Genomic DNA, 144,179 nt, shown 5'->3' on the forward strand with positions numbered 1-144,179 from the left:
CAGAACTAAATCCCTTATAAAGCAATTCAGTGAAATAGCTCATAGTTTGATATTAAAAAATTATCTCAGATCTTTAGATATGCACTCTATTTAAAAGTCTACATTAACTCCTTCCCCACCAGTGTTTTCACTATTGAAGATATTTCATTACAGACTAAAACTCCCCCAAAAAGAAAATGATTTCAGTATATGGTACCTGGGAATGACTTCTAGAATAGTCTTCACAGTATATTTTCTATGAAAAGAAATAAAAGGTTTTTTCAAAAAATATTTATTTATTTATTTATTTATTTATTTATTTATTTATTTATGTATTCTCCAAAGGGTCTTGTATCTCACTTCAGTCAATGTTGACGGAAGCTCTCAATATTACTTTCTCAATAGAAATTAGTAAAAATCAAATAAAATATCCTATATATTAAAAGTGCATTGCATGATCTTTTAAAATGAATTATAGTTTCAGTACAATACTAGGAACTCTAAAGAATTTCATTTATTACAATTTATTAAGGTTAATATCTATTAATATTTTCATTTTTTAAGATATTATAGTCAAATTGTATATGCTACTAATTACCCACATGGAAAAATATCTCAGTTAGAACTAAAAGGCTGAAAAGAGATGGGTTAGCACACATTACGTGCTGTAATAAAAGGAACTCATAGGGAGCAAGCATGGAATTGCTTCACTCATTCGTTTTGTACAACCCAGAAATATACACACACATAGCACACACATGAACACTGTGTACCGTCCAGGGCTTACAGAACAACTTAAATTTGTATTCACTGAAGATCTATCTCTTAAAATTTGTTGTGGAATTTACAGTTAGAGTCATTCAAAAAAGGTTGGTTGACATTGGCAACATTTACAAATTTTCTACAAGTTTAGGTAAGGGCGAGGGGAAATTTGGTCTATTGGACCATATTACATCAGAAATTCAGAGGGTAATTCATTAATATATTGTCCCAATGGTATGGAAAGATGTATTTTCCTAAATTATTGGGTTAATCATCATCTGTTAAAAGAATAAATATTCGTCTCACTTCCCAATGGTATAGACATATATATTTTCCTGAATTATCAGGTTAATTGTATGTTAAAAAGAGTTAATATTCGTCTCACAGGTTAGTGTGGGCATTAAATTGATGTGCTTATGCATAATGTCTGATTAATGGGCATTCAGACAATTATAGCTATTACAGTATTAAAAATACCTCTTCTTCTGGAAGTTGAGATAGGGATGAAGTTTTGAATCCACTGATTTCTCATGCCTAAATTAATGTTGCTGTATCACATAAGTGGTTGGCTGTGTCATCCAGCCTTTGACTCATAGATTTGAGGTCAGTGTGACAATTTATCACAGCTGCATGATACTCTCCTAAGCAAGACTCTAAGAAGCACAACAAAGTGTCTTGCTTGCTAAGAAGCACAACAAAGTATCTCTACTTACCTATCCTTCATTAGTTACCAAATTCCAATTTTGTTCTGTGTGATACTGTTACCAGCTAAAAAATGTGAAACCTCAGAATCTCTAGCTGCTACAGCGATGGATGACATATGAGTAGAAGTCTGCTGGGCCTGCATTGGTCATTTGAAAAATATTGGTTCACTGAGTTATGAAGATCTCTCAGATGTTGACACATTTCACTATACAATATAGAACAATCACATAATGTAATTTACCACTGTCTACCTCAGAAAAATCTTTAAGCATTGAAGATCTCTCAGGGTCACAGTGGGTGGGACCTGTGACTTGTTTCTTCGCAGCAGAATACGTAAGACGATCACCTCTGTCTTGTAAGCTCTCTCCCTTGCTGACTTTGAGGGAATAATACTGGGAACTATTCCTTTGGAGAGACCCACATCATGAGTGACTGAGGGAAGCTGATGGCTTAGAGACAGCAAGGCTAATCTGTCCAACTTCATATAAAAAACAGACTCTACCAACAGCCATATGAGCTTGGAAATAGATATTTCTACAGCAGAGTCTTGACATGAGACTGTAGCCCTGGCTAACATCTTGATTACAGCTTATGAGAGATTCTAAATTAGAGACACATCTAAGCCATGCCTAGACTTCTGGACCCACAGAAAATGTAAGATAATAAATGTGTGTTGCTTTGAGCCACTAATTTTGTGATAATTTGTTACACAGCCATCGCTAATAGAGTAGCACACAGCCTTCCTTCCCCGTGGCCCTTTTTGGGCAAGTTTTATTGTAAAGATACGCTTTACTGAGCTGACTGTTAGAAGCTGAGACCGGCTTCTAATGGCAATGAACTTGTCAATCAGCATGTCCATATATATTTTTGTACCCAGCACACCTGTATCAACGATATATGCTGAGAATAAACCCTAGAACAGTCCAGTTACAAAGAAACAAAATAACATCCAAGTATGTACCAGTACCTAGCAAGTTCAGAAATATTTGAGCGTCTCTCTTTGAGACTAACAGGACATTTACTTCTGGTCCTCCATGATTTCCTTTATCATTTTATTCTGTACTTCTCTAAAATTGAATCTCTATTTTAGCCTCCGCTCATCTGTTTGCATCCACTTTGATCATGTACTTCAGCCTCCATCTTGCCGACCTCTGTTATTAGATTTTATCAATTCAGTTATGAAGTATGAGTATTTTACTGTGTGTGTGTGTGTGTGTGTGTGTGTGTGTGTGTGTGTGTGTGCATCCACAAACATGCATTCATGGTTTCTGGTATCCATAGAATGTGGTCTTTCTCTTGCTGCTGGTGTCTCACTAATGAGGTTTGCTTTTTGTATCAGCTCCCCTTCTTCATGATTTTAAAATTTGGCAGCTGAATGATTCCTCTGCTCTTCCGTGGGGATTTGATGAATGGAAACTCTGTTGCTGTCTCCCTTCCTGCTCTGGCACCTACAGTAGATCTCTTTGAAGACTTGCTGGATTCTGACCTAAGGAAGTCGGTAGTTGTAATGGATCATTGATTAATTTGAGGGGAGTTGACATTTTTACTATGTTGTGTCTTCTGATCCATCAGCGTGGTATGCTCCTCCACTTAATTAGGCAGGTGGCTTTCTTTTACCTGCACTGTGTAGCTTTCATCATACACATGTGTTTACTGAATTGTTTTTTCTCAACATTGTGGGTCATGTCTTTCTGTTTATTTGCATGCCTGATGACTTTTGATTGGAAGCTAGACCTTGTGAACTTTTTGTTGGGTGTTGGATATATATGTTTTTAATTTTTTTAAATACAAATTCAAGTTAGATACCATGCAGTGTACTCGGCTTCAGGAGTAGAACCCAGTGCTTCATCTCTTATATGCGATACCTAGTGCTCATCCCAGAAAGTGCCCTCTTTAATGCCTATCGCCCATTTAAGCCATCCATTGCCCACCTCCCCTCCAGCAACCCTCAGTTTTTCCTCTGGATTTAAGAGTCTTTTATAGTTTGCCTCCCTCTCTGTTTTTATCTTATTTTTTCCTTCCCTTCCCCTATGTTCAATATGTGTTTCTCAAATTCCACATGAGATGTCATAAATTATATCTTTCTCTGACTGACTTACTTCACTTAGCATAATACACCTCTAGTTTCATCCACATTGTTTCTTTTTTTTTTTTAATTTTTTTTAACGTTTTATTTATTTTTGAGACAGAGAGAGACAGAGCATGAACAAGGGAGGGGCAGAGAGAGAGGGAGACACAGAATCGGAAGCAGGCTCCAGGCTCTGAGCCATCAGGCCAGAGCCCGACTTGGGGCTCGAACTCACGGACCGCGAGATCGTGACCTGAGCTGAAGTCGGCCGCCCAACCAACTGAGCCACCCAGGCGCCCCATCATCCACATTGTTTCAAATGGCAAGATTTCATTCTTTTTCATCATTGAGTAGTATTCCATTGTATAAATATACCGCATCCTATTTATACATTCATCTGTTGATGGCATTTGGGCTCTTTCCATAACTTGGTTCTTGCTCATAGTGCAAGAACATTGGGGTGCATGTGCTCCTTTGAATTAGCATTTTTGTATCCTTTAGCAGCAGCCTCTTATTTGACATATCTCTGGAAGCAAGGGAAACAAAAGCAAAAATCAACTATTGGGACCTCATCAAGATAAAAAGCTTTTGCACAGCAAAGGAAATAATCAACAAAACTAAAAGGCAACCAATAGAATGGGAGAAGATATTTGAAAATGACATATCGGATAAAGGGTTAATATCCAAAATCTATAAAAAAACTTATGAAGCTCAACACCCAAAAAACAAATAATTCGGTGAAGAAATGGGCAGAAGACATAAATAAAACACTTCTCCAAAGATGACATCCAGATGGCCAACAGACACATGAAAAAATGCTCAACATTACTCATCATTAGGGAAATACAAATCAAAACCACAATGAGATACCACCTCACAACCAGCAGACTGGCTAAAATTAACAACTCAGGCAACAACGGATATTGGCGAGGATTCGCAGAAAGGGGAACACTTTTGCACTGCTGGTGGTAATGAAAATTAGATATATATTTTAATGTAATCATATTTAAGCTATGTTCTGAGATGCAGTTGTTTACTTGAAACCATTTGGGTCTTTGATGGTTTCCTTTTGATTAAAGTAGGACTTTAAAAGCAGCTGTTAGTTTAGGGTTCATTTGGTCTCATACTGAGGTAATACCCTCTAGAGGACCCTACTCATTTATACACATATTAACAGTACTTTCAACTCTGGGTGGTGGTAAAACTATTTCTGGTGCTGTGTGATAGTGAAGGACTATTCCATTGGCTTCTTTCCAGCAGTACTTTCCCTTTTCTTGGTAGTCTTATCAAACATAGGTTATAACTCAGCTGAAGACTTCGAATGAACCCTCTCTGGATCCCTGGAGATCTATCTCTTGGCTCTGACACTGCTCTACAAATTCTAGGTACCTCAAATTCTGAACTTCATGTCACAATTCAAGAAAACTAGTGGTCTCTGTTTGGATTCTGCCCCCTGAGATAGTCAGGAAAATCTCTTTAAGGGTGAACTGTGCAACCGTAGGGATCATCTGATTAATTTCCCCTTGCTTAAGGATTACTGTCCTCCATTGCTTAATGTTCAATGTCTGGCACACCTTGTTTTAAATATTTTGTCCAATTTTTGATTTATTTAAAGTGGGAGAATAAACTTAGTCTCTGTTACTCCATCATGGCCAGTAATGGAATCGTCTGATCCAGTGCCTTTGAGGCAAATCCCTTTGACCTTTCATCTCTGTGCTTTGCTTTTATCCTATTTGAACTTCTGAGGTATTTTTGAACCAGTTGTAGTAATTGAGGTTTTCATAAAAAAAGACTGATTTCTTAAATTGTTCAAATACATTGAACTAAAGTTAACAGTGAATGCTATACCAAGCCACTATGGGCATGTGTGGAACACAAATGTGATTCTAGGTCACTTGATTTATCCTTGCCAACACTTTGATGCCCAGCTTTCACACCTACAACCTACTGACACAGTTGGAGCCATCTAATGCCTTGTTGTGTTCCCCATCCACTTTTTCCCTGGAGGTTTAGACTCATTAACTTTTGCAGGACAGTTGGCATTACCCTCTGTCTAGCCCTATGTGTATCACATATGGCAAAAATTATTTGACTTACTGATAACCTTTTTTTCTGTTTTACAGTGTTCCTGCATATCTATGATTTTCTATTTCTTTCTACTTTTATATATGATATTTGGGGAATATTGGTATAAAAACGATGATTCAAGTTAATGGCTTTATGCATGACTTATGGAAAATATTTTTTTGTTTGTTTTCTATTCCACGCTGCTATTTATTTATTGTTAATTCAACATTTAAACAATTTTAGCGAGAACACTTAACATGATACTTACCTTCAACAAATCTTTAAGTTTGCAGTGGTGTATTGTTAAGTATAGCCACTATGTTGTACAGCACATCTCTAGAACTTATTCATTTTGTGTCCTACTAAACACTATACCCACTAAATACCTTCCCATTTTCTCTCCACCCAGTCCCTAGCAACTACTATCATACTATCTCTGCTTCTGTGAGTTTGATCATTTTAGATACTTCATGTTACTAGAATTATGCAGTATTTGCCCCTCTGTGACTAGTTTATTTCACTTAGCATAATATCTTCCAAGTTCATCTATGTTGTCACATATGGCAGTGTATCTTTCTTAAGGCCAAATAATATTGCACTGTATTTACATACGGTATTTTCTTTATCAATTCATCCATCGATGTACATTTAGGTTGTTTCTGTCTTGGTTTTTGTGAATAATGCTGCAGTGAACAAGGGAGCATAGATATCTCTTCAAGATCTTAATTTTAACTATTGGCTATATACCCAGAGGTTGGGTTGCCGGATCATATGATAGTTCCATTTTTAACTTTTCAGGAATTTCTATATTGTTCCTCCTAATGGCTGCATGGTTAACATTACCACTAATAATTCTCCATATCCTCTCCAACACTTGCTGCCTGCCTTCTGACCTTCCGTCCTTCCTTCCTTCCTTCCTTCCTTCCTCCTTCCTTTCTGTTTTCGTTTTGTTTTTATGATGGCTACCCTAACAAGTGTGATATAATATTTCATTGTGGTTTTGATCTGTATTTCCTGGATGATTAGTCGTGTTGAACACCTTTTCATATACCTATTGGCCATGTGTATGTCTTCTTTGGAGAAATGTCTATTTAAATCTTTTGCCCACTTTTAGTCAAACTTAGCAAAGTTGCAGGATACAAAATAGGCATTGAAAATCAGTTAAGTCTCTATACACTACTAATGAGTTATCCCCCCAAAATAAAATGATACCATTTATAATAACATCAAAGAGAACAAAATGTTTATAAACAAACTTAACCAAAAAGATGAAAGACTTGTATGCTAAGAGTTATATAACACTGATGAGAGAAATTAAAGAAGACATAAAAAAGTGGAAAGATATCCCACATTCTTGGAATAGAAAAGTTACTGTTGTTAAAATGTCCATACTGCCCAAAGCAATCTTCAGATTTAATTATTTTCTCATCAAAGCCCCAATGACGTATTTTACAGAATTGGGAAAAATATTCTTAAATTCATTTGGAACCAAAAAAGGCCTCAAATAGCCATAGCAATCTTGAGAAGCTGGAAGCATCACACTTCCTGATTTCCAAGTATATTACAAATATACAGCAATTAAAACAGTGTGGTGCTGGCATAAAGACAGACATATTGACCAATGGAACAGAATAGAAAGCTCAGAAACAAAACCATGCATATATATAATCAATTGATCTTCAACAAGTTGTTTAAACTCACTCATCTTGAAATACTGAGCTTATCACTATATAAAAGCTCTTATAAAAGAACACACTGTCAAGAATACAATGGAGAAAAGATAGTCTCTTTAAAAAATAGTGTGGTGAAAACTGGAATCCACATACAAAAGAATGAAGTTGAACACTTCTCTTACACCACATACAAAAATTAACTAAAAAAAGATTAAAGACTTAAAGGTAAGACCTGAAACTCTAAAATTCCTGGAAGAAATCATAGGGGAGAATTTTCTGGACATTGGTCTTGGCAATAATTTCTTGGATATGACCTCAAAATCACAGCCAAAAACATACATAGACAAATGAGGCCACATTAAACCAAAAAGCTTCAGTACAGAAAAAAAAAGTCAAATAATTTAAAAGGCGCTGTTCAGAATGGGAGAAAATAGTTTCAAATTCTGTATCTGACAAGAGGCGAGTATCCAAAATTTAAAGAATACCTCAGAAGCAAACACACCCACACACACACGCTCACACACCCACACACACACACACACAGACACATGAACCATGCTACCCTTTAATATGTCTATATTTTAATATGTTTTGTTTCTATATTTGAAGATTAAGACAGCATAATGTATAATTCAGTTATGATGGCCAGAATGTTTTTAACATTAAATTGACAGCTTGACATCTGAGCAATGACCTAATACAGATAAACATCGCTATTTATACTATGGTAGAATACTACTGACTGGAGTTTAATAGCAATAAGCTAGCATCTTAATAAATACATTAAAAAGTCCAGAGTTTGTGGTTATCTGAAGGTATACAGCTAATGCATATTAATCTTGGAAACCCCTAGAACTCTTCTAGAGCTACCTTCAGATATTTTAAGGCATTTTCTTGAATATTCACTTTTAAAGCAACATTTCATATTTTGGAGGTGAGTTTAATTGTTTTTAATAGCCTTTTGGATCTAAATCTGGTAAATAAAGTGAGTAATCACATTGAGAAAATCCATTTGGAGTTCAAAATTAGGTATAAATTTAAAGTAATTGAGATTGATTTTCTTAATTCACCAGTAAAATGTCTCTGAAAGTGGTTCCCAAAGAGGAGCTCTCGTGGGATTTTGAGCCATTGCAGCAAAATGAGAATAAATTTCATCTCTTAAGTCAATATTTTGCAGAAGAATTGGTATATATGTATATTGCATTATGCTATTTCTTAAACCTTTACCAAAATTTATTTTTTATCCTTAAAAATATAAAGTATTACCTGTACTTATTTATTTAGATGTTTGTACTTTTTTGTATCTTCTACATAATTGTTTAATAACTATACCTCAACTGATACGTGTGTGTGTGTGTGTGTGTGTGTATAGTGTGTATATATATATATATATATGTATATATAAATATGATTATTTCTATCCAAATTTTATATTTTGTGTACATACAAAGCCCCATACATCTAATGTGCATACTTGTTGTATTAAAATAGTGACAGACAAATTTTATTTTTTTGGATTATTAGAATAATCAGACATCATCAGGAAGCTTAGAGTTCTTTAAATGCCACATTTATGTTTCCTTATAACATTTGCTATCCTAAACTGGAGACCTAAAAAATGTTTATCATACCAGGTTTTTTTTTATTCATACATTTCCTCAGTAAATTGCTTTAAATCATTGCAAATTTTAAAGTGTTATTTTGAAGAACACATATTTTTCACTAGTTAGAAAATTATGAAATACTCACAAGTTGTTTAAATTCACTCGTCTTGAAATACTGAGCTTATCACCGTATAAAAGCTTCTATGAAAGGAAAGGCTATAGAATGGCATTTAGGATGTACTTCGCTAAATTCAGATTATGAAGGAAGGTGGAGAGGAAAGGCCATTCTTTATCTGAGTTGATCATTGTTTAAAAGCTCCAAATATTGTAAGCCTCACTATCAGACTCCAATCTAAGAAGAAAAAAGTCCTAGGAGACTATGAAGCCTAACTTTATTAAAGATAACTTCTCTAGCTCAGCTTTCATTTTTTTTTCTATTTCATTTTGTAACTCCATCTAGAAACTGATACACTCAGATAATCTTGTATAGCACTTTCTGTAAGAACTTGAAAATTCCTCCTACAAATTTTCTCTCCTTATTTCTGCATGGCTGTGTTCCGTGCACATTTTATTTTTTATTTTTTTTAAGTTTATTTATTTTAGAGAGAGAGAGAGAGAGAGCAAACGAGATACAGTGTGAGCAGGGGAGGGGCAGAGAGAGAGGGAGAGAGAGAATCCCAAGCAGGCTCTGCACTATCAAGCACAGAGCCTGATGCAGGACTCAAACTCATGAAACCATGAGATCGTGACCTGAGCTGAAAGCAAGACTCAGATGTTTAACTGACAGAGCCACCTAGGCCCCCCTAGGCATTTTATAAATGCCCGTAACTTCAACTTCACTTCTATTAAGTACAAAGCATTTTTTTTTTGCAGTTTCCAAGTTTTAAGTCTTTACTTCCAATATGGAAATTTCCAATATGGAAATCCCCTAGGTGTTGCACTGGTACAACTTTGTACCAACTTTTCCTTGCTCTGTTAAATCTATAATTATCCTGTATGTTCTTTCTCTTGCATGCAACTATGTAGGTACCTAAGCTCAAAATATCAAAACCAGTTCTATAGACATTTATTGAAAGTGCCTACAATATTTTTTTCATATTTTTCATGTATCCCCCACATTTAATAGTTCACAAATTCCTGTCAGTTTTTTTTACTTTTCAAATACATCTCAAGTCATTTCCTTGAGTCATTTCTTTGTTATGAGGTTAGTTCGATATCTTATAATTTTCACTTGAAGAATTTCAGGTCTCTCTTCTTTACTCCTAGTTGGTTCACAATATTGTGACTAGAGTTACATTTCTGAAATACAATCCAATCTTGTCACCAGTCTAATTAAAATCCTTTGAATAATCTTTATGGCAGAAAGAACAAAATTCACATCCAAAGTCAGATACTCAAGACATTTTGCCCTGTTTTTAGAAAATAATGTTCTGTATTTCATTTCACGGACACTTTTCATGTCTCAGCCACAGTGGGCTTTAGTAGACTCCACTATGTCTCCTTTACTTAGAATGATCTGTCATTTATCCACATGGAAGCTTCCTTTTAAAATGACTTCAAATATAATTTTCTCTTAGAAGGATTTCACAGACTTTTATACATACTTCTGTCAAGCATTTACACCTTGGACTGTGAACATTTATTTAAACACTTGTTTACTCCTGCTGACACATTGGTCTTCCTAATCCTTCATGGCCTTGTTTCATGAACAATATCTTACAAGTGCTATTACTTCCATTATCGTTCATACAAAATTGGAGATTATTATGTCACTTATAATCTTCCTTGAGATTTCAGCCTGTATTTGCTAATGCTTAATATCCCAGAAATATCTCAAAATTTGCATCTTACACGAGCTTATTTAGGGTGAAGAATATAAACTCTATACCTCAGGGTAAAAGTGTTCAATAATGAATAAGGTATCCTATATATGTATTTTTTAAAAAGCCCTTAGTATCATCAGTATCAAAGAGAAACATATATGGAATGCTTCTATGAACAAGATACTGTGATTTAGTTGAACTAGTCTGAACATTTAGATTTATCGTAGTTTAAACTGGCAAGACATCTGGGACATTTAATTCTACTTGCATATTCATCTACCAAATTCAAATATGAAAAGTGAATTTCACCTCTGTATGTATAATTGAATGTCTGCAGTGTCTCATTCATGAGTGTCCAAAAAGACAAATTGTTCTCATCTATCAAATAGGATTTTGGCAAGGAACTGGCAGTAAAACCAGAAGACCTGCCAAAGTTTGGACTTTGCATAACTTTGTGCCTCCTTCAGATTTTATTGTAATCTGTCACCATGTGTCATTTTGAATGTGTTTCCTTTAGGACTGGCATAGATTCATGTTGGCAGAAAAATATAACATTTATTATTTTCTACTTTATACTTTATTCAAATGAGATAGAAATCCAAAAGAGACATTGATGCTGCAAATACATTTTTTAAAATGTTTATTTATTTATTTTTGAGAGAGAGAGTGGGGAGGGGCAGAGGGAGAGGGAGAGAGAGAATCCCAAGCAGGCTCTGAACACACAGAGCCCAGTGTGGGGCTCAAACTCATGAACTGTGAGATCGTGACCTGAGCTAAAATCAAGATGCTCAACCGACTGAGCCACCCAGGCACCACAAGAGTACATTTTTAAAGGTGACATTTACTAGGGGAGCTCTTTTGGTCCAGAGTTCATTTAGTGCCTATTTGCTAAACATCACTATGCAGTGGGAGCCCATGGTAGTCTTTTTCAACTTACCAACTATTCTACTAATACTGTTGAGGGCTATCACAATGATACCTACTCTCATGAGCTTTATCTCATTTAATACTCAACACCGATCTAGATGAAATACTATGTAGTTATTGCACTCTTCATGCAAGGACATTGAGGCATATACTTCTACAGTAATCAACTAATCGGGGCCAAAGCTCGGTAATGATGGAATATTTCTTTTCCAATATTATAGTTGGTAGAACTTTTAGTTGTACTGAACTAAATGTATTATCAGTAAAAATAAAGGTATGCAAACATAAGCAGCATTCTTTCACTATGCAGAATAGGTATTAATAAATTTTACATACTTAGAATTCTGAATTAAACATCACAGTATGAGTATTTTGGCATTTATTTACACGATTTTAAGAATGCATCTATGAAGTATCTAATTGTGAGTGCTCATTTCTAAGCAATGTACATAGTTAGGAAAACAAAGCCTTTAATTTATGATGCTTTTAGTTTAGGACTAATGAAACTTTTCTGATGGGAATGCACAGGACAAAATGGCAAGAAAAAACAGCGGGGTGTATATTTAATGCCAGAGTTAAATAAAGGAAGATAGGGCCTTAGTATTGAGTAAACACTTCCAGACCTTCCAAATATTCTGGACACTCAGCTAATTGTTTTTGTCCAACAAATGAAATTTACAACCTACAGAATGTTTCCAATTTTCATGTAATGTGTGTATACGAATGTGAACCCAAACTGATTTCTTGCTTTGCTTGTACAGTTGACCCTCAAATACTATATACTGTATTCTTGCCATAAAGTAAGCTAGAGAAAAGAAAATGCTATTAAGAAAATATTAAGAAAGGGAAAATACATTTACAATAATGTATTTACTACAAAATATCTGTGTATAATAGGATCCATGCAGATATGATATGATATAATATAATATAATATAATATAATATAATATAATATATATAACATGTATAATGAAATATATTAATGGACCATTTATTTGGTAAGGCTTCTGGTCAACAGTAGGCTATTAGTAGTTAAGTTTGGGGAAAGTCAAGAGTCATCCGTGAATTTTTTTCTACATGGGTGGGTCAGCAACCCTGGTCCCCAGGTTGTTGAAGTGTCAACTATATATATTTTACATGATTTCTCATGTGCAAATGTAGCAGGGATACAGATATTTGTTTGTTTGCTTGTTTTGAAAGAGGCTGAATGCTTGTCTTAGGAAAGACCCTACTAGTTGTAGAAAATAAAAGGTTTGAGCGGCAAAAAAAAAAATCATCTGCATTACTTTTTGTATTTTTTGTCTTTATAAAAGTTTATCTTTATATAATCATTTAAAGTTTTATTTTTTAATTTTTAATTACTATTTTTAAAAATTTGAGTATAGTTGACACACAATGTTACAATAATGTCAGGTGTACAACATAGTGATTCAAAATTTTAGAACTGTCATAGATTCACTAGAAAAGAATGCATGAAGAATTCTCATATACCCCACACCCAATACATGTTATTATTAACATTTTAAATTAGCATGGTATTTTTGCTCTACTATGAGCCAATATTGGTATATTGTCATTCATTTAAATTCATACTCTCTTCACACGTCCTTAGTTTTAACTACTATCCTTTTTCCATTCTAGAATCCCATCCAGAATACCATATTACATCTCATCATCATGTCCCTTTAGACTCCTTTCAGGTGTGATAATTTCTCACTGTCCTTGTTTTTGACCAGTTTCTGGAATTCTAATCAGGTAATTTATAGAATGTCCCATAATTGGAATTTGTCTGAAATTTTCCTACATGATTAGACTGACATTATGGTTTTGTTCTAAGGAAGACCACAGAGGCAAAGTGCCATTTTCGTGGGATTGTATGTACATTAGATCAACATGACTTATAACTGTTGCTGTTGATGTGATTACTTGACTGATATACTGTTTGTCAGGTCTCTCCACTTTAAAGGTATTTTCTTTTATCCCCCTTTCCCAAACTGCACTCTTTGGAAAGAAGTTGCTCTGCACAGCCCACATTTACAAAGTGGGAAAGTTATGTTCCACTTCCTTGAAGGCAGAGTACCTACGTAAATTCTTTGGAACTTTTTTGAATGAGAGATTTGTCTCTTCTCCCCCATTCCTTTCATATTTATTTTATATTTTGAGTTTTTATCCAATGACATTTAATTCATTTTGTTGCTTATATTCTTCCAGCTTTGACCACTGGGGGTATTTTCAATTAGCTCCTATGTCCCATCAATACTCCCCCATCAATGTGGGTCGTGTTATGGGGTGGGGGGATGTTGAACACTTTCTACTTTGCTTGTACATGTCATTCTTTGGTCCAAGATTCAGCCATTTCTCCAGGGAGCATTAATTTACCTTGTTATAGAGTGATGTTAGAAACCAGTTCTGGGCAATAGTTGTGTTTACTGCTATTGGGATGTCATTGATTCTAGGTCTCTTAGCTGGAAGAATATGGATACATACGTGTGTGTGTGTGTGTGTGTGTGTGTGTGTGTGTGTATGTGTGTGTGTGTGTGTGTGTGTGTGTGTACTAATCTGTATATATTCACCTATCTATAAATATTTCTTTTTTATAATTATCTCTATCTATGTTAAGCAAAACATGACTTTGTACTAATGTGTCCAACTCTGATCCATAACTACATGAATTATTCTCAGGACTTCCCTTGCTTATCTGTATATTCCCATTTCAAGAGAGGAAAACCTGTCTTCCATCATCCACCATCCGTTCATTTAATTAATTTATTCCAATATGCATGATGTATAGTGTTATCAAAATTGTTAACCTGTACCCCATGAGAAAAAAGTTTGTCAACTAGGATTCAGTGCTTAAACACCATTCTTTTTCCTTTTAGTCTTACAGTCTTCAGCTTTCAAAGTTGCTTGCTTAGCATTTTCCTGCCCATGCCTCCTTAAGTGAGGTTGTTCCATATACTTTAATACAGTTAGATTGTATCATCAAAGACTGCATTCCTTCTTGGTGTTCTCTAGCTTTCTAAATGGTATAGTCAGTTGTTTGTTTTAATTTTCACTTTCAGTGATACCTTATTGTTTTGTTTTGCTGTTACATAATTTAAAATGAAGAACATGTTTTCATATGTTTATTTTCCATCCGTATATTTTCTTTGGTGAGGTGTCCTTCAGACCATTTTTCTGCTTGATAATTCTAATTCCAACATGGATATTCGAAATAACTCTGGTTTTTATTCTTATTTTGTCTCTTCAGTCTGGACTGAGTTGTTTTTGTTTTTGTTTTTGTTTTTCCCTCTGCAATTATCTAATAGAAGGTGTGGTAAGTATGCTTTTTACTAATGTGAGAATTTATATTAATCTGACTAGGAATCGTGATTTTTTTTTAATAGTGTAGGTGCCAGAAACTTTGAATTCCTTGAGTATTGTCTCTCTCTCTCTCTCTCCTCTCTCTCTCTGTTTATTTTTCTGTCCCTCTTCATAACTTTGGGTATCCCTAAGGACTCCTTCTTAGATTCTGGGTTATGTAAGTCTTTTAGTTCCAACTTGCTGTTACTAAACTGGGGTCTTGCTGCTGTGATAGCAAGGTATGGGAGACGATAACCATTCTATAGTCTTATAATTAACATGAGACTTTCAGTGAGTCTGTTTCCTGGCCTATGAACTTCACTTATCCCTCTCCATTAGCATCATTTCTATTTTTTTTAATCGTTAGGTGATACAGGAAGACTAGAGGGTGGAAAGGGAGAGTAATGCCCATCCTTCAGGAGGGGAAAACTCTGGTATAGTCTTTTTCCTTGCAGAATAGATTTTCACGATGGAGAATTCTGGGGGTGCATTTCTCCATGATTGCTCTTCCATTAGGCTTTCCAGAGTCATGAGTAGATCTTTTTGGCTTTTCACTGTGAGAAGCTCACGTGGCTACAGGTGGTAAACTCCATGAAAGTGTCAGGGATCTTTGGATCTGAAGCCCCAGGATTTTCTCAGTTTTAGGCTAGTCCTCATGCAGCCTCCAGTAATTTGTAAATTATTAATAACAGATCTTCGTTGTGACTCTCTAGATGTTCCTGTCTCTTTAACAATGGTGGCTTGCCCTATGACCTCAGTTCTCTGATATGTGCAAGAAAATACATTGTTTTTCAGTTTCTTTAACATCTTGTTGTGAGAATGGAAGTGATGATATTGAAGATCAAATAGAAAGTCCACGAATCTGTTTTGAACTTTTTATGCAAACCTGGTCACTGGAGAAAACTGGGTTAATTTACATAAGTATCCCAGGGGCCTTTTGTAAGTGAAGCAATGAAAATCAAAGGACTAGTTTTTAGAATTCAAAGATAGATTATCTGTTGTGTTGGTCTCAGTGTCTTGCAGAACCTGGTAGGCTGGACTGGTGACTCAGGTTTGATGCATGGGCCCACGTGGGAGAACCTCTGTCAGAAAACACATGTCCTAGAATTTCCTCTGGGCCCTGCCACCTGTGAAGGTAGGTTTGAGAAACAGGGTCTTGAGGATCCTATGGAACTGGCCAGGGTTCTGTTTATAAGAGATCAACAAACAGTTGGAAAGTATTTATTTGTACCTGCAACTCCAGTCTTTATTGGTGAGGCTGTGTAACAGAGGGGAGCAGGGATGATTAGATTCTATACTTCACATTTCCCCAGCATTTGGATTACATTATGTTTTGGATTAATAAAGCCCTTGGGATTCACGGAAAAAATTGGGAGTTCTTCAAATTTAGAAAATAGGCTTTATTCTAATGGAGCAATTGGAGGCAAGTCATTTAAAAAATGAAGTATGTAAGTGTACTGTATCATAAGTTTTTGAGATATGTGAGACTGGTAAGAAATTAATTTCAGGAAATTATCTCTATCTATATCAATACCTAGTTATATTTAGCACCATTTAAAATTAAGGTAAGTCTAAACATGCACACACACACACAATGATATGAAATAACTTCAAATTTGACATCACTGTACATTTAAATTTATATTATGAAAGTATTTTACATGTTTTTTTACAGCTTGTTTTACATTTATTACTAATTTGAGTCAAATTCTGATTGCATTCTAGGAAAAATTCTTTGGACCATTGAGTTATGTTAATTTTTCATAAATTCACAGCTCATTTAAATTAGTGAACATAAAAAATGAATTAGAGACATATGTGATGCCTTCTGAGTTTGAACATGAAATACTAATTTCTACTATTTCAGAACTCTGTGTCCCTGGTTCTTAAGAAGGCCAAGGAACCGCAGCCAGAATGTAAACATCATAGATTCACAAAGGTGCTTCCAGGGAAAAATAATATAAACATCTAGTTTTCTGATGACACATTTCCTTCTTACTAATAACCTTTCCTTTCTATAAGGCAAGTGCTAAGTTCTATATTCACACAATCTCAGTTAACCATTGCAAAAACTTCAAAAGACAGGTACAATTGAGTTTCTCATTTTACAGATAAAAATCTAACTTGTAAAATAGTTCATTGGTTTGCTGACTGTCCCCTAGTCAGCACCGAACAGAGGATTCCAACCCACGCCCAAGTGAATCTAGGGTCTGAATATGCACCACTCATTATTATTGAAACAATGAATAAATTGTCAATAGAAACTTCCCCTTTTCAGCTCCTTCTGAAAATTGTTGGGTAATTGTGACTTTTTGGCATTTGAATTTTGACATTTTATGTAAGAAAAATATAATCGGATTTTTATTTTTGAATGGATTAGGTTATATCGGTGCCATTCAGGTCTAGCATTACTTATGAGCTTTTTTAATAAGTAAGTAAAATAATTTGTATGTTGATACCTATTCAATCAGTTATTACCCAATTAAAATTAATGCATTCATCTGTTAAAGTAACCAACACACTAATTAAGATAAATTAGACCATAAGCTAAACTATTTATGAAACACAGCAACTAATAACTTATAATTCAGTTGGAGACAGAGAATGGATCCTTTGTTTTCAAGGGAAATATTTTTTAAATTATCATCAAGTTCAGACTTATAAAATTAATTTAAATAAAACAGGTCAAATATCAAGATTAAAAACTATTTTGTACAAATTAATAAGGTTTCTTTTTTTTATAACTTGTTTTATTTTTTTTATTTTTTAAAATTTACATCCAAATTAGTTACCATATAGTGCAACAATGATTTCAGGAGTAGATTCCTTAGTGCTCCTTACCCATTTAGCCCATCCCCCCTCCCACAACCCCTCCAGTAACCCTCTGTTTGTTCTCCATATTTAAGAGTCTCTTATGTTTTGTCCCCCTCTCTGTTTTTATATTATTTTTGTTTCCCTTTCCTTATATTCATCTGATTTGTCTTTTAAAGTCCTTATATGAGTGAAGTCATATGACTTTTGTCTTTCTCTGACTAATTTCACTTAGCATAATACCCTCCAGTTCCATCCATGTAGCTGCAAATGACAAGATTTCATTATTTTTGATTGCTGAGTAATACTCCATTATATGTATATGTGTGTGTGTGTGTGTGTGTGTGCATATATATATATATATATATATATATATATATATATATATACCACATCTTCTTTATCCATTCATCCATCGATGGACATTTGGGCTCTTTCCATACTTTGGCTATTGTTGATAGTGCTGCTATAAACATGGGGGTGCATGTGTCCCTTTGAAACAGCACACCTGTATCCCTTGGGAAAATGCCTAGTAGTGCAATTGCTGGGTCGTAGGGTAGTTCTATTTTTAGTTTTTTGAGGAACCTCCATACTGTTTTCCAGAGTGGCTGCACCAACTTGCATTCCCATAATAAAGTTTCTAATCATAATTTGTCTTAAGGCCATCAACAATTTAATAGTAGTCACATATAAAAGAATAAAAAGATTCCTTTTAGAGAGGAAGACATTACGAAGAGAATTGACTAACAACTGTAATGTCTCAGAGACTATTATGTAGTTTTATTTGAAGTACATGAGAAAACCATATAAAGCAGGTCATATCTGTTGCACAATTTGTCAAGAAGTTGCCAGAAGGGATATGTGAATGGATGTGTTCTGTTATTCCTTACAATAGTAAGCTCACCTTTCAAACTATGACAGGCACCTATGTTCCCTGAAATCATCATTGAGAGCTACATTATGGTTACTTCTAACTGAATCTTAAGTACCAATAAGATAAACATAATATAATTTTTATATAAAATTTTAAAAAAATGAAGATATTGTCATCACTGAAGGTGATAATCCATAGTCCCAAATGTGACTTAAAACTAACTCTTGGATCACTGGAGCAAAGGACTAAATAGCCTATGATTCCTAGTGGTATATTGTTAACAATGATCCTTCCCAAATTCCTTTTCCCCTTTGACAGTGAAGAAACAAGGGCATAGAAGTCTATCAGGAGCCTGAGGCTGGCAGGTGTGGCTTCTCTTGGTGGAAGAGGACTGAAGGAGCTTTTGGGTAGCATTCCATCAAGACACCAACCTTAGGAGGGGGGGTTAATTTACAAGGTAGGAACAGTGAACATTGTCTCTTGTTCTCCTTAACAGGATGGTTAAGCTAATGGAAAGAAATGGTTTTTAATTTTATTCTGGCCAAAAGCCCTAAGACCTGGTATGGCATTATCTCGCTGATACCATGATCTTGAACAGCATGGTGTCCCATTTTAAGGAATCTTTAATCATCCCATATCATTTATTCTGAATGTAGAATGACATCTTGGTCTGGAAAAGAGCAAATGACATTTGGGCATTTGTGTGTGTGTGTGTGTGTGTGTGTGTGTGTGTGTGTGTGTGTGTTATGGGTTAATTTACGTGAATTACATTATTATATCAATCATATCTTATTTGGTATTGGGACAAGTCAATATAAATGTCCAGGGCTCTTAAATTGCATCCTAATATAACTGAAAATGGGGTGTATGTATGTGGAAAGGATGACATAAATAAGAGTTATTTGACTTTTAAAATATAATGTTAGGAAGTCCAACAAGACATGAGTTTCCCTATTTTTCTAAACACAAATAAAGATTCTGCCTAAAACCTTTACAGTCAAATTATAGTCTATGGGTTGGCAGCAACATTTGCATTTCTGGGAAGCTTGGTAGAAAGGCAGAACCTCAGGAACTAAAACCTTCAGTTTAACAAGCTGTCCTGGTAAATCATGAACATATTAATATTAGAGACAAACCAGATAAGAAAAGTGTACCACCCAAACTATAATCAATGGTAAATTTTTTGTCTAAATAACAGCCCACACTGATCCATAATGTTGTGTCACTGTCTACCCCATCATTAGAGGTGATGGTTTTGGTTTAATCAGAGACCGTGTGATCTTATGGGGAGGACCACTGCGCTAAGTAAATGCTCTGGACAATGACAAAAACTAACACTGACCAGGAATTACTATCCTAACACTCTGCAGTTGCAGTGAAAATCAAAGTTGCTATTCTTAGCCATATAGCAACTATTCACTGGCTGCTTATCCACCGTCAGAAGGCCCAGCATTACCCTTTTATGCCTTCCATCTTGGTTTTCAGGAAGAGAGGAGTGAGAGTGGGATCCACTAGGATCCCTGCACAAGTCCACAATTCACAACACAGACTGTCTTTGTGTCATAAAAATTAATCATCGATGTGATTGATAAATGTTTGAATAATTGACAAAGTTTGACTTTATGTGTGTAAGTGTGTATGTGTATATATGTGTGTGTGTGCACCCTAAATGAATCATTGGGCAGGTTGGTAAGCAGAAATACTCCTAATCTTATTAGTCACATTATCAGCATTATATAATTAGTCAATTAAATAATTATGACTACTATTTATCTGTTCATTTATCTCAGTGCTTTAATGCTAAGTCCTTTATATGCATTCGTGCATTTTATAAGCAAATCTTGGGTAAAGTATTATAGCAATAAGTTTTACACAAGTGAGCATAAAGGAGTTAAGTATGTTTCCAAAGTTAATCAGCTAAAAGAATGGTGGATGGAGGATTTGAATTCGAGTTTTATTCAAGGGGGTCATGATCTTAAATATTAAAAAATATTAAATATTAAAAATAATACAGATCTTAACATAGTCTCCATAGCTGTGTTCCCCAGGAGGCAGATTCTAGACTAAGATTTGTGTACAGGAAATTTATTATTGAGTGACTGTAGGAAAAACACCTGTGAAGGGGTGGGGGGTGCAGGATGGTACAGAAGGAGGTGAACAGAATACATTTGCAGCACAGGTCTGCCTGGTGAGCTCTGAACATGGAGTAGTTTTCATAACTGTCCTGGTTTTGAGACAAGTGGGTCAGGCCTTTATGCCTCCACATCATCTAGACTTTGGATTGCATCTAGTCCTAGATAGAAAGTGTAAAAATCTTGGAGGAAGTAGTTCTCTTTCCACAGAGGAAATTCCTAGGAGGGACTTGGCTGTGACTCATGAACAGCTTTCATTCCCAACAGCTCTGGGAATAAGTGTCTTCATCCCGGAGAGAGGATTTGGGTTATATACCCAGTCTCCACCTATTGGCCATTTCTGTATCTTCTTTGGGTAAATGTCTCTTTAGATTCATTGCCTATTTTTCAATGGAGTTATTTGCTTTTTTTGCTATGAAGTTGCATGAGTTCTTTGTATGTGTCGGATATTAAGCCCCTATCATATGTAGTTTGTGAATATTTTCTCCCATTCTATAGGTTACCTTTTCAATTTATTCATTGTTTCCTTAGCTGTGCAGAAACTCTTTAGTTTGATGCAGCCCCACTTGTTTGTTTACTCATGCTTCCGGAAAACAAAACAAATCCAATTATATTGACTCGGTCTGATAAATACATTAATCCCCCTTAGTTCAGTTGTCTATGCTTTGTTCAGTTACATGAGCAAGGGGAATATTCACATAGTACAAATAGGGCCTTCAGGGTTGAGAGCAAGAGCATTTCAAGGGAGTTTTAGAAGGGGACAAATTAACATCTCCAATAGATCAATCTTAATCTAGATACTAGGCATTCTCTGCTTTGGCTTTAGTAGCCTCTTCTACAAGGATTAACAATTAAAATGCATTTTTGATTCCCTATTATATTTGGCCAGGCTGTAACTGCTGCATGGGATATAATCTCAAGGTTGATGTATTATCCTCTCAGGTAACTTTGTTTCTGCATGGAAATTTTAAAGTCTTACAACTTGAAAATCGGCTGGGTCAAACATTTGAGTCGAGAGGGCAATGACCAGAACAAATAAAAAAAGAAAATATTGGGTTTGAATTTAGTCATGCTTATGGGTAGATCACAAATCTGTACACTAGATGCAAGAATGTACAATGTGCTGGCAGAATTGAGAGACTTTCTATCTAACGGCAACAGCAAGGGCCTAAATTGCAGCCAGCCATGTTCCAACAAAGGGTCCATAGTTTAACATTAATTTAACATTAAATGATTGCAGAAATGTCTTTTACAAGTTTTCAATAACCCAAATTTTCGACAGCTTTTACTTTAACATTTTCCTCCTATTCTGCAAGGCACAGAGTTTTGGCGATGAAAGACACTTTTTAATTTCTTTTAATATTTTAAGGGAGAAAAAATAAGAATTGATTTACAAAAACCATCCAGATTAGCCATAGATATGCAAATAACTTAAAGTATAACTCTTTTATATGTTTATAAACGTTAAAAAAAACACTTTGAAAGTATCCCTGATACTTAAATTCTCTAAATAGATAATTAACTTTAGCTTCATAGGCAATCCTTTACATTGTTGTTGTCCTGAATGTTTGCTGGCATTCTGAACAAAAGGGATTATTACTTTATTTAGAGCCTCTCACAGTGACCTGTCTTCACAGAATGATACAGATGACACACACAGAAGCAGGGAAGCCAGGCTCTCATGCGGCTGGTGTTGAGTACAGTTTTACAGTCAGCACTCCAGTATTTTGACCATGTACATTCAGCTGCTTCTTTACTTGCTGCACTCTACTTCAGCCATAAAATAGAAGAGAATGTATTCTGTCAACAGAATGAAATAACACTACTAGGTAATAGAGTCTGAAGTGTTTACCAACCTGTAAGTGAAGACTGCACCACTCATATGAATGAATATAATCAAATGCTTTTGTGATAATTGCTATGCACATAGCATAGCATAACCTGGCTATTTTCAGTATAGTAGTTGTAGGTTTTATAATCAAGGAGAAACCATTAGTGCTCACAAGCGCTAATTTTCGTGTTACAAAGGATGTTCTTGTAAAGCCTTTCCATGTCAACATCAAGGCAGTTATCGTAGGTTTCTATGGTTCCTTATGAACTCAAACACACTTGTATCATGACACATCTAATGTAACCAGTTTGGAAAGTAGACTAGGCAATCTAAAAAAACTGCCCAGTCAAGATATCAAGTCAGGTGGGATTCTTTCTATTGGATCCTGACCATATGCCATGGTCTGGGACAAATTCCACAGTATCACCTGCAGTGTATGAAAGAATAGGTTTCGCTGAAGTAAAAGGAATCTTACAAGTTCAACATAAGTGCAAAGAGCTGAGAAGCTTCAGTTCTCCTGTGATGGGCAGAATCAGGCACCGTTGAGATGAGCTTTCAGGGAGGCAGTCTTAGGGAGTGTTATCAGCTTTAGCTCTCAGCTGCTCCAGGGGCTGCATAAATTGTGGAGAGACTTCTCACCTAATGTCAGACCCTTGCTGAACCTGCTGACATCCTATGACTAGTAAAGGCAGGAATGGGGATGTCATTCAGAGATTCTCTGAAGAGACCTTGACAACTGTGGAATATTACTGCCCCCATCCATGTGGACAGCCGAGCTCGGAGGCTGCTCCAATGTCTAAATACAGATGTACACCTGGTTCCAAAATGCCAACTGTTTAGTCAAACAGTGAACATTCAGGGTCTTTATCAGGTAGAGCTCGATGCGATACATAAGTAAATTATTCAACTGAACCAGTATGTCTATTCACTTAAAGAATGAGAAAATATAATCAAGCCAGACATAAATGAAGACATAAAGAGTATCAAGTTTACATATTTAAGCTTAAATAGATAGATACCTGAGTAGACACATAGATGATTTACTCTTTATTAAAAACCTAAGAATGAAAGGGAAATAGTAATGAAAGTACAGGAAATTGATGAAGATTGTTTGATAGCAATAATAACTTTGCATATAAATATGCATAGTAAATAATTCATGTACTAACATCAAACATTAAGAATGACTTCTAGAATTCTGTAGAATATCTAAGGACTTAATATATTTTTCTGAAAATAAAACACGTATACTGAGACTAATAACATATCTTTTCCAATATATGACCTACTATTCAATGAAGGATTTGGTACCATTTACTCCTTCACTGTGGACATGATTTGGATACTGTAGAGCATCTTTACAAAACCATGGCCGAGTACAAATCATAAAAATAAATACGGGTCATTTCATTATGTGAATTCATTTGACTTAACTCTGGATTGAATCATACACTATTACATATATCAGTTCTAAGCTCCCTTTTTTAAAGGTCTGGTTCTCCAAATGTTTTGTTTGGTCTTCCCTTGATGGTGGGTAGAAATCTATTAAATGACATTATAAACATTGTAACTTAAGCAGGGACAGGGGAGTAATGGCATTATATCAAAATAAGTGACCTGGGCCTGGGGCTATGGTCTTTATGTAAAGCTCTTACAAGCATTTTGTGACCTTAAGCAGTAGGATTTATGAGCTCTTAGTCTCTGCTTGGCTAGTCTATAAGATTCTTCCATTCATGTCTGGTTTAGCAAATAGTAAACACAACCTCAAAGGAAAGAAATCCAGCTTTACATTGTGAAATACACATTTGACTTTTCTTTCTTTTTTTTTTTTTTGCACTAAAAATGTATAGAGAAGAGAATCATTATACATGGCATTGTTTTCAAAATAGAAAAAAATTATATCTATTGGAACATTTCTTTAGGCTTGTTCAAAAAGAAAATATTCTTCTCTCTCTCTCTCTCTTTTTAAGTATAAACAAGGGAAATGATTTCTGACTGTCTTGTTACTATAGGAAACTATATTTTCAGCAGGAGAGAAATAAGATTGCTTTCATTATTTTAATTGTATGACAGTTTTCCCAATGCAGAAAAGAATTGACTTTGGAGGTTTAAAAAAGCACTCATATGTAATGAAAACTCCTTGTCACATTGTAAAAGCATATGATATTGTCCTACCTTTCAAAAAGATGTGAAACTTTCTGCAGCTGTCTCACATAAAGTATTGTGACACTGGGTAATTTAACTTTTGAAATATTTCATCCATAAAAAAAGTTTTTTGAGACAGAGTTACAGATAACCCAACTGCATTCATTCATACGTACAGTTTGCTTTTGTTGAATGCATAAATGATTTGCCCAATTGTGTAATGAAGTTGATTCCAAGTTTTCCCTAAACTCTCTCCATTTTCCTTTTTAATGGGGTGGATGAGTTGTATAAAATCTGCAATTTATGTGCAATGAGGTAAAATGCTAGCAATGGAAGTGTTCTGATTTAACTACAAGGAAAATATTTTGTTGGGGGCAGGTATCTATTCTATATTTGTAACCTCACTTTTCTTTTTTAGGTGTTGTTTTTATTAGCACACAGTAGCAATGAAAGAGTAAATTGTAAACATTCATCATCTAAACATTGCATTTATTGATTTTCTCATATGCAGCACTTTGCGTACTTGGTGATATATGTAAGATCCCAAGAAAAACGAAAGGTTATAACTGTTCACTGATTATGAATCTCCCATGAGAGTTTAAAAATGAGTTAAAAAAAACCTCTGTAACAGGAAAATACTCATTTAACATGCTTTAGATGCATCATCTGTGGCTTAAAGGGACAAAGAATTTTGTGCGTGTTAGCATGTGAATGTCTTTACTTACTGAAAAGCCCTCTGTCTATCCCATATTTATGTACAACCTGTCATTCTCAAATCAAAAACTGCTGGCATTAGAAGGTGTCAGTGATTTCCAGATGTTAAGTTTCCATACCATAAGCAGATATTGAGAATAGCTGTCCACTTTTAATTTTGTTACGTTGACAGAAGAAGCAATGACATAAAAATGTAAAGGTGTTAATGACCACTTTGGGCTTACACTTGATTTAAATGAAAAGATGCTGTGGTTCCATGAAAATGGATTCCCATTTAGATTTGAAAATTCATTTAATTACCATGCGTAATGGGTGCACAGCAGAATTAATACATTTAGGCATTGATTAGTGATTGATAGAGATTAGGACTGAAATACTACATTAAAGTTAAATTCCACCCCTTGTCTTGGGAACAAGCTGTGTCCAATATGATTATCATCTTTTTATTTGAAAAGATATTCTGAATTTTTGTAGCTTTTTTGAGAGTAAAGACAGGAAGAGAAAAAAGTGATATTGTTTCCATTTATGTAAAAAAACACATTTTTAAACAAACATTGTTTTCCACAAAACATGTTCCATTATTTCCACGTTGTTCTTGTAAGCCTAAAACGTTGTACTGCCTTATTAAACATCTACTAAAGTAGTTCTTTTTTTTCCTTTATATAGAAGTAAATCACAAAAAAATGTGTAACAAACAGAGAAGAGTTAAATTCATTCTGAGTATGGCTTTCTGTAACTTACACATTTTTTTACCATACGATGATCAGAAAAAATCTGTTTCATGTTCTCAAATCATGCAAACTAGACTTTTTTTTGAGAGTACGTTTTTCAAATGCTTTTTAGAATCTAAATAAATGAGATTAAATAGTGGAAATGCACATATGTTACAATTTATAAACTCAGATTGACAAGAGGAAGTTAATGGCAGTCAGCACAGGAAGGAGTAGCTGAGAATCAGAGGGCCCTGGGTGGTCCATCATCTCGTCTGTGACCTTGGGAAATGCATTGCTTTTATTTTGCCTCTGTACTTTGTAAAAGGTAAAAGTATTTCTCTATTTCACGTAGTTCTAGATTTCAGGGGAGGCACTTCGAAAGCAGAAGTACTGCCTAAGTAGAAAAAACAGTACTATTAATAAAAAGTATAAAGACAGTAGGCACAATTAACTGGAAGATAAGAATCTGGTGCTTTACTGGTACAAGTGACAAACTAATCTGATTTAACTTCTGTCCATTTTTTCTACTGGATGCTACATAAAATGCCCAGCACTAATTTATACTGTATACATTCTCTGAAAAGATCAATGTCCAATGCTATGCCACTTTTTCAGTGGCTTGTTTTCCAGAAACTTTCTCTAGCAGAGTCAAACATGAGAAAATATGCCAAACACCTAAAATAGCTATTGCCAAGCCCACCTCTAGAACTATGCTATTGTTTTTGTCTTCCCTCACAATTGTATTGAATATAGATAATTTAACATATTATTGTTTGCCAGTTGGCTATTTTTCTCACAATTCACAGTAAGTAAGAAATAGTTGAGCATGAAGGGTTTGAAAATGGTGACAGGTGAAAAGCTCAGCTCAGGGATAGCAGAAATGTCAAACTGACAGGTATCAAAGAATGAGACAGAAAAGTTACGGAAAAAAAAATTGAAGCAGTGTGGTGAGCTTTACTACTGTTGACCCTGGCTTTCCAAGAACAACAACAAAAAATGAAACTATCTTTGATGTCCTCTGATTACATAAAGTTTATAATCCATTTCTAAAAGATGTCATAAAACCACGGAAAAATAAACCAGGGGATGACGTGAGAGATTATCCAAGACTACCCAAGGTTATAAATACAGATTAAAATTAATAATAACATTCCTGCAGTATTTTTACAATATTTTTTAAACTCACATTTGAGGCTGAACATATTTCTGCTATTAGGATTCACCCTACATTTGCAAGTCTATATCTAGAAAATAAACCTAATTAGGTCCAGAGTCACTTAATGGTCCGTGTTGGAGTGGGAGTAAGGAATTGTTCCCTGTTATCTTACAGATACATGATAACAGATGGAATTCACTTGGGTAAATCTGTTAGGTATATGCCAAATAGCAAGCCACAAAAAAGGAAGAGAAAACAAAAAGGTATTGGAAAATTTCATGCTATGTGTTAGCCCCTTATTATTGTATGGTTCATACTTTCCACATGCGATGCATGAGCCACTTGCATGAGAATCTCTGCAAGCTTGTGCTAAAGATGTAGCTCTGATATCTTTGCAGGGAGAGGAGGAAATAATGAGGCATGAGTAGCAAACATCTCACATTGCAGTGGAGGTCTGAAACACTGTGACCAGGCCAACAAATGTGACCATCCAGAGCAAAATTGACCATATGGCCCCACATTTATGGAGAATAGAATTCGGCTTTGGGAGACTTTTAAAAGGCAGAGACCTGAAGGATGAGTAGAAATTATCCAGGGGAAGAGAAAGAAGTATACAGAGAAAATAATGCTTCAATAACGATTAGATTTAGTCCATGCGCATAGATATGGAGGTGAAATAGAAAACTTTAGCATATTGGAAGAACTGAAAGCTATTCAATCTGTTGACCATGGAGTATGAGTAAGTGATTGTGGATGCCAGAGGATTAAGTCAGCTTATATCAGAAAGGTATTTATCAGCCTGGGCTTGGAGTCAGGGTTGTCAAAGACATCGTTTAAAATGACAGAAATTAAGTGTGTTTAAATACTGATAGAACCTCAAGAATAAAGAAAGAGAAAAGATCAGTGACAGACCATCTCTTGTAGAGATGCCCTTCACACTGACCTTCTGTGCCCTTATAACTAGAAGAAAGCTTCTCCTTATTCCTTTTCTCTCTTGAGAGCCAAACTTCATGAAAGAGTTGTCTCCATTCCCTGAATTGTTTGTCACTCATGAGTCTTACTTGTCACCCCATTAAAATTTGCTGTTAACTCTATGCACCCCACAGAGGTCGCTCTAAGAGACTCATCAGTGATCTCCTTTGAATAAATCCGATAGTCTACAGTAGTCACTACATTTTCAGTGACCTGTGACCATGCTCACCGTTGCCTTCTCAAAAGAGTCTCTTCATAATGTTTTCATATCTGCACAAGAATGTTCATGGCAGTATTTTATAATAGCCTCAAATTGGAAGTACTTCAAATATTAATCAGAATTATAAAAGATAAATCATGATAGTTTTAGTTAATGGATCATTATACACTACTGAAAAGGAATGACCTTTAGTTATTTATATGCTTTGACACGATGACTCTCACAAACATTAATGTTAAATGAAAAAAGCCACAAACAAAATATGTTTCCAGTTATTTAAACCTCAAAGTGCAGACCAAATTATATTACGCTTAGGAACTCAGGAGAATCATAACTTTATGAGTATGAGAGAGGTTGAAGGTAGTAAGGAGCATGTGAGTTTTTATCAGGGGCACTAGAAATGTTTTATTTTTTGACCTGGATTTTTTTTGTTTACTTATTTATTTTGAGAGAGAGGGAGAGAGAGAGAGAGAGAAAGAGAGAGAGAGAATGAGTGGGGTGAGGGAGAGGGAGAGAAAGAGAATCCCAAGCAGGAGCCCAATGTGCAACTTGAACTCACGAACTGAGAGATCATGACCTCAGCAGAAATCAAGAGTCAGATGCTTAACCAACTGAGCCACCCAGGTGCCCCTTGACCTTGATTTTTGTTACATGAGTTCACTTTAAAATACTTAATTGAGTGGAACGCTTGTGTTTTGTGAACAATTATCTATGTGAGTCATATCTCATGCTTTAAGAAAAAATGAAAAGCATCAAGTCAAGAATGCTAAATGGGACCACCCTCTCCCCCCAGCTTCATGACATTAGGCTCTTGCATTTTTCTTATTTTTCTGACTGCAGCTTCTCAGCATCCTCTCTCTGTAGGGTCTCCCATCCTTCAAGTTTTGATATTAATCAGGACTTTCACTTATGTCTGTTTTCAGAATTCCCCTTGGTCATCTGCTGCTTTAACAAGCCTCTGGTTTTTATCCACTGCCATCTCCACAGATTTCAAGTTCAGACCACTTTCTTTTTTTTTAATTTTTAAAAAAAATGTTTATTCATTTTTGAGAGAGAGAGACACAGAGTGTGAGTGGGGGGAGGGGCAGAGACAGAGGGAGACACAGAATCCAGAAGCAGGCTCCAGGCTCTGAGCTGTCAGCACAGAGCCCGACGAGGGGCTCGAACTCTTGAACTGTGGGATCATGACCTGAGCTGAAGTCGGACGCTCAACCGACTGAGTCACCCAGGCGCCCCCAGACCGCTTTCTGAAGCCCCCAAGCCCACATGTCCAACTCCACAATTAATATCTCTTCTGGAGTGCCTCACAGCCATCTCAAATTCAATATGCTCCTATCCTACATACTGGCCTACTAGAACATCCTCCTCAGGATTTCCTTCTTTCAGTGAGTAACTATTTATACCCCATTGCCCAAGCTGTGACTTTGGAAGTTATACTAAATTCACCCACTCCATGTATTCCCATCCTATAAAATGCCAAACCCTGTGGAATCTATGTCTTAAATAAGTTCTAATTTGCCTGTGTCCCTTCAATTTTCTTGCCAGCAAACTGTCCAGGCAACAATTAATTGCTTGCATTTCTGTGCCAGCACCCTTAGTGCATTCCTGACTTAAGCACCGCCTGCCCCCTATCAATCTAACCCACACAAGGACCCCAGCCAAATAAACATTGTTTAAATGGAATCATGAATTCTGATCTTGTCACTCCCCTAATATATCTAGTATGTTTCTTTAATTTGTGTAAATACATTTTTTTTCCATTTACTAGATAAATTTCATTAGGATAGTTAGATTCTCATCCACTTCTCAAAGGACACCCTGCATACCTACATTAAATTAAGGACTGAAGTTAGGCCCAACTTAAAATTACCAAAGAAAAAATAAAATCATGTCTTATAAACACCAAAGTATGCATGACCAGTAGTAGATCATTCATCTCCAGAGCTCGTCCTTAGCATACCTTATTCTAGTAGAAAGAATACCACCTGTGATCTCCACATATTTTCTTCCATATGTTCTTGCCAACTCCAAACCTAACAGCTTGAACAGTGTTGGGAGCTAAAAAAAGAAACAGTTCTTCCTTTAGCTTCTATATCGTGACACTGTAGCATTTTGTTTGTTTGTCTAGACCTTCTCTTTAGGCTTGAGTTGGAAACCAGCTTTTATTACAGAAACACAAAAACCCAAGACTGTGAATGCAGAGGATGTGTTTGTTGTATCTACAGCTCTAGCCGTAACCCCGGAAACAGTGGTGGACACAGTAACTTTTCTCTGTTAAGAGTCTCCAGTGAAGGAGCACGACTAGAATCTGTCCTGCCAGGTTCTCTTTTGAGAATCTTTGCCAAAATTGGCAGAAAAGCCTCATCAGTCGACAGTCGGCATTTAAAATGAAAAGTCATCACGTAGAATGGTAAGGAGAAGGTGGTGATCAAACTGAAGGGATGTGGAGCAGACACTAGGAAAGGACAGAGGAAGTCAGATTCATGGGAAGTAAATGAGCATAGAGTGTAGCCGAATCCTGTGAACCGATTGGTGGTAGAGAAAGATCCCGAACATCTTCCAGCTAGGGGCTGTCTTTTCATGTTCTTACCTACTTGAACCCCATGTTTGTGGAGTCCCCCTGAGCCACTGTTTGGCATTTACCCGTGGCATTCTCTCTAATAAATGGTGGCTAACTCAGGTAGTGACCGAAACGCCCAACTTACACTTGGGTCGAATCGCGTAGCCTGGAAGAAAAAGCAGAAGAGACAAGTGTCTCTCTGAAGCAGGATGGAGGAGATGACGTTGCTGGAGATACTCTCGTCCTCTGTAGAGGGAATTAAAGTCAGTAGATGGTCTGAAAAAGCATGGCAGTTGAGGCGGCACATAGAAGATAAAGCAGTGAGGGAAATGGGTAAATAACTGGATTGAGAGCAAGATCTTTTGGATTTCCTTCTCAATTCTAATGCTTCCTAGCAGCGAGGCCCTGGGGAATTCACTTAATTTTCTTGGGTTTGGTTTTCACATGTGTAAAATGAGGATAAAAACTACCTTGTCTATCTCTCTCTGAGGCTTTGGGAAGATCAGGCAGGGTAATACTCATGAAACAGCTTTATGAAATTTATAGTGACTTTTAAATCATCGTTTTTGTTATAATCATTATCATAAAGCACCCTACCACGTACGGTGGGACTTCCTTACTGAAACTGTGTCTTTTGTCTTTTAAGAGAAATTCTAAGATGAGTCCCACCTTTGTATTTAGCGGTAACCGAAGAGCTCATCCCTGGAGTCTGCAAAGTCAAAGCAAAGCATTAGAAACCGCACGTACAGGTCTGGAAACCCGACTAAAGATCAGGGAACTACAGAGTACAGTTCAAGATAAAGCTGTCTCTTGATCACTTTCTCTGGGGAGAAAAAGAGAAAAAAAGAAAAGGAAAAGGAACAAGAAGAAATGACACTTCCGCTCAGAATGGAAGTCTTGATATAATAATGCCTGAGCCTGGCTTCTTGACAGGAGTTTAATCACTGCTTAGTTAAGGAAGAGGGGGGCTATCACCTCCGTCTCTGAGGAGACAGGTCAAAAATCTGCCTCGCTTTTTGTGACAATTAATCCCGCCGTAAGAGACCCAGAGAATGGCAAGGGTTTTATGTGTAAGGAAACTTTCTCATGGTTACACATCCACATTCCAAGGAGAGTGGCTGTGTGTCCATCACGCTGGATAGTGACAGTATGGCTAGAAAATACTTAACACACACACACACACACACACACACACACACACAGAGAGAGAGAGAGAGAGAGAGAGAGAGAGAGAGAAGAGGAAATAATCTTAGCATCTAAGTGCTTAATTACAGATGCAATGTGTTTACATCTGTGGTTGGCATTTTGAAAATATCTCTATGGTATTGTCAGCGAAGGCTGAATTTAAACAGTGTGGTTCATCTGAAATTTGGGTCCCCTAGTGAATTAAAATCAGAAGGGAATCCAGTTGCTCTATTATTTCTTCTTCCAGAGAATACAGAATTGGGAACGGGGATTTGATTTGGGAAAAATAAGAACGTCTTGACCCATCACACACGTAACAAATTAAAGCCCACCTAGTTTTACGTCCTTTGTACACTTTTAGTTGATTCTAAGTAAAAGCGAGGAAAAAGGGAATTGTTTGATTTTGGATGGTCTTGCACTTCCCAGGTCTCAATGATTTACCACATCTTTAAGCCATCACCCTGTGTCACTAAACAATTCAGAGTTTTTCTGTATATAACAAAGTTACAAGAAAAGGCAATTGTAACGGAACGGTGTCTAAAGGCACATATTTCAATATCACAAAGATGTTGGAGATCATTTGTTTACGTCCTTTTAATTTGCAGTTCACAAGAATGAGATTAAGAAGAATTAAATGGCTTACAAGGTCACAAAAGTGATTAATATTCAAACAGGATGAGAACCCAAGTTTTCTGACTTGTGTATCAGAGAAGTTCCCTATTTGAGTTGTCTCTCTCTCCCTCTTGGCCAGACATCGTTCTGGGCTAATGCTTCCAAATGAGAACTCAGTGCTCTGTAAACATGTCATGTTCTTTAGGCGGCAAGAGTAAAACTATTGTAGTAATACGTTTTCATTTTTGTATTTTGACTGTATTGATAGGTCCAGAACAGGTAAGAGAAAACACATTTGATGCCTTTCAAAAACTTCTGCTGTAAATAAACATCATCTTCTGAGTTGCAAAGATAGTGTTGAAACTCTGAACAATCAAGCCAGCAACAGTCACTCTATTCTACTGTTTTTCTATATTTTCAGTTATTGATACCCTTTTATAAATAAGCTGATTCAAAATTTTAAAGAAGGGAAATAAACACAAGATGAAGTTATGGAAAACGTAATGCTTGAAAGTACAAAATAATATTAGAACAAAAGCATGAATCCTAAAATGAGCCCCTACTGCAAATATGGCCATTATTGAATTTAATTTTAAAGAGTTTAGCCTGTTCATAATAATATATATTTTCACAGAGAGACACAAAAAACCCAACAGAATTATAATCATTTGTGTGTTTCATTGTAATTGAGGTTGCTGGTTTGGGTTCGTATTTTTTAGGGATGAACATCTCAAAAGACTAAAAAGGAATAAAAAAAAAGTGAGTGAAAAACAAGTGTTTATATACTTACAAATATTTGGCTGTTGTTAAGCTGTCAAATCTTCTTCACCTGACTGGAAAGTGAAGTAGGGATATATGGGGTTTATTTAAGTTTTATTTTAATATAAGTGTATCTTGAATGCCTCAGGTGCCTGGATACATAGCTATGGTAGGCAAAATAGCATCTCCCCCCCACCTGCCACCTCCCACACACATAAAAAAAAACCCAAAAGTATCCACATCCCGATCCCCAGAACCTGTGAATGCTATCTTCTTTGGAAAAAAGAAATTTGGAAATGTGATTAAATTAAGAATGCTGAGATGGAGGGTTCATTCTGGCTGATGCCTGTGGTCCAATATGTAATCGTAAGACTCTTTGGGCAAGGCGGGCAGAAGGAGATTTGACAACAGAGGAGCAGAAAGCCATGTAACCACAGGAGCAGAGATTACAGTGACTCGGCCAAAGCCAAGGAATATGGCAGCCACCGACAGCTGGGGCAGTCAAGGAAGGGATGTTGTTTCGGAGCTTCCAGAATGAACCAGCCCTGCCACCACCCAGTCATCTGGCCCCTAGGACTGCAAGACTATAAAGTCTGTTGTTATAAGCCGTTGAGTTTCTGGTGATTTGTTACAACAGCAGTAGGAAACCAACACAATAGCAACAGATAAATTTATTCCATTTATTCAGATAGCAACAGATAAATTTATTAAGATAAAGAATGATGTCATCTAATCAGAAAAATAATAAAATTAAACAACGTCTTTGCCCTGGAACTTTGAAGGAATAATCTTACCAAAAATTTTCGTATCTTCATATGATCATCTTATTTCCCTCTTATTAAGTTCATCAGGAAAAGGAAATACATAATATGTCATCTAACCTGTGCTCTGGATAGAGGAGGATTAGGCATTGGCAGAACTATGAGGCAATTCCTCATAACCTCGAAGATGGCCCTTCCGGGATACCTGTAAATAAATTACTCAGTAGGAGCTGTTTCCAGTGGAAGTTAGTCCTCCTGTATCGCTTTCATAGCTAAATATTTTGTCCTCTGATATTCTCTCCACATCTTGTCATGCTCATTTAAAGTCAAATTATTATTTAAGGTTATGTACTGCACTAGCCTGCACTTGGAAATTTCCAGTAAGTGGGAATCTTGCAGGCCATACTATCATGAACAATGCTTACCAGGCTCAGGGGAGAACATCAATGAAAGCAGGTGAGATGCCCCAACCTCTTGCTCTCACATCTGCTCCCCCAGCACCGTCTCCATCTATTTACAGGGTGTTACTACCTGGTGGTAGATGCCAAATTCTAACCAATACCGAGAACTCTCTGGGGAGCAGTAACTTGAATTGGAATAAGGTCAAGCTGTTTACAAGAATGCAAAGGTGAAGTTGTCTGTTCATTTTATCTTATGGACTCTTTCAAAAATAGCCCTGGATAAGACAACAGGAGATGAAATCAAAATAAGTTTTAATAGGCAGAACATAGAATTTCGAAGCCAACAATCTGTAAGTGAATACGAACTTTACCATTTTTGCTTTCCTCATGTACTGTGGGCAGATACGCATTAAGGCGAATCCCAATGAGTCACACATATGTAAAATACCCACCATCTCGCCCTCCCCCGCGCTGGGAGGATGGGTGGAAGCTGATTTGCTTTGGGTCAATAGGATATGGTGAAGGTGATAGGATGTCACTTCACGATTGCGCGACATTGTATGAGACTCCATCTCGACAGACCAGATTCTCTTGCTGGCCTTGAAGACAGTAGGTGCCATGTTGTAAGGTCTGTGGGAGGGTTATGTGGCAAAGAACTGAGGGAGAAGGATAACTCAAAGAGCTGAGAGTAATTTGTGCATGCCAGCCAGCAAGAAATTGGGATCTCAGTCAAGACAATAAGGGAGTGATTCTGAGGAGCTAAGAAGAGAACACGGACCCTAAGAAGAACATGGCTAGTCATGGGGGACCCTACAGGACTCATCCAAACCATGTCTTAACCCCTGACCTGCAGAACCTATCAGATAATAAATGTATGTGGAATTAAGCTGCTTGGTTTATAGTAATTTGTTAAGTAACAATAGAAAATTAATACATCTATAAAATCTATAAATCGGCTTCTTAGAGTTTGGCAAATAATGTATGTAGAATAGTTTGTGCATAGTGAAACTCAGTGAACATTAGTTATCAACATGCTTAATTTACTATTTTGAAAATAAGGATTAAAACCTTGTAAGATCTATAAACCTATAGTGCTAATAATTTTTTTCATATATAAAGGTGGTAGACTATCCTTAAGCTTTGAGAGCTTTGTTAAACCTCCTAATTCCCAAACCAAAATAAATAATCTAATCAATATAAAGATTGGAGGACAAACATTTTGCTACTGTTGTCAAAATGTATGCATTCCACCGTTTTACATTTTGATATATTATAGTCTTTGAAACTGACATCACATGCTTTCAATAGAAATTATTTCATGTAAATTATTTTAAAAGAATCATCTTAAAGCCAATAGATAATTGTAAGTTCATTATTTGGGGAGAAGGGTTAGTAGCACGAGCTAGACTCTCTAGATCTTAACTTGTACTTGGATACCACTTTGCAAACACATCGCTTGTATAGACTTTGCAGTCAAAGACTTACATTTAAGTTCTGTTAGTATGTTTTATGTGACCTTGAAGGCCCCTTACCTGGGACCTGAAGTGTCCTAACTTCAAATGAAAGTATCCCTCATAATTATTGCTGATGTCCATGAAGATATTTTCTAAATTGCAACCCCCAATAAAATGTTACTTACTATTTACTTTCTCATTTAACTGCTTTTTTATAAATGTAAAAATGACGAAGGAAAAAGAGATAAGTCTCTCTTGTGTTCTCATTTTCTGCAATCTCAATAATGTAGTTAAATTTTTGTTCTGTGGTAGTCATTTTTAAAAGAAATTATTTTAACTCTTTTTTCTTTCTTCTCTGACAGTTGCTTCTGCAGTTCTTGTCATTATCCTTTCCATCTCCTTAGTTTCTTTCATTCAAGTGAGAAAATCCATCAAGGTGATCAAAGAAAATGTCAAACATGGTAAAAATGTTGAATTAGATCATCAGCACACTTCAAAGGCTTCTGACTATGGCATTATCACAAGAAAGTAAGTGCCTAGCAAACTGTTATCAAAATCACTGATCAGGTCTTAGAAATTAATTGTGCTACACATTAAAATTTGTGATAAAGAATCCCAGCTTTATAACTCCTGAAAAGCAGCATTGCGTGTAATGTAGCATTGTATGAAATGCAGCATGTATTAGTAAATTTGGAAAGCAGGGCCTCCAATTTTATGAGCGGCCAATCGCCATAGGGATTACTCAGTTTAACTTGGAATTAGCACCTAGAAAGGCATTTACGACTATTGTTCCTAAGGAAGAAACCAGTAAATACTTTTCTTTGTAAAATATCGTATTTCTTAATCATGTGGAAGAAAATATAATTCTAGAGGGCAGGTAATGAACCTATTTGCTTTTTGTTTGTTTTACGTATCCCCAGGATCCCCAGCATTTAGTGCAAAGCTCTGCACTTGGTGAGAATCCAGGGAGTTCTGTGACATAGAAGTTGAGAAGCACAAGCTTTGTCATTAGATGATGGGGGTTTTGAAGTCTGACTTATGGCAAGCTACTCATATTCTTTGAGCCTCGGGTTTATCAAATATAAAAGATAGGAAGTAATATTACATACCTTGTTGATTATTGTGAGGATTAAATAAAATAATGCCCGTAATGTGTTGGCCCTGTACATGGTAGATAGCAAACAGTAAATACATTTTACAACTATAATCTTGGTTAACAAGAGAACAAAAAAAGTATGTGGTTAGATATTTCAATTTAGGTAATCCTTGTATTGGTTAGAGTTAGAATTGGTTCAGGGTTTTTTTTTAATGTTTATTTATTTTTGAGAGAGAGACAGAGCATGCGTGGAAGAGGGGCAGAGAGAGAGGGAGACACAGAATCCGAAGCAGGCTCCAGGCTCTGAGCTGTCAGCACAGAGCCCGACGCGGGGCTCAAACTCATGAGCCTTGAGATCATGACCTGAATTGAAGTCAGATGCCCAATGGACTGGGGGGCCACCCAGGCACCCCAGGATTTGTTTTTAACAGTGGTTGAAAGAAGAGAGCATTTGGGGAGATGGTGGTTTCATCGTGCGCTTGTTTGTTTTCTTTGACTTACTATCTAGAGGCAGGCAGTCTAGAACTGTCTGTCTGCTGCTCCGTGGAGTCTCAACTCAGAATCCTGTTTTCATTCCCCAAGTCAAGTCACCCCCTTCAAGTGGATTTCCCAGCTACCAGCTTTGATGATCACACCCAAAACATTAAGAAGAGTAAAATGGAATCAGAAAGACCAGCCTTTCCCTAAAGGAACATTCCTTAGAATTGGCACGTACCAACCACTTCCTTGCATTATCTTATTCTAGTCCTTAGCAATCTGGCCACTGCAAATCATATTCCAGGGGGCCTGGAAATTGTCATCATTTTCAGAGTATACACATGTACAGCTAAAATCTCAGTTTCTGTCACTTTGGAAGAAGGGGAGCATGGGTCTTAATGGAAGATAAACATTAAGGGAAGGAATATCAGTTGTATTTTCTGTACAACTCAATGCCTTCAATTGTTGCATACATCTAGTAAAAATTTAACTTGATGTAGTCTTTCTGCTGAGCCATTTTAAATATATTTCAAAAGGTTAAAAAAGGAAGACTCTCTTTTAAGAAATTTTCCTTCTAGAGATTTATAGTTAAAAAAATTAAAGGTCCACATACATATTTCAATAATATTTCAATAATATTTGCTGTTTTGTTTCTGTAAGAAGAAGTATACCAAAATGTTTTTGCTCCTTTTGTCCCAATGATCAGATATTTCTCATAGATATTTAATATAAAGTAATGTTTTCTCTTGTAAAAAATTTATCAGAATAGAAAGACGTACAAAGAAAACCAAAATCTTTTCTCCCATTCCCAGTTCTTCTTCACAAACATGACTAGCCTTAACCTAGTTTGTGTTTCAGGTGATGCCCCTAGCAGGGAAGGACACTTACACTGAGACCAGAAACAAAGGTTAGGATGTAGCCATTGCATAACATGAAATAATACTACTATTAGAATGTAAAGGGCCCTAGAGGATGTATAAATGGTGTTGAGGAAAAGTAAAGAACTTTAGATTTCTGGAAAATATATGTTAAAGAGGAAAGTTGTAAGAAAAGAATCTATGAAATTAGAAAGGGTTATGGAATCTCATAACCATGTTGAGGAGGGCAGACTAACCTAATGGGAAAAAGGTAGTCAGGTAACCTTAAGGTAACTTAAGGATGACCGGGGGACAGACCTGTGTTGTCCGCTAAAACAAAAGAAGACTTCAGCATTTTGCTTTTGACAATTTGGCTGCTTAGATATTCCAAGAAACAATCAGCTGGAACCATTGTTTTAAAGGTAAAGATGAGATCACAAAGACAAAGGGAAGCCTACAGGGGAAAAAGTAAAGAAAGCTTAAACCAGAAAGTTATCACAAAAACCACAGGAGACCTTGGGAGCCCACATCCTTATAACACACTGAATTTTAATTGTCTGGGTGGTGAGAGAGAAGTTTAGTAATGTTGGAGAATCACAGACGTATCCTCCATGTACAACTAGGACCACTGAAAGGCTAGAACCTTAGTGTCGTGTAGGTCAGAAAACCACCCATTCTCTGGTAAAGAAAGTTGCCAAGAAATATTTTGTATCTCAGACTTTGAGTCCATTGAAAAATGCAACGTCTCTACCAAGAATCTTAGTTATGATTGGGTATAATTTAGCAAAACTGAAACAGCTAAAAACTCCTAAGAGACAAATTAAACTTAAAATTGTCTATGGTGAGTAGTGCCATTGTCTTTCTCACATAAATAAATGCTGTCCTTCTGGAGGAATATATCTTTAGCACAGGACCTATATCATTTCCACAGCAGACTTCTCAGAAATTTTGGAGGCCAGAAAGCTATAGGCTCATGTATTCACAGTGTTTAAAGCAAAAACAAAACAAAACAATGAAAAACCTGTCAAACAAGAATCCTATAACTGACAATCGTCCTTCAAAAAATGAGGGAGAAGTTAAGGCATTCTCAGGTAAACAAAAACTGAGGGGGTTCATAACCACTAGACCTATCCTGCAAGAAATCCATGTTAAAGGATTGGTAGACTTAATATTGATAAGATGTCAGGACTACCCACAGACACCCACAGATTCAGTGGAATCCCTACAAAAATCCTAGCAATGTTTTTTGCAGAAATAAAAATCCATCCCAAAAGTCATATGGAATCTGAAGTGACCCTGAATAGCCAAAGCAATCTTGAAAAAGAAGAACAAAGTTGGAAGTCTCGCATTTCCTAATTTCAAAACTTATTACAGTTATTACATGGTCATCAAAATGGTGTGGTACTAATACAAAGACAGACATATAGATCAATGGAAAAGAACAGAAAGCCAAGAAGGAACCCCTTGAGTATATGTTCAAAGTATTTTTGACAAGAGACCCAAAACCATGCAGTGGGGAAAAGGACAGTCTTTGCAACAGATGGTGTTGGGAAAACTGGCTATCCACTGGCAAAACAATGAAGTTGGACCTTTACCTAACAACACGTACAAAAATCAAAAATTCATCTGAGACCTAAAAATAAGAGCTAAACTGCACAAATCTTAGAAGAAAACATAAGGGAAAAGCTACATGAAAAGAGATATAGCAATGATTTCTTGGATATGACATCAAAGTCACAGGCAACAAAAGAAAATTATAAACAAACTGGATTTTGTGAATATTAAAAAGTTTTGTGTATCAAAGGACACTGTCAATAGAGTGAAAAGACAGCCTACAAAATGAGTGAAAATATTTGTAAATCATACCTCTGATAGAGATTATTATTCAGAATACATAGAGAACTTCCAAATTCAATAACAATGACAAAAAAAAAAAAAAAAAAAAACCAAAAAGGTTAATTCAAAGATGTGAGCAGAGGATTCAAATAGATGTTTTTCCAAAGAAGGTATACAAATGGTCAACAGCATATGAAAAGATGCTCCACATCAGTGATCATTAGGGATGTGCAAATAAAAATCATAATTAGATAACATTTCACACCCATTAAGATGGCTACTATCAAAAAATAAATAAACAAAACAGAAAATACAAGTATTTGTCACAGTGTGGAGAAATTCGACTATCTGGGCATTGTTGGGAGAAATATAAAATGGTGCAGCCACTGTGGGAAACAATATGGAAGTCCATAAAAATGTGTATACACACACACACACACACACACACACACACACACACATATATATATATATATATATATATATATATATACATATATATATATATATATATATAATTACTACATGATAATTTCCACTTCTGGATCTACACCCAAAATAATTGAAATCAGGATCTTGAAGAGATATTAGTATCCTTATGTTTATAATGGCATTAGGCACAATAGCTGAAATATGGAAATGACCCAAGGATCCATCAAAAGAGCCAAAAGCATCCTGATTTTAGATTGTAAGTGCTTTTCCTTAAAGTCTTTCTCAATGATTCAAGGGGAAAAATAGTCCCTTAAGCTACATTCACTTTGTTAAAAGCTGGGAATCCAAAGATTAATCAGATATTCTTTCTTACCTCAAATGGATAAAAAGCATGCAAGATGTTTTTCGCAAATCTGCGTAACACTATAACAATGTTAATTTAAAAGAAAAGTTAAATCAAGGAATGGGGACCTAGTGCATCTAAATTTCATTCTTCTCATATCTAACATAGTCAATTATCTTACTCCATTGGGGTTACTGTACAGAATACTACAGACTAGATGGCTTAAACAAGAAGTACATATTTTTCATGGTTCTGGAGATTGAAAGTCCAGGTCAGGATGCCAGCATGGTTATGGTGGCAGGTGAAGGCAGTCTTCCTGGTATATAGAGAGCAGTCTTCTTGTTATATCCTTAAGTGGCTAGGAAGGAGGGATAACTCTCTGTTAAGATACCAATCTTGTTAAGATACTAATCCCATTATGCGGTGGCATCCTCATTGTCTAATTACTTCCCAAATTTTCCACCTCCAAATACCATCACATTAAAGCTCCAACATATGAATTTTGAGGTGGGGGGGGGCACAAACATTCACTCCACAGCACCCAGCAAGTCCTGTGTCCTTCATATTTTTTTGTAAATTGTGCACAAAAACTGAACAATTCCTTCATTATTTCATCACTGTCTCGTAATTTGTCATAGGTAGCAAGAAGAAAATATTTGGAATTTGCATCATTCTGTCTGTAAATATCATTGGCCAGTTCTCAGAGATCGTCAGTTCCTATTTCCATCGTTCTCATTACATGTTGATATTCTTTCCAGCCTCAAATAACGTTTTGCTCACCATTCTAATATTTCTTATCATAATGTCCTTGAGGCTCTTCCAGCTTCCACTGAGTCTTTTCAAGGCATGCCCAGCTTTCAAAAACAGTCTCCCAGAGCCCTCTCAGCTTCTATCTACCCGTCAAGACTCGGGAGACAGAAGATAAGCCTTCCCCTTGATGGGAGGAGTATTCAAGAATGTGTGGCCATTTTTATTTTGTAATGTATGTTTGTTAATACAAACACAAGGACAGCCCCAACCGTTGAGCACATTTTGTCCTGGTCACTTTATATCACTTCTGCTAACATCCCCTTTGCCAACTCCAAAGTCAAAGGACGGGAAAATCCATTCCTCTATCAGTGGGAAGAACTGCAAAGTTATGTCAAGGGCAGGGAGGATGCATTTTTGCGGTCAGTAACTCAACCTCCCATAAGAGCTCTTAGTGTGAAAACATAGTCTAACTTCTCTTTTAAGTTCATGTTAAACCCTAGTTCAGTGTCCTTTTATAGTACGAAGGCAGCACATTTAACAGGCATTTCAATAGATATGTGTATGGAATGGGGAAGTGTTTGGACCAGGTTCCACAGAGGGGAAAGAGTCTTACTTTTCACCAAATCTGTGTTCTGTCCTTGTATATCTACCACATATTTCAGTTCTGTCAGAAGAGAACACTGAAGAGAACACGTGGAAGCAGAGAGCTTTTTTCAAAATAGGTGTCCTGTCTGTTCTACTTCTCTAAGGCTTCATGTGAGCTAAATAATCATATCATTTTAAGTAGAAAGTAATTTTAGTCATGAAATGAGGTTTCCTTTTGCCAGAGGGAGGCAAGAATGGAAAGAGCACAATTTGTAACAATCGCTTTTTAATGGTAATAGAGGCATATGTGGGTATATCAGTCGTACCCGAATATAAACCGTGATGTTCAGGAAAGAAAAACTCATGATTATGTGCATACTGTGCTACTGTCCCATTAGGAAATAGAAAATCACACTTCTAGAAGAGCTTTCAATTAATGCCAGTTATGTATTATAGTATATCTAGTTTTTTATTGTGTCATCAATGTTAATATGGTACAATTAGTTCTTAAGCATGTGATTAATATTCTACTAACTGCTTAATGCTATTTGGCATTCATTACCAATGAATAGATATTTAATTAATGCCAACTTATTCCTTAGCAACGACACAGCAGAAGTTCTCTCATTTCTTGTGAATATACCCCACTTTTCCTATCTTCTCCTCCCAAGAAGACTTAACTTTTATAGTGGCACCCATTTAAAGAAATATCAGTATGTGTTAAGCATATGTTAACTTATAGCTTATTTTATTAACGGCATTTTATAAATAAAATTGGACTATAAAATATTTTAGGACGTACATAATTTTTTTAACCCTGAGAAATCATGAACAATGTCTGTGCTTCCTTTTCTTCCGTAATTCATAAACTACAGCTGCTCTAGAGACAGCAAACTAAATTCCCTAATTAAAGATCAATATACGTGTGTCAAGCTGATGTCACCACTTCAAAGGACAATAGAAAGTTCAACAGTTAAACGAATATATCAGAGAAAAGTATTCGCTTGAGTCTAAAATACTGTGAATAAACAATTTCTGAAGCTTATTTTCTCTGAGGAAGGATACAAGTTGCTCAGCAAAAGGCAGAGAGGAGCATGTATGTATGGTCATAGAATTTTCATGTTCTGTGAATATAGCCGACATGAGCAAGGTGTTGAAAATCTGGGGGATAACACAATCAGTCCAAGCCTTTATTATTATCCTTCCTTATTTTTAATTTATAATTCATTTCATGGAAAATATTATCATTTATAAATATCTAGCATTAGGATTGACATGGAGTATGAAAACCTCCAGGTAGGGGTTAGAGGTTATTTATTTATTTTGAAAGAGGCAGAGACAGTAAGGGTCGGGGAGGAGCAGAGATAGAGAATCTCAAGCAGGCTCCACACTGTCAGCACAGAGACCGATGCGGGGGCTCAAATTCAGGAACTATGAGATCATGACCTGAACTGAAATCAAGAGTCATATGCTTAAATGACTGAGCCACCCAGGCGCCCCAGGGGTTAGAGATTTTTAAATGATAGTCACTGAGCCACCAGGGCACCCCAGCATTTAGAGATTTTTAAATAATAATCACTATCATTAGGTTTTTCAATCTTTACAGGCACTTTGCATCAAATCAGGCATACTGATTTCTTGACACATTTTACTTATTTTACTTTCAAGCATTTGTAACTTTGCATACATGTGTATGCAACTATTATTCTGAGTAATTAGATTGTAAACAGTCTTTTTTATTTCCTGGCTGGAAGCTAAAATCCAATGCAATTTGACCCCTCCCCCCCCCCCCCCCCCGGAAATCCACACAATTCTTTTAAGTCTATAATTTAAATAAATGGGCAGAAGGGAGCATTTGTAACTCACAACACTAGCAGTAGTGAAACTCAAAAAAATAAAATAAAAAAAAGAATCCTCCTCAAAAATACTTTCTCCTTATTTTTCTACAGCCTTGATTTCAGATGTAGTCTTGAAAAACCTACTTGTAAGCACAGTATGGTAATGTGCAAGTTCTAGGTTGTCCATCTCAAAATTTTCTTTAGTATCTATCGTTTTTCACATTTTGATGCATCACTTAAATTTTCTATTTTATCATCCTTTTGCATACTATAAAGTTGACATCATTGAGGACATCTCAGAAAGTGTAATATAAAAGATTAAAATCCATAAAGCATCAATATATACTTGCGTATAAATAGGGGAAGAAAAATGTTCCTCATCTGTCTTTGGGTTTATGGATAGATCTGCAAATTAAACTGACAAGGAGAGAGGAATAGGAGGAAAGCATATGTATTTACTTTATACAAGTTATATATGCCAAAGGAGCCATTATAAGGAAATGAAGACTTGAAGAAGTGGTTGAACGTTAGTATTTTTATGCTAGGTATAATGAAGTTTGGGCATCTGGGGAGAAATATGGTAGGTCAAATGGTATGAGGTGAGTGTAGCCAACTTGGGAAAATAGCAGGGTCTGTTTGTTCAGATTCATCTCAGTGTTCCTTTGTCTTAGGGAAAAGGATGCTCCTTTCCTCAGCGTATAGAGAGGCACCCTCCAGGTAAAGCCTTTCTGACCTCATTTAGGAGAGAAGGGTGAGGGGGTGACCTTCTTGCTTCTGCCATTTTATCAAACTTTTTCAGCTTAAATTATTGAATATGCTAAGGTGCTATGTTTTAGGGTAGTGCGTTCTAAATTCCATCGATTATGTATTAAGTAAGCTAATTATTAGCGTACACAGAAAAATAGTAAGTGATTAGAATTACCTGTATTTACTTCCAGTTGAGGATGCTTTTTTCTTCCCTCCCCCCTCTCTTCTCAACACACACACTCACTCACATATAATCTTTTCTTTTTTTCTGCTTTATGATGACCTCAGAACAAAGAGTAAATACTTTATCTTTCACACCTTCTTTATGGTACAATAACTCAAATCATTTTATATTTTGAAATTAACTCAACAATAGCCAAATATATGAAGAAAAATATACTTTTAACTTTGTATAAATAATTATGGCATTTTAAAAAATATAAAAATCTCTGTTGTACCATATAACACCATCCAGGATAACGTGTGTGTGTGTGTGTGTGTGTGTGTGTGTGTGTGTGTGTACTTGTGAATGCATATATGGTATGTTTATATATACGTGTTTGGATATGTATATGGGTATGTGTATGCACGTGTTTAAGGATATATAGAGATATAGAGATAGAGATATTAGGATACATAGATATAGGTAGATATTAGGATAGATCCTAAAAGGGCATGAGGCAGTAAGTAACTCAACTAGCAAACTCGGGCAGCTCTGTCAAAGATAAGTGCATTAAAAAATAGGCTATGGGGGGCTCATTCTTTAAATGTGTGTTTTGGCATACCATAAAAGACAAAAAAAATCATACTGAATTTTACTGATTTTCAGAAAAGTGGTAGCCCCAGTAGTCCTCTTGAAGATCAAAATAGATTTGTGTTTTCAGTGGGGGAGTGATGTTTGTTTTCATATTAATAGAATTTATTAGATGATCTCAGCAGAATGTTTTTTAGTTTGTCATTTAAATGCATGAAAAACAAATTCATAGCTTCATACCTCTGGGTAGATGTTACGAATCTTGAGTCATGAAAAAATGACAATTTTCTTTCCCACGATGGTAATAAGACAATACAGGGGATCCTTTGACGAAAAATGCCACTTTTTAAACCTGGGTTTCTGTTCAGTGTCAAAAAACTGAGGAAAATAGGTAGAATATGTTATTAACGTATCTATTCTTTCCATCAGTCTTCGTGAAAGCATATTTTTTACCTTATGTTATCTGGACTCTTCTGCTCCCTTTAATCTACTAGTTTAATATGATGGAGGTTAATTGTCCCCTGCAGGGCACGAAATAGTTAAGAAGTTACTGGAGCTCAGTGCACTTACACTAAGTGAAAAGAACAGCTAAGATACTTGCAGAGTTTGGGAAGTATTGTTCCCATGAAGTACTCCACACTTCCAGATGGCTAAAAGCATTGAAACATGTGCCCATACGCAGCAGATCGCCAGAGCTATTGATGTTTCTAGGTGACTGTTGTCAAAATAACAACTTCAAGTCATGGAGAAATGATGTACACCTATGCAAATCATCTATGTATGAAAGGGACACATTTGTAGTGATCGTGGAAATAAAATGGATTGTTTTTTAATGAAAACATGGATTTTGTTCATTTTTTCCGCATTTAGTGTTATAGTTTGTGTCAGTTTAGATATTGTTTAACTCTCCTCCAAAGAGCTAAATACGTGTTCTCCTCTTGAATTGCTGTGGGTACAGACAAGGCAGATAGAGAGTCCTCCCTCTCCACGTGGGTACGATGGCTGGTTCAACTCTGACTCAGAAGGAATTTCAGTGCCTGAGATTTATCTCGAGTCCTGTCCATTGAGAATGGCACCCGCTCCTTAGAAAAGATTGCATTAAATGACACGTCCTCCCTTCTTCCCCCTTCTCTCCCGCAGCCTCCACCTTCTCTCTCTAATTTAAAACCTGCTTCCTTCCTCTAGTTGCTCCCAAAGTATAGTTTTCTGAATGTTTGAGTTGAGAAGGTGTATAGGATTGGCTAAATTAAATTTACTGAAGGGAAAGATGTGACTTTCTCTAAGACTAGGTTCCCTAAATTTAATTTTCCACCGTTATTTTTAATCATATTCTTAATTATGCCTTATGAAAAATATAATATTCTTACAGGAAAAAATCCAGGATATTCTGGGAAACTATCGCTCACGCTATTATGTAATTTTAATGCTAGTTTTTAAAATTTCTAAAACAAAAGTATCTTATTCGCTTCAAAATAGGGGCCTGGGGCATTTACAAAAGAAACGGGAGTTCTTTACATAGACTTGTCTTCAAACAAAGAGACTGTGAATAGCTTCTGATTCCATGAAAATGTGGGAGAAAGGAAATGAAAGATGCTGATGAACTGTGTGCTGCTGTAACGTCTTTGACGAACATGCTCGGGTCACCTTGGACATTCAGCTGCCTTTGATTTTGTGCTGCCATTTTGTAACAGACATTCTGTGATGTACTTCTCCACATAATGAAATAAAAGCATATATGTCTCCATTTTCATGTAATGATGAAAAACATGTAATATCTACTAAAATAATATGCATTAATATGTAAATAATTGTGATCAGCAAAAGTGGATGAAAATGGTACTTGACATTATTCCTCACGTCCAGAGAATCTGCTTTAAATAATCTGTGAAGCAAGGGAGCTAGGATTTGTTAAGAACTTTCCAGAAGATTCTGATATACAGATAATGTTCAGCTCGCTGGTTTAAAATATATGTAGAATTCCTTTAAAGGTGACAGCCACAAGTATGTGTGTGTATGTGTATGTGTGTGTATGTGTGTATGTGTATAATCTCACATTACACGCAATTTCAAAATTCTATATACGTATGTATGATAACTCTCATTTTAGTAATGATAATTTCTTCAGTAATTAACATCATGTGGTTAATTGTCTCTTCAATATGGCAGTTCCTAAGAAAATGTAAGAAACAATCTGGCAAATTATGATGCACATGTGTATCCTTCCTCCACTGATGAAGGACCAGGACTGAAATAGATTTCATACTGAGATGCTAGCATAAAATGAACTGCAGTGTTCAGTGACTGATTTTTGTCTTAGACTTGATCCTCAGTGGTTTCTACTGTACTTACCATGGAAAGAAAATGTGCATGTGCAGATTAACATAATGCACTCTAATACTTAGCAGATTGCAGTCACTTCGTAGTGTTATTGGTTATTTTCTTGTACATTAGCATTGCATTGTTAACATCTTACTGGTTTATAACTTTGATTTTGTATCTATTCTCCTATAACAGTGCAGAATGATCTATTAGAGGTTCCTATTTTAGAAAGAAAGGATTGATTTGAATTACCTCTCAAATGGTTATTTAACAAGTTAGTTTGTTTGTTAGCTGCTTGGTTTACTGTTGCCCTTTTTTTCCTTCTGTTTTGTGCCACATTCCAATATCAGTTAGATGATAACCTATGTAAGAGATTTGGTAAAGCGTGTTTTCCTTGGAAACATTAAGCTCTGATCAAAATACACAATCTAGAGATTGAAAAATAAAATTCTGGCAAAAACAAAGTGATCTTTTTTTAAATGGAAAGCATGTAGGCTTTTAAGTCAGTCAGACAAAATTTCATACTCCAGCTCTCTGGAGGCTAAGAACATACACAGCCTTGACAAGTTTTGTAATGACTCTATTTTTAATCATTTTTTATTCTTTTAAAGTAATCTCTATGCCCCGTATGTGGGGCTCAAACTCACGACCCTGAGATCAAGAGTCACATGGTCTGTTGACTGAGCCAGCCAGGTGCCCTTGTAATGACTCTAATCTTCATTACCTCGAAAGTGAAGTAGGGATAAAAGTAGGCTCTGTGCTGACAGTAGCGAGCCAGATGGAGGGCTCTAACTCACGAACCCTGAGATTGTGACCTGAGCCAAAGTCGGACACTCAACCTACTGAACCACCCAGGTGCCCCAGTAAATTTTCAATAAACTAATCGCTATTAATTGATATGTATCATAAATAACGCCTGTTGTGCAGCAATGTGTATTTAAACATTATAATTGCTATTTGAATGTAAAAACTTATGATTTGTAAACTTATGTCTATTTTGTTTAAATGATAATCCTTACTTAACGTTTATTAATTTATATTTTCATTTATTTTGCTTATGCTCTAATCCTTCCTAGAATTAGAATCTCAGGCTTTTTAAAGTTATTATATTATATAGAACAGTGCTATTTTTAAATAGCTCATAATCAGTTGATTGAAGATTTTAAAGTACTATTTAAAACATTCATTATTTAACCCTCCTTCAAAAAGTCCAAATATGGCAGGTTTTACCAAACTACTTAGGTCATTGTTTATATTTATTTTCATTGAGTAACTATTTATTGAGTACTTATATATGAAAACCTCTGTGCTTGAAATTCCTATATAACTTCCATTTCTGCTTGGGAGACAGATATTGAACAACAAAGAATGAAATTATTTTATTAAAACTGTAGTAAATGCTTTTCAAGAAAGCAATGCAGGATGGCATGAGAGGTTTACAATGGAGGGCATGACATAATTTGGGGAGAATAGATAAGGCTTCTCTGAGGAAAATATATATGAATTGAGCTACCAATAATTTGTAGATATTAACCAAGTGAAACGTAAGCGTGTTGAGAGGGAGCAGTTCTAGGCAGAGGTACAACATGGACCAGTGTCTTGTGGCAAAAAGGACGATAGAAAGATTGAATAATTTCAAGAAGACTAAGGTGACTGTGAAGCAGAGAGTGAAGTTTATAGTTGTTTCAGAAGAGGCTGGTGATTTTTCAGGCAAAGGATAAGTAGGCTCACATAATATTTAGGATTTCTTTTTTCTTTATCTCATGAACAATACTGAGCCATTGGAATGTTTTAGGCAGGGGGAACAAGAAACCTTAAGAATGAAAACAGAAAGGATATTTTAGGTGTAGCTAAAGAAGAGTAAAAACAGACAAGAACTATTCAAATAGAAAATTGATAGAACTCAATTCATGAGAAAAAATGGTGTACATACAATTAAATAACAAAAATTCAACCAGGTAAAATTTGAAGATCTAATTGGCTTTCTTAAACAATTCCTGCATCTGGCAGCATCCCATCTAACCAATAGAGGGGCGCTCCAACGACTTGTACAAAATGGAGGACATTTAGAGAAAGAAGGTAGGGAAGAAGGTTATTAGCAAAAGGATTTTTTCAGGCGAGGTAGCTTTCCTACATGGGGGGGGGGGGGCGAAGCAAGCTATTTTCATGCAGATTGTCTCATCTTTGGGGGCTGGCAGATTCATTGGCATGGCGATTGAAAACTTCCTGACTGACCAGTTAAGACTACTTTCTGGGAGAGGTTGAAACTGAAATTAGATTAGGTGTTAAGCCCCAGTTTGGGAGCCCCATCTAAGTGCTACCATTTGGGGCCTGTGGTTTTAATTTTAATGCTACTGAGGGGGAATCAAGCTTGAAGAAATCCAATCCACACATTGAAGTTCTGTCCATGACTTTTGGACCATTGACCATCCCTTGGATTTAGTTAGCACTGCCCCCCTAGGTAATATCATCTCTACTCTGGATGAAAATCCTATTGAAAAGCTCCATGTTTATTCTGAAAGCAGACTCCAGGAATTTTGAACAGAGAATTTGGGGCTCAGGTAGATAATGCATAGACTGGAAGCAGGTGGCTGGCAGACTCTGGGTGGATACATACCTTTGGCCCACAGACTTCTTGCCCTACAAAAGATACAGGACCAGACAAGGACCAGAGTGGAGTCTTGTGAAGCATGGTTCCCAGGGAAAGTGCTACTTTTGTCACGGTTATTTCAGCCATTTTGACAGTGTGGAGCGATATTAGTCTAGGGTTGTTGTATAGCATTCTGCTGATGAAGTTGAAAAAATTTTCATGTTTATTGGTCTTTTGGATAGTCTCTTTTGAGTAGTGGCTATTCAAGTTTTGCCCTTTTTCCCTGAAGGAATGCCTGCTTTTTTTTTTTCTTCCTAATTTAATTATGTGATTTCATTCTGGAAATAATCCCTTTGTTGGTTATTACAAATACCTTCTCCCAGTCTGTGACTTTCCTTTTTTGTCTCCTAATGGTGCCATTTTGATGCAAACCCCTTCATCACTTCCTTTCCATCTGGCCATTGAGAAACTTTTGATTTACCTTTAATGCAAAGGTATCCTATGGAAATCATATGCCTTGAATGACTATTATCTGAACAATCAAGTTCAACATATTCCTTCACCAGCTTTTCCAGCAGTTCTCCCATATGTGTTTGAATTGCTGTCCGTTGCTCTTAAGTTACAACTATTCTGTACCCACGTGATTCTCTTGTCCAACTCGGCCTATAAGTATCATATTCCTCTTCCACACGTTACACACATACATTCATGCACACATGCTCAGAAACTCACATACACCTGTTCTCACACAGGCACAAGCTCATATGCTCACTCACATATTCCAACCTTCACACGCATACACACACTTCCATACACACACACACACACACACACACACACACACACACACACTGTGTTTCCCTAGTTTATTTTATTTTTTCATGTTTCCCTAGTCTAGAGCAACAGAAGGATTATTGACTCTCAGTAATTTTTCTCTTAACACAATTTTTAAAGATCCCTTTACTTACAAAATCATATTGCTTTTGAAAGTTGCTTCCATGTAGGAAATCCCTCCCATCACTCACTCTAGTGAATCTGCTGACGTTGTCAGACGTACTGATATGGCCAAAGCATCAGCTCTTTTCTAAAACAGCCTCTGTCTGAGACAGAGAGTATTGTTTGGACATGAGGTAGGAAGGACTCAAGAGAAAATGTCTATATATTACATTTGTTACAAATGAGTAAAATTGAATTACAAAGGTAGTTCAAGTTATACCGTGGGTTAAGTAGACTACTTCTGACCTGTTCTGAGAATCAAACATTTTAAAACGTCTTCTATAAGGGAAGATGTCCTGATTTCCAAAAAACAGACTTACAAGTAGACATTTTTTATATACAAATAAATATGTCCAAAGAATAAACTAGTTGCGATCTCAAAAGCATTCAAGACTTAGCGACTCTACATTTTGTCATCCTGGAGTATTAATTATCAAGGTGTTATTTAAAGTGCAAACGGACATTTCTCATAAATCCAAATGCTTATGAAAGGAGGCAGCAGCGTTACAGAAGATAAAAAGAGATGTAAGAACATGGCAAGGGCATTCCGAACCCGAGAAAAGACAGGTTCCAAATTTCCATTCTGAAAACATCCCCTCTGTTCATATCTCTGCCTGGACTCTTGAATTTACTGCATGGGTTTCATGACAGATGTAAACAGCAAGGTTAAACAGGGGTGGCAATTCGGCCTGCATTTCATGATAGATTGGTCCTAGGATGTTTGCCTTTGTTCGGTTGTTTGCTTTTGGTTAAGAGCTGGACCCTTGAGGTTCACCAAGATATGCCCTAGAGTCTCTTGTCCTTCTGACTTATCACCTGACAGCACTGATTGTACAGTGTAATTAAAAGTCAAAGCTAGCTTTTGGGATAGAGACTCTAATGAAGGAGCCATCTGAAATTAGGACTTAAATAATGAAGGGTTCAGGGACATGGAAACTGGTATTTGTTATGCATTTTAATAGCAGAAGTTTGCAACTAATTGGAAGCTAACTAAACCCCTTGGACACATTTCAAGTCACGTCAGTTAATTTTGGTCCCCAAGGAACCTGATAGGACATGCAGCTTAGTCCTGCTTTTTTCTATCTTAATTACCACATTGAGTTGTGCTAATATAGATTTACTTTGGAGACATGTTCTATGATTATAGCCAGACAAACATTGTTGGCATTTGTTTTTAATTCTAAGAGCATCAGATTCTAACTCAACATTAAAAATAATTGTCAACTTAAAGATAAATCCCAAATATTTTGAAATCATTGAAATATCTTTTAAATATGGAATTGGTAGAAATTTGTATTTATTGAATGTTGAAATAATTTCAAAATATATAAATGGAACTCAAATGTTACTTCAAAGATTAGGTTTGCATGTTTTCATGGTTTTGATGTTCAGTTGATTCTAAGCCATGATATAACCGATTCGGTTTATAAGCACATGCTTAGATAGAGCATATGAAATTTTTAAAAGGGAAAACTAAAATTGAGTTAGTTTAACTCCGATAAACATTCTATATTCTCCTTTAAAGCAGAATTTTATTCAGGAAATTGTGTTAATTTAATATGCTAGTTGAAATTTCTTACATTTTTTGTACAATATTTTGCAAAGCAGGTTTAAAGCTACATGAACTAATGCATTTGAAACAAAAACAGATTTTCTGGAGTGAAAATTTTGACTATAAGAATAATTTATATTTTAACATTGAAGAACATTTTTACTTGTATGTATGTATGTATTTTTCTTTTTTCTTTTAATTCTTGTATAGTTAATATACGGTGTTAACACTAGTTTCAAGTGTACAATATAATGATTCAACAATTATATATATTACTAAGCGCTCATCAAGATAAGTGTACTTTTAATTCCCACCACATATTTCACCCATTCCCCCAGGTAACCAACCCTCTGTTCTCTATAGTTAAAAGTCTGTTTTTTTGGTTTGTCTCTTTTTTTCCCTTTGCTCATTTTTTTCTTAAATTTCACATATGAATGAAATAATATGGTATCTCGCTTTCTCTGACTTATTTCATTTAGCATAATACTCTCTAGAGCCATCCATGTTTTTGCAAATGAGAAGATTTCACTCTTTTTTATGGCTGAGTAATATTCCTGTGTGTGTGTGTGTGTGTGTGTGTGTGTGTGTGTTCTTTATCCATCCATTAATGGATACTTGGGTTGCTTCCATAATTTGGGTATTGTGAATAATGTTGCAGCAAACACAGGGTTGCATATATCCTTTCAAATTAGTGTTTTTGTATTCTTTGCATAAATATCCACCAGTGCAATTACTAGATCATATGGTAGTTCTATTTTTTTTTAATTTTTTGAAAAATTTCCATACTGTTTTCCACAGTCACTGCACCAGTTTGCATTCCCACCAACAGTGCACAAGTATTCCTTTTTCTCCACATCCTCATCAATACTGTGTTTCTTATGTTTTGTTTTGTTTTGTTTTATTTCTGATAGCCAGGTGTGATGTTGAAGAATATTTTTAAGACTGATATCTCTGCTAAACTTTAATAATTTTTAATATTTGGTTTTACTTAAAATACTTGCCTCCATTGCAAAAGTAAGAAGTTTTGGCTTAAAAGTAGATTAAGATAGTTGAACTAAACACTCTCATTTTTGGTGTGGTTTATAGATATCTGACGAAATATCACAAAACTGAGCACTTAAGAAAATTGTCCTTTTGCCTTATTTTTTCTTAGTTCTATGCCTGGGCTACATTTCTTGGACAGAGGCAAGTGATGATTTTGCTTCCAGAAGTCTTGTAAATCCAGAGGACCAGGAATCATAGCCATCACTTCCTCTGAGCCTCTTGATCCCTTCCTTCACTTTCAAAAGTTATGAGAAATATTAAGGCCTATAAATGTCATCAGTTTTCTGATGCCATTTTGTTTTCTTCTTAAAATGCTATTTTGTTTTCTTCTATTATAAGCATGTAAAATGTCCTATTTTAGTATTGTTTTTATAGAGCAGAATGAACTCTTGATCTTAAGACAGATATAAGCAGAATAGGTTATTAAAAGAGATTAAACTCTAAAGTAAGAAGAAAAACAACTAAAAGTTTCAATATGTGTTCAGTCTAAATTAATCCTGTCTAGTATACTCAACAGTGAACACAAATGAATAATCCCACTCACCATTTCTAATCAGCACACCCATTAAAATACTACCAGCAGAAGAGCCACAAAGAACATAGCAAAAGAGAGAAAATGGATTTCAGAAACAAGACATATCTTGGTTCAAATATCACCTCAGTATGAGTTTAGAAAATCACTTATTCCTTTATCTTTGATTTCTTCATTTGGAAAAAAAATGGGTAAAAATACTCAATGCATGGACTTACTGAAACTCTAATGAGGAGATCATGCAAGACTTTTGGAAAATATGTCAATCCCTGTTTCTCTTCTAGATAACAAATACATATAGGGTCCAACATAACACTATATATATGTGTGTGTGTGTGTGTGTGTGTGTGTGTATATATATACATATATATATATATATACACATATATACATATATACATATATATATACATATATATATATACATATACACACACACACACACACACACATATATATAGTATATATGATATATATTCCATATATATATGTGTGTGTATATATATATATATATATATATATATGGTATAACATAACACAGAATCTATCATCTATCTCTCTCTCTATCTATCTATCATCTATCCATCCATCCATCTATCTATTATAAAGATATTTTGGACCATACCTTTATAATATAATTGCTTAGTCAACATGTATGTGTTCTAGAAGACAATACATTATACATTTCTCACTGGAATCTAGCTTCCATATTGCACCTCAGTATAATTCCAAATATTTCCTCTACTAACAACAGCAAAAGAGCATAACCCTGCCTTCAAAACTCTTTATTTTCTTTAGTAATATATTTAGGCTTGTCATATAATTTAAGTTATACATTTAATTTTTTTCATGGTTGTAAGTTCCAAAGAAACAGGAATGACTTTCAATAAAAGGGATATTAAGAAATTGTTGCAAGATATCCTCATATTTAGTGAAATAATATGAAGAATAATACACAAAATTTTCTAAAGCGATAGCAGACATTTTCTTGGTATGAAACTAAGGTCGTTTTTATAATTCAGGCTTTTCTGCATGTTTCTTGTCATTGATTTGAAACTATTATTTAAAATCCCTGATTGGGCATTGGTATTGTCAAACGACTTTTCAAGCAATGATTAAAAATTTATTTAATTTCATGTGGAATATTTTGATGATCCAAAGTAGTTCTGAACCTTTTCCAGATATTAATATTTCAGGATCAAATAAGGATCTATTCTTTATGACACATTCATAGAGCTACTTTAAATTTACCCTGCATAGTTTAAGTGCTTTTAAGGTCACGTACTCTTCTCAATGTTTCCAACTCATGCACTCCTCTGCTGTTCCCTCCAGGAGACTGTCCCCCTAACCCCCAATTTAACATCAAAAGCTCACCCATGTGTTAAGGAGAAGGTCAAAATTTACTTCCACTGGGCTTTCTTCCCTGACTCACTGAAGAGACAGCCACATCCAGAAGTGATTTTTCCCTCTTGTGAACTCTTATAACATACAACATAGTATTTGGTGTTTCCCTTAAGGATGTTTATCATGTTTGTAAAATTTTCAAACTTTGTTTAGTGCATAGGCCCTTAGAGGGCCATTTCTGTCTTTCTTTTTATTGAAATGTAGGTGGCCTACATTATTATGTTAGTTTCATGTGTACAACACAGTGATTCAGCATTTATATACATACAAGTGATTGCCATGATAAATCTAGCTACCACCCACCACCATATGAAGTTGTTACATATTATTAACTATATTCCTATGCTGTACATGGGATCCCCATATTCTATGGTTTCACTTGTATGTGGAATATATATTAAAAAAAAACAAAACAAAATAGAAACAGACCCATAGATACAGAGAATAGTACCTTGGTTGCCAGAGGGGAAGAGAATGTGAGGATGGGTGAGTCAGGGGAGAGGCATTAAAAGGGGTCTTTCTTATTTAATGTGTATCTCCTAGATGGCCTCACCCAACACTTCATACAACATCATGGGTACTTAGGAAATTTTGGTTGAAATAAATCATTGCAAGTATAATACACTAACACTTTTTAAGACATCTTGAAAAGTTATTTGATATACATTTATCCAATCATTATCTACACATACAACTATAAATCAAGTATCACTACTTAATATGCAAAAACATTTAAAGAATAGAAAAACTCTTGGATGTATACGACTCTTTATTAAAATATGTCTACATTATCAGATTTTGACAATTCTAAAGAATATAAAACATATTTCATTTTTATGGTAGGATATCCCTAAATGCAATGAAATATTACTTTGAAATTTGAGGATGCATAAAATGATACTTACCATATCAACATTGTCGATCTGTAAGCAACAGATTGCACTTTGTCAAGAGCATAAATCCAGCAAATATTCATGGGGAAAGTTATAGAGATGTAACATAATGAAAAAATTATTTGACCTTAAAATTTAATTGTATACTTGATCAGGATCCCATAAAAAAAAGATGGAGAAGAGCCAAGAAAGAAATAGAACCACTTTTTTTTCTTTTTTTTCTTTATGTTTGGATGTGAGATTCTGGACAGTGGAGCCTGAGACTAACACTAAATAGGGTAACTCATATGAGGCACCATAGTACTAAAATGATAAAGCATTTAAGAGAAAAAAAATCAAGGTTAATGTTGTTTCAGTTGGCAAATAGGGTAGTCATTTTATCTTGGCATGTACCATATACTAAATATTTAAAATACCAATAGTTCAGGGTATGGGACTAAATAACGGGCTGAAATTTAAAATCTTATTTAATTACATTTAAATGTAGCTTACATATTTTGATAGGGCAGACAGTGGTTAGTATTTTCAATCCCGTGATCAATGCAAACATTCTATGGATATGGTGAGGGGCCAACTTCATATTTCTATGTATTTATCTCAATGGATTATGTATATCATATATTTTAAAAAGCTACAGGGCTAGAATAGAAGGCTGTGGATTGAAGGGCCAATATATCAAAACACATAAGTTTGAATATTAACCCACTTTCATGAAAGTGACAGATGGTGTCTCGGCCAGTGCCTTTAGTTAGTGATATTACCAATCCAAACCCAGCAGTCTTGCTCTGCATGATGATAATTCTCACAACTGCTTTGTGTGTCTTTCTGAAAAAAAGCTACACAAATGTATAAAATATTTTTTCTATTTGCTGAAACTTTCAAAAAAACGTATTTTTTTTGGTTTAGTGCTGACATTTTTTATTGCATATTAACCAAGTTTAATAATATGTTAGGCTATTTATCAAGTAGAAAGGCAGGATCTAATCTGCTCACCAGGTTCTGCAGCTGAGGCATGAGAAAATGAATATTATTATTCTAACTCATTTATATAATCATGCTAGTTCAACTCTGGGAAGAAAATATGGAAAATCTATATCTTTTTTTCTGTACTCTCAAGATTAATTTTGGGTTTATTTTATTAAAAATTTAACAAGTGTTAAGGAAATACTTTACATGATAGAAATATTGAATTAATAAAAAAATGCCATCAGGATCAGAGAGCAATACATATGTTGGGGGTGCCTGAGTGGTTTAGTTGGTTGAGCTCCTGACTCTTGATTTTGGCTCAGGTCATGATCCCTCAATCATGGGATTGAGCCCTGTGGCAGGCTCCGAGCTGAGCATGGAGCCTCCTTAAGACTTTCTCTCTCTCTCTCTCTCTCTCTCTCTGCCCCTCTTCCACTCCCACACCTCCTCTCCCCCTGCCTCACAAATTAAAAAAAAGCAATACGTAGGTGATTTCCTACATTTGCTTAATAGAAATATAGTAGTAGACCATCTTGTTCTCACTCCAAAGAGAAATGTAAGTGGGTCCCAAGAATAGAGGCAGATGAGATGATTGAGTGTTGTGGAAAATGATTGGCTACATCTTATGAAGTGTAAGACACTGAACATATAAATGCAATCAGTAAAAACACATACATATAGTATATTTATATAAGTTTACTTATTTGAGAGAGAGAAAGTCTGAGCAGAGGAGGGGCAGAGGGAGAGAGAGAGAGAGAGAGAGAGAGAGAGAGAGAAGCAATCTTAAGCAAGCTTCATGCTCTGCACTGAGCCTATCATGGGGCTTGATCTTATGACCCATGAGATCATGGTCTGAGCAGAAATCAAGAGTCATATGCTTAACCAACTGAGCCATCCCCCCACACACATATTATTTCCATATCTATTTACCTATCTGTATAGATTATCTATACCTAGAGAGAGATAAAAGGAACATATTCTTTATTATGTTGGCCTATACCTTCTTTTTTATAATGTTACTTTTTTATGAGTTGAAGAAAGCCACTCAAGGTTCCACACATTCCCATTTTATCTATCATGGCTTCTTTATATTTTAGTTTGTATCAGTTGAATTGGACCCCATAGCTTTTCTCCTTATGCCACCAGTCAGTGGAAATGCAGATCTACTGTCACTAGCCCCTGGTACTGCCCATTACTTGTGTTTGAAAGAAGACTTCAAACAACTGATGAGATCACACCCCCAGTCGACAACCTGAATGCATTTGAGAAACCAATCTGAGCAGAGAACTTAGTTATGCTGTGCCTGGACTTCTGATAGATGGGTATTATTTTCAGTCACTAATTTTGTGGGGATTTGTTATGTAGCAATAGAAAAGCAATGCAGTTTTACTTATACCTAATCCACAACTAACAAGTGTCCACCTTGCATTAGCTTAGTGAGAGGAAATTTCCCGGAAGTCCCAGGTAACCACGGAAAGGGTAGGGCTGCTCATCTGAGATGCAATTGGGACGTGACCCTCAAGTACTGCCAGGGCACAGTTGGAAACCATCGCCGCTCTCTACCTTTGTTGCCTTCATTGTCTCAGACCACTTTCTTCCACAAAATAAGCAAAACAATTGCTGGGTTCTTGGCAGCATTGTTCAGGGCTTCATCACCGGTGAAATGATCCCTTTCCTCAGCTTTTATGGAAGATTTTCCAGCACGTTGGACTCATCTGAGTCATCGTGGTTTTACTACAACTAGTCAAGTGTGGTGTCAAGGAAGATGATGGGCGGACCACACCCTTGAGAACCACATGCTTAGCATGTAGGCAAGATCCTGAGGCAAAAAATAAAAAAGAAAAAAAATCTGTTTATAGAAGTCCAGGGGAATGCTGGGAAAAGAAAAATGATAAAAACAGTAGAAGAAACAAATATTCATTCAACAAATATTCATTCATATATGCCAACAACTCTAAACCCTGAAGGTACAGTTCACGGATCTTCTGCCATCAATGATGCTTACTTTTTGGAGAGTAGAGATACACATTACACACATCAACAGAAAGAGGTATAATAAAATAACATTAATAAATTCTCAGGAAAGAAACAATAGGATTCAGAGGTACCGTGGGTGACAGGGAGGAGTCCATTTTCTGTCCTGAGCAGTTTGCCAAGGTTCAGTTTTCGGAGTATGGCTGAGAACTTCTGCTTGTTTGCAGATAAACTTTTTTAGAATCCAAAGACTCGTAAGAGATCCGGACTTAATATAGGAAGTTTCAATTCTGTATCTCTACCTTTAAGCTTTTATTCTTCTTTCTTTCTCTCTCTCTCTCTTTTTTGAGAGAGACAGAGAGAGAGAGAGAGACAGAGAAAGAGAATGCATGTGGTGGAGGGCCAAAGGGAAAGGGAGGGAGAGAATCTTAAGCAGACTCCGTGCTCAGCAAAGAGCTTGATCTGGGGCTTGGTCCTAGGACCTTGTGATCATGAACTGAGCTGAAATCAAAAGTGGGGAACTTAAACAATTGAGCCACCCAGGTGCCCCAAAGATGACTAAAGTCTCTGGCTCAACATTTCTCATTAAAATTTTTTTTTTACATTTATTTATTTTTGATAGAAAGCACAAGTGGGGGAGGGACAGAGAGACACAGAATCCGAGGCAGGCTCCAGGCTCCGAGTTGTCAGCACAGAGCCCAACTCAGGGCTCGAACCCACAGACCACGAGATCATGACCTGAGGTGAAGTTGGACGCTCAACCGACTGAGCCACCCAGGCGCCCTGTCAACATTTCTCATTTTAAAATTGGCATGATCATACCTGTTTCATAGGGCTACAGTGAGCATTACATGGGATGATGAATATGTGTGAACCACACTGAGAGGTGCCTGGCATACAATAATTGCCTAAAATTTGCTCTTGTAATTCTGCGCATAGCTCCAGTTTGTCCTGTATATTATTGCTTCCTGATTATTAAAACATGCATACTTATTAGAATTTGCATATCCAAAACCATAATTTCATTTATGTGCCTCAAAACAAAATAGAAGAATAATAAAAAATAAAGTCCAATGAGAATATATGAAAAAAATTCAACTTAACTAAAATTCAAGTGAATACTTACATTAAAATAACAAATAGTTCCTCCTTTTCATCTACCCAAATATAGAAGATATTTGAAAAAACTTTTAATGTTTGCTTGTTGTTGAGAAAGAGAGAGAGTGCAGGCAGGGGAGGGTTAGAGAGAGAGGAGACACAGAAGCTGAAGCAGCTGCAGGCTCCAAGCTGTCAGCATGGAGCCCGGTGTGGGGCTCCGACTCACGATTCGTGAGATCGCGACCTGAGCGGAAGTTGGACGCTTAACAGACTGAGCCACCCAGGCGCCCCTAGAAGATATTTTAAAAGAGAGAATAGTCTTAGCTAATACACAATAAAATAGTTTAAGTTATGATATGTTTACAGAGTAAAAAAAAAACAGTAATGAAAATAACATTTATTATATATTTTCAAAAATATTAGCCTCTACTTATGTTATTATGGTGAATGTAAGTAAATAAACTATAAAATTAGGAATTCAGTATGATCCCAAATACTTAAAAATATAAATTAAAATAAAGCACACATGATGAGAAATAATACAAGATGTTAAATCACTTGCTACTTTTTTCTGAAGAGTTAATTTTTTTTACCATTTCTATATTTCATGCCTTCAAATTTATTACAAGAAGTGTACCTTATTTTATGTTCAGAAAAATATTTTAAAAATTAAATGTGAACTGTTTTCTTATAACCTACAGAATGCCAAACATTTTGGTAGAACTTCCTACTTTTTATACTTCCATGTACAGATATTTCATGGAAGTCTTTTATTTCAATCCTTTCTTCTAACATGGAATTATCCTAGATGCTTTCAGCAGGATGTGAGTCAATGCAGAGAACCGTGTTTATAAAAGTCATCAGCAAAGGCTTGCAAAGACGCAGGTCCTTTTCTGGAGGTCCAGAACCGACACACGTGGGAAGCCATAGGAGTCTCTGAAGCAGCTGCTGGAGGACATTAAAACAAGGAGTCACCCCAGGAGAACAGCAGCTTCTCTGTTCAGAGGCTGGAGTCGGAATGCCTGCAGTTCCAATTCTGAGATCAGAAAGTCACAGCCATCCCCATGCTACTGAGCACCCAGAGGGATGGAGAAGGGTTTGGGTATGGCTTTCTTGGCTATTAAGACAACATTTACATTTTTCTTCTCAAATATTTGCTATATGTAAATCAATTTTTGTATTATTGTTTTTAGTGATAGTCTTTAGAATGAAATTCAAAGGTATTATTTTTTAAGTTTATATTTGAGAGAGTTGGGGGAGGGGAAGGGAAGGGAGGGGGAAAGGAGAAGAGAAGAGAAGAGAAGAGAAGAGAAGAGAAGAGAAGAGAAGAGAAGAGAAGAGATGGGAAGGGAAAGGAAGAGAAGGGAAGGGAAGGGAAGGGAAGGGAAGGGAAGGGGAGGAAAGGGAAGGGAAGGAAAGGAAAGGAAAGGGAAAGGAAGAGAAGGGAAGGGAAGGAAGGGAAGGGGAGGAAAGGGAAGGGAAGGAAAGGAAAGGAAAGGAAAGGAAAGGGAAAGGAAGAGAAGGGAAGGGAAGAGAAAAGAATCCCAAGCAGGCTCCACGCCATCAGTATAGAGCCCAAAGCAGGGCCCAATCCCATGAGCCATGAGATCATGACCTGAACCGAGATCAAGAGTCAGTTTAACTGACTGAGCCACCCAGGCACCCCCAAAAGTATTATTTTGATATAGATGTGTACCCACACATAAAATCAAATCACATCATAGCCAGTATCAAAAATTATAAGGCAAAATATAGAGGTTAAAATGAAGATTTCATTAAGTAATTTTGTCTAAATTATAGCAATTAGAGCAAAATTTACATTATGGAATTATATCATCGGTTCAATCAAAATTTAAAAAACTTAGCCATTCTTTAAAACACAGTATGTTAGCATGTTTTTCTTAACTATGCTCTTATTTCCCTTCATTTACCTCTAGATTTTGTTCTGTTCTGCTTCTGTCTTCTACAATTCCCTCTATCTATATTGTCTTAATTCTTTGCATTAAATACCCCAAAAGAGGCATAGGGAGCTTCTAAATTTCCCATTATCTAAAGATGGACTTCTTATCCTTTGTCACTAATACCACTATTGGACACATTACAAGACTACCCTTCTATTTCACGTAACTTTATAAAATTAGTGTTTCTTAGCTTCCTCCACGTGTATAGTACCCTCTTATATATAGTGCCTCTCCCAGCAAGGAAACTTGACCTGAAGGGAGCTGTATTCTTGCCTCCCACACTCAACTTGTTTGATCACACATACTAAATAAAATACAGCCTGACCTCCATCAAAACACATTTCCAACATCTCCTTGACTTTGGGCTAAAGGCAATATGGCTAACACTCCACTGATTTCCAAGATTGATTTGGCTGGCTGATCAAGTGTAAAGGTAGCTGTCTCCTTTTCCCTTCATTGCTTCATGTGTACACATGAGGTCAAGAGAAAGGAAAGCTTTCTCAATAAACAAACTCTATCCTTCAGTAATTGGACTTGACAAACACCATCTCCAGACAGAGCCCTCAAATACATTCTCATCAACTATGAATTGGCATAAACACACTCATGGTTTCGTTAGTTTTTATTTGCATTAGACATAACATGTAATTTGGAAAACATTCCAAATCACTGACATAACTTTGTGTTCACATGCTTGTTTTAGGCAAACATATCTATGCCACATTATGCTATAAAACATGATGGGTAAATTTCTGATTTTTTTCTAACTTATTTCTAAGCATAGTAACATTCACAATTGGTGAATATTTTTTTTTTAAGTTTAATCAGTTATTGAGAGAGAGAGAGAGAGAGAGAGAACGTAGGGGGAGAGGCAGAGAGAAAGGGAGAGAGAATCCCAAGCAGGCTCTGAGCTATCAGTGCAGAGCCCCACACGGGGCTTGATCTCACAAACTGTGAGATCACAACCTGAACCGAAATCAAGATTCAGACGCTTAACAACTGAGTCACCGAGTCACCCTTATTTTTTTTAAATAGGCTCCACACCCAGTATGGGGCTTGAACTCACTACCCTCAGATTAAGAGTCACATGCTCTACTGACTAAGCCAACCAGGTGTCCCACAATTGGTTTATTAATGACTTCCTTTAAGAGATATGCAAAAAATTCAAGGATATTTATACATGCTTAAATAATTCTCAACATAAATGAGCTTCCAGTCATTCTTTATATGTTTTCCCCTAAAAGTATTACAATTTACTGGTAGTTCTAAAAACTCTACTTATGTATACCAAAATTGCATTTGGTCTCCGATAATTATTTTTAACAGAACTACATTGCCTTTTTCACCCCATAAGTAGTAGATGATATGGTGGAACTTTTATATGGAATGATTTCAATACTAAAAATTTTTGATCTGAAATAGAATTTTGTTCAAATCAGTCACATGGGTCAATAACAACACATATATGTATTGAGTGCCTACAAGACACTGTTCTAGGTACTGATTTTTTTAAAAAATGCCCTTTAAAACACTATTTTGCAAGCTTATAATAGTGCTATATTACTTTTATAATTTAAAAATTGCCTATAGTTTTCTCATAGTTTCTAGAGATTGGAAAGTAGGATGTCATTATTATATTATTACACTGATTCATTTTATCTTTATGTTATTCATCACCCTATATACCACTTCTCTAAATTGTGAATCAGCACTTTTAATGATTTAACTGTATTTTTCCACAGGAGATTTTTACACCACTAAATAGATGCTACAACTATACAGCCAAGAGATATTTCTACATTGTTTTATTCATTATAGCATGTGCAGCATTTTAATTACCGCACAGAATGCAGATTTCCCCCAAGGGCACCCACTGTGGAAAATGTTTAAATGTGATCACAATAAATCTTCTTATCCTTGTTATTTAAAACCTCCATCATTAAAACTCTGGGTTTTCCTGAAATACTATTCCTCCCAGATCCCATTTCAGAAAAGTCATGCTTGAAGAGAACAACAATAAAATGGGTCCAAAAACATTTTTAGTTAAAACTTATGAAGACACTTTCATAGTGTGCCACTTACCATTGTGTGTGCAAGTCAAGGACATTTTTACGATTTGACAGTTATCTAATTTACTGTTTATAATATACGGAAGTTCATTTATTCTCTAGGCATCTGGGCTTTATCTGTCTTGGTGAGTTTTTTATGATTCACGCAACAAATTAAAATATTTCAGGAAGAACAAACAATGAAATATAGAAATAAAGTAAGTCTGAAAAATCAGGAAATAGTAATATAGTGGTTTGGGTAAAGTGACTCTAAGAAGAATGGTATATATTTTGTATATAATATTATGCATATACTATTATGAGCCATCTACATTCAATTTGAGTTATCTTTCTAAATAACAATAATAACCCATAGTAACATTCTGACTTCGCTTATCAAGCTATTTTCAAATACAAACACAAAAACAAACAGAAATGATAAAGGTAAATAGTGAGAGTGTAAGATTACTAAACACTAATGATAATTAAGTACACAGTAGTAGCTGGGGCGCCTGGGTGGCTCAATCAGTTAAGCATCCCACTTGGGCTTGTAGGAGGATTCTCGCACAGACAGTCATGACCCTGAGGCTTTTCTTTCCAGGAAGCAACTTTATTCGTGCCGGCATTGACTCAGTTGGGTTTGTACCCAAAGAACTGAGCCCTGAAAGCCACTTGGTGTAGTTTTTCATACGCTTTTTACTTCTTTGTCTCCCGTATATGGTAACACGCAAACAGGCAGTCTGAGTGGTCTCCTGTTACAAGGTCATGAGGGATGTCATGTATGCATGTAATCAGGTTGCCTTGGCTGTTTTGTTTGTTTTTCCTTCCTAAGGGAGTGGACCCTATCACAGGCTCAGGTCATGATCTCTTGACTTGTGGGTTTGAGCCCCGCGTCGGGCTCTGTGCTGACAACTCAGAGCCTGGAGCCTGCTTCAGATTCTGTGTCTCCCTCTCTCTCTGCCTCTCCTCTACTCATGCTCTGTCTCGCTCTGTCTCTAAAAAATACATAAATATTAAAAAGAAAATTAAGTACACAAGTAGCAGATATTTCAGTAGAAAAGTAAGCATTTTCTAAGGTTATTATATTTAAAGATATGATATGTAAGTTCTAGAAACCATGTGAAATTTAACATTGTGCTAGACATTAAATTTAAGTTTTTGTGTGATTTTGAAGAACCTATAAAATACAGGCAGAATATGTAGTGTTATGGTGTTAATGACCTTGAGTTGGAAAGCAACCAGTGTCCACAGGTTTGGAATTAGAGACAGATTTCCAGGCTCTTTTTATAAATTACTCTTTCCTTTCTCATCTATTAGCTACATTTTGCAAAAAGTCTAGGTCACCTGATGAATTAGTTCATTTATTTTAATGAGGTACATACAGTAATGTATGAAAAATAAAAACCCTTTAAGCATTGCAGGATCCTAAGCAGAAATGCTATTCCTGACAGCAATCTAGTAATCAAGGCTTGCAAAGCTGTAGCTTGGAAAATTTGTTGTATTTCTTCCTCTTATGGACATTTTCAATTAAATATAAAGATTTTTTGCTTCACATGGTGGTTTTAAATTGGTATTTCATCATTTTATGTATTGCTGGCACTGGCTCTGGGTTATTTAGCATTTATTAATAAATTCCATTTTGACCTTTCCCAGGTTTTGCTATTTATTAGGTGTTTTTGCACTATTGCAGAGATGACTGAGCAGAATTGGGGATTTTTTTTTTACCCCTTTTAAAACCTCATACTTTATTTTTACATTGACCTTTAAAGTTGGTATGTAGCTAAGATTTGAAAGTTCTGTTTAAAAACCACCCTGCTGAAACATCAGACAATCCCAAAAGTTCAAAACAGATTGGCTAGCGGATGGCTGAAAGCTGAAAGCAAAGGAGTCCAGGAAGAAGAAGAGAGAAAAGAAACAAGGAATGTCGGGAGAGGGAGGACTTTGGCATATTCGCCATGACCACTTGTTCCGTAAATCATTACTGACTTAGGAAGGCAGGAAGTACACTTTGCGTAAATAAGTCATGTCTGATGGAAAGTGACTTCTGAATATGCTTGAGTATATTTGGAGAAGGGACATTTTGTTTTTCCATTTGTTTATTCTACGTTGAATAGACCACCCTAGTTTTATTTAGTTGATTTCATAAAACAGGTCAAATTTATCCCACGTTAAAATCTGTGGGATGTTTAGTTTTTTAAGGATGCAGTCACTGATTGGTTTATGTTTTACGCTTGGTTCATACTTGGAGTTCCAATGCCAGAGATTACAAAATGGCTTAAAGAATAAAAGCTGTCTGACATAAGGTCAGAAGGATTATAATTCTCTTATTGCTTGTGGCCAATAAAAGCCATAAACACGACTAATTGTGTTCTGCAGAGTCCCATAAGCTAGTGGAGTAATGCTCTTCCCCATTTGGAATTTTTCCGGACTGCTCGTTTTTTATCGAGGCCTTGGCATCTGCAAGAAACTATTTGTTACCTGCGTTTTCTAATGGACAACAACGTTCTCTTTTTCTTCATTAAAGTGTCATCCAGTGAAAGATGAAATCTCGTTTTTAATCAAGCAGCAAAGTGTAGCTGATTATATGTAACAAAATAGTTTGATGTTTATAGAGCTATTTAAAATAAAAAGGCATCATTGACTGAGATAAACTATAGTGTAAATAACCCATGTGTAGTAATAAAATGGCCTATTACATGATGAATGGTGCCAAAGAGTTCAAGTTTTATCAAAGAGCTATATTTCAAATTTTAATCCAACTTACTCTTTCTTCTCCTATCTTTGAAGTATGGAGACTATCTCTTTAGTTAAGCTTAGAAATATGCCATTGAAGCATCATAGCTAAAATATTTGGCAAAACTGTGAAACATAGATCTTGACTTTGTAAAAATTAATAATTTATATTGATTCTGGGTTTCAAAAGTGAATTCTCCAAACTTTGCTAGAGTGTTCTGCCACATATTGTGTTACGTACTTAGGAAGATGCAGATATAAATCAGGAGTCACATGTAGAGTTCCCATCCTCGGGACAGCCTAGGAGCCCGTGTTCACCCTCCATTCATATTTGCTCTATTATGAAAAATCTTAACGTTGATTATAACTTTTGGAATGTGCGCGTGAAGAAGAAGGGAAGGGTTATATTTATTCGAGTGAATTAACTGTCATAATGGTAGAACAGAACTGGAATCTAATGTACTTTGTCATATATTTTCTTTTTTAAAATAATGTATTAAGATAATATTTACACAACATGAAGTTAACCGTGTTAAAGTGACACTTAAGTAGCGTTTAGTACATTCACAAGGTGGTGCAACTACAATCTTTAGTTCCAAAAGATTTCTATCACCAAACTCACTAATCAGCTTCTCCTCATTCCCCTACACCCCTAACCATAGCAACCAGTCTCTATGGATTCACCTAGTCTGGATATTTCATGTAATTGCAATCATATAATATGTGACTGTTTTGTGTTTGGTTTCTTTCACTGAACATATTATTTTAGAGGCTTATATTTTCTCCTAAGAAACACCTGTTCAGTACTAAATTATGTTTATCCTTGAAATGTTGGAGAGCAGACAACAAATGTTGTTAGTCCAGAGAGACTGGGGCAAAATTTTCAAGTTTCCAATTACAATACTTGAGGTATAGTGCATATTATTTAACTTTTCTGGGCCACATGCTCTTGCACATAATTAAGAAAGAAATAACTATTTATTAGGATGATTTTGAATAATAAATGACATAATGTTTAAGAAGTTCTAGAACGTAATATGTCCTCGATTTTTATTCCATTTGACGATGGCAGAGATAAAATTGTTGCAATATCTTCATAATTCGATGATCGAATTGATATTTGCTCAAATATTTCTGTTAATATTTATTGACTTGTAGGTGAGTGAATAATAAATACAACTCATCTCACATATATCAATTTTGTCATTGCTTTGATTCCATATCTATAAAGATATTCTGTTTTTACTTCATAAATTTTAGTAAAAGTATAGAGCTTAATGGAAATTACCCTTAAAAAATCACAACATTGTTATGTTTGGTCTGCAGCCTATTTTGCCTGAATTGGAAATTTTTTTTTTAATTTTGACCCATTTTATAAGATTTCTATGTTAATGATGAAATTCTTCTACAGAAGACAATGTATTCCTTAGTAAAGAAGTTTCAACAAAGCAAAGCAATGTTGGGTCACAAAGCTGTTTCTGCCTTACATGGAGATTGTTATTCAAAATTACACACACAGTTAAGCTGCTTTTATCTAAGCTGAAGAAAAAAATCTATTTTATGGACTTGATTATGATGCAAAGGACAGCAGGGTTTTATTTTTATAAAATGGAAATCTGATATTTTGTCTTGAATGTGAAAATGGTCAAGCCTCAGCCTTAATGTTGTTTATGACTCCACAGAATATCAGGGCAAAGGATTCTAAATGTAGACTGAAATTATAAAGAACAAACGAATTAGTTATCTGTCTTCATCAAAGGGAGCTTTCACAAAAACTAAACTTAAAAAACAAAAGTGTCAGGGACTATTATCTTGAATTTTTAAATAAGGGAGTCTCTCCCCACTGTGTTAAGCTATATGTATCTTTGTTGATTTTGTTGTTCTTATTAGACATTCCCTTAGTTAATTTTTATTTTTATTGCTTCTTTTTTCTTACAACTATTTTAGTTCATTTCTTATTAGTTCACGACTTATTTGATACATTTGTGGAAATTTAATCTGTCCTATGTCATTTTACATGGTAATTTTATTGAAATGTTTCATCTGAAATTCCTTTGAAGCCCATGAGAAATAAGATATCTTTTTTGTGATGCCATTTTATCAAATTTTATGATGATCCTCCCTTAAGGAATATCACACACACACTCTCTCTCTCTCTCTCTCTCTCTCTCTCAAAATAAATAAATAAGCAAAATAAACATTCCCTAATTTCTAAACCAGGAAGTAAAACATAATTTCCCTCTTAGCTTGGTTATATGCTGTCCGTGCTCCAGTCATTTTTCTGTAAAGTGTCATTTCTGTGGGATTAATGACCACCTGTAATCAAATTATATTTCAAAACCACAGTTCCTTAATAAAGTATTTAACAGGTTGCTTTTTAAAGTGTGGGAAATAGTTATGGAACATATTTACTGTTGGCATTTACTCAAACCTCTCAGCTCAAGATTTTGTTTCTAAAATAGAAATAATACCATGCAATGTGACTGTATACAGTTACTAATATAAATAAAGTGTGTGATCTATCTTCCATATGTATGCACCAGATGCATACATATTACAAATATGTTAATTTTCTCCCCTGGAAGAATATTTTATATATTCCACAGCATACTTCATTAAAATATGTGTAATGATAAAATATATGTACAGGTTTAAAATGAAACTTCAAAGGAAGATTATGCTAAACTCAAGTGTCTGCATGCTTATTATGCTTGTCACTGATCTAAAAATTATTTAAAGGTTAGTTTTCTAATCTAATTGCACAGCTAAGAGTTTAAGGTCATCATAATGCTAGAGAGTTGAAAAAAATACTCTTCCAGCCTTGACAGATACAAGAGGCAGAGAAGGGAAGGAACTCATTTGAATCATACACAAACACAAAGTAAAATAAAATAAATGGTCTTCTTGATGGTACACAAGCAATAAGATCAGTTTTGATGTCCCAAGTTAGGGGAGAAAAAAATCTTTAAAAAGAATTAAGCTGTCATTTTGAATTGTATCCAGAGAATGTTCCCCTTTCACTTTGAATAAAACTACCAAACCAGGAAGAGAAAGATGTGAGTCTCAACTGGGCTAACAATAAGGGGAGATTTATCAGGATTGCATAAAAGTGGGTTATCTCGCTTTTAAAGACGCAGGGGATAACCTTAATATCAGGACTCGCAGACATATACTACTACTGTATTAAAATGATCCCTTAATTATGGATCCTGGATTTTAATTCCAAGGGCATTTTATAGCTGAATCCATAATGGAACCTTATCATAATTACGGGAGGAAAAAAATCACATTGTCAACAATTGCCTGTGTGTGATGAGGCACTTATCTTTTGATGTTCAGTTACCTTCTGCTTGTTAACCTTGTCGTGGAGGGCCACTGCAGAGAGCAGCGACCAAATGCACCCCCCAGTAATTACTGTAATTCAGTGGGAGATGCAGTCACTTGAGGCAGGCAGCTCTACCCCCACCATCAACCTTATGCAACTCAAGGAAAACACAAACATGGCCGGGCTCAGACAAATTAGGCATGAACAAATGTCTCACATTAAGTGAGTTAAAGGACCTTGCTGAAAATTACAAGGGCTGCTTAGGAAAGCAATGAATCCCATTATGGAAGTAATAGGTCTAAAAGAAAGCAGCTTGTTGGAGACCATATACAGCGGCAGGATGGAGACACCTTGGTGGGAGCGGGCCCCATCCTGGACACAGTTCTTCAGCATGGCCCCCTCTGGGAGGAGTAATCAAAGTCAGGAGTTGGAGACTACCGTCCTAGAAATGTAATTAGAAAATAAAATGCTGTTTTGTATTACCTCAAGCAATTTTACTATGGAAAACCAGGAAGAACACAATCCTATGTCTCACTCTGAGTTTTAAAAAGCTCTGTCTTTCTGGCAATACCTGATTTGAATTCATAGACTGCACATTGCAGGGCGTACGTGGACATTTATACCTCTATCAGAAATTATTTCCACATTACGATAAATAGGCTTGGGATATGGGTACTTCTAAATAACTATCTTTATGAAATATATTATTTTAATATGCATTTTCCCTGCCTTCCACTTCACTGGCAGGTGGGTGAGAGGTTCCTATTCTTTAAACACGAATGAGACTGGGCAGTGCTCCATTTAGCTCTTTCTCCTGCTTCAGTGATAATGTAATTCATAGGAAATTCTGCCTTAACTCTGCTTTGTAGTATTTTCTAATGGCTTGCTACACTCTGAAAAAGTGCAGTTTTATTCAAGTCTATTCCGTTGTGGAAAAAAATAAAATGGAAGAGGGGAGAGCAGGAGTAAGGATATATGCAACACGCAAGCCTAAGTAGGTAGATAGAGGGGTGTAGTAGAAAATGAAGTCATTAGGAGCCTGTGCTATGCAGCACCATGAAAAAAATATAAGACAAATCACCACCACCCTATGTTTTGCAGGCTTCCATTAAGGGAGTCTGTGTGTGTGAGCAAATGGCCCTTAAGTTCGAGACTTTTTTGTGGTTTGACTTTAAAAAGTGCTGGTGAGGATGCGGAGAAAAGGGAACCATCTTGCACTGTTGGTGGAAAAATGCAAACTTGTGATGCCACTGTGGAAAACAGTATGAAGGTCCCTCAAAAAGTTAAAAATAGAACTACCCTAGGATCCTGCATTTGTTTTCCTAGGTATTTACCCAAAGAGCACAAAAATACTAATTCAAAGGGATACATTAGCCCTGACGTTGGTAGTGGCAGCACCGACAATAGCCAGATTATGGAAAGAGCCCAGGTGTCCATCAAGTGATGAATGGATAAAGAAGATGCGGAATATTACTCAGCCATAAAAACAATGAAATCTTGACATTTCTAATGACGTGGATGGAGCTAGAGAGTATTATGTTAAATGAAATAAGTCAGTCAGAGAAAGACAAATACCATATGATTTCACTCATATGTGGAAACGTAAGAAACAAAATGAGCAAAGGGGGGAAAAAAAGAGAGAGGGAGGCAAACCAAGAAACACACTTAACTCTACAGAACAAGCTGATGGTCACCAGAGAAGTGGGTGGGGAGATGGGTTAAAAGGTTATGGGGATTAAAGAGTGCACTTGTCATGATAAGCAGGGGGTTGTTGTATGGAGTGTTGAATCACTGTATATACACCTGAAACTAATATTATATCTATGTTAACTGGAATGTCAATAAAAACTTAAAAAAGTAATATGTAGACATCGGTCCAGCCTTATCATTCTAGTGATGTTATCAGTCCAGTGATGCTGCCTGTTGTTAAATACATCGCAATTTTTTTTTACAATATAAGGTGCCTGTTTAATATCATGAGTTATATACCAAAATGTTGTTATATTTTTTAACGATAAAATGAAAACAGTCAAATGGAACGAAGAATTGATTACATAATGTATCCCAATTTCATCGGTTGCTTATTGGATATAAGATTTATAGTCTATACTTGTGAATGTCTCTCTTCCTTTTTTCTTCTGATCTGTGGGCCCACTTAGGTGAGCAATAAAAACATCCACCTTCTCTTCCCATTTCACATTTCAGTTAAAACAATTTTCGTGATAAAAGTGTTAGATCTATCTTTTAATGAAGTATAGACTACTCACATTCAACTTGCATTGAACTTGTGTGTCAAAAGCTTAAATAATTGGGAAATACTGGTCCAAAAATATAGGTGATGCAAACATACATACACTGCTGTAGATTTAACTTAAACAACCTCCAACTAATGCTCATACATTTCACTGGTATGAAATACACTAATAGTAATTTATAATCAAAAGGCAAATATAGGAGTAATGGAACATTATGTGACACGCTTAGAGGCACATTGATGATACCCTCATACTGGCACTGCCACTATTCCTGGGCCTGCATGGTGGGAGGTGACATGTTCCCTTGTCAAACATTGTCTGGCCACTATGTTTCTTACTAGGATGTTTTTATCAGCTTACTGAGGTATCTTTGACCAATAGACATTTTTATATATTTACAGTGTACAATGTGGTGATTTGCTGTACATTGTGAAATGATGACCACAATCAAGCAAATTAATACAGGCGTCACCTCACATTGTCACCAGTGAGTGGGGGGGATGGGTGGGTAGGTGGATGTTCACGTGTGTGTGTGGTGAGAACGTTTAGAATCTGCTATCTTAACAAATTCCAAGTATGAAATATAGTAGTATTAACTACGACAACCGTGATGTCCATTGGATCCTCAGAGTTTATTCATCTTGTAACTGAAAGTTTTTACTCTTTGAGATGTCTCCACTCTCCCCAACCCCCAGACCCTGGCAACCATCATTCTATTCTCTGTCTCAGTGAATTAGACTTTTAGACGCCACATATAAGTGAGATTATACAGTATTTTTCTTTCTCTGTCTGGTATATTTCACTCACCATATTGTCCTCCAGTTTATTCCATGTTGTCATAAATGGCAGGATTTCCTTCTTTCTCACGACTGAATAATTGCATGTAAACACCACATTTTCTTTATCCATTCATCTGTCTATGGACATTTGAGTTATTTCTGTATCTTGGCTATGGGATACTTTAATGAGCATGAGGGTACAGATTTCATTTCCTTTGAGTATGTACCTAAAAGTGGGATTGCTGAATCATATGGTAGTTCAATTTTTATTAATTTTTTTTGAGGAAACTCCATACTGTTTTCCATAATGGCTGCACCAATTTACATTTCTGCTAACGGCACACAAAAGTTCCTTTTTCTTCCACTCCTCGCCACTTCTCTCTCTTGTCTTTTTGATAATAGCCGTCCTACCAGATTTGAGGTGATATCTCATGGTTTTGATTTGCATTTCCCTTCTGATTAGTGATGCTGGGCACCTTTTAATATACCAGTGGCCACTTGTATGTCTTCCTTGGAAACATATCTATTCATGTCCTTTGCCCATTTTAAAAATCAAGTCGTTTGGGTTTTTTTGTTTTTTGGTTTTTGGTTTTTTTTTTTTTTTGGTTTTTTTTGCCATTGAGTTGTATGAGTTCATTACATATTTTTAATGTTATCCCCTTATTGGATATGTGGTATGCAAATACTTTTTTTTCCCAATTCTGTAGGTTACCTTATCATTTTGTTGATTGTTTCCTTTGCTGTGCACAAGCTTTTTAGTTGGATGAGATCCCACTTATTTATTTTTACTTTTCTTGCTTGTGCTTTTGGTGTCCTATCCAGGAAATCTTTGATGTTTTCCCGTAACCCGTGTGTCCTTCCTATCCACAGAATGTGGAAGGATCGCAGAGAAATCCTTTGTCTAGTGAATTTTTCTTGCAGTAAATTATTATTACTAATATTATCGTCACTGATGATGATGATGATGATGATGATGTTGTAACCTAGCCTTTTTTGGCTTCTGCCTATCTGAAGTTTTCTTGCTCTTTCTCTTTTTCTCTAGAAATTTCTCTAGCTGCTTATTGTAAACAGTGGATGACTATCCATGTCCTTTTAAAATGTTCTCTTCCCTGCCACTCTTTAGTGTATAATAGATTTCAGTTGAAGTCTCATGATCAAACTTGGACTCTGGACTCCCCCACTCTAAGTAAAGAACTATTCGTTTAAGCAGTTAGAGCTCTGCTACTTAATTTGTATCTTATAGATTTGAAGAGGATTTGGTTTTCAGGGATTTGTTTCAATCTGGACAAAACTGTGTTTGACTGTTAGTCCCCCATAGACTTTTGGTTGGGATTGTGATAATCTAATATTTTTTTTTCTTGAAAACTTGAATTTGGTAGGGGGGGTCATTTTGTGTGGCATAAGAGAAGGAATGCTTTTTCTTTACCATATTCAATGAAAAAAATGAAATTCTTATAATACTACATTTACTAAAATCAATAAAAGAGATTTAATGGTTCTATATTCTTTCACAAATAATACTTATTAATGCCATATAGTATGAGCCTCTTCTTATACGTATTATACCCAAACCTATCCTTAAAATTCTGAAAATTATTTCTGATTTTTTTTCTATTTTATATATGAATGGACTGAAGCTTAGAGGAACTAAGTATCTTGGCAGAGTCAAATTAATAATTAAGATACACTAACCTGGTAAACAAGTAATTTATAAGCTTTGCCTAAACTTCCTCTTGGTCTACTTTTTTTCTCAGTCTCTCATGTGTGTTATCCAGTCTTGCTACAAAAAATAAGAACAATTCTCCGAATGGGTGATCTCTTATGAGTAACTGTTTTACATAACCCCTAATGGCCACTAAATCTAGTAGCCAGTATTTTCCCTCGTGCTGTATGCCCTATAATTTTAACACAGCCCAAACCCTTTTCTTTGGCATATTCAGAATATTTGGCTTAATTTGCCCATTTACTTGATATAGGCTGCACCATTTATTTCTTGAAACTTTTTACCTGGCTTTGAAGAAGCAAGATTATGTCATCAGTAGAAGTCCCAATTATTGTGTCTATTTTGTCCTAGTTTATTGTCTGTGCAGGAACTGTTAAAGGATTTTAGTTAATTTGTTAATTATTGCTCTCTTTTGTATATTTTTTATTGCTTTGTAACATTTTCTTGCTTCTTTGCTGGTGTGAACATTTTGGTTCTCGTTCTGTGACCTCTCTTGCCTCATTCTTTTCAACTCTAGTCTTCTATGATATCAAAATCTTGACTTTTCAGTGAGGGCTTCTTCTCAGCCATGAGGGCAGATGGAAATTGAGACCGTCTGCTCTTCTTGATATCTGTCATCTAAACACACTACGAAATCAAGGATCTGTGTAGTTTTTCTGAGTTCATTTTACCTTACTTTCTCCCCCATAAGTAAGAAATAGATGAGCTGCCTACCATGAACTGAGAACAAAAAGAGGAGACAGGGGTTACCGGTGCCATGCGCTTGTGATGCGGTAACCTGGGAATCAGAAAACTTACATTCTCATCTCAACTCTCTAATTGGGATCTTAATTAAACATTTGTTCTAACATTTCTTGGTAGGAAAATGAAAGGGACTGGCTTAAATTACTCAGAGGTCTTTTTTAGTTAAAAAAACGAAATAAAAAAACTTAATTTTTTTTTTTTTTTGTATGTAGAAATCTTTGAAAAGGGTGAAGTTGAGCTGGAAACTAAAATATGAAATCTAATGTGTCTGGGGCATAGGGTGAATCCAGCCCAGAGTGAGGGTTTAGTCTGGTCTAATTAGGCCAGGACTTCACTGATAAATCTTGATGAGTTTACAGTAATGGGCAGAGTATCATTTTGAAATTAGTACTGACCAGAGGAAATGAAAAGGATACTTTAATATCTGGGCAGTGGGGTATAATTGAATAAGAAACAACTAGAAGCAAAAAGAAATAGAGAGAAATAGCATCAAGTATTATGTATAAAAGCATCCATAAGGTTGAAATCTTAAACTTTTTTTTAAACGGTCATCCATTTTTTGAGAGAGACAGAGAGACAGAGCACGATCAGGGGAAGGGCAGAGAGAGAGAGAGAGAGAGAGAGAGAGAGACAGAATCCAAAGCAGGCTCCAGGCTCTGAGCTGTCAGCACAGAGCCTGATGTGGGTCTCGAACCCACTAACTGTGAGATCATGACCTGAGCTAAAGTCGGACACTCAATCAATTGAGCCACCCAGGCACCCCAATAAAGTTGAAATCTAATGATTTATAGCATTTGTTTTGCAGATAATAAAGAATTCTGAGTAAGTGATAGACAACACTACCTAATCAAACAATGTGACACAGTTTTAAAAATCGTGAGTTGTAGGGACATCCTAGAAGATCTTCCTTAAGAGCTGGACTCCCACCCACCCATATAAATAAAACCCTATAGTAATATTATGCCAATACATCTTCCTACCTTTTCTTTCTGCACCCTGCCCACGGCACCTCCAACACCAGTAACAGGTATTTATGCTAAGAAAAGTCTACTAACAAAACTGGGCCAAATAATCTCTCTTAGGAATCTGGGCTACAAAAAATGACTTTTGTTATTAAGTTTTGGATGATTAAACTGGGAGAAGACATAGCTTCTTTCTTTTGGCAATTTGCAGAGGGAAGCAAATATTACCTGGATACAATAAGGCCAAATGGGGACTAGACTCAGCATGGTGTCACTCTAAAATAAAAATATTACAAATCTAATCCCTAAAGCAAAGAAAAGCAATGTAATGCTTTCATACAGGCCTTTGTGGGTGCCTGATGGGGGAAGGATTTTACTACATAAAAAATTTAGAGACTTTCTAATTGCCTCATTTCCACACTCTCCCCAACGTGACACTGATCACATCTGTAGCTACAAATCAATCCTCCTTCTCCCTCCATGATTTTCCAAGATGATTCTGTGCCACATGGCTGTCACTCCATTATTAATTCTTCCCTCTGCAGCACCATTTGTATGTAAAATGCTCTAGTTCTCAAGACTTTATCAAATCCTTTGATTTTCTTCCAATTTCAATAAATACAAGGAAAGAGCTGCAAGTTACAAGTTTGGAGGAAGCATTTCTGTCTGGGGGTTGGAGCAGGACGTGAGGACCTGGGCATTAGAACAGCCAATATAGAAAACTGTCAAAATATATGAAATTTGTTTTACCTGACCCACAGAGAAAAATATGTCTAAAGGGAGAGCATGTAATAAAGCAGGTGCACAGAGAAGAGGGACTGTAAGATGCAAGAAAGAGAGTAAGAGATCCCTTTAATTGATGACGCCTCACCCACAATTGCCTTCTTACTTTTCTGAGGCCCAGCTACACATCTGGACTTGGGGAAAGTGAGATACGCTCAACTTCTCATTTAGTCCCCACCCCTCCTGCCTTGTGACTCACTCTAAATCAAAGGTGTTCAGTTACTCATAATTTATTAATTATCAGGCCAACTTTCTCCACATAGAAGTCTCCAAGTTTGTCTTTCAAAAATGGAGAGATTCAAGTAATTCATGAGTTGTAGCAATTATTCTCCAAGTTCAACTATTAACCACACTTAAATCGAAAGAGAAATATAATTAAAACTGAGAACAGAGGAGGAGATAACTATGTCATATAGGTTACTTTCTCATAAACTTTTAGCACCTACATTTCACAGCAAATACGTTTATATATAAACCATATATTTATGATACTGCTATAGTGCAGAATTTAATATAAGCTACATAACAATAACCACTCATTATGTTTACATGTTTCCTAATATGATACTTGAAAATGTAAGAAATTTTATCTTAAATGTTTGAGGATTTTTTTAAAAGTCACCGTGAGTCTAGAAATGTCATTATATTGCTTATTTAATGTTCATATTAAAATTTTGCATAACAAATTTTATGATAAGCTTACATATTGTTTATGTATGTGATTAAAATTATAATCATCATGGAAACATGCTTGCTACAAAACTCATATTTATTATCATCACCGTGTACTATTTTTATTCACTTAAGAATACTTGAAATTATCTTATTTGCATATTTTCTACCTCTTCCTACTTGATTTAGAGTTTTGTGAGAGCAGGGATCATGTCTGCCTTATTCTCTCTTCACACCTGAAACGGTTTCTGAGACTTGTTGAGGTTCAGTATTCAAACAGTCCTAAAAAGATAATAGGAAAACCAGTCATTGTGTGTCTCTGATGTTATACAATATAAATAAATAGCCTATGAAGTATTATAAAAGTGCGTAATTAAAATATAAACAAAGCTCTAGATTTAATTTTCAATTTACAGAAATATAGAGCATAAGTTAAATGAAATATAGGCACAAGTTAAATACTATGTGGAAGCAATCATAAATATAGAATAAAAGACATTCCATTAGACGAATTGTCTGGGATCCCCTGAAACTGAATGTTTTGGGTATAATGGTGTAACTCTATTTGATTTAAAATGGCTAAAAATGGAAATATAACATACCAAAATTTGTGGGAGGTGGAAAAAGAAACTCTAAGAAACAAGTTCATAGTGATCACTTCCTACCTCAAGAAAAAAGACACTCAAATAAACAACCTAACTTTACACTTCAAAGAACTAAAACAAGAACAAACGAAGCCCCAAGTTAGTAGAACTAAGGAAACAGCAACGATTAAAGCAGAAATAAATGGCATAGATACAAAAAAAAAAAAAAAAAAAACAATAGAAAAGATCAATGAAACTAAGAGCTGGTTGTTTGAAAAGATAAACAAAATTGACAAGCCTTTACCCAGGCTCACCAAGAAAAAAGAACCCAATAAATAAGATCAGAAATGGAAAAGGAGATATTACAGCTGATACCACAGACATACAAAGGATAATAAGAGACTACTAAGAACACTTATATGCCAACAAATGGGACAACCCAGAAGAAATGGATAAATTCCTAAAATCATGAAGAAATAGGAAATCTGAACAGACCGATTACTAACAGGGAGATTGACTCAGTAATTCAGAACCTCCCAAATAACAAAAGTCTGGGACCAGAGAGCTCTATTGGTGAATTCTACCAAACATTCAAAGATTTTATACTTAACTTTTCTCAAATGTTGCCAAAAACTAGAAGAAAAGGGAACTCTTCTAAATGCATTTTATGAGGCCAACATTACCCTGACACCAAAACCAGACAAGGATGCCATAGGAAAAGAAAATTACAGACCAATACCACTGATGAACATGGATGCAAAAATCCTCAAGAAAATATTAGCAAACCAAATTGAAGAATACATAAAAGTATCACTCACAACAATCAAATGGGATTTATTTCAGGAATGGGAGGATGGTTCACATCCACAAATCAGTCAATGTGATGCACCATATTAACAAAATGAATGACAAAAATCATATTATCAGAGTGCCTGGGTGGCTCAGTCAAAGCGTCTGACTTCGGCTCAGGTCATGATCTCCTGGCTCATGAGTTTGAGCACCGCAGCGGGCTCTGTGCTGACAGCTCAGAGCCTCGGAGCCTGTTTCGGATTCTGTGTCTCCCTCTTTTTCTGCTCCTCCCCAGCTTGTGCTCTGTCTCTGTCTCTCAAAAATAAACATTACAAAAATAAAAAAAAAATCATATGATTATCTCAATAGATGCAGAAAAAGCATTTGACAAAATGCAACATTCATTTATGATAAAATCACTCAACAAAGCAGTTACAGAGGGAATGTACCCTCAACATAATAAAGGCCACACACAAGCCGCAGCTTGAGTGCATCTTATGAGAGACATTGAGTAAGAAGTATCCAGCTTAGCTGCTCTTGAATTTGTGATTCCAGAGCCTGTGAAATAGTAAATGTGTATGGTTTTAAGTCTAGGGTACTTTGTCACTTTGAATAGATAACTATTCCAAACCCTTGATTTTCTGCACTAGATTTGCTATGTAAAGCTCCCGAAAGGAAGAACGTTTAGTTCTTTGATAGTTTCTAGAACACCAACAATTCCATTGATCTGGTGTAAAACTGTTCAAAAGAAGTCTTATTTACTGTAGGGCTATTAGGACATCCATGACTCAAATCAAATTTCTAGACAGGAACAGAGACATAGAGTAAAAGGGACAGGGAGAAAGAGGCAACAAAATCAAAGGGAAATAGAGAAAAATAAATAGGCAAAAGGAAACATGGAAAAATGTTCAGAAAAGTCAGTAAAATGTTTATCTTTGGTGTTCATTGCTACCACACTTAATTCATATTGCTTTTGTTTTATTCTTGAGCCAGACATTTGTGCTTTGTATTGCTTTATTTTATGTTAATTTTTAAAGTTTATTTATTTATTTTGAGAGAGATAATGTGTTCACATGAGCGTGGGAATGGGGCAGAGAGAGAGGAAGAGAGAGAATCTCAAGCAGGCTCCATGCTGTCAGGGTGGAGCCCAACGCAGGGCTCAGTCTCACCAACTGTGAGATCATGACCTGAGTCAAAATCAAGAGTCAGATGCTTAACTGACTGAGCCGTCCAGGTGCCCCTGTTTTGTTATTTTTTTACTTGCCTCAACTTTTTTTTAATGTTTATTTATTTTGAGAGAGAGAGAGAGAGAGAGAGAGCGAGCGAGAGCGAGCAGGCAGGGGAGGGGCAGAGAGAGAGAAGGAGAGAGAAAATCCAAAGTAGGTTCCATGCCCAGTGTGGAACCCAAGGTGAGATTGATCAAACGACTATGAGATCATGATCTGAGCCAAAATCAAAAGTCAGAAGCTTAACCAACTGAGCCCCCACTGGCCCTACTTGCCTCAACTTCAATGATGAAAACTTAAAGACCCAATGGTTAATTGGTCTCTGACATGAATAAAATAGTAGGTAAAATGTTTATACTTTCACCATTTTAACTTACTGTTTGTAATTGGCAAATACACATTTTTTTTAAAACACCATCACATCCTTTAAACTCTTAATGTTATGTTTTTCCCAGTGGACAAATTTTAAGATCACCACTGCTACTCATCTATAAATGTGGGGCATATTATAAGAAAAGTCAGGCATTCACTTTGTGCCTTTAACTTGGAGGGAGTTTGGCAGTGTTTGCACCATAAACAAGTATTCTGTTTGGGAACTGAATTCAAGACTGATGTCCTTTTCTTAGCCTTTCAGACCAGCAGAAACATCTCCGGGGTAGCATGGAAGATTGATGGGTTAGGAGTAGAGGTGCTGAAGTGACTTCAATGTGTATATGACTTCAGTGTGTATGTGACTTCGATGTGTATGTGACTTCAATGTGTATGTGACTTCAAATTTATTTTACTTCCCCAAAATGTAGAATTAATTCCTTGGTATCTCCTTGTTGTCATTTCTTTGTAAGACCTTGTATGGAGAGGTTAATAAGGAAAATTGTGTCTTCTGAAATGATTAGGTCAGCAGTATAGAACAGAAATAAGTTCTCCCACGTTTCCAAATATAGCAGTCTTAACATTTCTGAAAACGATAAAGACAAATAACATGAGTACACTCTGAAAACTCAAACAAGAAAATAAATATAAGTAGAGAAAGGTCATAGATAACTTCTAACCCTCTTAACGTGTTTCAATTGCATCTTATTGGGCATCTTAATAAAGGAGACATTTACTGAGGGTAAGGCATTGTGGAACATTAGTCCAGGGACTGTACCAAAAGAAAGATTTCCAGTAAGTTATTTTTATTGTTAATAATATCATACAGGTAATCTCCAACATACCCTCCAGTGATTTTCCTAGCACTAATATGAATGTTAATTTCAATAATCTAATTAACATTCTGTGTGCGTGCGCACGTGTGTGTATGTGTGTGTGGTATGTACTTGGTCAAGGAGAAACGGTAAACACAAAAAGAAGTTAAGGTATTTTGTTGTGTTTTGTTTTTTACATACAGATACTATTTCCCATGGAAATGGCAATATGTTAGTCCACAAATAGAGCTTCATGCTCTTCCTTGCTTCCTGTCTCCAAGGAAAGATACAGCATTTTATGTGGCCAGAATTCCACAGAATAGATTGAACTGACACAAGAGAAGAGCTTTCTAAAGGCTGTTTTTGGCCGGTAGTGCCCTGAGATTCCACTGCAAGGCTCTGTTTCTCATGGATTTTGCAGTCAGTGAATTAGAAACCAAGACCAAGGTTGGAAAGGGCATGGAACATGGGACCACGAGGAGCTTTGTGAAGGGCTCTGGGGAAGATCCCACCTGAGTGATTCTTTGTGCTGCTGTGTTCACTTCCTGCACCAGGTTTTTCTATCACAGGGCAGTTATATAAAAAGGGCAAGATTTGGCTGTGATGTTAGAGGGTGAGACCATGTTTGGTACAATGCATTTGTACCACAACCCTGAGTTTAGCCTAAACACAAGATTCCACTATAAGCTTTATTCTCAAATACAGAAAATTATACTGCCAACGGAAGTTAGTGCCTCAATTTGAAACTGATTATAGGACGTCAGTATTTGGTGGTGTTGGGGGCGGGGGACTAAACCAGTGACTCCACTCCACAAACCGGTCCATTAATTCCATTGAAATGGGAGTTCTGAGCACATAGGGCCAGAATCTAATGTGGCCACGTGAGGAATATTTTCCTTCTCTGCTGTAACCCTGAAACTAAATGTGCATTTTTCTTACTGACTAGTTTCATGAACGGGGCCAAAAGGTAGTGAGAGCCCATCTCTCTATGAGAGAAAATCCTCTCTGATCAATAGTTCCACTCTGATCGTGTCTGTAATGTATATCACAGCCCAGGCTGCAAGCGGCTGAGAAACTCTGCCATCCACTGCATGGCTGGGAGCCAGTGGGGCACTTAACGGAGCTCTTTGTCCTCTCTGCCAGCCTTTGAAGGCATTTGATGCATCTGAACATTGGGAGTCTTTTTTTACTTCCCCAACAGGAGACGAAGATCTCACTCTGATGTTGTTACACAAGAAAGTCATTTAAGAACCCCGCACCTTTACTTTTTGGTCAGTCAATGATAGCAAACTGTTTGTTCAAAAGGACTTTTAGTGTGAGTTGTTCTACTCCAAGAAGTGCAGTGGTAATTAAAATAAAAACGGAAAAGTCAGAATACAATGCGATATAACCCAAAATTACCCCATGTGGCCTGGAGCTTTTTTTCATTCTTGATAGTGTAGTACCCCAAATCACAAGTCATATTTGCTCTTGATTAAATGGAAAAGCAAAAGTTTAAGTCGTGATATGTCAAATGACACCAGCCACAGACAGGCGAAGGAAGAGAAAATGCTTGTAAAATCCCTGGACAGCACTGGAGGAAAAAGATACAGCCTAACTAGTGAAAGAGCCTAAGTTTTGAATACAGATGAAAATTGTACGCCTCTTGCCTCCACCCTACCAATAATGAAGCAAATGATCTTGCTGGACGTTACTTAAAGCTTGCTTAAATTATCACTCTAACTCATAAAATCCATTTATTGTAATAATGCAGAAAAATTCACCCGCACCGAAATTTGCTTGTAACAAAATAATCTAATAGTGTTCCATTATTGTTTGTGTGTGTGTGTGTGTGTGTGTGTGTAAATAATGATTTTCATGAGTATCAATATCTGGTATATTGGCTTTATCTCATACCACTTCATTTAACAATTAGTGTTCATGATATAAAATGGAAAACTATAGCTGACTCTGAATAAAACTTACCCACTACCTCCCACTACTGCTTCTGCTCCTTATATACAATATGAGAATATTTACCTGTGATTCAATAGACAGTGAAAAATATTTCCTTTTATCTTCAGAATTCTACTTGAATTGATGTCAAGAATCATTCACTTTTAAATGACATGTTTCATGGCCAATCAAACTTATTTGAGGGGGCACCTGGATGGCCAGTCGGTTGGGCTTCTGACTTCAGCTCAGGTCGTGATCTCACGGTTTGTGGGTTCGAGCCCCGCGTCGGGCTCTGTGCTGACAGCTCGGAGCCTGGAGCCTGCTTCAGATTCTGTGTCTCCCTCTCTCTCTGCTCCTCCCCTGCTCATGCTCTGTCTCTCTCTGTCTCAAAAATAAATAAAAATATTTTTAAAAAATTAAAAAAGAACTTATTTGATTAAGCAGTGGTTCTCAAATATAGTGTTTGTTATATGTGTATATACACACAGACACAGACACACAGACACACACATATGTAATCACCTTTTATGTTCATAATATGAATTCAGTGGAAGAATAAGATATTTCCTGTCCCTTTAAAAATCATACAGTGTGAGACTTAAAATAGCTGTTATCACTAAAAGATTTTATAATGTAACATGGTCTTATTTCATAAATTTCACTAGTAAATAATAGTTTATTGTATGAATAACCCAAAATATATTGATCTATTCTACTGAAAGTGGACATTCAGTGTTTTTTGCTGTATCTGGATACTCGTGCATGTGTTTTTTTATTATTAGCAAGGTTTCCAAAAGGGACGTTATTTAACATGTCATCTGATAAACACGTACATATCCTGTGGTATGTGTATATACATGCAAATGTGTATACGTGTATACATAAGCACATGCTCGTATGTGTAGTGTGGATGTGTGTACATATGTTTTTGCCTATATTTAATTGTTAGGTTGTAGTATATGTGCATGTCTAACTTTACTAGGCAATGCCTAATTGATTTCTAATGTGGCTGTGTCGTTTTATACGCCCATCAAATGTAGATAAGTGATCCCATGGGTACTCATCCTTGAAAACACTTGTTATTATCAGGTTTTAAAGTTTTTGCCATATGGTTAGTATACATTTCATTTTACATTTTTTTGTTTGTTTGTTTGCCAGGATAGTTGAACATGTGTTCACATTTAATGGCCATTTGTAATTCCCTTTCTATGAAATTATATTTACACCTTTATTCACTTTTGATCTGGTTTATTTTGTCTTTTTCTCTAATTTGTGGAAAGTTTTTATATATTCTGGATATGAATAAATTGTAGGCAAAACGGGTTGCAAATATTTTACCTTTTTAAGGATTATGTTTTTATTTTTTATTCTTTTGGCATTTATTAATACATAGAAGTTTTTAAGTGTAAGATTGTTAAATTTATTAATAGTTCCCTTTTTTCACTTTATCATAATTAAAACATCCTTTTAATCCTTGTTATAAAAAATCCTCTTCCATTTTACTCTAGAAGTATCTGTTCTGGCTTTTACATATAAATTCCTCAAGCTGTTAGAGTAGGCAGTTAGTAAGTTCTAACAGGATGCCTGGAGGCCAGCAGGGAGGAAGTCAAGGTAAGCAGTGAGGACACCAGAGGCTCCTTCTGGGAGCACTCCAAAACTAAACCACAAGAAACCAGATCAAACCAGACAGGCTTAAGATGGCCCACAAAGTAGACCAAAGCTCACATTATGCCTTCATTATACTACATCACCGTACAGAAATCTCTCTAAGGGTGCCATGGCAGGAAACCTCTGACCAAGTAAGGAAAAAGAAAAACATAACCCACGTTCCTGGAAGAGACCACCCTACCTCCAAGAAAACCCTACCTCAAATAATGAATATTCCACCCCTTAGTTAACAACAGTCAATAAAAGATAGAAACCCAAATCCCCCGTTTGCCCCCCAAACCTCCGGGGCAAAACTCTCCCCGGAGTTCACCCACTCTCACATCTGGAGGGTGTACTTTTCAGCGTGTGTTGCTCATCCATTGTGTTGTGTCTGTCCCTCAATTCTTTCTTGTGACACAACCAAGAGCCTCGAGCGACATCTTTTGGATGGACTGATCAAGGTCTCCCCTGTGCACTTAGCAACAAAACCATTTTAGATGGTTGTGGGCTGAAAATTTCAATTCATTTAAATTGCATTATAAGAACCATTATACAGGATTTGTTTTGTATCATAATTTTTCTTCTCTATTTTTCTATTTTTTTCTCTCTTTCTTCATTTTTGGCCATTTATTTGGACTGAGTTTCTCTTTCCCTTCAATATTTCATTAATTTTTTTCGTAACCCATATAGAAGTTATATTATGTCTTCATTATTTTGTGATTGCCTTCAGAATTTTAACGTTCATATTTAGCTTAAAATGTTCAAGCGTAAATGATATTTTTGCCACTTTTTCCTGGAGAATCCAAAGATCTGAAAATTATTTCACTCCAAAGCCCCTGCTGTCTCCTCCCCCTCCTAATCACACACAAAGGCTTATCATCCTAGAGTTTAGTTCTTTCTACCTTAGTTCCTTAAAAAAATTTTTTTTTAATGTTTACTCATTTATTTTTGAGAGAGAGAGAGAGTGAGAGAGCATAGGGAGAGGGGCAGAGCGAGAGAGAGACACAGAGTGTGAAGCAGGCTCCATGCTCTGAGCTATCAGCACAGAGCCCAACGCAAGGCTCAAACTCATGAACTTCGAGATCATGACCTGAGGGGAAGTCGGATGCTTAACTGACTGAGCCACCCAGGTGCCCCTCTACCTTGGTTCCTTTAACCACAAAACCTAGATGCTTTCTTTGTCTTCTGGATCCATGCTGTGTTTAAAATTTACATTACTTACCATTATTTCATACATTTAATACCTTCTTTCTGGTTTACTGAGACCCAGTCTTTAGAATCCTAGATACAGATAAACACAGGCAGATGCTAACTCCATTGCTGTTTTATTTACCCTTACACATATTTCTGTTGCTACTTCTGGCCTCTGTTTTTGTTTTTTGTTTTGTTTTTTGTTTGTTTAGTTTTCGTTTTTAATTTCCAAAAGTTTAGCTATGTGTTTTAAACTCTCGGTGTTAATATATTACCCAGGGAGGAGGCGTTGGACTTCACATCTATTTTGCCATTTGGGGAAAAAAATGGAAAAAAAAAACCCAGCATTTTGAAAGAAAAGAATGTTAAGTAAGTATTTCAGAGAAATATTTACTGCGTAAGATGCCAATATACATAACGTATTTGAAAATTTGGGGAAATCAAACAATTTGAAAATTTTAGCAAAAGATAACGTGTAAGTTTTCCAAAATACCCCTATGACCAAGTGAGTTGGGAAAGATGAAGGGAAAAGGTGGTGTATATACTTGGGTATTAGTAACAGACAGAAGAGTGTCTGTAACCATGACATCTTTGGAAAGGTAGTAAGACCTGGGCTTATGAGAATTCAAATAACTCTCTACTTGAAGACCTGTCACAATGAAGTAAATTTCATCAGTAAACAGAGTTTAAAATACCATTTTCTCGGAGTTGATTCATATTATGTTTCCCTGGACTGTCATAACAATTACTGATTTCTTTACCTGACTATGGCTATTGATATTAAGGCTTAGGAATGGGATTTTTTTAAATGCCACTCATTTACATTGAGAAGGAAATAGAGTTGAAAGCTAAACGTTTCTCACTGAAAAAAAAATTCCTTTAATTTTCTGCCCACTAAAGTGTTGCCATCTCACGTCATTTTAATATGCAGTTAACCAGAGGATGGAAATGCTATGATTTATTGTGACAGGGTAAATAAAGCAATAAGAGCAAATCTAATTTAAGCATGCATCACTGAGCGTGCCTTTTCACTCCCGCTTGATGGCTACCCAAAATGATCCAACGAAAAATCAAAAGCGAGATGCATTAAAAGTGGGAGACTGGCTTTGGAGCACGCTAAAAGCCGTTGTGTAGTTAGGGGTTCTCCTCCTAAGTCACTGAAGTCTGGCCGGGAGCTAAGAAAGGCTTATCATGATCTTCTTAAGCCTTTTTGCTTCCTGCTGCTCTGTGAACCATTTAGTATAGCTGATCCTTCCGTCAGGAACCCCCATTTGAAATGTATCTCTTCTGTGTACTAGCTGGGGGTTCCTGGACAAATTTCTTAACAAGCCACACCTCCATTCCTACATCTATAAAATGGAAATACAAATCATATGAAATTAATCCAGGTTTGTGAGTGTTGAATGAGAATACACATGGAGGACTTAGGCATTGTCTAGTCGTTACAAAAGCTCGGTAAATACTAGTTATTGTTAATATTAAGCTTAAGTATAAGTAAAAACAAGTGCCCGAAGCAAGTGAAGTCACTACATTGAACACCTTGCTCTCAAACAGAAAAGAGTATGAAAACAAGCAGCTTGTCTTCCAGGCTGCCAATTAACTAGATTCAAGGGGTAAATATATAACATTCCATGTTAAATGTGTGTAACTCTGATGGCTCCCACATTCAATCTGGCTGGGGTCAGTCTTTCTTTCGAAAGCCCCAGAAGGTGGTTCCAGGATCATTCCCCTTGTGTTCTCCCTTCTGTCATGTGTCTGCTACTTTTCTCTTCAACATGTTCTTGATAACATTAATTTCTGTTTCCAAACACCTTGAGTAAAGCATCATCATCATAAACAAACAAAACAAAAAACAAAAGAAAACAACCACAAGTTTTTTCTCTAAGAAGAATTCTTTTGTTTCAGAGCCAACACACTCCAATTCCACATGCATTTTAAAAATCACAACATACTTCTTCTCATTACATGTTTTGTGCATGCAAAAAATGAATAGTAAAAACACATTTTTCAGGGTGCCTGGGTGGCTCAGTCAGTTAACCCTCTGACTCTTGGTTTCGGCTCAAGTTATGATCTCACGGTTCATAGGTTCAAGTCCTGCACCAGGATCTGTGCTGACATCATGGAACCTGCTTTGGATTCTCTCTCTCCTTCTCTCTCTGCCCCTTCTCTACTCGCTGTCTCTCTCCCTCCCTCTCTCTCTCTGTCTGTCTCTGTCTCTCTCTCTCTCAAAATAAATAAATAAACATTAAAAAAACAGCAACAACAGTTTCGATGTAGGCCGAATTGGATTATTGTGGTGGCTGTTGATCTTCTTATTGAGAGCTTAGAGCATAATTTTGGCTTTTTCACATTCTGGAAATGATTGGAAAATGTGATAAGACAGTGTTTTCAAGGAACCCTATGGCTTCAGTGTTGCAGCATGAATAGAAACATGGGGCAAGGATTGAGTGAGGAAGGCTCACTGTGTGCCAGGCCCTGGGCTGAGAGGTTTATAGACATTTGTTTCACACAACAATCATGTGAGAAATATTAGTAATTGCATTTTTTACAGAAGAAACTTCAGGTTTTTTTTTTAAATGTTTTTTTTTTTTGTTTGTTTTTTAACATTTATTTATTTTTGAGACAGAGAGAGACAGAGCATGAACGGGGGAGGGGCAGAGAGAGAGGGAGACACAGAATCTGAAACAGGCTCCAGGCTCTGAGCTGTCAGCACAGAGCCCGACGCGGGGCCCGAACTCACGGACGGTGAGATCATGACCTGAGCCAAAGTCAGATGCTTAACCGACCGAGCCACCCAGGCGCCCCGAAACTTCAGGTTTAAAAGCTTGCTCAAGGTCACACAGCCAGAACTGGAAGCTGAACTTAGGACTCACATTAACTGCTGCTAGTCCTGAGAATGCTAACAGTTCTGTTGAGTAGCTTGCATCGCTACTGAACAGAAAACCACGGAAGTCTGTACAGCTAACTGTCTAATGAGTTTGCTATCTAGTGAAAATATGTGGCTTTATCAAATTCCGTGATTTGATTCTATACGCATGTACATGCAAACTTCGTTCCTACAGATTTTGTTTGCTGCTGCAGTTGTGATTGATGAAATGTTTTAGTTACAAATAGATAGGTCCATTTACTTCCATTTTCCAAATAAGTACACGAGAAACTCTGATTCACCAATTTTACTATCAGTCTTTTAATATCTTGGTTTTTAAAAATTTTTTAATGTTTATTTATTTTTGAGAGACAGGGAGAGACAGAGCATGAGCGGGGGAGGGAGAGAGAGAGAGGGAGACATAGAATCTGAAGCAGGCTCCAGGTTCTGAGCTGTCAGCACAGAGCCTGACGAGGGGCTTGAACCCACGAACCATGAAATCATGACCTGAGCTAAAGTCGGACACTTAACCTACTGAACCACCCAAGGCACCCTTAATATCTTGAGTTTTTAATTTTATATTTAATGTGGAATATGGGTTGGGCTTCAAAATAAAATTTAAAAACGAGTTCAATTTTTCAAAAAAAGGATGAAAATACAAAGTGGCTGAAGTCATTTGAGTTGTGACACATGTTAATGCTCCTGTAGCTTTCTGAAATGAACAAATCAGAAAAAAAAATGAAGGCAAATACCATCCACTCCCAAGTATTTGGCACGATATTGCATTCTAAGATGTGTAGGATGCAGGGGCGCCTCGGTGAATCGGTCGGTGGGGTGTCAGACTCTTGGTTTTTGCTCAGGTCATGATCTCATGGTTTGTGGGTTTGAGCACCACACTGGGCTCCATGTTGACAGTGTGGAGCCTATTTGGGATTCCCTCTCCCTCTCTGTCTCCTCCTTCCCCACTTGGGTGCACTCTTTCTTTCTTTCTTTCAAAATAAACTTAAAAAAAATAGAAATAAAATAAAATGTATAGGATGCATTTAGGTATTGAAGGGATAATTTTACCATTGTATTTATAATATTGCTGTATTATATTGCAGTGGAATCTACACCCTATTGACCTGGTAGACCAGATATCTTTATTCTCCAGTGCAGGTCTCAGCACAGGAGAGACTGAATATAAATATTTCCTACAGGAACTCATATGTAACTAACCAATGAATGAGTTAATTTCTAGATTGTGTGATTATGAGCAGATTTATTTTGCTGTTTTTCACATTTTTGCCACTAAGTTTGTATTTTTTTATATGGAGATAATAAACTTTATTTTAAAGAGGCCCTTTGCTCGCAGAAGTGAGAACCCAGGTTGAATATCACGGAAGGGGATTATACACATTTATCCCTCAAAGTTCCAAGCCGTCCAAAGCTGTGATGCTTGGTAGCTCAGGAAGCTCAGTTTACACCCTCCCTGTCCTCATTAGCATTCCATGCTCTGGGTGGAACATGAAGGGGACCTTTCCTTTTCTAACAGAAACATGAAAAGGAAGAGAGATAAAAAGAGCAGTGAGAAGGAAAACACTTTGCTACGAGGAGAAATATCCTCAGTTATATTTCTTGATCCTTACAAGAAGAATCTAAGCATAATTATGAAAACATCAAAAAATGTATATTTTAAGATTGTTTTCACCCTGTAGGCCATTTGATGACGAGTATAAGATTTACTGAGGAAAGATTTAACCAGTTACTCATCAACAACACAAGGTCATACATCATGAAACATCGTCTGCATTTGTAAACTCCTGGGGGCGTTTTGTTACATTACTTTTCACTCTTTTCTTTGAGCTTACTGTCTTTTGTCCTATTATTAAAGAATATCAAGGTCAAATATTTTGTCACTGCCTTTGATGAATCACTCTTATACTCCAGAAATTCAACAGAGCCAAACAGATTTCTCTGCATGTGCATATAGATCCTTGTATGTGTGTGTGTGTGCGCGCGCGCGCGCGCGCACGTGTGTGTGTATTCCTTAAACTGTTTGAGAAATAAAATGTAATATGTATTAAGGTATTTAATATGAACTTTTTGCTTCTGGTGTGGACAACTGAATACTTAAATATTTATGATGAATGAATGAAAGAAAAATTCTGCCTCACTTGATAAAGGGACATTGGATTTAGATTCTGGAAGGTTTTATGATGTTTAAACACATCCCTGAGATTAAATGCCCTCTGAGCTTCTGTAAAATGGAAAATGAAGGAATTTGTTCAAGGTCACATGACTAGCATGCAGCAAAGCTCTTTTTCCAACTGAGGTAGCAGGACTTCAATGCCCATTCTCTCTACCATTACATGATGATTTGGGGGAAGATTAAATGAGACAATGCATATAAAATAATGGTATGTATTTTTAAAAATAAATAAATACGTTTTATATCATTATAGTTTTGTTGACAATAACACCTGACAGGGTAGAGGGAGATGTTTGAGGACAGGAAACAGATTGATCTGAGCCAGGAATACAGGATGCAGTAGAGGACATTACAGATAGTAAGTTAAAGTAGAAAATACTGTTGGGCCAGACATTGGAGGCTCTTAAATGTCACGTTTGGTATCTTTATTTTCAATGCAACCAAGAGGAATAGTTAACATATTCTATAAAGATGCAAAATGAGCCTTAACATAGTTACAGAAACAGGTTTGGCTGGGTGGCTTTGTCGCGGCTAAGAGGCTGACTCTTGATATCAGCTCAGGTCATGATCTCAAGTTCCTGAGATCACGTTCAGCATGGAACTTGCTTGGAATTCTCTATCTTCCTCTGCCCCTGTCCCCCGCTCATGCTCTCTCTCTCTCAAATAAATAAATTAATTAATTAAAAAACAAAAACAGGAAGAATGTTATAGAAGCAACATGTTTGGGGAAGGGAGGCGACAGGTTAATCCACTCGTTTGCCATTGCACTGGTTGAGGAAGAAGTATTTACGTGATTGGTGGCAATGGTAGTGATAAAAAGAGCATGAATAAAAGTGTATACAATTGGAAAGAGGTATAGCAATTAAGCTTATATAAGCAGGATTAAAATTCACTGAGTGCCTTTTCTATCTAGACTCAAAAGAATCAAAATCAAGGAGATCAAAGAAAGACCCTGCCAGAGGAGTCACCTTCTTAAGCAAAGTGCCTTGCTCATTGACTTCAGGTAACCGAGCTCTAACTTCCTCAGAAGTGTTCATGTTTGGTACAGCAGGTGGTGTTGCCACAGCACAGAAACCTTCATGCTCAGTTAAAAGATAATCAAGGGCTATCCTATTATCAAGAGCTTTGGCCAGAGAATCTAAGGATCTTTGCTGGGAAGCTGTTGTCTTAGAAATGGATTCTGAAGTTTAAGGAATTAAGAAGTTCCTGATCATAGTGTCATTGACATTTATCCCTAGCTAGGGAAGTAAGGACCTGCCAGTACGACTGAATCCTGAATTGGGAATGCTTCCTGGTAGGCCCTTTCTAACTCGATGATGTGAATTAAGGGAAGACGACCATTGAGTTGATTAAAAAGGTAGAACTCTTAAAGAGAAAACCATGGGCCCAAAATGGTGTCACTTGGGCCAAGTCACCAAACCTCAAGTTCTTATAAATTTTATAATCTTGATAATCTTGGTGTGGGTGAACATGCACACACACACACACACACACACACACACACACTCTCTCTCTCTCTCTCTCTAAAAGTTATTTAAAAATTTAATAACTACTATCCACCAGATTTGAAGCTAGTTATAAGTCAATTGTTAACAGAATAAAATGTGTAAAAGTGGACAAAAGTTCTATGGGAAACCAATTCATTGAAATAATTCTGTAACTCAAGGATCTAGAGACCCTATCCAGTTCTACTATGTGGGGTAAGCAATTTTATTCCTCTCCGAGGTTCACTGCTCTTTTCCATGTGACATGGAAAGCAAACTAATAATGCTGTCTTCTGCAAGTTGTTACACAAAATAGAGGAGACTATATAAGCAAAGGTGCTAGTAATATAGTTAACACGTTTTCCTTATTGTCAATATCATGTTTTATTTAGTTGTACCTTACCTTTCTCTATAAAAGTTTGAAGTGGCTTATGAAAATATACTAATAAAGCATAGAAATGTAAATAATATTTAGACATTCAAAACAAAGAATAATAAAAGAAAGATAAGGACAAGATTATTGAATTATTACTATTCATAGAAGCATAAATAAAATAAAGGGTAATTTGAGTTCTTCAATTTTAAAAGGATTTTACTTGCTACAGCTCTATTTTCTATACCCGTAGAGTTGTGCAATCTGTAACAAACAAAGATTGGTTTATGGATCAAGGGGCAGCTTCATTAAAAAAAGGAAAAAAAGGGGCGCCTGGGTGGCTCAGTCGGTTGAGCGTCCGACTTCGGCTCAGGTCATGATCTCGCGGTTCGTGAGTTCGAGCCCCGCGTCAGGCTCTGGGCTGATGGCTCGGAGCCTGGAGCCTGCTTCCGATTCTGTGTCTCCCTCTCTCTCTGCCCCTCCCCCGTTCATGCTCTGTCTCTCTCTGTCCCAAAAATAAATAAACGTTAAAAAAAAAAAAATTAATAAAAAAAAAAAAAGGAAAAAAATTCCCTTATGTTGATGGAAGGCAGTTTGCTATCTAGGTCTTATTTTATTATTTCAATTTTCTAGTAGAGGGAAAAATCAAGATCATTCTAATTTCTAATAGCATGGGATTTGGGATCATGAAAATAACAACAAAAAAACCCTACAGACATTGCAGTGGTTATTCCACATACTACTTTGTTAATACATGATGTCAGTTGCATGCCCATTTCCAGAAATGTAACAATTGCAAGGAATGTAAACGAGGATTTAAAAAAAAACCCATAACAGATGTTTGCAAGATTTTTCCCCCTACTTAGAACATAATAAACATATGGAATGGCCTATCAGGCACAATTGCTGAAGCAAAACACAAGGATCATTCAAGAAACAATTAGATTCTGTTCTAAAGAAATGGAATACTTAAAAAGGATGAGTCCTGATGGGCCTATAGTCCTGATGAGCAAATAGCTCCAACTAAACCCTTTATGATTCTATCTCCATTTGAATGTAAATATCACCACAATCTACTCAGATCAAGATTTGGGAGCACTGTGGAGATTTTTCTCCCCTGCAAGAGAAGAAAGTGTGTTGATAATAGCCCATGTCTATGTTGTAAAACGCCCACATGTGGTAACTTTGTTTGCATTCTCTTTGTTATTAAAAGGGAGGAAGATAGTTCTCATCATCTTAATGTCTTCATTTTTAGATAAAGTTTAGTGGAGCTAAGAAGATTATTTTTTTTAAGAGTAAAATCGATTGCAGGCATATTTCAAGGCACATATTCTGAGCTGCATTAGGAAGTAAATTTGGGAAATAAATCAGGGAGTAAATAAAAATTATGAATTGACAAGACAGATTACAACATAACAGCATATGCCAAAACTAAGAGAAGAAACCTTTGGTATTCAGTGCCACACTGGTTTGTCCTCAAACAGCTAATTCTGGTGTAACATGATTGAACATGGCTCTGAGAACATGTAATTTTATTTATTATTTTCTAAACTAACAGTCTATCTGAAAAAAAAAATGTGTATCTGTAGCTGGGGTTCAGGGGTGCAAGAACACCGGCATCTAGGGGTCCCAAACAATCCCACTAGTCTATCTCTTCCTTGAAGGGGGGAACAAGGTCCTTCCCTCACATCACAAGAGGGCTGCAGATGCCCACAAATAAAGGTGATCTCACTCTGTCTCTTCTCTATGTGAGTAAAGCATTGTTGTGTAAGTCACATCTTTCTTGATGACCTTGAAACATGCAGTGGGTTGACATCATCAGACAATTGCTCTTGGTGGTAAACACGGTTGTGCTCTCTGCTATCCTCCATGAGGTGGGGCTCCTCCCCTGGAGATGGGAATGTGTGTTACTTGCTTGACAGTTCAAATCCTAACATTACACACACTTTTCCTTCTTTCTTTATCCCAATGTGCTCTTTGTAGCTACTTCTAACTTTACACCATCCTAAAGAATAGAAGTTATTCAATCTATTGTCCATACTAACCAGGCATGTAGACTTGGTTGTATTATTTCCGTACAGTGTATATTATGAAAATAAATAGCTTTGTGTTTCCCCAGAATTAAAATATTTGAGTGTATGTTTTAGATTATATATGGCACTACTATTCTAAGATCCGGATACTCTTTCCAGGAGCTGCTAATTGTTGCTTCATTTTCCTGTTGAGGATTAATGTACCTGACTCCTAACATCAATATGTATGGTGGATGTATTTTTGTAGACAACTATGATAGTGACATCTGAGAAAATAATTCAGTAATCAGGTAAAAGAAATTAGCTGTTCAGTATCAAAGTTATTTTAATAAAGATTGTTTTTACATATCATTCACATGCTAAGAAGTGAGCCTAAAATTGCATTAATTTGTAATATATTCTGAATTCTTTGTTTTGCTGCCTAGTGAAGTTGGGTTAAACATGAAAATAGAGACACTTAAAAAGCATGAATTGTACCTTCTAAGTAAACTAAAATAGACCAACTAAGTACTTATGTGAACTATTTAGGAATAAGGGGAAGAAATTTTAGTTTTCCTTACTCAATAAAAATTATTAGTGAATGTGTTTGTCTCTGCACTAGAAATTAACCTCTTGAGGGGATGGGCTTTGACCTAGTCAACTCTATGTCTCTGGCACATAGCATGTTACCAAAGAATGCTTGTGGATTGGAAATTAATTGTTAATGTAAATTTGTTTAACTTTATTGATGTATCTTGCTGAAGCATGCACCTTTATCTTATTAAGCTTTCTCAAATTAGATGCTAAGTCTGGAATGGCGAATTTTAAGGTTGTCCTTGAACATTTGTTTCTCACGATTTAAATCCACTTTGGCTTAATGAAATATGGTCTTATAAGACCTCCTTGTTTCAACCTGCCCAAACTCAGTTACTTGATGCCCTTTAACTACTAATTATTCACATTATTCACACTTATCTGTGTGAAGTTTTGGCATCTGGTCAACAATTAAAACGCACGCACACACACACACACAAAGCATGGAGTATATTTTTTCAAGATTCAATCTCTAAAGCCTCATAGGAGATATACCCATAGGATATTGAATTGGTATAATACTAAATATCCTGCCTGATCTCAAACATAATTTTCATTTTATAGATGCAAATTATATGCAATTTGATTAATTGATTATTTAATTAGATTAAAAAAACATATATTGTGCACCTAATAGTTACACATATTTGGGTCACCTGCTTGCAATTGGACAGTTAGGTTAAAAATATCTTTTTTTCTTGGGATACCTGGCTGAATCAGTGAGTGGAACATGCAACTCTTGATCTCAGCATTGTAAGCTTGAGTCCTATGCTGGGGTCTTTTTACCTCCCTTAATAAGCTTGGAGTTTATTTTTGTAATAGGCACAATATGTTTCTTAAGTCATTATATTACAAAACAAGTTTTTGTTCATGTAATTATTACTCTAGTGTTAAATTCACCAAGTACTTTTGATACTCATCATTCACAGAATTAAAAGAAAGACTATTCTACGGTGCATTTCTTCATATGCTGAAACAGGGTTTTGAGCTCCAAACATGAACTATTGCCATGAAAACAAACCAGATTAAACTAAGTTCATATGAATACATTGTGGTCCTCATGAACAAGTTGCCAGCATAGGGTCAATATAATGTTACTGACCAAGATGGCTTTAACTTTTTCTTGAACTTGACTACATTTCAGACAGGCTTGTTTCAGGCTCCCGGTCCCTGACCCCCTTTTTCTTAGAGCATTTACTGCAAAAAACTTAACATTGAAAATTCTTTCTCTACCTCTTCAAAATACGAATACTTTTAAAAGGTCTTGACTATTTTACGTCTCAGGAATGTCTCTCTCCATGTCCAGAGATCCATCCCTTAGAAATGTAACCACGAAAGAAGACATCCCTGCTTCCTAATTTTCGTGAGACAGTAGTAGTCTAACTTTAGCAGATACTTTGATCCAAGTTATGCAACTACGTCCTTTTGCAAAGATATGAGAAAGTTTACTTTTCCTTTGGGTAGAGAAAATGAGCAAACACAGATAACCTAAGATTACCCAACCTCAACTTCAAAAGCTCCCCAGTCCTTTGTTTCATTACAGTTGATCTCAGACAGAGTTCTGACCTCTCTCTCCTATTGTAATACCCTTGAATAAAGTCTTCCTTACATATCTAATAATTTTTTGTTTTGATATTACAGAGTATAGCAAACACATCATTCAATAGAAGAATGTTTACTCTAGTATTTTAGCTTCACTAAACTATGGTTCCCTTTTGAAAGACTTCAAAGGTTTTTTTGTTTAATCAAGTGAAATTTCAGTTATAATTTTAAGCTAATATATGTATAAGCATAAAATTAACAGGAAGTCTTTATGCTTATATGTTTATTCAACTTTAAAGCCAAACCCATGTGTACATTAAGTATAAGCAAAATAAAAATACAAAACCAATCCAATTAAAGTTCACAACATTAATGAGCTCTGACAGATTTTTGTTTCCTATAACTTAACCGTCATTTACAATATGATTCTGTTAGTGATAATCAAGGCAAGACAATGATTCTTCTCAATCTGGGCACCTGTGCTACCTATATGCCAACATTTGGCCAATGCACTTCTTATCAGGACTTTCATGTAATGTGCTGTGAGATCATTTGGCTTTCAGTTGATCCAAAAATATGACAAGCTGTGTGACAATGAGCACAATTAAAAATTTTATCACTGAAATCATATGGTGGTTCCCAGAAATAGAAGAGTCAAACAAAGGATAAGAGTTTCATTGATGTGGTAGGAATATCCTTACCTTTTCCATTGTGGATGCTTCATGGCTGGCCCTATTAGGAAACACTGCTTAGGAGAGCCTGGGTGGCTCAGTTTGTTACGTGTCCAACTCTTGGTTTTGGTTAAGGCCATGATCTCACAGTTCCTGAGTTCGACCCCCACATCGGACTCTGCGCTGATGGTTCAGCGCCTGCTTGGGACCCTCTCTCTCTCCCTCTCTCTCTGCCCCTCCCATGCACTCTATCTCTCTCTCTCTCTCAAAATAAATAAATAAATAAAAAGAGGGGCGCTTGGGTGGCTCAGTCGGATAAGCGTCCGACTTCGGCTCAGGTCATGATCTTGCAGTTCATGAGTTCAAGCCCCGCATCGGGCTCTGTGCTGACAGCTCAGAGCCTGGAGCCTGTTTCGGATTCTGTGTCTCCCTCTCTCTCTCTGACCCTCCCCCGTTCATGCTCTGTCTCTCTCTGTCTCAAAAATAAATAAACGTTAAAAAAAAAAAGAAAAGAAAAGACCACATTACTCTCATTTCCGCTTCCATTCATCCTTGGAGAAGATTTAGTTATTTATTGGTCTGTTCGTCTGTTGGTTTCTTTGGTTATTTGTTTATTTAATACATATCTATTTACTTATTTACTGTAATCATCAAAAGAAATGTTTCATCCTTCTTTTAGGTTCCTAGCATGATTGCAGTTATGAATTTATGTTTGGGAAACCAACAGCACAAAGAGCTTCAGTTACCAACTCGCCATTCTTGCTTCCCCCACACAGACATATATTTTCTGTGTCAATAAACACCCTGAAATGGGAAAAGAGAAAAGTTAACCTCTCAAAAGAAAAAAAATCATTTCATCTCTCAAATACAGTATGAAATCTTACAAATAAGTATCTCTGTGTACTTTAGCTCAAGAAAAAGAAAAAAAATCATTTCATCTCTCAAATACAGTATGAAATCTTACAAATAAGTATCTCTGTGTACTTTAGCTCAAGAAAAAGAAGCTAAGTATTTATTTATGTTTTTAAATTTTTTCTTAATGTTTATTTATTTTTGAGACAGAGAGAGACAGAGCATGAACGGGGGAGGGGCAGAGAGAGAGGGAGACACAGAATCCGAAACAGGCTCCAGGCTCTGAGCGGTCAGCACAGAGCCCGATGCAGCGCTTGAACTCACGGATGCAAGATCATGACCTGAGCTGAAGTCGGACGCTTAACCGACTGAGCCACCCAGGTGCCCCAAAATCTAAGTATTTAAAAGCTCTGAAGTTTCTTGTGTTTTTAGGTATCTAACATCTACCTAAACTATATGTGCTTCCTCAAGGCCTTTTTGTTATTTAATGAAAATATTTTCTTAAAGTTTAACAAGTACACAAGAAAGTGCAAAAATTGTTAGTGTGCATCTAAAATATTTTTTACATTTGGGCGCCTGGGTGGCTTAGTCGGTTGAGCGTCCCACTTTGGCTCAGGTCACGATCTCGCTGCTTGGCGGGTTCAAGCCCTGCGTTGGGCTCTGTGCTGATAGGTGGGAGCCTGGAGCCTACTTCAGATTCTGTGTCTCCTTCTGCCTCTCCCTCCCCCCCCTCCTCATGCTCTCTGTCTCTGTGTCTCAAAAATAAATAAACATTTAAAAAATTAAAAAAAAACTGTTTCAAATATGTTTTTACAAGGTGAGCACATTAATGTACCTTGCATCCAGATCAAAACCCAAATACCAAGGCCCAGAAACCACTTCCACTACTACACTAACCAAAGATGCCTCCTACCAATTAACCCACCAAAGGTAAAGACAATCCACTTCTGACAGCATAAATCAGTTTTGCCTGTTTTTATACTTGATGTAAATGAATCATACAGCATGCGTGTGTGTGTGTGTGTGTGTGTGTGTGTGTGTGTGTGTGAGTGTTTACTCTAACCTGTTCCTGTGAAATTCATTTATTTTCTTGACACTAGCACAATTTGCATTGTTGTCTACAGTCTGATTATTTTGTTTGTTTATTCCCTTATCAAATGAGGATATCTAAGTCATGGTATTTTTCCTGTCAGTAATTTGTGTTATATTTCTTCTTTTAGTGATTTGATTAGTCTTACTAGGGATTTACCAGTTTTATTAATGTTTTGAAGCCACAAATTTTGGCTTATGTTGATACTCTTTATTGTGCACATACTTTCTATTTCATTAATATATACTCCTATTTTAATTTATTACTTCTTTCTAACTTCTGAGAATTTTATATACTTTTCAAACAACCCAGCTTCTTGAAATAAAAGCCTTGATCGTAAATCATGATAAAAGTCTCAAAACTCATCAGGCATTTTCAGATGTTTCCTATATACAGATCTGTGTTTATGGGTGTTTTATTCATTATATTTCTTTCTAAGTACCTATTTAGATTTTCACAAGCTGAGATATGTCATATCTAATTTCTGTGGTGATTTCTTCTTTTACCCATGGGTTATTCAGTAGTATATGGTGTGCTTTTCAACTAGTTAGGGATTTCCCAGTTATCTTTTTATGGATACAAGAAAAATAGTATGACTTATATCAGTGCTTTGAGATTTGTTGAGACTTGCTCTATAGCTTAATAAGTGGTCAATTTTTAAAAATGTTACAAATGCACTTAAAAATAAAATATATTCTATGTTTGTTGGGTGCAATGTTCTATATATGCCAATTAGTTCATATGTGTTAATTGCATCATTTATAGCATCTGTGTCCTTACTCTTTGTGCATGCATAAGTTTGCTATTTCTCTTAGCTATTTTTAGAAGAGTGTTAAAATCCCACTATATTTGTGGAGTTATCTCTCATTTAGTTCTCGAAGTTTGATACACACACACACACACACACACACACAAGCACACACATATATATATGCATATATATATATATATATAAATCTAAGTTATTGGATACTTAGAGTAATATTTCTTCCCTTAATCTCTAAGCTGGCTGATGACAAAAAAACCGTGACAGCTTTCTTTTGGTTAGTGTGTTCATGATAGAACTTCTTTCTTGAGTTTTATTTTTAACTCTTTTATGCCTCTTGTAAGCAATATGTAGATTTTGTTTTTGTTCTTGCTTAATTCACTTTGACAATGTCAGTCCTATAATTATTGTTTTTAGCCTATTTATATTTAATGTAATTCCTGATGCATTCAGGCTTATATTACTGTTATTCCTTTTTCTCTGAGCACCCATTTCATGCTTAATTTCTTCCTTTGTTTCTTTTGAATTTTTGTTAATGTTTATTTATTCTTGAGAGACGGAGAGACAGACAGAGACAGAAACAGAGAGCTAGTGGTGGAGGGCCAGAGGGAGACGGAGACACAGAATCCAAAGCAGGCTCCAGGCTCTGAGCTGCCCGCACACAGCCTGATGCAAGGCCCAAACCCATGAACTGTGAGATCATGACCTGAGTCTAAGTTGGACACTTAACAGACTGAGTCACCCAGGTGCCCCTCTTTTGTTCCTTTTGTATTAGAAATCTTATGGTCTAGGTTTTCTTTCTATTATTAGAAAGAAATAGAATTTCTTTTATTTCTATTACACATTTTACTAGATCTTAGTGTTTATTCTTATTAAAATATAAATTCTTCTTGAATAAGAATGTCACTTTTGTCATGTCACTAATAAAGAACAATAGAACATTTACCTCTGTATTTACTCCCTTCCTTCAATTTGTGCTGTTTTAGGCACTTTTGCTCTACATATATTTGAGTATATGCAGGAGATTACTGTTGTATACTGAGAATTAATTTTCTTGAGATGCAGTTCTGCTGGCAAGAAATTTTCTTTCGCTCTTTAACTTTATTTTGCCTTTATTTTTGAAGGATATTTTTGTTGAGGATGTAATTTTAGGTTAGAGATTACTTTCTTCAGTACTTTAAACAGGATATTTTATTGTCTTCTGGCTTCCAGGATTAGTCTTTATTGTCATTTTTTAATGCTGTTGTCGCCCACTGGAACATAATTTGTGCCCCATTTCTGGATGATTTTAACTCTTTTTCTTTGTTTTTAAGCAGTTTAATTAAAATATTCCTAAATGGGGCTTACTTTGGGCCCAATGAAGATTCTTGGTCTTTAAGTTCATATTTGTTCTCTTACTTGCATTACAAACCATTCTAAAAAGTAGTGGCTTAAAATAATGACAATTTTATGAGCTCATATTTCTGTGGGTTGATTGATTACAGCAGGGATTTCTTTTTCGAGTCTTTGTTAAGGGTTTCTCATGTCACTACATTCAGATGTGGCAGAGTCTGGAATTGTGGATGCTAGAATGCTCTAGTCCATCTGGGATACCCAAAATGGTTTCTCCACTCACGTATAAGGTAACACGTGGCTTCTCTATGAAATGATTCTTTGTCTACAGGAACTTGTACTCCAGGAACTCTCTCGAGCAGAATAGCTGGGATTCATATTTGGTGGTCCAGGGCCCTACGGTCTCAAATGCAGAAGCTGACAGGCTATTTTAAGGCTCAGGCCTGATGCTGACACAGTGTCCCTACTGTCACAATTCTGTTGCATTAAGAAAGGTACAGTTCTGGCCCATATTCGGTAAAGGAGGGCATTACACACTGCATGGATATAAGGGCATGTAGCTACTTTGGGGGCCAGTTTTGAAGATGATCTACCACAATGTGTTTCTTCAGTGTTTGGAATTTTTCTGTCGTGATCTCTTTAAATACCATTTCTAACCCTTTCTGTTGATAATTTCTGCCTGGAACAGCACTTCCAGCTATGCTATACATTCCCTCTGTGTCCGACATTTCTTACATCCTTTTCTGTACTTTCTATCCCTTTTTTATTTTTTTCTTCAGTGTGGATATCTTCTATTGACATGTGTCCCAGAACATCAGTCCTGTGTTCTGCTGTGTTAAATCTGTTGTTAAATCTATTGGGTTCTTTTTTCTAATGTTTATTTATTTTTAGGAGAGAGAGAGAGAGAGAGAGAGAGAGCAGGAGAGGAGCAGAGAAAGAGGGAGACACAGAATCCAAAGAAGGCTCCATGCTCTGAGCTGTCAGCACAGAGCCCAATGTGGGACTCAAACTCATGAACTGTGAGATTATGACCTGAGCCTAAGTGGAATGCTTAACTGACAGAGCCACCCAGATGCCCCTCAATCTATTGGGTTCTAAATTTTAATTTTTTAATGGTTTATTTATTTTTGAGAGAGAGAGAGAGCAAGGAGGGGCAGAGAGAGAGAGAGAGAGAGAGAGAGAGAGAGAGACAGAATCTGAAACAGGCTCCAGGCTCTGAGCTGTCAGCACAGAGCCCACTGTGGGACTAGAACTCATGAACTGTGAGATCGTCACCTGAGCCTAAGTGGACCGCTTAACCAACTGAGCCACCCAGGCACCCCCTAGGGTTCTTAATTTTAAAACTTTTATTTTTTTTCAGTTCTGGATTTTCGTTACAATTCTTTTATGTATTTCAAGTCTCTGAAGTAATTCTGTATTTCTTTACCTTCTCCACCTTTCCCTTTATTTTCTGTGAACATCGTGATCATAGGTTATTGTTTTTATAAGTGTCCTCTTCTGCTAACTAAATATCTGTACTAACTCTGAGTCTGTTTCAGTCATTGTTTCTGCTCCCCTGGGTTTGGATTTTTAGGACTGCCAGCTTGCAGTTTTGGTAACGTTTATTTCCACCTTGGGCTTATCCTCCCCTCAGCCATTCTCCTCCAAGCCTTCAGATGAGCACCTGGTGTTGTCTTTATGACCCACTCCTGACATTAAATGAAGTTAGGCACTGTCTCCTCGGCAAGGCTGGAGTTGCCCTTCTTTGCTTTGCTGAGGTTGTGTTCAGTGTTTTTAGCCTCCTCAACCTACAGGAAACCTTGGAGGGGAAACCAACCGTGTATTTAGGAGCCATCACCTTCCAATTTCTCTCTCCAGTTCCCCGAGACCTCCCAAAGCTCTGCTTATGGCTCTGTCCCAGAAGCAGTGGCCCCTTTAGGGGCAGCACCTCTTCCGGGGCAGAAGACCTCTTCCGGGGCATCAGCCTCCCCCATAAAGGCATCATCAGCAAATTCCCTCAGGGAAGACACTGCTGCAAAAGCCAGCTCTGCTTTCCGAGGCTCCTCTCTCTCTGGAATACTGCCTTCCCTAATTATCCTGCTTCCTGCAAATCTCTGAGGCCTGAGGCATGATTGTTAGATTTCATCCCAATTTTCTTGTTGTTTTTGTATTGGTTTGCCCTTAACTCTTCTTTACCACAAGTTTATGTGTCACACGCTCTTTACTGTCCTTTCCTCAAGGGTCTTTGTAATTTATTCTACACTTCGACACACTTCTTACACAGAGTAAGAGGGTTTGGTAGGGCAAGTCTCCCCTTAGACTGCATGCTTTTTGAATAGAGAAACACCGTATTATTCATCTCTGTGCTCTTGGGATCTAGCAGCTGGCATCTGAGAATGCATAAGAATATTTATTTTTTGAAGATATTGCCAGCCCAAGTGCCTCAGTCGGTTGAGCATCTGATTCTTGATTTTGGCCCAGGTCATGATCCCAGGGTCATAGGATGGAGCCTTGAGTTGGGCTCCACGCTGTGTGAAACCTGCTTCAGATTCTCTCTCTCTCCCTCCTGCCCTCTCTCTGTTTCTGTCCTTCTGTCCCTTTCCCCCACTCTTGCTCTCTCTCTCTCTCTAAAATAAAAATTTAAAAATTAAAAATATATTGCTAGGTCAAAATGGATTCTTGTTAACATAGTTTTGGTTATAAGCTAAATATTTTACGAGGCCAAAATTCCCATAAATATATATGGCATCCCTATGTTAAGCATCTTGGGATATCCCAGAGCAATCAGATAAAGAACAGAATTGTCAACACATGATAACTGTTAATCAATTTTGAACTTATTCTTTTTAAGTGTTTATTTATTTATTTTGAGAAAGAGAGAGTTAGCGTGCAAACAGGGGAGGAGCAGAGAGAGAGGGAGAGGGAGAATCCCAAGCAGACTCTGCAGTGTCAGCACAGAACCCATGTGGGGCTCGATCTCACCAACCATGTGAGATTATGACCTGAGCTGAAGTCAAGATTTGGTCACTCAACCCACTGTGCCACTCAGACACCCCAATTCAAAAGCTACTTTTAATTATAACTTTCCCAAAATGGAAGAAGCAACCTTTTTTTCCCCCTGTGGGTTCTACAATGACTCAAGTGCTGTCCCTTGACCTCTCTTCACTGATAACCTTACCAAAAACATGGTACCCTGAATGGTGGGGTGAGAGGGAATCCTGAAGAAGCAAAGTTCACTATGAATTAAAAATTTATTTATTTCTTTGGTTCTTTTTATATGTGGCTTAATGATTTACCATGAGATAAACAATATCATGTTTCTTTTAATAAAATGGTGTTGAAGACATGTGTCATCAGTTTTTACTGTTTTTCCATACCACAACCTAGAACCTTTACAAGGGAAAAGAAACATAATAATTATAGAAATGCAAGTAAGACTGCATAAAAATGACAAAGTTGAAAAATTGGACACATTCTGAATCTTGACCCTTGTAAGTTACAGTTTTCAAATAATTTTTAAAGGTAACTGAATGAATATGATAAAAAGGATCATACATATTATTGAGTATAGTGTCAGAATGAACTTTTCTTGGGCTTTTAGAAAAAAGCAATACCGTGGGGGCACCTGGCTGGCTTAGGTGGTTTAGTGTCCAACTCTTGATATGGACTCAGATCATGATTTGGCTGTCGTGGGTTCAAGACCCATGTCAGCTTCCATGCTCAGCACAGAGCCTGCTTGGGATTCTCTCTCTCCCTCTCTCTGTCCTTCCCCCACTCACATGCTCATGCTCTCTCTCTCTCCCTCTCTCTCTCTCTCTCACAAAATAAGTAAACATTAAAAAAAAGGAGAAATGCCATGCATTTTCAGATCTTCCAAGAAATGTATATATTTACATTTTCAAACAACAACATAGATAATATTAGATAAATATCAAAGAGTTCTATTTTTGGGATTATGGTACATTTTTCCACCTGGTTGAAGTAAAACATGAATTTTGCTGCTAATGAAAGACAGGGTTTGACTAGCTATGGTCATAGTTTTGAGGCCTCTCTATGTGGATAATTTGTAGTTATGAGTGTAATATTGCACCCACGATAATGCGTATTGTGGTCTTGTGGATTATCATTTTCATTACAAGAAACCCTTTAAAATATTGATTTAATTTTTATTATGGTGGGTTTTTATCTAGGCTCTTTGTTGGCTATCTTATTTTGCATAGCACCACTGGCTAATATTAGATACATATTTCATAAAGGATCACATACTTTTAGTGTTAAAATACTGTAAAATATCCCAAAGCTTTTTTGTCCTTATTTACTTCCTTCTTGAATAATTTCACATTGATTAATATGTAAACCCTTATAGAATTTACAGGTTTTGATTCATCTGTTTATAAATGTGACAATACATTCAAGGAAAATAGTGTGACAGATAATGTATTTTAGTGAAAATAACAAAAGAAAACAAAACAAAGGTTGTTAGTGACAAATATGACAGCTGTAACTTTCAAAAGAAAATGAAAGTAGGGGATTTGTCCTTGCAAACGGTATTACGACCTTTTATTTTATAACCATTTACTTCATGTTTAATGAGAATATGGCATATTTTCTCTCAGGTTAGGAGAAAATAATAGCTTTAGACATTATCTTTGACCCTCAAACTATAGAGGGGATATGAATAATGATGAAACAAGGGGTAGAGAGCATTTTAAAATAGACTACTATGTCTCAAATAGGGGCATTCAACTATTAGTGCTAAGAATAACTTCTATAACTTTGAAATAGTTAGCATAGGTCATTTTCAAAAATGGGCCATTTCATACTCTTGGAATTTCTTTTAATTTTAATATAAAGTCTCTGGGCTAAAAGGGACATCATAACATGTTAATTGAGGCACAGTTCTTGCAGAAAAGAAACTGAGGCTTCGAGCTAGTAAGTGATTTTTCCCCCAGTCATTTTCATAGAGAGAACCGTGTGACATTCTCATCTGTCCCACTGTGTCACCTCCTTTCCAATTCATGAGTTCTCTGCACATCTCTTTTTGGAAGAAGCTGTTTGGGTAGTATATTTAACTGGAGATCCCCTCATTTGTCTATACAGTGGTGCAAAAAGAACTTCTTTCAATGAAAAGACCACAGTCCTCAAGTCATTTTGACCAAAGTCACTCAATCAGTATGAAATCATGTTCTCTACAGGTTGAGTGAGACCTGCCCCAACAAATGACAGCCATGGACCTATCATCCAAAACAAATGTTTAACCTTGAAAGAACCCTTAGCTTTTGGTGAACAAACCAATCCCTCAAGAGACTCTTGGGTTAAACTAAAGATAGTATTTGCGGTTCCTGGATATTTATTACTTCTGGGACTCAAGCTTTTTAAAAACTTTTTAATTAAGGAAGCTAATAATGCTAGTTAATTAATATTTTAAAGTAGTAATTAACATAAATTATTAGCAACTATTTTGAGGCAAAACATCTTTTTAAGACATAATTCAATTGTGAATACACATGAAATTTTCCTTTTTTTAAGAAATAAAGTGTAAAAAGACGACCTTAAATAGATAAATTACAAACAAGGCCTCACTTTTAATGGTTATGAATACATCTAAAATATGTAGATTTAATGAATTGTTCATTAAAGTTACATCTAAGTTACATCTTAGATGTTTCATTAGCAACATTACTTCAATCTGTATACCAAATTTATAAAATTAGCCTAAACATTTCTACATATGTACATACATTCATACACATATATTTTTATTGTATAGAAAAGGTCACCTGCATTACAATAATTCCATCAGCAACACTGTCAGATCAGTTATTATTTCTATTTGGCGCATAAGGACATAAAACATGTCATGTAAATTACTCTTCTAAAGATTTCACAAGTGAATTTCAAACCAGAGATGTTCTTGCTGTATTCTCTTTTAATTCTTAGCTCCTTCCATGGTTGAAAATTCTAGCAATAATGAGTATTCTGCTGAGTTTCAGTAAGGATTCCAACTTGAAATGTAATTGCATTATGTTATACATGCTCTTTCCATTTCTAACAACACATCAAAATAGATGAAGTGCCATAATTCTACCCAAAAGTATGTGTGAAACAATGAGAATCAAAATCTGTTTATTGACATGTGGCTTAGAAAATTAAATAAAATAAACAACAAATTTCTTTCTATTGCCACCCTCTAGACTTAATATTCTAATTTTCTATTATATCCTTATTCAAATTACCTTTATTCTTTTAAGTTGTCTACACTTGTAGAATAAGGAAAGGTGAATGTAAATGAAAAGTACACAACTCGAGCAATAACAAGCATTTGTCTGAGAACAAAACACCTAGAGGGTCTTAGAGGTCAATGTTGTGGAAGTGGCGTTATTACTTATTACGCAGCTAAAGGAATGCGCACATAAGAGGCAAACGGATACTTTAAAGGTGTTAACATGAGATCGATTTGCATCTTGAGGATCAGGATTTTCGGGGTATAACTGTGTTTGGTCACTGGCGTCCCTGCTGTGATTTCCCCTGTTGGTCAGTTTGGCCCTTGGACCAGCAGAATCAGCATAACCTGGAATCTTGTTAGCACAGAATCCAGGTTCCCAGCCCAGACCAACTGAATCAGAACATGCACATTAACCAGTTCGCCAGGTGATTTGTGCACACATTCAAGGGTAAGAAGCCCTGAGCCTGACCCCATCAACCTTCTCTGTTTGCTGACTTACTATCCATTTGCAGTTCCTCCAGGGCAGGGACGCCTGAGCATGTTTACTGGCTGAGAACTTAGTGGCCATTTATTTAACCGCCCCCCCCCCCCCCCCGCCACTGTGGCACCTGTGAGGAGCCAGGCTCAAACCACATGCTGACCCATCTCAGACTGGAGACAACGAACTCGATCTAGGAAATAGATTAGTGTATGTAAGCAAGTGATATTGGGCTTCCAGTCATTGTATCCCTTCCTATAAGGATCCCTTCCTATAAATAGTCTAAAGGCTGTTGCTGACATAGCTAGAAACAGATATGGAAAATCACCGTGAGGAGGCAGGCACCACTAATGGTGTCTGTGACACACACACACACACACACACACACACACCAAGTTTTATAACAAAAGATTGATTTTGGTAATAGACAATACAGTAGAAATAAGAACACTGCCAAAAATCATCATTCTCACAAATAAGTTCCAATGGCAGCTAAAGATATCCTAAACCTCGCCTTTAACCTTTTATTAATGAGAACTCAATAAGAGTTTCATTTACTTGTATTATGCTTTCTTCTATAGCTCTAATTCAAAATTTTTATTATGCATTGATGAAAACTCTGCTTTTGAAATTGGACTTCTATGTGTATATGGGCTGGGTTTCTCATATATTGTCATAGTATTCATTGATCTGCTTACTAATAGTGTATAATATAGATACTAAAGACATATTGAGAAAGAACAAGGCACAAATTATTTTTAAACTATTTTCTTACTCTGTTCATGTTACCCAAGGTATGGAGACTGAGAGTACGCTTAACTTTGAACATGACAATATCTTTTTATTCAGAATGAATGCATATCAGTAGAAAGAATTTCTGAGAAATTAAAAGATTGGTTTATTTCACTGTAATAATGGCTGACAACTGAAATATTAATCTACCACGTTTGTAAAAAAAAAAAAAGAGGGCCCTCTAAAATACTAACTCAAAAATGCAGATAACTAATCTATGGAACCTTGGATGATAGTGACTATTTTCACAATGCAAATTCATACAATTTCATCTTAACTACACACATTTATCTCAACTATGTACAAGAGACAACCTTATAATAGTAATAAAACTATGATAACAATGACACATGTATTATGATACATGAAACTCACATGTAGGTTTAGCTATGGAGAAGAAATGGCTCCCATGATACGTGTGAGGCTCACAGAACTACTCAATGTGTCCTTCTAAAAGAGGAAGTCCTGTGAAACAAATCTGCCCCATTCTCCTCTTGAATGACCTTAAAACTTGAGATTGGAAGAGAGCCACTAAATAGCCCTTCCTTTGGTCAAAGAGAAGGAACAGAAATACATAGGCATGTAAATTATGTTTATTAAATGTTTAGCTCTGATTGGTTGCTACATATGTATGTATTCATACACATGCAAACATAAACATAATAAAGGCACATTTTTATTCTTTTTTGCCATGTTTACTATATTTGATTTCAGTCCAATAAATTTCCAAATTCTATCCCAAACCCAACAACCATTCTTTTTGTTTTGATCTCATAGGGCTATGTAGTATTTCTTCTAGAATGATCTTGATACATAACTTTTATAAATTGATAATTATCTTTGATAAATAAAAATATATAATCTACTTGCAGTTTTTAAAAGCCTCATCTAAAGTATCTAATTAAATTTAAGAAAGGAAATTATTTTAGAAAATAGAATACATTGCCTTGTAAATTTTAACATCCAGTTCCATCCAAGACTGGCTAATTGACCCATAATTGGTCAATTACAACTGCAATTATATGCAGTTACCATCTTGTGTACACAAAGATCATAGGTGACAATATGTACACATTAAAGAAGTAGTCATTCTTAAAAATAAGATCTTTCTCAGGTTAGGTTCTCCAAGGGCATGTGGATGCATGAAATTCCAACTGGCAAGCACAAGGTATTTTATACGCTTTGAAGAAATTTTAATCCCTGGAAAAATACTTTATATATTACAATATAGACAGAAGGAGCCATTGCCATCAAAGTCTGATGTATCTAAACATCCTCTATGAAAACCAGTTTGAAGAGTGCCTCTCACCTTTAATACAGTGCTGGTTGCTTATAGGATTGATGTCCTACCTAGTTGAACTCTTAACTGCTTTGCTATAACGGGATGTTAACAGAGACAGCTGACATAGTAAAAAGTGCTATCACCACCGCTGGCCAGGGTGTGACCCAGAGCAGTTACAGAGCAAATCCAAAATGAATAGCTTACAGAAGAAGGAAAAAGGAAATATGATATTTAAGCTTCTCATGTCTTATAGATAATGGCCTTTAGGACAACAGAGAGACTTTCTAAAATTAGCATTTCCTTTTTGACATAACATAAATCAAGCCAAAGTAGTATATGTTACCATGTTGTTTGCGGAAATATAAAGCACCTGAAAACCACACTGATTAGCAGACAAATACCTTCTGTTTCCACAGATGCTAAGTACTTATTGATTTAGTTTTACCTGCTAGTGGTCATTAAGGCCGGAAAAAAAAATGACCACAACACCATAAATCATTATCATGCGGAAGCATTGATTAAGTACCTGTGTGTACCTGAAGGCATTTGGTGGAAGCAGACAAGGAAAATCATGTAAAAATATGACCAGTGGGAGAATGTGGTGATGAAAGAGAGAATGTGATACAGCCGTGGGTTCAAGCGGAAATTATGGCTTGACAGGCTCCGTGTGGGATCAAGTCTAATGGAAGAAGTTAAAGCACCACCAATCCCTCAGTATGTGCTGTTGTCTGGCATGGGATTTACCCAAGCAGACTGTTAAATCTGGTGTTAAATCAAAATGAGATCTGTCTTCAATATTATGAGCATCTCCATAGAAAATATTGGAAGTGTATTTATACTGTGTCTTTGGTCATTCTTGTTTTTAGTTGTCTCTATTTTAAAGTATTGCTTTAATGTTTATTTATTTTTGAGAGAGAGAGAGAGAGAGAGAGAGAGAACCAGAAGGGGAGGGGCAGAAAGAGAGGGAGATACAGAATCTGAAGCAGGCACCAGGCTCTGAGCTGTCAGCACAGAGCCCGACACAAGACTCGAACTCACGAACTGTGAGGTCATGACCTGAAGTGAGGTCGGACTCTTAACCCGCTGAGCCATCCACGTGTCCCAGTCGTCTTTATTTTAATAAATTGGCTCGAAATTTTACAAATATGAACACGATGCAAGTTGTTGTGTTGTTTGGTATTGTTTTGGCTCTTAATCCTTGAGAAGGCAAGGACCCGTCTAGAATGTTCTGGCTTCCTCCTAATTACAGGTGAGGAGAGGGTTCTGTGAGAACAACAATAATTGCTCACTTAGAAGGAACTAAGATATTCTTCTCGGTTTTTAAGGAAGTTAACATAACTTTCCAAACCACAAGAAGCTGCAAAATGCCTTACCTGTGCTATCTCTTACATGATTTTTCCCTTAACAACCTGAGACTAAAGAACTACATGATTTCAAAGCGACCTCGGCTCTGCCCTCATCTTCAAAAGAGCCAGAGAGTGCTCACAAGGGCAAGTGCTTTTTCTTTCCTCTCTGCACCCTCATTGGCAAGTGCAAGGCCACACACCTTTGAGCTGATTGAAGCATAACAAAGCTAACTACTTGCTCCAAGAATCAGACTCTGGCTTTGGGCTATAGCTCAGAACAGAAGTGATCTTTGCTGAACAGAAAGAAAGTTAAACAGATGCAATCCTCAGTGACAATCAAGAGAGACAACACTGATGCAGGAGGAAAAAAAAAATCTAAGGGCGAGCCGACATTCAAACCACTGCACAGACACTGCACCCATAAACTAAATGAAGCATTAACAGGTCATACAATTTCAATTTGAGTGTGGGAATGAGTGAAACTTTTTGTACAGAAGATTCAAGGAAAAATAGAGACCAAAGTGAACATGGAAATCAAACTTTTGAAGCCTTTCTTTCACCCTCTTCAGAAATGGTTAGGAATTTGACCTTCAATGATAAACAGTTGTGTGTGCCATGGGAAAAATATACTAAGGATAAATGTTTAAAGTTTCAAAAATGAAAGTCCTGAGTCACGATTAAAGCAAACTAGTGAGTACTCGGAATCACAATTTTCAGGTCTCTAAAACATATCACTGCTTCAAAAATTATTGGCATTACTTCCTTAGCATATACATCAATTTGTTCAAACATTTATTGATGCCCATTATATGCCAGGTACTGTATTAAGCACTTGGTGCATAAAGGTGATAAGGACCTGCCTCTATAGTAAAGAAGCTTCCAGAGTTCCAAAACTATTATGTGCAAGTGGCCACAGTGTTTTATTTTGTTTATTGTTTGCTAAACATCAACTCTTTTGAGCCTCGAAGACCTCTCCTTGAGACCCTTGCAGTGCTGAGGGATATCAGTATTGAGCTGGGGAAGAGAGCACAATATTGCCCTTGGGAAGGAAACCGTGAATAAGAAGAATCCTCTTCTTGTAGATGATTTCGTGAAACCAAAAGACCTTGTTTGGAGAATCCAGACCAAGAAATGAAGTGGTCATCTTCTCTAGGTAGATTTTAAGAAAACAGACAAAGATAAAGGTAAAGAACTTGATTTCTAAGAGAAATTTAATGAGCCTAATTTAAGTATGTGACTAAACTTCTACAAATTGGGAGATGAGAAGTACCCAGAGGTCTAGAATAGACTAAGAATATCTACAAGAGGAAATTTTTTGCTATAAAAAAATAGGCTTGCATCAAATAAAGTTAATTGGAGTACTGTTTCGAAGAACCCAGAAACTCAAACTTTGATTATCTTTGTCTTTTCCTATACATACTAGTTTCCATAGAGATCCCTTTTGTAAGGGTCTGTTCTCAACATGGAGTAGGATGTGTCCATTCCAGTGTTCTCCCTGGGTGAGTGTGATAGCAACGCCAGCTTTAACTTCCAGCGAACACCCATTTTAGCTTTAAAATGGAAAATTCTAGCATTCACCAGAACCTCGGAGACAGAAGGAGAGACATTCTGAATTCGTTCGGAATGTTTTACATATTTTCTTTCATAGCAAGGAATGCTGCTCCAGGGTCTCATGTGTGCTTTCATAACCTCAATTCCCAGACAACCCACCTCAATTTGATTATCTAGCAACCACGCTACTGAAAGACCTCTTACTGGCCACTTATGGCATTGAAACTGATCACTGGACATTTTTCAGTGTTATTTTATTTGAACTCTCAGTATCATTTGACCCTGTTCACCACTTCTCTCTTTTTGAAATTCTTCTTCCTTTACTTGGATCACACTATATTCTTCTTGTTTCCCCTAATTCTATCAGAACTTTCTTTTTAAACATGCTGTCCCCAAGTATTCATCGTGGCCTCTTCTCTCAATTACGTGTACTCAGTTGGGCAATTTTTGTAGCCTGACCAATTCATGTTTGTCCCTCAAGGACCATGAAGCACATTTTAGAAGGCTTCCCTTTCTTGATGTTCCAGCTTGATACTGAACAATTCATGATTAGCATTCCCCTCTAAGATTCCATATCATCGTGTACAAATTTCTTAGAAAACCACAGTGAATTATAATTTTCCACCAGTTTATTTTTCATTATCTTGTTTTCCACCAGATTTTAAGATTCTCAAGACAGGGGTCTCTGTCTCATTCATCATTATATTCCACCTTATTCTCAGTTTTTGCAGAATTGCTGGACGAATTAGGTAATGTTTGTTAAATGGATGAAACAATTAAAAATGAATAAACTAACTTCAATTATTGCCCAAACAGTGTGTAATTTTCCTCAAATATTATGGGAATCTGAGAACTGTTAGCATTTTCTGCAAGTTTTTGAGGAGAAAACAAACACAGTGACATATTTTATTAATATACTCTGCTCTGAAGCACACGATTAAACATATATATTTTCCTATGAGTGTGATCATATGCAAATGTATAGAAAATGTTTTCAACTATACTGCTAATTGAGTTTTATCTGCAGATTCATGCTTCATGTTGACAAGGAATAACTCCTATGCAAAGAGTTTACAGTTTCTGCACAAAACAATATGGATAGAGAAATAAGAAATGTATTGAATAGATCTTCACTACATCTACTATACTAAAGCAAGAGTCCAATTTTTTTGAAAGCTTTTGAAGAAAAAAAGGAAGGCTAAAACCAAACCAACTAAAACACAGGGCACCTGTTTCTCAAATTAAAATGGGAGCAGTCTATTAACAAATGAGAGGTTTAGTTGGTACTATTTTTCATTAAACTACTGCATATTCCTTTGTCTTTAAGTCACATGAAAAATCAACAGATTTGTTCTTATTTGTGCGAGTAGAGAGGAACATTGGCCCAGGTAATAGAAAGCCATAGCCAATTAAGTCAGCCATGTAAGGTGAGTGGACCTCTAGGGTCCTGAGCCATGTGCAGGGTGCAACTAGGTAGCAAGATATCTAGAAGGTGTGTAACTTTATGTCTAAAAATAACAGATAGATAGATAGATAGATAGATAGATAGATAGATAGATAGATTATTAAAAGGTTTAGAATCTAAGGACAAAAAAATGCCTGTAATTGAAATGGAAAAAATGGGGTATTACTCCTCGGTGAAGTTCACAAATACTTGTAGCTCATGAAAGTGGTTTTTATAACTACATTGCAACTTAACACAGGTGACAATTGCTTTAATGCAAGGGGTCAAAGATATGAGCGGATAAAGGCAGGTAAATTTATTATTTGTTTTACAACCGATGGCAAAGGAAACATGATTCTGATTTCAGTTTCTTGGCAATGCATTTATTTAAACCAGTGGAAAAGATTCTCACAAGTTTTTTTTTCATAAGGAAAATGTTGCTTGGGACTATACCCCAAATTCAAATATAATAGATCGGTAAGAAAAGAGTCCGGGGTTGCAAGTAGATACATACAGATAGAAAGGGACATGTAAAAAGAAAGTGGACACAAACAGAGGCCAAAAAGCAAAAATAAATAGCCCAGTGGATATCAATGTTTGGGAGCAAGAACAGTTCTGTAGGTGGCCTAGATGTAGGTGTAAGGGGAAAAGTTAGTATGGAGTGGGCAACGCACAGCACTTCATAGGAGGATAGGGCTGAAAGCATCAGCTCAGGAAATACTTGTGATAACTTGTTGTGGCATCCTTGTATACTAGAGTATTGGCGAAACTGTCCCAAAGAGAAAGCAAGCAAGCTGGGGGAAATCATAAATGAATCTTCCTTTTCATTGTTGTCTCTCTAACACGCTCTCTCTCTCTCTTACATGTACACAATGCTCAAAAAATGTTTGTGGAATAAATGAATGAATGAATGAGTTAATGAAGTCATCTAACAGATAGACATAAGGTGAAAGTATCTGGTTGCCATTCAATTCCAAAAAATAACAGGGACTACCAAGATTTTAAAAGAAGAGTGAAGAACTTGAAAGTGTCATCGAGAAAAATATAAAGGTATTGGGAACAATTTTTTTCCTCTCTGAAAAGAAATGTATAGTGTAGGCCCATAGTTTGCTAATGCTGATTATTAAAGGACTAAGGAAAAGGAAAGGAATTAAACAACACATATTTCTGCCCTTATATATTTTGCAGCCGACTTAGGACACAAGTACAGAAACTTGAAAATAGTTATGTAACAACCATGTTCAGGGGTCATTAGGCTCTTTTTTCAAAGTGGGGATATATTTTCTTTCACGTACAGTCTGTGATGATTATTGCCCTCCCCCGTCCACATAAGGATTGAGCCCTTAAAAGTGATCTCATGACTATGTGTGAAAGTGTCATGGGGCTATTTCCCTGGGTTCTATTCCTCTGCTGCCCACACTCCAAATCAGAACCCCCTTCCTCTGGTGCCTGTGGTCCTGAGAGCTGTCATTCCACTCCGCACACTTTACTTCTAATGAAACTATTGCTGTCGCGAACATGTTGACCTCTCCTCTGCCACCCTGTACAAAACTTATGAGTGTACTTCTCTACATTCTACACTGTACACAGTTAAAAATTATAGACTTAAGGAAAGTAAACTGCAGAAAAGCATTACAACTGCTTTTAGATATGAGTGCTTTTGGAGCCTGGAGAAATTAATTTTGAGTAGGCATTATCAGATACTAATAGGCTTATTTATTTATTTATTTATTTATTTATTTATTTATTATGTAGGCTTCACGTCCAGTGCAGAGCCCAACATAAGACTTGAACTCACAACCCTAAGATCAAGACCTGAGCGGAGATCAAGAGTCACAAGAGTCAGACACTTAACTGACTGAGCCACCCAGGCACTCCTAGGCTTTAACAAAATCGTCCAATCCATGTATATTCACACAAAAACTTGTCTATGAATGTTCATAGTAGAATTATTCAGTAACTAAAAAGTTGAAATAACCCATAGGTTCATCTACTGGTGAATGGAAAAACTAAATATGGTATATCCCTACGATGAAAAAGTGTACATCCATGTGAAGGAATGAGGTACTGATGTATGCCACAACATGGGTGGCCTTTGAATATGTTATGCTAAATACAGAAGCTGACCTCAAAGGCTGCATTTTATGTAATTCCCTCCATTTGAAATCAGCAGAATATGCAAATCCACAGATACAAAAAGCAGATTAACAGTTGCCTAGAGATGTGGGGAGAGAGGTATTGGAAAGTGTGGAGATTCTCTGTGGGGAGATGGAAATGTTCTGGAATTAGATAGTGGTGAAGATTGCACAACATTGTGAATATGCTAGAGACCTGTGAATTATATACTTTAAAATGTTTAACATGGTGAATCTTAGATTATGTGATTTTCTAAAATAATAGTGGAAAAAATAAGATCTAACCTGATATCCAATATCCAAAATGCTGTACGGTAAGCTTTTAAAAATAACTTTTAACATGAGAAAACCTGATGTCAGATAAATTAAATAATCTGCTCGTGAAAAATACAAGGAAACAGAGAGCCGAGTCTAAGCTATTTTACTTCCTTCATACCACAATGCTTTATGAGATGAATCTTTTTTTAAATTTAATTTTAATTTATTTTTTTTTCTTTTGCTTAAGTACAAATTAGTTAATATAGAGTGTAACAATGGTTTCAGGAGTAGAATTTAGTGATTCATCACTTGCATATGACACTCAGGGCTCATCCCAGCAAGTGCCCTCCTTAATGCCCATCACCCATCTAGCCCATCCTCCACCAACCTCCCCTCCAGCAACCCTCAGTTTGTTCTCTGTATTTAAAAGTCTCTTATGGTTTGCATCCTTCTTTATTTTGATCTTATTTTTCCTTCCCTTCCCCTATGTTCATCTGTTTTGTTTCTCAAATTCCACACATGAGTGAAATCATAGGATATCTGTCTTTATCTGGCTGACTTATTTCCCTTAGCATAATACATTCTAGTTCCATCCACGTTGTAGCAAATCACAAGATGAATCTTAAGCAGCTTCCTAGTGAGTGGGTCAGTCAATAATACATAACAAAGTAACTTTAAATATGTCCTTACTCTATTTTCCATCAATATTTTCATAATCCATATTTATTTGAAATTGCCAAAGTGTTCCTCCAGTTGGCTTCCATTGGGTTTTCTATTATCGTGTTTCAAGATCATCCAGGACGGGTCTCCTACGGATCCCTTTTGAAATTTCCAAAGTGCATCCTCAGGGCACTTTACAGTACATATTTTTTTGTATGAAATAATGTTGCTTTTTGATTGACATGTATTATTTTATTTTAAGGGCTTAATGATTCTTAAGTAACTTCCTTTCACAGGGTTTATATAATTCATATTTCAAAAAATATTTTGGTTTTGTTTACAGTAATCAAACATGTTATGAGATTTCAAATATTGCATTTTAATTTTCAGAAATTTTTATAAATATGTAAATAGAAGTAACTTGTGTTATTTAAACTTAGGCCTACATTTCTTTTTTTAATGTAGTAAATACATTTGCAACCAAACACACAGGTGTTTTTTGCTGAGAGCCTCTCACTTCCAGACTCAGAAGATTCACTTGACCTTGGAAATGTGTTCTTTCTTCTGTTTAGCTCTTTGTAGAATAGGATAACATTGAGTTCCCAGGAAGCGATGGTAATGTCAAAAATTACAGCCTCGTAAAAGCTTTAATTCTCACCATAAAAATAATATATAAAGTAGAGAACTATGAGGGTGCCTCGCATATTGCAATGTCAGGTTTAGGAGCACTACTATAAAATTTATAATACCTATCTATTTGATAGTGGGTAGGAGCTTGAGCAAGTGTTGCTTAAATATAGCTAGGTTATAAACAAGTGAATGCTTTGGGGAGAGAATTTGGGGCATGTTTTGTGGTACAAATGAATGTTAAAGACCTGATGTTTAAAGACCCTGTTTCTTTAAGATGACTCTGTAAAAAAAATAACATTTATCATTAAACCATAATGAGTCAAAATTACAAAATATGGCATGGTGTATGGATATGTGGGGGAGTGCAGAGCCGTGATTAACCAAAGCTGCAAAACCAAAAGATAGAAAAATGAACCTGCCGAAAACGCAGCTGGATTGGCAGATGCGGAAACAGGACTGAGCAAAAGAACATCTGTAACGTCAGATTAGGCACGCCAGATTAGGTAGAATTAGCTCTACTTGGCCAACAATATGCTCCAACTCCCCGGTTTCCTAGCTGGATCCCCATCCACTAGGATCCCTTTCCTACCATTCTGATTCTGGCTGCGAGAAACTTTGTCTTCAAATTCTGTCTGTGCGTTATTGGAACACAAGGCAGGTTTGGAAGGTGCAGGGCTGCAAATTGGCAGGTAGGACTGTTCTCGGTGGCTTCCTGTAGACCCCACTCCTCCACACGGGCAGAATAGCTGCTCCTTCATAGTCCATTCAGCGACAGCCCCTTTCTCTGTAGGGCTTTATCGACAGGTGTCGTTGGTGGTTTTTTTTTTGCTTTATTACGTTTTTGTAAACATTTTTGCTATTTTTAAATAATCTCTTTTGGACAGGACAGTTATAAAACCTACTGTTTTGTTTCAGCAGCGTTGTCTGCTGCTTGTGAGTTTCTCTTTTCACACCCACATCATTTTGCTTTCTGCAATTAAATGTTTCACTGGGAGAAATTTTCTTTTTACTCTGCATATCTTTTATTCTGTCTACTATTTTGAAACTATTCCTCCCCAAATTATGTTCCCATTCTTGTATCCACACCCCAACGCCTCGTGTGACCTCAGCAGCCGCTCTTGTACCTCAGGGAACTGACCATAAACTCTATAATAGTCCAGAGATGGGTGTCACGGGAAAAGCAAGACTAAACAAAACAAAACAAGCAAACAAGCAAACCTCAAAGTCACTTTCCTTATTTGGGAAATTCATTTTATTATTGATTATTTTTTTAATTTTATTTATAATTAATAAATAAATAAAATTATGGATTTATTGAGGGGGAAAAAACCTATGACCCAGTCTGGTCCAAGAAACTTCTGGAAGTGTTCTGAATATTTTGGGAAGAGTTTTCTTCGTTCTTGTGAGAGGACCTCTCTGTCTCTCCTTGTGTCCACAAACAAGAGAGCATGTGTTTCTGGCTGCTTCTGTTGGCCATCCCTCAACAAGCATGGGGACTAGATTAAGACGAAGTCCATGATGTGGGTGCAGAGAAAAATGAGTCTCCATCCTCAATGCCTTCATTAAGCCACCGAACTGATAAAACCTGATCTTCTCTTTAGTGCTATATATCCTCATGTGAAAATTAATTAATTTCCATATTTTCAAAGCTGGTTTGAATCTGATTCTCTGTTACTTGTTCCAAGAACATATTATCTGACACACACATGTTCATATTTATCTTATATTTTAATAAGTGTTGCATATTCTATATTAAGTGGTTGCAACATCATAACTATTACTCTGATGATCAGAATTTTCATTTTAGAGAATGCAGTTGGCTCTTGTTCACCACGGCCAGTCTCTGGGCTTTTTCTGAGCACGTTTCTCCCTATTGACCGTACTGAGAAACTAGCTGCTTTCTCACCATGTTGTTTTCTTCCAGAGTGTGGTATCTTAGCGTTCACCAGCTCGAGCTTTGATGTGCTTCCACTGATGTAGTGTTTAATGTCAGAAACGGTTTTCCAGTATATTTTATTGCTGGGTTTAATACAACACACTTAATGAACAGATGATCTCGATGAGTTACAGGCCTTGCCTTCCAGGAGCTTCCAGTCTGGGGAAAGATGGGGCTAAAGCTTCTGCATGGATTTAAGGCACTGTTGGTTGACATACCACTTACCCTTCCTCCAGAACGCCACAGAAACAGAAGACTGCAAAGTGAAAGTGAAATGAAAAAGAAAATCTTCGGGTTAAATAAGCCAAGTACATTGACTGTAAATTTCATCCTCTGCAACGAAACAAGCGAAATCATGGCTTTCCCAGTCTATCAAAATCACAAAGAGTTAGAGGCTCTCCTGGCAGAGCTGCAGATTCATATGAATGTCGTTTGCCTCATACAACTGGGCGCTGGAGAAGCCCTTCTCCCCACGCACCTGGGTGCAGGTTGCATATGCTGCTAGATTCTTGTTTTGCACAGGAAAGCAGTCAGGAAACACATGCCATGGCGAACACCTGCTCTCCAGCCATCTGAGTATTTTTGAACACTGCAAAATTAGGCAGAGAGTAGGTGCAGATACAATTATTGCTACAGATTTGTAATTTTCGAAGGAAAATTGCAGCTTTCGTTGCTGCTGTCTAAATTTAGATGAACGAGCGCAGAATCAGCAAAGTAAGTTTGGGATGTATATATGTATAAATTAAGAGTCTGCGACAGAATCTAGGTTTGCCAGTCTTCTTTCTTTTTTTTTATTTTTTTAACATTTATTTATTTTTGAGACAGAGAGAGAGCATGAACAGGGGAGGGTCAGGGAAAGAGGGAGACACAGAATCTGAAACAGGCTCCAGGCTCTGAGCTGTCAGCACAGAGCCTGACGTGGGGCTCGAACCCACGGACCACAAGATCATGACCTGAGCTGAAGTCGGACGCTCAACCCACTGAGTCACCCAGGCGCCCCATCTTTTCTCTTTTTTCTAAAAAAATAATATGAATATTTTAGAAGATGGAGATTAAAGAACAAGTTGTAAAGCTATACGAATTATGTTTCGTTGCCCTGATGTAGTTCAGTTAGCCATTTTGTATCTGAGAAGTGAATGTAACACTCAGCAATGGAATACCAAAGTAATAACCTCTTCCTCTAAGTGGGATTATTCTTACATGATGTTGAGAAGCCACTGAAAGCTATAGAAACTCTCCGCAGAAAAATAAATAGTCATGCCAAACCTTGCATAGAGTTTTAGGACATTATGGATGGCTCCTACCTATTTAATATTTGAGATGTTAGACAGCCTTCCCTCCCTCAAAACATCAAGTAAATAAAAGGAAAGATGTACATTGGGGGAAAAAAAAGGTAAATGTAATTGTAGAACTATCTTATTGGCATCATCTGGCAAACAAAACATTCTTTTTTAATTTTTAATTTTTTTTAACATTTATTCACTTTTGAGAGACCGAGAGAGACAGAGCTCAAGGTGGGGGTAGGCCAGAGAGAGAGAGGGAGACACAGAATCTGAAACAGGCTCCAGGCTCTGAGCTGTCAGCACAGAGCCCAACGCGGGGCTCGAACCCATGAACCGTGAGATCATGATCTGAGCCTAAGTCGGATGCTTAACCGACTGCGTCACCCAGGCGCCCCTCAAACAAAACATTCTTAAATAGCAGAAATTTTTCCTTATATCTAATTAAGCACTTGCGGTGTATTCGAGTTTTTATGTCATTATATGTATATACAGAAAAATTCAGCAAATATACACTTTTTCATAAACTGTAAAGTTTTTAAGATGTTGTTTATGTATATGTAAATATATTTAGCTGCATTTATTTATTTTTTAAAAAAATTTTTTTTAACGTTTATTTATTTTTGAAACAGAGAGAGACAGAGCATGAACAGGGGAGGGGCAGAGAGAGAGGGAGACACAGAATCCGAAACAGGCTCCAGGCTCTGAGCTGTCAGCACAGAGCCCGACGCAGGGCTCGAACTCACGGACCGCGAGATCGTGACCTGAGTCGAAGTCGGCTGCTTAACCGACTGAGCCACCCAGGTGCCCCTATTTAGTTGCATTTAGAATCCAAATATAATGGTTTAATGGAAAACACGTCTCCTCCCCCACTTCCAGGAACCCCACATGTTGGCATTCCGGAATTGGCCAAGTGACTTTACATCGTATCTCAGGATCTTTCTTCTGCTCAGTTGTCTTTGACAGGACACTCACATTCTCACGGATTCCTTTCTTTCTTTCTTTCTTTCTTTCTTTCTTTCTTTCTTTCTTTCTTTCTTTCTTCTTTTTTCAAGTTTACTTATTTATTGTGAGAGAGCAAGCTCGAGCAGGGGAAGGGGAGAGAGGGAGAGAGGGAGAGATAGAATCCCAAGAAGGCTCTGATCCCGACACAGGACTCAATCCCACAAACCATGAAATCATGACATGGGCCAAAAATCAAGATTTGGGTGCTTAACTGACTGAGCCACCCAGGCGCCCCATCTCACGGGTTCCTTGTGGTCATGACATGGATGCAATCTTTGGTCTGCACTGAAGGCAGAAAGGAAAGTCTGAGAAAGACTGGCTTCTGTGGAAAGCAGACTTCCTGGCCAGAACCACGTCATTATGATGAACCCAAAGCCAGGAAACATATCCTTGGAAGTAAGTAGGTATACCGCTGTTCCCCCAAGATGGTGACGCTGCTAGGAGAGATGGCCATTGAGGACGGATATCCAAGGCAGTTTCTGTAATCATTGCCAATATTTTCATTCTTCTTTTTATTCGGTCACTTTTTAAGTAACTTCTTTGGAATATATGCTCCCTAGATGAATTACAGCGCTTTCTGAACTTAAAATCTTAACAAATGGGGAGGTTTCCTTATTGACGATAACAAGAGAATAATTTAGGTATACAAGTTATGAAGGATTTGTGAAGAAAATATACTTAATTCAAGTGTAAGTGGGAGAGTTAACTAGAGGATATTCACCCAGGTAGTTTTCAGTCACAAAGAATGAGGAGAGCAGTTTTCCTGGAGGGCATCATGTTACCTATATTTATGGTGCACTTACTTTTTGCCAGACACTGGGACATTTAGCCCTCGCCATGACTTTACCAGGTAAGTACTACAATTATCCTCACTTTAAGATAGGAAAAACACAAAAACAGCCATTTAGAGAAGTTGAGTAATTTTCTCAAGAATGCTCTGATATTTAAAAAAAAATTTTTTATATTTATTCATTTTTGAAAGACAGAGACAGAGCACAAACGGGGGTGGGGAGGCGGAGGGGTGGGGGGACACAGAATCTGAAGCAGGCTCCAGGCTCTGAGCTGTCAGCACAGTTCCGACGCAGGGCTCGAACTCATGAACCATGAGATCATGACCTGCGCTGAAGTCGGATGCTCAACCGACTGAGCCACCCAGGCACCCCAAGAATGCTGATATTGATAATGCTTTGCTAAGAGTTAAACACAGTTTTCTCCAATTGCCAAAACCCACACCTTTTACCATAATGTAGCACTAATTTATCTATAAGCAGAAATGTGGAAACACGAAAGTGCTTTTGAGGGGTGGGGCATTACAAACAGTTCAGTGTCGGTAGAAAATAAGTGGACTCATGAGGTCTCGGGAGAAATGGTCAGAGAGGCAGAATAAGCTGGCGCACTTAATAATTTAATTCCGGAGACTCCACTGGAGGGTTCATGCAGGGGGATGTCACACAGCAGTGCTTCTCAAGCCTTAATGTACATGCAAGTCATTGGAGATTCTTACTAAAATGCTGATGCAGATTCAGGGGTTCTAGGCTGAGGCCCGTGACCTCATTTCTTTCTAGGAAGTCCTCCCTCCCAGAGAAACTCCACTGCTGTTAAGGCTGCTGACCTTGAGAAGGAAGGTCACTGATCACTCTGGAAGTACGGCAGAGAGGAGTCTGAGGGACATAGGGTGGGAAGCTCGACATATTCGTTAAAGAACAAGCCAGCTCCGAGTTCGGACCAGCAGTTAATAAGCGTGTGAGTGCGTCACTTTGTCTGTGGGATAAGCGTTAAGACAGGATCGCGTGCAGAGTCGGCCACGTGTATAAATACGAGCTGTGCGAAACAAAGACGAAAGAGGCTTTGACTGCATAGAGGAAATTGAGGCCAACAGGAAGTATACGAATTGCACTTTCTTTGCCAGCAATGGTATGGAACATACCGGCGTCAAAGATTTGAAGAAATCAAATAGAGTCAATTCCCCGTTCTCCTGCAGTCTCTCGCTCCTTTGGAAGGCGATAAGGATTGTGTATGCCCATTCAAAACAAACCCTTTTGATTTATGAGCACTTTTCTTGAATCCACGGTAAAGTAACACATTTTTACCAGTGCTGTTCAGAGTAGACCATTGCAGAAGTTCTGAAGAAAATATACACATAAGTTTCAGCCAGGAGATGATAAATATCAGCGTTAACGTGCATGGGCTGAGCAGATTTCTGCTAGGACAAGTATAACAACATTAATTGTAAAGTAGCTTTTTGAAGTGCATAATTGGATAATGGCAGAATAAATGGAAATACTTAGACAAATCCAGTGGCATAATCATTTTTATTTTATGGGATATAACGCAGGTAAAACAAAACAGAAACACAAGAACACAAACTGTCTCTTGGCCAACAGGGGCTAATGTGCTTTTTTTGCTAATGCCAAATTTTTAGAGTTTAATGAAAACAAAAAGAATATAAATGTTCAATAGTGTCTTGAGCTTCAATGTACTCATAACTTCTCTTAATTAAAACAGAACCCGGCTAAAAGCAGAATCTGCCTATTCAACAGCATTCATTCACCCATTCATTCAGAAAATATTTATTCAGTGTCTGCTCTTATCAGCTACTGTAAAGGGATCTGTGACTTCAGTGTAAAAGTGAGACCGAACGAAGCCCCTGCTTTCATGATGCTTTTATTAGAATGTGGGGGGATAGGAAAGAAACAAAATTAAAATAAATAGAAGGATAATTTCAGGTAATACTAAAGAAATAAAGTAGGAACATTTAAGAAAAAAAACTGAGGCAAGAATCTAACTTAAATGTGGCAATAATTAAAACATTCTTTAAAGAACTGCCAATTCAGGTGAGATCTTAATGCTTAAAAAGCCGCTGTTGGAAGATCTCGGGAAAACTATGTGTCGTGCAGAAGAAATAGTGCCTGGGCTTTGAGGTTTCTGTAACGTTGGTCTGACCAAGAAGGGGTAAGAACAGCAGAGGAATGCTCACACTGAACAGGTAGAAGGGGCCCCAGGAGGCAGAAAAGAAGATCCAGGAATTAAGTCCCCAGTGCAGTGGACGGTAAGCCAATGAGTTCACACTCCATTTTCATGTGAATGCGAAGGAAGTGACAGGTTCACGGAAGCAAGAAAAGTGATCTGAATTTTATTTTATTTTATTTTATTTTATTTTAATTTTTGTAATCTTTATTTTTGAGAGGCAGAGACACAGAATGCAAGCAGAGGAGGGAGCAGAGAGAGAGAGAGAGGGAGACACAGAAGCCGCAGGAGGCTCCAGGCTCAGAGCTGTCAGCACAGAGCCCGATGCAGGACTCGAACCCAGGAACCGTGAGATCATGACCTGAGCCAGTGTTAGATGCTTAAGCGACTGAGCCACCCAGGTGTCCCTATCTGAATTTTATTTTTAAAGAAGCACCCTGGCTGTTGGATGGAGAAAGGTTTGGAAGAGGATCAGCAGCAACAGAAAAATAGAATTTCAAATAGTTCAAGGTAAACAGGAATTCTGACATGATCAAAAAGATGCTTAAATGCCTGGTAGATCTCGAAGGGTGATGTCAGTTGGGCAGCTGTCATTTAGGGATGGCGTGTTGAGATAGATGTCTGAGAAACAAATGTCATGTAAATGGTTATTAGACACATTGAGGCCAAAGAGAGAACAAGAAGTCCATGAAGGAGACTGAACAGTGTGGGCAGTAGAGTGGAGAAGATCCTTCCAGAATGCAGCATCATAGAATGAAAGAAGTAGTTGTTTCAATTAAGTGGAAAGAGGGAACTGCAGTTTTCTTTTTTCTTTTTTAAACATTTACTTATCTATTTTGAGAGAAAGAGAGGGAGAGAGAGAGAGAGGATCCCCAGCAGGCTCTGTGCTGTTAGCATAGACCCCAACACAGGGCTCGATCTCAGGAATGGTGAGATAATGACCTGAGCCAAAATCAAGAGTTGGTTGCTTAATCGGCTCAGCCACCCAGGTGTCCCAGAACTGTACAGATTACTGCTGAGAGTTCAGTCATGAGAAGACAGATGAGTGGTCCCTGACTTTCAAACCTGGAACAACTAAGAACCCACATTATGGTTCAATAGAACCATAGGAATGGAGTCCAAAGCAAGTGAGTTGCAGGGAGGATGTGGATTGCATAAATTAAAACACACTTTGACGGGAAAGTTGCACTGTGAAAGAAAAGAGAAAAACAAGGTAGTGCCTGGAGCAGGGTGTACAACCTGAAGGGTGGGGTTTGATCCCCAGATAGGGACTAATCAATTTTTCCTAAAATATTTTATTTAACCCTTGCATGATACTCAATGGAACAAAATATTTCAGAGTCTTAGAGATTTCGCTTCTTCCACAAATATCATTATTTCCATCTATCAACAAATTTAGCAATATAAATCAGATCTATGGGTAAGAAATTTCTTGAAAATAGTAACTTACAGACAATATTTGTCATAGACTCTAAGTCTAAAGTTCTTTCTTGTCTAGCAAGAAAGAGGGATGCAGGATTAAAATGAGAGATGGCTAATGTCTGGGAGAAGACAAGAGCCCCGAATAAGGGTCCTTTCCCTGTATTTATTAGGATCAGGAGGCTTACAAACATGGTGATGGACGTGCAAAAAAAGAATGAATCTGTGAACATTAACTCATGGACGTGAGGGAAAAGGGGTCTTGAAAGTATTTGGGGTTAGGGGTTTGGGTTAATACAAAACAAAATCCTGGTGCCGGGCAGCTGGGCGGAAGGTGGTTTACAGTGAACATGAGGCAGCACCTCTGTTATCTTAGCTAGCCTAGGGGATGCGACATGTAGGACGTGTGACCTAAGGGTTAACAAGGCACCTTTCTTTTGTTAATCATCTCCTCTCTGGGCAGCTTTGCTCTGCAGGGCAGCACAACCATCTATAGCCCTATTTACCTGTTTACCTAACTTGGTCCTTCCCTCATGTGAAAGCAGCTTTCTCCTATAGTACTAAATTGGGGGGGCACTTCTTCCCTGAATACCTAATCTTACTTACCCCATATATCTTTGTATTGGGGGCCTTTGACCCCTCTGCCTTCTGGGGCCTTTGCCCCTCCCTCTCTATTCTGGGGTCCCTGGCCCCTCCTTGCTTTATTATGGGGGTCTTATCTTGTTTACCCAAGCTTGGGTGAGACTTTGCAAGTTTTTATGCCTTGTGAATTTCTAAGCTTATTCCCCACAAATATTTAATGTGACTCCTTTTTTTGGAGAAGCTAAAAACAAGACACACAATATGTATGAATTTTAACACATTTGTAAATATCTGTTTTAAAAACGTTGCCATATTTAATTTTTTCCCAAAGAACCTTGTGTTTCAATTTTCCTTTATTGTAGACAAAATGTTCATTTATTAATTGTTAATATTTTAAACGACATTCCTGAAACTATCATTTGCTTAAATGAACAATCTCCTCACTCCCTGGTTCCCAGGAACCTAGAAAGCCAATTCTGAATAGATCATACCTCAAGCTTTGGGGATGGAAAGATATTTTTATGTTCTAAAAATCTTTCAGGGGCAGCTGAGTGGCTCAGGCAGTTGAGCATCCGACTCTTGATTTTGGCTCAGGTCATGATCTCACGGTTCGTGGGATTGAGCCCCAAGTCAGACTTCCTGCTGACAGCATGGAACCTTCTTGGGATTCTCTCTCCTTCTCTCTGCCCCTCCCCTGCTCGTTCTCTCTCTCTCTTTCTCTCTCAAAATAAATAAATAAATATTAAAATATAAAATAAAACTCCTTCAAAAGGAAATCCTAATTCTTATAAATACCTGTTTGAACAGAGCTAAATGCTTATTAATGTATTTTCTTTAGTTCCTCAGTGCCTCCAACATTGTCAAATAATACAATTATTTTTAAAGTGATGTGGTATAACAGGGTGGTCTTCTTTAAGTTTATCTAGTTTATACATATCTAAAATAATTTATTTTTCATAATCATGCCTGCTCAAAGTGTCACCTAGACCTGCAGGGTCTTATCTGTTAGAAGTCACTTTTGATCGACGAATTTATGTTGTTTAACACATACCTTAGGAAAATTATGTGTTGGACCAGATAACAGCATTCTCACTGTTCTGTCCTGGAGTTTATCTAGTATTTTCATGTTTATGCTAAGCACCTCTATCTACCTACTAAGCATAGTTCCTCCAGGGCTATTTATATTTGAACACAAACAATGCTGAAAGACTGATGCTCTAACTAGCACACTTAAGCCTTAGCCAGGAAACAAGGGAGTTACTGGGATAGGACATCAGAGGTATCTCTGATCTTGAAACATAGCTATTTGTCTACCGAGCGTGAGTTCTAGAAGGAGTTTCTTCATGGGAAAGAATAAACGACATTTTACGGACGTATCATGTGTTCTCCTGATGTCATTATGCACACCAAAATGACCAAACTGTTATAGTGTAATTTATAGGAAGTTTGATGACTCTTGATGCCTGTATCAGGCACCCTAAAACGTGCCATTTACTGTAAAGAGTATAGAAGGATATTGGTCTTATGAGCCTTTAAAAAATGTTGTTTTTTTAAGGTAATTGTCGGTAGAGCAGATTGTTGATAGCCTTTCAACTGCGAGAGACTGGCAAAACAAAGCTCTCATTTCTTTGAAGGTTAGTTTTTCATGATGCCGTCTGCCAAAGGGTCAGTTAAAAATTTAAATACAGTACCCAGATTACTCATGTTTTGCCAGCAGCCTACTTGTTATTGTACCCATATTTGAGATGTTTCACTAGCTTCCAATTATCCAATTTGAAAGAACTGCGTTCTGCTTTCAATTTTTAATGCCCAACTCCTGTGGATTTCAGCATGAGATCTGTGGGTAGCAAAGTGTCAGAATATACTGACTTTAAGAGGGCACTTACAGCTTTACAAGGCAGTAAATGATATAAAGTTTCAGTATGTGGATATTTCACTGCATGTTACATTATTAAAGGTATACCAGCTTGGTGTTCCATCTCAGAGCTCTAGGGCGATAAGAGAACAGTTGTTTGTGTTTTTGCTTTTTTTCTCTTGTGACACAATTAAAACTTCTAACCCTTGAGAAAAGTAAACTTTAATGTTTCATTTTATGATTAAGAATGGGTATTCTTTAAAAAAATTACTTATTTATGAGAGAGAAAGCACGAGTGGAGGAGGGGTAGAGAGAGAGGGAGAGAGAATCCCGAGCAGGCCTCACCATGGCAACTTGGAACCTGATGCGGGGCACGAACCCATGAACCGTAAGACCATGACTCGAGCCAAAGTCGAACACTTAACAGACTGAGCCACCTAGGCACCTGAAGAATGGATTTTCTAAGTCAGATTTGAATGGCAGGTGAACTAAATGCTCTCTTATATTCTGAAAACTAATCCAGTGAAAATCAAAAAAGTAACTGTGAAGGCTCTGCCATAATTGAAGATGTAATTCTATGCTTTTGGTTTGTTAATACCTCTAGAATACATGAAAATATATAAACAAAGGCATATAATAATATTTACTATATACATTTTTCATACATTTTGATCATAATGTCTGGTTTGTAAATTTGTAATAAGTTTGTTTCTGGCATTATTATGATAAACTCATTAACTAACATATTATTAATTCAATAAACAGATATCCTGTGGATATTTTTTGCCAGGCACATATTAGCAGTCATGGGAAATGCCAAACTATATGGACAGCATCTCTTCTCAGGAAATGGAAGAAAAAACAGATGTATAAGAACTATAATAAAAGCAATGAAATGCTATATAAGATAAAGACAAATAAAATTTCAGGAGAGGGGCACCTGGGTGGCTTAGTTGGTTAAACGACAGACTCTTGATTTCAGCTCAGGTCATGACCTCACAATTCCTGGGATCAAGCCCCGTGTCCAATTCTGTGCTAATAGCACAGAGCCTGCTTGGGATTCTCTCTCTCCTTTTCTTTCTGCCTCTTCCCCGCTCACACACACTCTTTCTCTCTTTCTCTCTGTCTCTTTCAAAATAAATAAATAAACTTTGAAAAAATTTCAGGAGAAGTTACTTCTTGTTGATGTTGTGGAGGAAACATTTTTCTCTACTGTTTAAGATTCTCCTGGCTGGTCTAAAAATTCACCTGACATGGGACAAATTACCAGGAGAAAGTCAAATTTTAATTCTGTATGCACAAAAAACATGATTCTTCAGATAGTCAGTCAAAATGAGATATATATGTCATTATGGATGAAGAAGAAAGGGGTAAAGTTATGGGCCTTCAAAAGGGAGGAAGGATATTTACAAGAAGAACGGGGAGAGTCCATGTTTGATGCGCAAACGTTTGCTGGGTCATCTAGAAACAATGAGACACAAAGAGCCCTTTGATGAAACAGGCCTTGCTATACTTCCTGTCTAGTACACTTCTCTGTCTACCATACTTAGTTTATATTGTACTACAATTATCTTTGCTGATAGTTCCCTTTTTGGATCATGTCCTATTTAAATTCTTTTAGGCAGTTAGGGTGAATGTCAAAGGTTCTTCCCAAGCCTTCTAGCTCTCAAAAGCAATCAGCCCAAAATAGTCCACATGCCCTGGAGTGGTACCCTGGAGAGACATACCCTGGGGTGGCAAAGCCTGCTCCACCACAGTAAGGTATTTGAAGACGATGTCATGAGAGCAAAAGCATAAAATGGGAGCATTTAGTCTACAGAATAAAGGGTAATCCATATGTAGCATTTTATTCTGTGTGTGAAAGGAAGTAGCAAGAGATAAGCCTGAAAGGGCAGGATGGAAAGGGATTCTGAAGGACTATTTTGTGAGACTAATGATAGAAACAACACTCTATAGGCAGCAGGAATCCATTAACTGGTCTTAAGCAGGATAGTTTTCTCCGTGTTTAGGAATATTAATCCCCACTGGGGATAAAATGAATTTAAAGAGGATTATAAGAGCAAGGAGGTAAAGATCTGATACAAATAGTTGCATATGGCTTTATTTGGATTCATGATGGTGTGAAAGCGATTAGAATGAAGAACAGTAACGACTTGAGACAGAACACACCCAAAATTCGTGCAGAACTTGAAATCCAAATGCCAGTGTACAATAAGGAAGAAAAAATAATTATCCCAAATCATTGAAGAGGATGACAGAGTCAACAGGATGGGAAATTCAACAGAAGCAAAAGCAGATATAGAGAAATAATCAAAAATGATGTGGCATGTAATCATTAGGATCTTGGTAGTAAATCTAAATAGTGGTGAATAACAGGCAATGTGAAAACCTAGCCTGGATTTTGGGAAAGGTTTTGAGTTAGAATATATTAGATAATACGAAGAAGGTGAAGGCACACGAATGGATGAAACTAATAAAAGAAAGTGTACAGAAATGTAAAAGTAAATGAATACATGCAGGATATTCTCACTACCTTCCTAGTGCCCGCCCTCATATAAAAGATAACTATGGCAGACTCTCCAGGTGGCCTATGATCCACACTTCTCATCCTGTGGGATCTCCTTCTCTTGAGTAGGTGGGAATTTACATATATAACTCAGATTCAAAAAAGAATCTTTCTCTTTTTGGTGAAATATGCCTTTTTGTAGCTGTGGAAATAAATATAGCATATGCTGTGGATTAGTGATATCTACATGGAGAAATTACAATCTTTAGTAGTTTCTCAGGAGAGCTCTTGTTTTTACCCACCTATTTCAACATGTTTTTAAATTGAATTAGAAAAACAAAAAGAATATAGATAAACCTGTGTTTAGACTTGGATCTAATTGAGAGACTTTTCTCTCTCTGAGCCTCAGCAGCTAGCAGTTACTAGCCCTGCAAATCTCCACATAACTTTTTCTTCTTCCCCACTTATAATGCTTAAATTCAGGCTTATATTTATTATTTGAGGAATTTCAATTAACAGTTTCAATTAATGGTTTGAGGTTTCAAATTAACGTCCTTGTCTCCAATCTTGTCCCTTGCATTTTGATCTCTTCACTATTTGCAAAATTCTCTTCCTAAAATGCTGATCAGAAACAACTTCCACAAGTCAAAGATTTTCTCTCGTTTTTGTCATTTCTGATTTCCTAGCACTTGGCATGATGAGTTATCCTCAACATATTGGGCTCAATACAAATGAATAAATGCTATTGAATGAATCATGTTGTTTCTTTTGCTTAAACATTTTAAATGATTCCCAAATAAATAATCTCTAAACCTTGCCCCTAGTAGAGAAGTCTCTTTATGATCCGGCCGCTACCTCTCAGCATTCTGTCTGATCTTCGTGTCACTCACTTTGTCCCTCCACCTGCGGTCAAGCCACAGAACACACGGAAGACATGGAAGTATTTGTAATTTCACCCTCACATCATCAAGTTCACAATTCCTCTGTTTTGTGCCGAAAATTCTATACTTGCTTCTATATTGACTGCCTAGAACCATCATGCCAACCCATCTTTCAACATCAGGGGTTACGTTTTTTTCTAAACCCTCAGCTGGCCCACCCTCATAGAGTGAAATTGAGCTCCAGCTTCTATGACACCACAGTCCACATCCTCTAAGATGTGCATTCATCTGTGAGGGTCCTAGCAACATTTTACTGCGTTTGCTTATGTGCATACCTCTTTACTTTTCATGCTAAAGCACCTTGTTCGCAGAAGCTATGTTTTGTTAATGTGCCCACCTCCGGTGTCTAACATGGTGCTTGGCACAGATGAAGCTGAGCACTTGTGAGATGCTTCATGAAAATTCCACAACTGCTGTACAGATGGCTGGGGCTTTGCTGCTTCCCACCTGTGACCCTGGGGACATTCCCTAACCACGTTGTGACTCACCCTGCCAACTCTGTTATGAAGATATTAATAGCACTTCATTCAAAGATTTCTTGGGAAGATTAAAAGAGACATTGTTTGGTGCCAGAGGTGGAGCAAGAACCCATGCTATGATACATGCTAGTTTTTCTAGAAAATCCCTCGTTTGGTCTGAGAGTCCGTTTTCTTATTTGCAAATTAGGGGTAACAATCCCTACCTCAGAGAATGTTGGTGAAGATAAAATGAGGAAGTTATTTTGAAACGATCATTTAAACATGTTATTTTGTGAGTATTCTATTTTGAAACAAAATGAAATTTGTAAGCAAAAATGTCAGTATTATCACAATAATTGGACTAGCGTCGCAAGGAAGACAAGATCTTGAAGTGGAGTGTGTCCGGGAAGAATGGCTTATGAGAGAGAAAAACAACCGACGACAGGGAGAGGAGCCTGTGACAAACTCAGAAGTGCAGATGCGGACCCTTGACCTGAGTAGGGAACACACTTGTAGTCCTACATGGGGGCTCCCTGAATATCGAAATGATTAAGCAGAAGACATACTGAATGCAGTTTATGACAGTTTCAGACTACAGAATAGAAATTGTAGGAAGGCCCATTTGAGCTCAGCGTAAGGAAGCATTTTCTAAAAATTAGATTTGTCCACAAAAGGAATCTGTTTCTTCATATGGAAGTGACAGTTTAAAAGCACATTCTGAGCGGTGCCTGGGTGGTTCAGTCGGTTGAGCGTCCGACTTCGGCCCATGTCATGATCTCATGGTTTGTGGGTTCGAGCCCCACGTCGGGCTCTGTGCTGACAGCTCGGAGCCTGGAGCCTGCTTCCGATTCTGTGTCTCCCTCTCTCTCTCTGCCCCTTCCCTACTCATACTCTGTCTCTCAAAAATAAATAAGCATTGAAAAAAAATTTAAAAATACAAATAAAAGGACATGGTGAATGCAAAAGTCTTTGGGAGGCCAGAATGCTATTCTATGAAACAAATTCTAGTTGGCAAAAGGAACTCTAGCGTTCCTTTCAATTTTTATATTTTATTATATCATTTTGCTCTTTTGATGGCACATTACTTTTCATTATAACCTAAATAAATAAATAAACAAACCAATTGTTTCCATTTCCTTACCAACATACAGTAATTGGAGATAGATACTTACAATGTCTACCTCACCTACCACTGTATACGTGATAACCAGCAGGACTAATTTTATTAGAGAAAAAAACGAGGCCATCCCAATTTTAGAACATCTAGCTTTGAAGTTCCTTTAAGCATGAGTTGATTTTTCTGCTGCTCTTTCAGAAGCAATGCCCATCAAAAGGAGCCTGCCTTTTTTTAAGCTTTTAAATGAGTTTTGTAATTATTATTTTCATGAATGATTAATCTCTAGCATAAGAAAATTAAGAAGATGCAAATAAGCCTACGGAATTAACGAAAACAAAATGTTGCTTGGTGAAGCAGCAGATGCTGACTATTTCACAGTACCCCTGATCCCGCTTGTGGGGTTGTGCCCGGTCTGTGATGACAGCGGAAGCACATATTTTTCAAGCCCCAGTGAGACATTTGATCAATGTTCAAGTGGCAGATGAGCCTCATTATTACGGTGTCCGGCAGGTGTAGGCATTCAGAAGGGGGCTGTCATTAAAGTATTTTGTATGTATCTGCTAATTATAGTTCTCAGTGCCAAACAGCAGCACTGACGTCCCTGTCACATTTGTCATCCATGCAGCAGGTAGCAGGGGTACAATGAAAAATAAAATACTGTCTTCACGGTCGTGTGGAGTTCTGCCGGAATTCTGGAAAAGGTGTGATAAGAAAAATCCATCCTTTTCTTCCAAAATGTCATTAGGGAAAAGCAAGGTGAGTCAGACAGGAAGGTCCTATTGAAAGCAATCTCTACGTGTGTGTGTGTGTGTGTGTGTGTGTGTGTGTGTGTGTGTAACTTTTATCAGTGCTTTTGTTTTATTGGTTCTTGATATTATATATGTATATGCTTTATTCATTGCTTAAATTAGTTGTAAAAGTTTTACTTGTATTACATTATATAGTTTACAAAACATGTGCATGTGCTATTTTATTTCATACTTAAAAAGGGCAGTACTCTTAATTCCATGAATTTGAAACTGAGATCGTTTCAATGATGTGTCCAGAGACAGAGCCACAAAGGGTAGATCCAGAATGCCTCTCGTAACTTGTATTTCCGAAGTTCCAGCCACTCTCTGCCTACACACATTGCATCTTTTCTGGGCTTGTTACCCAAACTTGAAATTGAAATACATGAATAGGAAACATTAAAGAAGAAATAGAGCAATATAAAGCTTTGTGAGATGTAATTGGATTTGCCCTGTGCACATCATCAATAGTCAATTTGTTTTATTAGTTCTGAAATGTGCTCTGCAATCAGTTTTATGAACCACTCTATTGGCTTTTAGATACAACAACAGAGTCAAATGTCCAAACAGCTATCAGGAACATAACTTCAAATTTTAGATCATTTCCCCTTCAACACTTTCTTCTGACCTGCCTTGGCTAGTTACATTATGGAATTAAAAGAGAAATGAAAAGGGGCCTTTTGAAAAATTCATAAACTAGAGAATAGCTAGATAGCAATACCTCTTAAATGTTTGACTTTGAAAGAATTACGTTGCAAAATAAGATTCTGATCAAAATATTTACAAAATCACTGTTTAAAAAAATCAATGGGGTTTTAAGCAACATCGTTTCACATAGGAAATAATGATTTTGATATCTTCAAGTTTTAGATATTTTTGTAAACTTAATTGTAGAAATTAAGAAATACATATTTTACCTATAATATTAGACTCTAAAGTAGACCATAATTCTATACCCCTAAGCACCTACTGTATTTGTTCTTTCTGTATTCAGCTTGCTTAAAGTTACAACTTTTTAAATTCAAACAAGGAATAAACTGAGCATTTGGTAATTATTGTGTCTTTCATATTTTTATTACTTTATTCTTTTAATCCGTATTTTTAAAGGGCAATGGGCTTGGGAGATTAGCCCATTATCTTCCAAGGAAAACAAATGTTAACTCTTTCTTTCACTCTTGTCTCTTTCCAATTCAGTATAAATTCCAGTGACATAGACCAACATATAAGGCTCTTTACTGTCTGACCTACTCCTATTGCTTCAAATACAACTCCTTCCATCTACCCTGATGTAGATTTGGTCTTCCATGTTAGAATAGTTATCTGGGGGCACCTGGCTGGCTTAGTGGGAAAAGCATGTGACCCTTGATCTCCGGCTCTTGAGTTCAAGCCCCACGTTGGACGTAGACATTACTCAAATCAATAAACACTTTATTTAATAAAAGAAGATAGTTATTCAAATGCTCCATGCACTTTTAACTTTTTACATCTTTGCAGATGTTATTGGTTTTTCTGCCAGCCCTTTTCCATTTCTCATTCCAACTAGTAAACTATTCCTTAGTGGTTTGTCTGTAATTCCCATACTCTTTTTTTCCTGTAGTATCAGAATTATAGAATTTTTAGGTGGTACATTTCTGCCTACAAAATACTACATTTCCCATGTCCCATGAGGTTAAACATAGTTTTGTGGTTAGATTCTGGGCAACAATATGTCTGATATTATGCAGCATCCTTCAGAAACTTTCCTTAAGTAGCAGTTGGCAAGCATCCTCTGCCCCTCTATATCATCAATGCATTCTTACTGCTTTCTGGAATGGGGGAACTGAGGGTCAGACCAGGATCAGACATCAGAGTGTTAAAAGAGAGGGGCCAAGGTCATCAGGATTTCGTGGTGCAGAACACAGAGCAGCCTTGAATCACCTACTTCCCAAATCAATTTAATAGAGAGAAAAATGTCCTTCTATCTTGTTTGAATTACTACAATATTTAGGTCACTTGCTGCAGAACCTAATTCTAACCATATATCGTTTTTCAAGATCAAGCTCAATTTTAACACTATGAGAACTAATAATATTAGATTGAGCCACATACAAATGTAATTTCTGTAGGTCAAAAGCATCAAAGATCTACAATTTCATGTGGTCCAAATTAATACTGCTAATAACAGTATTTTTTACTCTATCTTGTATAATCTTGTAACACTTATTTCACTCAATTATATCATATCATATTTAGTATTGTAATTATTTCTTTACATTCCTATCCCTGAAACAATCATAAGTGCTTTAAGAGAAAACACAAGACGTAGTCTCAAATTCTCAAACTAGAGCATAATTCCTAATCTTTAGTAGACATAATCACTTTTTAATGGAAGGAATGATCAATCAAATACAGTATTTCTATGTTGCACTTACATATTTTTTTAAATGCAAGCCTTTTGATTTAAATTTATATATATTTTCATAGCATAAAAATTTCCAAATATGTCATTAAATGATTATTTTCTTACTCAATAGTGGCTTTTATTTGGGGAAAAATGAGTGGAGTTTTTTTGTGGTTCATTGTGCCAAGTATTTAAAGGCTTTTAAGTAAAATCTGTGTGAATCGACTCCTTCTTTACCAGTGGATCAAGAATCTTTGTTTCTGTAAACCTCCAGTTTTTGGCAAGTTAACTTATTTGCCAATAAAGTCTAAAGTAAGGGAAATAAGTAATCCAGACTTTCCATATGAAAGAAGCTAATCCATCGCACATACTTGATACTATCTAAGGTGAAGCCAGTTGAAAAAGGCTGTCTTTGACTATTGAGTAACAGCTAAATATAATTATTAAATTATAATTATTTTCATAGATATTGGTCAGACTTTAATTTTTATATGAATTATGGTTTGCTTCTCTGTGAAGAAGGATATTCCATGTTCCACCTTTTACTTGCATCCGGTCAGACCAAATGAGACTTACAAAGGTATATCTACAGTTTTATAAATGTTGAAACAATAATTTAATGGTGCCAGCCGTAACATATTAAGCTGCAGAGAAATACAGACATAAATTTGCCGATGAACACAGCGCCATTTTGTGACGCCCAGGGCGTAATTCAACATTAAGCTGCAAATGGCGGTTGGCTTTTGGATGTCTCCTTTTCAAGTAGTGTGTTATATTTTCAAGAAGAGATATGTGGGCCTTCTCTGCTGACCCTTTCCGCTGTACATCAAGTAACTGCTTTAGTTTATATAAAAATAGATACACGTATTGATTTGGATCTTCTGAGGGGTTGTTTTTAATAACCATCCTCTCTGTTCTGTGTAACTCCTTTGCTCTTTTGGCTGATTGGCAGCATGTGGGAATACTCCAGCATTAAACAGAACCTTTAGCTGATAAGAAAGTCTTCCACTCAACCAACTATCATCAAATCCACCAGGACAAAGACAGAGACAGAGACAGAGAGGGAAATCTTTTCCTGCAGGCTAAGTATTGCTTACTGTGTTTGAAATTGCTTTCATAGTCATTATTCTTGGCCTTTCTCAAAATTATAGGTAGTGCCTATTCATCCTTTCTTTTTTTGTTTTTGTTTTTTTATTTTTTTTTAATGTTTATTTATTTGTGACAGAGAGAGAGAGACAGAGCATGACCGGGGATGGGCAGAGAGAGGGAGACACGGAATCCGAAACAGGCTCCAGGCTCTGAGCTGTCGGCACAGAGCCCGACAAGGGGCTCAAACTCACGGACCGCGAGATCGTGACCTGAGCTGAAGTCGGAGGCTCAACCAACTGAGCCACCCAGGTGCCCCACTTCATCCTTTCTCATGCAATACACATAGCTCTAATCTGTTCGATAAAATTCACAAAATAGCACTTTTTAGAAGTTTCAAAAAAACCTTTGAAAACTTGTTAAAAATGTATTGCTTGCACAAATTTAGCATAAGTTTAGGCCCTGAAAAAAATCAGAGGACACTGGTCTAAATAACAATTAATATGTTAAATTCCTGTTTTTCAACTCATTTCATTTGGTTCCATAGGAGCTCTTTACCTGTGTAAGATCTGAAGCTATTTTCTTCATATGCTTTGGTCTTTTACATGTGTCTCCAAAGTTCACAACTAGTAATTCTTTATTTGTCAACTAGTTGTTAAATTACAGTCTTTTGTTTGTTAGTTTGTCTATTTTAGCCAAACTCTAGTTGTCTGAGGCACTGGTACAAGAGCCAACCAGAAGAATTTGATTCAGCAACAATGACAGGATGCCTTTGCCGACAATTTGAGAACAGAATACTGGGTTTTGTTCACTGGTTGCTATGAAAAACAGACATACAAACACATAACAAAACAAAATAAAACAAAACCTTTCCCAAATACTCTAGGTTAAAAAAAAATAAAACAAACATTTTTGCTATGTTTTTATTTTTCCTAATTTTATTTCATTGTGGTCAGAAAGTATTATTTGTAGTGTTTCTTTTTGAAAAGTATTAGTTTTCTTTGTGGTCTAATTTATGATAATTTTTGTAAATGTTTCTGATGTGGGAACTAAAGGCAAAAGAAAAACTTAAATTGCCTTACTACTTAGAGCCCACTGACAAGACCTTGAGACAGGCAGAGTGACCGTTCTCTGGAACTCAAACGCCTCAATGTGAACACTTTGCGAAGGGCAAAAGGCAATCTTAGCTTGACAAGAATCTGACCTCCAGGATCCTCTAGGTCCTTTAACATATAAAAATCTTTTGCAGATGCCTGGGTGGCTCAGTCAGTTAAGTGGCCAACTCTTGGTTTCGGTTCAGGTCATTTCTCATGGTTTGTGAGTTCTAGCCCCACATCAGGATCTGTGCTGACAGTGCAGAGCCTGCTTGGGATTCCCTCTCTCTCTCTATCTCTGCCCCTCCCCCACTTGTGCTATCTTTCTCTCTCTCTCCAAATGAATAAATAAACTTTAAAAAAAGGAAATTAAAAAAGTAAAAAGTTCCTTTTGGAACTTTCTTTATCTCTGCCTCCCAAATATATGTTAGCAATCATCCTCCAAGCATATGTCCCACTGATATACACCTGAAGGGTCTCATGACCAACACTTTAATTAGACAGTAATAAATGACCTTTTCCGAACAATAGCTAGTCTCCTCAAGGTCCTGGAAACCTTGCTTCCAAAATTCCTTAGAGATTTACATTATCCCTGACCCCTTCCCAACTTGAAAGTTTATAATCAGTCACCCCTCCCAACCCCAGGGCAGCTCTTCCTGCCCACTGGTCCTGGCCCTGTGTTTAATAAAACCAGCTTTTGCACCAAAGATGTCTGAAGAATTTTTTCTTGACCATTCGTTCTGAACCCCAAAATTTCCACATCAATTTCTTAAATGCTTAAAAAGCATGTTCATCAATTGCTACAGATCTATAATGGGCCTATTTAATTCATTGTATAATTTAAATATATATTCATTCTGTTTTTTTTTTTTTAATCTTGAATGGAACAGAGAGAATTAAAATAGTCAATATTTAGGGTGTTTTATTTATTGCTCCTGTCATCAACTTTTTTTGTCCTATAAAAGTTGTTGCTGTGCTATTGTGTACATAAATATTTATAACTCATACTTTTTCGAGATTCATACCCTTTAGCATTATGAAGGTTCTTCACACTTTTTGGTCTGAATTCTGGCCAGTTCTTTTACTTGTGTTTGCCTAATGTATATATGTCTATTATTTTTTAAAGAAATGTTCTGATCTTGACCCTTGTCCTCAGGCATGCTTCTTTTGTTCGTCCATATCCCTTCACGTTAGAGCATGCTTTGTAGGAGCATCTGATTTTTCTCTCTTAAAAGTTAATCATCCTTATTTCATCGACATGATTACATTGTTTCACCAATATTTTGTTACACATAGATGTATAAATGTCCGTGTGTACTTTATGCCTGTGCACATGCACATATGTATAAAAAGACTGGCAACCTCACTAAGTAAAAGAAATGGAGATCAATATTGAGGACTAGAGTGGGATTTGGGGACAAAGTGCTAGACAAAAGAAAACCATAGGAAAAGTGCTCCCCAATTCTACATGGACGTTCATTCTTGGATTCTTGGCCTACTGTTTTCATGAACAGATTCAAGGTGGGACCCTGAGAGCCCCATTCAAGAATGACTTCTAAGAATGTGAAAATTTGGATGATATTTCGGAGTCAGTACAGTGTTAAAGAAATAATAGTCAGGATTTTTCTACATTTGATGAAGGACATCATCCCTCAGAAATAAGAAATTTAGTAGGACATGTAAAGAAAATGATCTCAAGGTTTTGTTTATTTTTTGTGTGTCCATGTTTTGTTTGTTTGTTTTACTTATAATATTACTTCTATGACCATGATAAAATACACCTATTTTTCCTTTTTCTATAGCTCATGTTTGGTTTTTGAATGTGTGTTCTATTTTTCCATTTTCTGAAAGAAAGATATATATATCTTTTTCTCACTTTCTTCTTCCTTTCTCATTTACAATTTTTTTTTAATGTTTATTCATCTCTGAGAGAGAGAGAGAGAGAGAGAGAGAGAGAGAGAAGAAGGAGCAGAGAGGAGCAGAGAAGAGAACATAGAATCCGAAGCAGGCCCAGGCTCAGAGCGGTCAGCACAGAGACTGAAGCATGGCTTAAACCCATGAACCATGAGATCATGGCCTGAGCCAACGTCAGACACTTAACTGACTGAGCCACCCAGATGCCCCTGTTCTTCCTTTCTCTTAACTTCCATATTAATATCATCCCTTTGTACTGTAGTATATCTACTTTTTCTCTTACTTTACACTTTCTTAGTTTAAAATGTAGACTTAATTTCCAGTTTGGGATTTTACAGCTTTCATTTCCAGAAGTATTATTTTGTTCTTAAATCTAATTGATCAAATTATTTCATAATTTCAATGGCTACTCATATTACTT

This window comes from Panthera leo, chromosome D3, assembly GCF_018350215.1.
Source record: "Panthera leo isolate Ple1 chromosome D3, P.leo_Ple1_pat1.1, whole genome shotgun sequence".
NCBI lineage: Eukaryota > Metazoa > Chordata > Mammalia > Carnivora > Felidae > Panthera > Panthera leo.